General features: G+C 46.4%; 4 protein-coding genes across 6 annotated transcripts; 2 read left to right on the forward strand and 2 right to left on the reverse strand.

The window, feature by feature from the left end:
• Nucleotides 1-9,042: 9,042 nt before the first annotated feature.
• RBM15 (RNA binding motif protein 15) lies at nucleotides 9,043-48,565 on the forward strand. 2 transcript variants are annotated; one of them, XR_006780328.2, is made up of 3 exons: nucleotides 9,043-13,395; nucleotides 17,436-19,003; nucleotides 24,981-48,565. XR_006780328.2 is itself a non-coding variant. In XM_045801548.2 (2 exons), exons 1-2 carry the CDS (start codon nucleotides 10,530-10,532, stop codon nucleotides 17,480-17,482), a joined length of 2,913 nt encoding a protein of 970 aa, XP_045657504.1. In that variant the 5' UTR covers nucleotides 9,043-10,529; the 3' UTR covers nucleotides 17,483-48,565. The 2 variants fall into 2 exon arrangements, 1 of the variants encoding a protein (XP_045657504.1); XM_045801548.2 differs by having other exon boundaries at nucleotides 17,436-48,565.
• SLC16A4 (solute carrier family 16 member 4) lies at nucleotides 30,643-57,707 on the reverse strand. Of its 2 annotated transcripts, none has more exons than XM_045801546.2 (9): nucleotides 57,507-57,705; nucleotides 56,176-56,274; nucleotides 49,028-49,160; nucleotides 48,049-48,192; nucleotides 47,711-47,872; nucleotides 45,893-46,348; nucleotides 43,469-43,680; nucleotides 42,392-42,485; nucleotides 30,643-32,147 (listed from the first exon to the last, which is right to left on the reverse strand). In XM_045801546.2, the coding sequence occupies exons 2-9, from the start codon at nucleotides 56,260-56,262 to the stop codon at nucleotides 32,023-32,025; spliced, it is 1,413 nt and encodes a 470-aa protein (XP_045657502.2). In that variant the 5' UTR covers nucleotides 56,263-56,274; nucleotides 57,507-57,705; the 3' UTR covers nucleotides 30,643-32,022. The 2 variants fall into 2 exon arrangements, with proteins under 2 accessions (XP_045657502.2, XP_045657503.2); XM_045801547.2 differs by lacking the exon at nucleotides 30,643-32,147 and adding an exon at nucleotides 41,931-42,031 and having other exon boundaries at nucleotides 57,507-57,707.
• A 7,647-nt stretch (nucleotides 57,708-65,354) lies between these two features.
• On the reverse strand, nucleotides 65,355-70,497 carry LAMTOR5 (late endosomal/lysosomal adaptor, MAPK and MTOR activator 5). The gene is made up of 4 exons (XM_045801545.2): nucleotides 70,200-70,497; nucleotides 69,325-69,386; nucleotides 66,332-66,449; nucleotides 65,355-65,668 (listed from the first exon to the last, which is right to left on the reverse strand). Exons 1-4 carry the CDS (start codon nucleotides 70,232-70,234, stop codon nucleotides 65,608-65,610), a joined length of 276 nt encoding a protein of 91 aa, XP_045657501.1. The 5' UTR covers nucleotides 70,235-70,497; the 3' UTR covers nucleotides 65,355-65,607.
• A 39,987-nt stretch (nucleotides 70,498-110,484) lies between these two features.
• PROK1 (prokineticin 1) lies at nucleotides 110,485-114,421 on the forward strand. Its single transcript, XM_045801348.2, has 3 exons — nucleotides 110,485-110,556; nucleotides 113,077-113,202; nucleotides 114,302-114,421. The coding sequence occupies exons 1-3, from the start codon at nucleotides 110,485-110,487 to the stop codon at nucleotides 114,419-114,421; spliced, it is 318 nt and encodes a 105-aa protein (XP_045657304.1).
• The last annotated feature ends 17,179 nt before the right edge of the window (nucleotides 114,422-131,600 follow it).

Consider the following 131,600-nt stretch of genomic DNA (forward strand, 5'->3'; position numbering starts at 1 on the left):
CCCCCGAGCAAAGGCAAGACTCATGCTTTTCCTTTCCAAGTGTCCCAAACACTGTCTGTATCTGCTTTCTCCATGTCTTCAATCAACTCTGCTTTTACTTCTCGGTTCTTGTTTGATTTCCACCCTGCGTGAAGCCAAGGGCCCTCTTGGTCCTCAGACCCATCCTGCCTGCATCAACATGAGAGCCTAGAACAGGGAACCTCAGTCTGGTCAGGGAAGGCTTCCCTGAGGAGGTGACCTGGAGCTGGTACCTGAAGTATGAGTAAGAGTTCACACAGTGATGAGAATGGAGAGGAGCACATGCCCTGGGATGGTAAGCATCGCGTAAGTGTGTGGGACAGAAAGAAGGCCAGCAAGGGATGAGTCTAGAATGGTAGAAAAGGCCAAACCACACAGGGTCTTCTAGGCCATGTTAGGAATTTTTATCTTTATCTGAGGAACAACGGAAGCTATCAGATTTGTGTTTTGGAGAGGTCATTCATGCTGCTGAGTGGAGAGCTGATGATGGCCAGAGGGGATCTAGGTGGACGGTTTAGAAGGCTACCGAAGTCGCCTGAAGCGGTCCCAGATGATGGTGGTGGAAGAGATGCTGAAACAAATTCATTCTCTCAGGTCTGGATCAAGTCCCCCTTCTCCTGCAAAGCAGCTGGACTCACAGAGCTAGCTTTCCAAAAACACACAGAGAGCCATCCACTTTACCAGAAATCTCCTCTCTGCACCGGAGGGATTGGGCTGAGGAAGGGGGTGGTCTGCCCTCACCTCAATTCATTCCAGCAAAGCACTATGGAAACATTTGTCCTAGGAAGAGAGATGCATGCTGCACCATCTGTCACTGGGATCCAAAGAGAGCCCCAGGGCCCTTTTTCCAGTCCAGCCCCCCTTGTAACCATGTTCTCTGGGGCCCGTCCTTTACCCTATGTGATTACAGGTCTGATTCCAGATAGCTGGGAATTTCAAAGCTGGGAGGGATCATGGAGATCATTTCACCCTTACCTGCTGCAAGGATTCCTCCTATATATCTGAAGATAACTCAAACAAGTCAATTCCTTCTACCCCAATTACATTAATGATTACGAGCCCAGATACAGCTTTTTCACCCCGCCCCCTAATCTCTGGGGTCTTTAGAAGTTTAAATACCATCTCACGCCCACCCAGAACAATTCCTCACATACTCATAATGCACACACCACCTCATTTCCTCACAATAGTTTCAATTGACAGAGAGGTTAAGTAATGTGTCCAAGGTTACATAGTAAGGAAATTGAGGGTTGGCGCCCCTTACAAAACATCGCTTGGAACTTAATCAGAATTTTACATTGTGCATTCTGTACGGCCTGGAATTTTACACTGAGCACCTATAACTCCCCTGAGTACACACTGGCTCTCCCATCATGACACTTTGATACTTCTTTAAATTTTACATTTTAATAATTCACAGATTAATTTTAAGTGTGCCTGATTTTTGTCCCCATCCAAGCAAATTCTGTCATGTCACACAATTCTCCCTATATTTGCTCCGTGCTAGGCACATAGAACATGCTTTTAAAAAATAGATGGAGTGATTAGTTAAATTCTGTCATAATTCTCAAAAAGTCACGGAAACACTGTTTCTGCTCATGCCATGTGCAGACAAACATTTGCAGAAGCCCATTATTTCCACTAGATGATTTACGCCTGTGTCAAGGGGCTGGGTTTCCCCAAAGCTGGTCTCCTCTCGATAACGGGGGGCTCACAGAGATGGCCTGTGAGATCTTAGGAGTTAATTGCATTTGTGTGAGAAACGTTATGTACTAAACACACCAGGACACATCTGAATCTTTTTGTCCAACTGAAACACCATTGGTGACAGAACCACTCACGTTCCATTGGCTTTGCTTTTTATTTTATTTTATTTATTTATTTGTCAGAGAGAGAGAGTGTGAGCACAAGCAGGGGGAGCAGCAGAGGGAGAGGGAGAAGCAGGCTCCCCACTGAGCAAGGAGCCTGATGCGGGACTTGATCCCAGAGTCCTGGGATCATGACCTGAGCCGAAGGCAGACACTTAACCCACTGAGCCACGCAGGTGTCCCACGTTCCATTGGCTTTGTAATCACACTAGTCTTTATAGGTGGGTTGAATAGGACATGCAAGAGACAGAAGACTGTCAAGAGCTCTTTAGAGTGGAATCTTTACAGGCAGCGCCAGGAGGATTTTGCCTAATACCCAACAAGGTACAACAAATCAAGCTTTCGTTGCCTCTGACTTCAGAAGCTTTGTACAGTAATTGAGAGTAATCGAGAGTCCCTGAATCCCCATATCCTTTGTAAGACACCTAATTTTTGTCTCTACACTGCCTACAATCAAATGAAATGCTCTCTTCCGGTTGTTCTGAACTACAGAGTTAAAAGCACCATTCTTAAAGCTGGCGGATAATAACATAGTCACCATATATTTTCCCATTACAGTACTGACCTATGGAACTGTCTATAGTACTTGTTATATAGAATTTGCTGCGTCAAAGTATTTTACCTGTGCACAGCAAAGGGGGACAGAATGGCTATGAGTTAGGCAATCAGGACTGTTACCCATAATAGGTAAGCATAACTTCGGATCAAATTCTTTTCACAGACTGGGAAAAACACAAACTCTTCCAGTGTACACATATTATTCTTCTTAGATATTTAAAAAATATATTGGGTCTCTAGAACTCAGTGTCCTTACCTGCAAAAGGGGAGTATAAGCCTACCTATCTTCTGGGGCTGTCATGAAGGTGACGTGAGCTGATGTGAGGGCGGTTCTAGCAGAGTGCCTGGTAATGTAGTATGCACTCAGTAAAGGCTGGCTTTGGTTTTTATTATCTGTTTGTGAATGGGTTATGTAATAGGACTTATTTGTTTGGATTTCTGCTTTGGGGAAGGAGAGGCGGCTGCTGGAGGTCCGTGTCATTTCCAGCAACCTAGTTCTTGTGGGATATTGTGGAAAGCGCCCCACAGTGGCCATCGGTAGATATGCTTCTGTCCCATCCCCAGGCTATTGAGAATGCCACAGAACAAAGAATTGCAGGACTTTGTGGGCGGTAGATTCTGTTTCGAGGAGCTAGAACTCCAGAATAATGCCACTGCTCCCTTTACTTTAATTCTACTGCCCCCTTCTTTAAAACAAATCGAACAAAAACTACCACCAGCAGCAACAACTATAATTAGCCTGAGTCTTAGTTTCCTAATCTGCAATTACAATCATATTTGTCCTAACTCATATGATTACTAAGAGGATCAAATTGGATAATGCAAGTGAAATCGTGAAATGACATGTTTTAATTGAATCTTACTAAGCACGACGAGCTTTGCATACATCATGTCATGTAATTCACCCGCAAGGTGGTAGAAGAGACTGCTGGTTGACCCCAATGTCTACTCTCCCCCTTTTCCTTAGCCATCAGAGCCCTGATTTTTAGCGTGGCTAAACTAAATGGAGAATACACTTTCCAGCCTTCCTTCCTGCTAAGTGTGACCATATGTCTACCTTCTGGCCAATGAGAGAGAAGTGGAATTTTAGTGAGTTATTTCCAGGTGGTGTCTTACAAGGAGGAGGACATGTTGTTATTCCTCCCTCCTTCTTCCCTGCTGGTTGACTGGAATGCTTATTTGATGGCTGGAACTTGAAAAGCCATATCAGATCATGAGGCAGTATAAGGGTAATAAAATAGAAGGAAATGATCCATTTCTTGAAAGGTTTCTGAGGCGTTTAGAATGAGATGGAGTTATTATCATGTCCCTTTCCAACCTTAACTATTTCAGCATGTGCTTTGGAGATCAAAGGCATTATGTTGATAACCACAGCATAATGATCAAACTCAGGAAATATAACATCGATATATTATTATTAGCTAATTCACAATACATATTCAGATTTATTACTTGTCCTAGTATTCTCCATTATAGCTTCTGCCCCATCCAGGATATAATGTGGCATCATGTATTGATTTTATTGTCAACTTTCTCGAGCTTCCTTTACTTTGGAAGAGATTCAACATCGATTCATGATTAAAAACTTTTAGCAAACTAGGATAACAAAAAGCGAACAGACAAAAAAATGTAATAGACATCATCCTAAATGGAGAAACATTAGAAGCATTCCCTTTAAAATCAGGAATAACATAGGATCGCTCACTATCATCTATTTAACATTGTGTCAAAGATTCTAGTTAGCAAAATAAGACCAGAGAAACTTAAAATAATAAGGATTAGAAAGGAAGAAATACTCTTATTATCTGCAGACAACATGATTGCATAGAAAACGCAAAGTGATCTATACACTAAATTCATATAAATAGGACAGTTCAGCAAGTGGCTGCAATTCAAGTCACTGACGACAAACAGAAAGTATAACTTTAAGAGACATTGTTCACAATAGCAGCAAACCATAATAAAAAACATGCAAGGGTACTTATAAAACTACAAAAATTTTGCTGATGGAAATTAAATAAGATCTAATTAAATGAGAAGCTATCCCTGTTCACTGAAAGGAAGACTTAATTTCATAATGATGTTACCTTTCCCTAAATTAATCCATAGAGTTAATGAAACCTCAATCATAGACAGATGTTCAATGGACCTTGATCAATTGACTCTATATGTATAAGACAGAACAAAATTTTAATATAAGTGAAAATATTGGCAGCAAGGTTGGAGGAAGTGAAGAGGATTTCTTAGGCAAGATACAAAAAGAGCTAACAACAAATTATGAAAAGATAAGCTGCAAACTAGAAAAGATGTTTGCCATATATCTATTCTACAGAATATTAGAATCAAGAATATATATAAAAAAAAAACTCCTATACATGATAAGAAAGATCTAACTCGGTAGATGAGCAGAAGATATGAACAGATATTTCATAGATGAAGAAACACATGGCCAGGACACTTATAAAGACATTCACAACCTCACTGCCTCACTGTAATTGGAGAAATAAAACATTAAAACCACAGAGGGATACTATTTGACACCCATTTGTTTGGCAAAAAAAAAAAAAAAGTTATAAAATGCCAATGACGTGGATTAATTAAACCTCTTATACATTGCTGGTGGGATATAAATGGATAAAAAAAGACCACTTTGGAAAATAATTTGGCATTCTCTTGGAAAATTGACCATTAAATTTTCCCTTTAATCTGGTAGTTCTCTTCCTAGGTATTCCTTACTCACTACCTCCCTGTCTTATCCCAGAGAAATTTTTGCATGTGTGCCTCAAGACACATGAATAACAACCTTCATAGTAGCACTGTTCATAATAGCACAAAAACAGAATATGGCCCATATGCCCATCAGAGGAAGAATGGATATATAAGTGTATATTCAATACAATGGAATATTTTACAGTAATGGAAATAAACTCTAGCTACATATATTAATACGAAAGAATCATAGTAACATGAGGAGTGTAAAATGCAAGTCTCAGAAGATTAAAAATATTATATTGTTCAAATATAAATTTGTGTAAAGTTAAAAAACATGGAAAAATAAAATACCATTAAGGTGCATGAACATGCCCTCCCGGGCATGCACGCACACACACATACACTACACACTTTTAAAAATTCCTTTAAAAAAAAATTCTTTAAAGTTCTTGGGGCACCTGGGTGGTGCAGTTGGTTGAGTATCTGACTCTTGGTTTTGGCTCAGGTCGTGATCTCAGGGTCATGAGATTGAGCCCCATGCTGGCCTCCATGCTCAGCGGGGAGTTTGCTTGAGATTCTCTCTCTCTCTCTCATAAGTAAATAAATAAATTAAAAAAAAAAGAATAAAAAATTCTTTGAGGGGCGCCTGGGTGGCGCAGTCTTTAAGCATCTGCCTTCGGCTCAGGGCGTGATCCCAGCGTTCTGGGATCGAGCCCCAGATCAGGCTCCTCCGCTGGGAGCCTGCCTCTTCCTCTCCCACTCCCCCTGCTTGTGTTCCCTCTCTTGCTGGCTGTCTCTGTCAAATAAATAAATAAAATCTTTAAAAAAAAATTCTTTGAAGTTCTTAAAAGCAACCAAAACAAGAAATTGTTAAACACCAGATTCAGGATAGTACTTACCTATGAGAGTAGGCAGTGGATAAGGAATAAGGATAAGGTATTTAGGTAGACGATATCAGTAACATTCTATTTCTTGGATCAAGTGGTAGTTTCATGGGTATTCACTAGCTTGTTTATAAAAAAATGAGAAGTTTAAAGGCCCATGGATGGGCCATTAATGATTATGTGTCATGAACTAACAATTATGATTAATTCAATTCTATGTACCCAAGTTCCAAAAGAAAATATAATAGTAATAGCAAACATGTTTATAGTGCTTGCCATGTACCTGGCACTGTTCTAACAACTCTATATGTTTTAACCCATTTAGTCCTCCCAGTGAAGATCCTAGGATCTTCATCCATTTTATGGATGAGAAAATTGAGGCCCAGAGAGATTAACAGTAACTCTTCTGCCCATAGCAGACCTGGGATTTAATCCACACTGGCTGTTTCCAGCATCCATGCTCTTAGCCACTGCCCTGTAAGATGTCTAAATAAATGAAAGAGATAATCATATTAGGGCTTAGTCATGCAGGAGAAGTTATAGTAGAGTGCTTTCTGTAACAATGTTAAAAGGATGAACCACATATACAGCTTTGTAAGTACATGAAAAACCACTGAGTTCTATACTTTAAATAGGTGAAATTTATGGTATGTAAATGATATCTTAATAAAGGTCACGAACCACAAATAAGTAAGTGACTTTAATAATACAAACTGGGTCCTAAATGATTGTTTGCTATTTCAGGATTTAATATATGCCTACGGGTAAAATATACGCTTTTTCTGCAGACCAACAAAATAAACCTCACTGTCAGGAGACCACTCACTTTTATGATGGAAGATGAAATCGAAAATTTTAATCCACTGTTGTGGGTGGGAAAATAATTTCAATTCCCAGCTTCAGGCCTTTTTGCATCTGCCAGGAAATCAAACAGCTCTCAGCTCCCAAGATAAATTTCATATTGCAATCAAAAGTGTCTGTGTACTGAAGATACACAAACAATAAAACATAGGAAGAGGGTGGAAAGAAGACATTTGATTGAAAACACACTGATAACTTTTAATTGTGCAGTTTCTTCCATAACTTTTATTTTGCTTTTTCCTTTTAAATCTAAAACTGATTTTAGAGGATACGGAAAAAGTCACTTCATATAGAAAGCTAGTTGTGGCTGCTTTCCTGCCGGGCCGTGTCCTCAAGGGCCTCTGAATTATAGCTTTCAAGGGACCAGCATTGACACCAGAATGGGTTATGGCAGCTTTTCCTCAACTCTGTGTCTTGGTTTTTGACAAGGCATTCACAAGGGGGCCAGATGAAACCTTGAACTGGACCTCAACAACTCCATCACCAACACCAGAAAAAGGGTTTAAAGTCCTGGACTTCTAAACCATGGGTCACTTTTTTCCTCTTTCAGCTCCCTCTAAAGCACATGTTTGAACATAGGCTTATGCAACCTCACTAAGCACCTTCATACTTTAAAGAACACAGAAGAAATGAAAACACTCATTTTGACTACAGCATGGCCATATTATGTCATTATCCAATTCTGTTACGGACGTACACACATACACACACATCAAGGTTGTATTTTGGCTCTGTTACTAATAACAGAATCCAGGGCTTTTCTGTCTACCCAGTCAACTTACCACTCCTTTCAACAGCAGACAGGCCACCAGTCCCCTTAGGCAAGCTCTCCTGCCACCAACAGTGGTATGCAGGGGCTTATATCAAGCTCCCTGGTATTTCAAATGCTAAGCCACCAAGCCTAGCAGAGCCTCAGGAACTGCCGCCCATACTGGTACCTGCACCTTGAATTCTTTCCCTCCATTCTTGTGCTCCCTCAATCTCTGTCATGTTTGAGAAACTGTGCTGATTTGGTCATTACTTTTTCTTTGATCATTCAGTCACCTATGCAGGTCAGTTTAGGCCAAAAATAGTCACTCTGGAGCCTGGTTTATTTGGATTGGCTATTACATTAAGTAATCAGATAATGGCTTAACTTCAATTTTCTGTTGTATTTAATATAACCTTGAAAGATTAAAATCCCATAACAATGTAAAGCCTTTTGTTTTGTGCTTTTACAAACAATGTGTTGGTTGTTGTTGTCTTTATCTCCTAACATTCAGATTTTTATCTTTAAATATCATTTCTCACTAAAAGGAACCAGATCTCCTTTGAGAAATGGCTGATTTCATGTCTGGGGCAGGAAATGTACCAGGTAAACCTGGAACAAAATAACAAAGATGGGGAAGAGTGGGAAGAGAGTGTACAGGAAACAAGATTGACAGAAGTTGGTAATTGTTGAAATTGGGTGTTGGGTACATGGAAGGTCTTTATAGTATTCTACTTTTGTATGTTTTTTTTCTTTTTCTATAAAAATAGTTTAAGGGAAGCTAAAAATAATTGCTATTTTAAAGAAATGAAACAGTTATAGCTTTGCACATGGTAAAAGAAGTTTCCTTTTAATAATGCAGAAAGGTATACAATGGAAAGTTGAGTCTCTCTCCCACCCGAAGCCTCCACCCTCCTCTCAGGGTGATCTTAGTAACCATTACCTAAGTACTCTCAAAGAAGTTTCTATGAATATATTAACAAAAACACGTGCACCTATGCATATATATTATTTGTTAAAACCACAAGTGGTAGCATGTTATAAACGTTGTTCCATGCCTCATGAAATTTTAATAGCTAGTCTTGATACAGCGAGTAAGTCTACATACTACAATGCCACCGATTTTTACGCTTTTACATACTAGGCTTCTTTCAAGTTTCTTTGATCAAATCAAGAGATAAAATTCGTATTTACCTTCCTCAAGATTATATAGAAAGAGAAGGATGGCTAAGGCAGGGCTAAACACATTGCAGTCCTGATCGTAACACGGCTTTCAGGTTTAGGTTTCAGTTTGGGGGACATTCATATTACCTTGAAAAACTGTTAATGTTTAAACTCTCATTCTCTCCTACATATCGGACTTGAACGGAGTGGCTGAGCAGAGGATCAATACTAGAACTCTCATAACCTCTGCCAGGAGGAGACCTGGGAGGAAGGCAAGAAGCCTAACCGCTGTGATTAACTCAGCACTTCCTCCCTTCACCTGATGAAGCACCTGGCACAGGTGCTTTATTTATCCGAACGAAAACTGGGTTTTGAAGCGGAGGCAAAGAGGTTCCTTCGGAGAGTCGGCAAGGTGGCTATGCTACTGGGTTCTTACACTAACCTGATGCCGGGACGTACGAGAAGCCGCAGAAAAAACGCGACCCGTCTGCCTATGGAGCGTCAATTTGACTCCATTATTTAACGGGGAGCGGGCACGACATATAAAAAGCGAACGGACCTAGATCACCCGCTCTTGTACAAATTCCAAAACGCACGCGACTTCGCAACAGAAAACTGGGAGCGCAGAGACACGCGCGCGGGCGGCGGGGCCCCGGCGCCGGGTATCCAGCTGCCTCGGGTTTCGAGGGGGTACTTGGGCTGGAGCGGGGAGCGCCAAGGAGAGCCCGGCCCCGGGCGAAGGCTGCAGCTCGGCCGCGCTCCCTCCGGGCTGCGGGCCCTCGAGAGCCCCAGACATTCTTGGGACCGGCACTAGGCGAACTGGGAACCCACGGCCAGCCTGCCCCGGGGACCCCAGGGCCCCAGATTTTTCAGGCTGTTCTGAGGCCAGAGGGACTAAGATGGTGTCCGCTGGGCGACCCCGGCCGCCTTCCTGAGGAATTCGCCGCGACAGCCCCTTGTCCCAGACAAGTATTAAGTGGGCGGCCCACAAGTTTCGAGTTCCAGGAGCCGAGGCACACCCAAATACGCCGCGGGACCAAATGTTTGAGAAGAGAACGCCGAAAGCGCGAGGAGGCGGAGCTAGCTCTGGGTCACCATCTCGCGACGTCTTAGTGACGTCGCACAGCAAGCGCGTGTTCTACTCTTTCACCTTCAGTCAGCCTCCTCAGTATACGAGCCTACCCCTTTAAGCGAATGATGGACAGTTATTTCAGCCTATCAACTTTCTCGTCAACATCCAATCAGATTTAAACTTCTTTCAGCCGCCCGAGGAGTTGGAAGAAGAGGTCGAGAAAAGGAGCGCTTTCTCTCTCGCGAGAACGCTGTAAGCGGGCCTCTCAGAAAAAACGCCAGAACAGATGGCCCGACTTCCCAAATAGTGAGTTAAAGGACGGAGCCACAAACCAATGAAAGGAATGAGGAGGTGGGATCACTGCTTTTACCGCGCTAGAAGTACCGTTACAGGGCAGACTTTTTGTCCAATCAACGCCTCCAGAGTTTGGGTCAGGTGACCCTAGAGTGCTAGGGGCGGAGCTACAGCCTGGCGCGAGGAACCGTTAAGATGGACAACAAATATAACCAATGAGGTACTCGGACTAGGGCGTTGAGAACCCAATAGCAGTGGTTGGGCGGGCGCCTTTCCGGAGCGCGGGGAGATGTAAAGACAGACAAATCGTTTTCCCAATGAGACTGTAAAAGAGAGGAGCTAATTGACCAATGAGGACTGCGGGGCGGGATCCTTTGCCGCGGCGGAGTCCAAGATGGCGGCGTGCGGTTCCGCTGTGTGAAACGAGCGCGGGGCGGCGGGTTAATCATCTCCGCGGAGACGACCTCCGACGACCCGCAACAATGAAGGGAAAGGAGCGCTCTCCAGTCAAGCCCAAACGCTCCCGTGGAGGTGAGGACTCGACTTCCCGCGGGGAGCGGAGCAAGAAGTTAGGGGGCTCTGGTGGCAGCAATGGGAGTAGCAGCGGAAAGACCGACAGCGGCGGCGGGTCGCGGCGCAGCCTTCATCTGGACAAGTCCAGCAGCCGAGGTGGCAGCCGCGAGTATGACACTGGTGGGGGCAGCTCCAGTAGCCGCTTGCATAGTTACAGCTCCCCAAGCACCAAAAATTCCTCGGGCGGGGGCGAGTCGCGCAGCAGCTCCCGGGGTGGAGGCGGGGAGTCACGTTCCTCTGGGGCCGCCTCCTCAGCTCCTGGCGGCGGGGACGGCGGGGAATACAAGACACTGAAGATAAGCGAGTTGGGGTCCCAGCTGAGTGACGAAGCGGTGGAGGACGGACTGTTTCACGAGTTCAAACGCTTCGGTGATGTAAGTGTCAAAATCAGTCATCTCTCGGGTTCTGGCAGCGGGGATGAGCGAGTAGCCTTTGTGAACTTCCGGCGGCCAGAGGACGCGCGGGCGGCCAAGCATGCCCGAGGCCGCCTAGTGCTCTATGACCGGCCCCTGAAGATAGAAGCTGTGTATGTGAGCCGGCGCCGCAGCCGCTCCCCTTTAGACAAAGATACTTACCCTCCGTCAGCCAGCGTGGTCGGGGCCTCTGTAGGTGGACACCGGCACCCCCCTGGAGGAGGTGGAGGCCAGAGATCACTTTCCCCTGGTGGCGCAGCCTTGGGATATAGAGACTACCGGTTGCAGCAGTTGGCTCTTGGCCGCCTGCCCCCTCCACCTCCACCACCATTGCCCCGTGAGCTGGAGAGAGAGCGAGACTACCCTTTCTATGAGAGAGTGCGCCCAGCATACAGTCTTGAGCCAAGGGTGGGAGCTGGAGCAGGTGCTGCTCCTTTCCGAGAAGTGGATGAGATCTCACCCGAGGATGATCAGCGAGCTAACCGGACGCTTTTCTTGGGCAACCTAGACATCACTGTGACAGAGAGTGATCTGAGAAGGGCTTTTGACCGCTTTGGAGTCATCACCGAGGTAGACATCAAGAGGCCTTCTCGGGGCCAGACCAGTACCTATGGCTTTCTCAAATTTGAGAACCTAGACATGTCTCACCGGGCCAAACTAGCAATGTCTGGCAAAATTATTATTCGGAATCCTATCAAAATTGGTTATGGTAAAGCTACACCCACCACCCGCCTCTGGGTAGGTGGTCTGGGACCTTGGGTGCCTCTTGCTGCCTTGGCACGAGAGTTTGACCGATTTGGCACCATTCGCACTATAGACTACCGCAAAGGTGATAGTTGGGCATATATCCAGTATGAAAGCCTCGATGCGGCTCATGCTGCCTGGACCCATATGCGTGGCTTTCCACTTGGTGGCCCAGATCGTCGCCTTAGAGTAGACTTTGCAGATACAGAACATCGTTACCAGCAGCAATATCTGCAGCCTCTGCCCTTAACTCATTATGAGTTGGTGACAGATGCTTTTGGACATCGAGCACCTGACCCTTTGAGGGGTGCTCGGGATAGGACACCACCCTTACTATACAGAGATCGTGACAGAGACCTTTATCCTGACTCTGACTGGGTTCCACCCCCACCCCCAGTCCGTGAACGCAGCACTCGGACTGCAGCTACTGCTGTGCCTGCTTATGAGCCACTGGATAGCCTGGATCGCAGGCGAGATGGCTGGTCCTTGGACCGGGACAGAGGTGAGCGAGATCTGCCCAGCAGCAGAGACCAGCCTAGGAAGCGAAGGCCGCCTGAGGAGAGTGGGGGCCGGCACCTGGATAGGTCCCCTGAGAGTGACCGTCCCCGAAAACGTCACTGTGCTCCTTCTCCCGACCGCAGCCCAGAATTGAGCAGTAGCCGGGATCGCTACAACAGTGACAATGATCGATCTTCCCGTCTTCTTATCTTGGAAAGGCCCTCTCCAGTCAGAGACAGACGAGGTAGTTTGGAGAAGAGCCAGGGTGACAAACGAGACCGTAAAAACTCTGCATCAGCTGAACGGGATAGGAAGCACCGGACAGCTGCTCCCACTGAGGGAAAAAGCCCTCTGAAAAAAGAAGACCGGTCTGATGGGAGTGCACCAAGCACCAGCACTGTTTCCTCGAAGCTAAAGTCCCCTTCCCAGAAACAGGATGGTGGGACAGCCCCCACAGCTGCAGCCTCTCCCAAACTCTGTTTGGCCTGGCAGGGCATGCTTCTATTGAAGAATAGCAACTTCCCTTCCAACATGCATCTGTTGCAGGGCGACCTCCAAGTGGCTAGTAGTCTTCTTGTGGAGGGCTCAACTGGAGGCAAAGTAGCCCAGCTCAAGATCACTCAGCGTCTTCGTTTGGACCAGCCCAAGTTGGATGAAGTAACTCGACGCATCAAAGTGGCAGGGCCCAATGGTTATGCCATTCTTCTGGCTGTACCTGGAAGTTCTGACAGCAGGTCCTCCTCTTCCTCAGCCACGTCAGACACTGCCACCTCTACTCAGAGGCCACTTAGGAACCTTGTGTCCTATTTAAAGCAAAAGCAGGCCGCTGGGGTGATAAGCCTCCCTGTGGGGGGCAACAAAGACAAGGAAAACACCGGGGTCCTACATGCTTTCCCACCCTGTGAGTTCTCCCAGCAGTTCCTGGATTCCCCTGCCAAGGCACTGGCCAAATCTGAAGAAGATTACCTGGTCATGATCATTGTCCGTGGTGCGTCCTAAAGTCCATGTGTAACTTGTATTTACTACTTTGACATGGTTCCTGTTTTGTGATGTGTAATGGGATACAGCATCAGATGAAATTTTCCTTTGAATTTGTTTAGTTGTAGCTTTTTTTTTTTATATTTTTATAAACCTTTAAAATAGAAGTCAGGACAGTTTAGCTGTTATTTTAAGTGAAAGGGATGCCCTGAAGGTAGCAGGCAGATGGATTTATTTTAATTAGGAGTTCCTACTCTTAGGAGTAACTTTTGTCCTCTTTTTTTCTTAAATTGTTTTTTTCCCTTTTTAACTTTGAGCTTAAAAAAAAATCCTCAGAGTTACAAACCCAAAATTTTGAGAAGTCGGGATTTGGAGAAGAGCCCACTGATTTTTAAAGATGGTTATATACACCTAAAAATGGCTTGATTGGTAGATAGGTAAATAATTCCTGTACCAGAAATGTTGTTTGTGTGGCTGAAATTTGATCAAGAATCTTAAAAGTACAAGCTGGTAAATCGTATAGCAATGTAATTATTTTAATCAGGTATTTGAGTATTTCTCTTAAAATACATGGTTTATTCCCGGGGAGTTTGCTTTAACATACACATTTTTATCATTAGTTCTTAAAAGTTCTGTATCCCGTATGTGCACTTTTGGTTTGTAGCTGTAACTGTTCAGTAAAAATTGAGGAGTAGGTTACAAACCATATATGTCTTATGCTAGTATGCAAGAAGTGAGTAGGTGTTTTTAAAATCAGAATTCTTTGGTTAGTTATTGGTGTGTGGTGGTGGTTTTACTGACTTTCAGAGAGGTATAGCAGGTACAGGTCTAATTTAATTGTGCATATTTCAAAACTTAAGTGTTTTTCATCAAAGATGAGTTTTTTTGTATCCATGCAAACTTCTGATTTCAATAATAGAAAGAAGAGTTGTCTGCAGGCTCATAAGTCAGCTTTTGTTTTAGTGGGCATTAATCAGCCATAGCTAGATTGCAGAAATTTTTAAAGTCATCGTGAAATGCCTTTGACATGCTCTTTTTAAATTTTGCCTGTATTTTTATTTTCATATAAAACAGTAGCGATGACATTACATTATTGAAAATGTTGAGTATCTTTGAAATTTTGTGTTTAATATTTTCATTGGTGTCCAACCACAGAGAACTGAAATGTCAGTGTAGGAAAAACCTCTTTTTATTGTTTTATTTCCCAAACACCTGGAATTAATACAGAAAAATTTAACCCACCCTCACAGTTTTTTTCCAAAGCTGAGGTTATATCGATTTCTGATTCTTAACAAGGGCTTTTGCTGCATAACAGTAATGGATGATTTTCTTTTTTGTCTTGTTTCTTTGATCTGTCTCTCTGTCCTCACCCCTAGTTTCTCAGGTCATTAGTAAGTATATTTCCCCTCTTGATTTAAATGCTGAGGACTTCAGCTAAGGCCCTTGATACTTAATTATGATTAGAAACTCTAGGACCTTTTGGATCATGGTCATGTTTCTATTCTGTGAAAGTGACTTATAGAAAGCCTGGCAGAACTCAACTGTTTTCTTTCTGTTATCAAAGCTGGTAGTTTTGAAATAGCACCAATAATAACCCAGGGAAATGTCATGTAATTTTTTTATTTTCCGTTATGACAGGTGTCTAATGCATGTCAGCATGAAATCCTCATCACTGCTGTGTCATCCTTTTTGGTTTTCACTATGCATTTATAAATTCTCTTTTTAAGTTGGGAGGTCGTTGTGGGGTTTTTTGTTTGTTTGTTTTTAAACTGGAAAAACTAGCTATTTTGACAGAAGGAAGGTACTAGGCTATGAGCACAAAGGCCCTTGGTGTGCCTGTAGGGAAAATAACTGAAATCCTACAAGTAAGATTTGGTGTCTTTTGCTTTTAAAAAGCTGTGCTTGGCACGCTAATGTGGAGGAGACACTGTTCAGAGACTAATGCAAGTTTGCAGTCTGTGCATACAGGGGCCAAAGTACAGTTTGGCTAGATACATTTTTCCAGTTTAAATAATCTCACTAACCATTAACTTTTGAATATCTTTTGATAAGAAGGCTGGACAAATGATTTTGCTCTTTTAGAGAGTGAAGTCCACAACATTTAATTTTACTCTAATCCAAAGTGTGGGTTTTTTTTTCCCATTTTCCTTTTTTTTTTTTTTTTTCTTTTTTAAGTTGATACAACAACTTACCGAAGAGTACTGTGATTTTTGCTCCATGTTTGTTTATTTGAATCTTTATCTGACATGGCGGCTTTTGTTAGATCTGGGCAATTTGTGCTTCTGTGTTTTTCGAAACAATGGCTTGATACCATTTCTAAATGTATGTATTAGAAATAACTAATTATGTTTAGTTTGGTGCTTACCTACAGAGTGCCATCATTCCGATGAATCTCTTATTTGTGTTGCCCATTCTGTTGTGCAGGTTCATAATACTGTTAAACTATCTATTTAAGCCTTCAGGATGGAACGAAAGCAAGAGTCTAAAGCTATCTGGTTCAAATTCTCATTAGCCAGAATTTCATAATCTCAGTATTGGATGTTCTTTGTAACAACCACTTGTTTCTTTTACTTTTAAAAAAAATACTCGTTTAGCTAAATTGATTTTTCTGGAACTCCGTTCAAATGAATGCAAAGAAAATTTCTTCAGTATATCATTTAATTATTAAGTAATTGCTGGTGAAAAACATTAAGCTAATTAAGACTTTTAGATCACAACTTCAAAGTTTATGGAAAATGAAGCAACCATTCAGCTCCTAGCCAATTTTTTAAATATTATTTTGTTGGTTGTAACCGGGATTCCTGTAAAGAGTTTTCCACACAGAAATTTAAATTCCTGGTTTAACATGTATACTTGGACTCTGTACGTAGAGTTTTTTCCCTTTAAGGATTACATCTTAAAATGTCCATCCTCTGGCTGGTATAGCTTTTTGTCATATTTTGAAGGTAACATACTCTGGCCCTTAATTCAGTTAGATCATTTGAGATACAGTAGGAAAAGTGAGGGGTGTGTGTGTTGCTTTCAGAGTCAAACACTGTTTAGGTTTATTTAAAACTTTATGAGCAGGTTTTCACTGACAATATTTGTTTTTTAAAATTTGAAATCTGCATTCTTTAGACCATGAAATTGCTTGTTATGCAGATATAGCTTGAACTGCAGTTTGGGTCCATATAGGAACCATTTACCAAAACCTCTGTGGTAACAGAATTAGGAAATCCTCTTGAGAAGAGGGCCTTAATGACCTTTTTATGTGAAAAGTTTTGGAGAGAATTTTGGGACTTTTTTTTTCTGTCTCTGCTACGGTGTTTGGTTTTGAGATGGCAGTTAGGTATGAAAACGAGAAGAGAAGTGGAGCTGACCCTGTTAACATTCTGGTTATAATGATATTCCTAAAGGGAGAAAATGATTTCAGGTAACCACAGCAAACTGTCTAGCGAAATAAAAAGGTTTCTATGTTTGATTTAAACAGTTGAAAAGTAAAAGTCCTAAAGTGTTCTTTGGCTGTTTAGCAATTGTTCTGATGAGTTTTATTAAAAGAACAGCTGCTGTCTTTGGTAACACAGAGAAGGTGGATTTTTAAATGGCTTTGTATCTTGACCCCTTTCTACAACAGTAGTTCTGGGTTGTTCCATATTAATTATGGAATAAAAACAGAGGGGGTAAAAGTTTGATTAAATGCCACCTTTTTTAGTTCATTTTTTAAGTTATGTTAGAATATATTGATCATAAATTGATTATAAACATCCTTTTTTCTGAATTTTTTTGACAAGTTTTACTCAGTTACATGAGTATGAAGGGTATTTTCAGTCCTATGATCTTTACTTAATTGCAGTCCTTAAAAAAATCCACCCTGTTGTTCTACTTGTTGTCTATTCATATAGTAAATTCATTCAAGGTATGTGCCAGTGGGTATTATTGGTGCTTTTTGAAGTCAAGCTGGACTATCCAGGAAGGTCTTGTTATGTTCATCTATAATGGCATAGGGGAAATATATATATTTTTAATATTGTAAACGTTTGTACTGAATAACCTTTTTTTCCCCCCCGCAAGCAAAACTGGTGAACTGCGGATTGAAGATATGGAATTCAAAGCTCTAATGGACCTTTTTGAAGAGAAGTTGTGGCTTATGTGGAGTTTACATGGGCCTCTTGATGGAAGAAAGCTAATCTGTTTAGTATTTGTGCATTTTACTAAAATGGCAGCTTAAAGTTGTGTATCTGCTATTGTGATGCCAATGCCGGTGTTTTAAGTGGAAAAAAAATGACCTCTTGCTTTGTGCTGTGTACACAAGATTTCTGGAAAAGTAAGGAAAAACCCTTTTTATGGCTCACACAGCTTAAAAGTAGCTGTCACTCAAACGTGCGCTCACAGTTGAGCTGCTTTTGTTTTATTCTAAATAAATTGTTTCTTTTGAGGAAAATGTTTTTCTGCCTGGAAGTGAATTGACGGCAAACCTTTGACCCCTTTGTTTGCAGCCGAGGGGGTACTTGCTGCTGCTCAGATCTTGTATGTCTTGAGCAAGACGCAGGGAGACCATCATTTTGACTATCACGGTGTGTCAATTCTGAAGGATCACTAGTGTTACTGTGACCCCCTTTGTTTGCAGCGAAGGGGATCCTTTGCTTCTCAGTCCTCAACTTGATGAGGAAATGGTGCTGTTTGCTGGCACGCAAGAAGCCGGGGCAAGCACCGTAAGCCTCACCGCAGTGCACGAGTCGGGGGCTTTGCTGGTTTGAAGAGCCGGAGTTGCTGAAATTTTAAGTTTTGATTTATTTTGTTCACCCATCACGTTTGGCCTTAGTTTCATTTTTAATTTGAAGAAAAGTTTGAAATTGCTTTATCTTGCACTTAACATTTGCACCAAATTGCCAAAAGAAGGAGAAATGCTCCGTGTGCTTTTTAAATGTTAATGATGATGTTAATAAAGCCTTTGCTGACACATTTGAGGAGCTCCTCCATCTCCAGGGGCTTCTTACCAGAGTTATGCAGTGATGGGTTTAGTTCTGAATGGATGAAGAGTTCCTGAGAGCTAGCGTTTGTAATTAGAACCGTTACTTGGTATCTGTGCCTTATTTGACCTGTGGTTCCACATGCCTTGGATGCGCATGCACCGTGACGGTTTCATAGGTACGAACGCACCCTCAGGCCCAGTCACTTCGGTTGGTAGTACAGATTGTGAGGAAAAAATGGAGGCATCCTTAAGGAGGAGAAAGTGTTTGCCTTTAGTTCCTGCGTTATCCTGTACAGGGGCTCCTGAGTTTTGGAAGCTGTTCCCAGTACAGGAGAACAACTCCCCTGTTTGCAGCAGGAGACTTCGGTGCACAGTGACAACGCTGGAGTTCAAGAGGAAGCCAGCAGTGCTGCACCATTGGCTTCAGACACCATTGTTGTTTGCCAGTTTTAAACTTAACTAGTTGCAGACGAAGACCACCTTGAAATGCAGGCTTGTTGGGCTTGTTTTGAATTTTAACCTCGGATGGAAGAGCCCTAGTGCTGTCTGTCTCCATGCGGGATGATGCTTACTTAGGCAACAGGTGATTATCAACAAAGGATGCCACGGTTATACTCTGCAAGGTGGTGTTCCAGTGGCAAACAGCTGTATAAACTCTTGTAAACAGGTAAGAGGGTTTTTAGAGGTCAAAAATGCATTTGATTAACAGGGTGAGGGTTTTTACTGGTTGGGGTGTTGTTTCTCCGATTGGAAGTCTTTAGGCACTCTGCTGCCATTCCTGGCTTCCTCCCCTCACCAAAAAGTGTTGTGTTTGTAAAATTCTAGACCAGAACTTCTGTTGTACTTGGTGTTTATATGTATGTTTTTTAATTTAACATGTGAAAAAATGTTTTATTGTGGGAGCCAAAAGTATTAAAATCCTGGTTAAGGGTTTGGGATTTACAGCCTGATGTCCTTTAAAGTGTTGACATTTTCCATTAACCGAGGCCTTCACCCTCTGTGGTGATTTAATGGTACCGGAAGAACTTACTGTAAAATGTTGCCATTACAGACACTGATTCTAAATCTCTGGGTTAGTATATAGTGCAAAAAGAGAAGTGCCATCAGACTGGGAATGATAGATAATTTAGCCAGAATGGTTAATTTTCTTCTTGGTTTGCAAAGAGATTGAATTATAAAAATAAGCAACTACAGTTTAGGGAAGTGAAGAGGCAGTGTTATAAGAAATCTAGCTTTTGTCTGCTCTTAACCGTTTTCGTTGTCCATTTAGTCATACCAGCCTTCTGAGCCCTTCTGACCCCCCCCCCCAAATTAATCGGGTATGAGGCTTTGGCAACTTAATATAAGCACAGCTTTTTTAGTGTTTGATACAACTAGGTTTCCTTTATTTTAAATGGGGTTGAAATGTTGAATTTTTCTCTTTCACAAAATTCTGATTTTTCATATCTTTCGAAAGGGGAAAAAGTGAAGGGCAGTGGTTGTGTGTTTTTGGTTTTCAGTTTCATTGTGTGATTTACAAGTTTTTAAAATCTCTGCTTATGAGTTGGCTGTCATCTAAAACTGCTAAATGATCTCACCTACATTTCTTCAAATGTTTTATACATGTTGGAGATGTCAATTTCCAATGTATTTTCTTTCTCTGGCTAGTCCACACTGAAAGCCTGCTAAGTTGTTTTTCCAACTAGTAAGCAAGTATTTTTAAATCACTATAATGATTTAAGGAAGATTATGTGATACTTTACATATTTCTACATGTTTGGTATCTTTCTAAGGTCTCAGGTTTTATCTCAAGAACAAGAAGCAGAGGTTGCAAATAGAACATTTATTTATTTGTATATGAAACCATATCATGCAAAAGGGAAGGGAACACAGCGTGACAGTCTTTTGAAACTACTCATGAAGTCATTTTATTTCTAGCTACACCATGAAGGAAAAATTATTAATTAGGTTGAGTGTTAGGTCTAGAGTTCTGGATTTATAAATTGGGACCTGCCTTTTTTAATTCTTCGTGTGGTTTCTCAGTATTTTTTGTATGGTCTAAGTTTAGGATTCTACTCTAAAGGAAATTATTCTAAGAACACCTCTGAATTGACTTGGGCTTATTTTGAAAAGCCTGGCTGTGGGTATTAGAATTGAAAATAGGGGTACCCTGATTTTAGTAATACAACTTAGATTTTATAGATTGCCACTGCGGTAGCGTAAGTCACATTATTGTTTACAAGCTGTTTATCTGAGGCAGTAAATTTAGTGCTTATGGCTGGTTGCAGCATGTTTTTCTTTTTACAATGGGTTATCTGATTATGGCTTATCTGACCACCACTTCCATCTCCCTCCCATTCCCTGAGCAATTTATTGAATGAAAATTCCTTCAAACCTCAGACAAGACTGTCCTTAGCAGCCAAGAAGAGATTTTGACCTTGAGGTCAAATTACTTAACATGCTTCTACTCAAATGCTGTAATGTTAAGCTTTCAGGTAGAGTTTCTGTATAATCATCTGAATGCTGACTGTATCTTAAGTAGTAAGGTGCTGAGGAAATAGATGAAAGTATCAAATAGTCTCTACCCATGTCAGCAACTAATTCTGTAATTGGGGAAACTAGATATAAAGTAAATGGTTAACTATCGGGGCAATTTCACAGTTTAAGGCAATTAGAGATGTCACAAGCCAGTTTTTGATTAACTGCTAATGAATTTTTATAGGTGATATCAGTCTATGAGTATATAAACTTTAAAGGTTCCTTTAAGCTGGGATAGTCAAGATTTTACAAAATAATTTGTTAGTTGGAGAAGGATGTGGAATGATGAGGGAGATTGGGATTGAGATGTTGGGCAGGCAAGCATGAATAATAAAACAGCGTGTTGATCAGTGGAAAAGCTGAGCAGGCTGAAGCCTGGAAAACTTGTAAAATGGTCAGGTCAACAGAAAAAGTGAGGGAATCCTGAAAGGCAAGGCAGTTGGAGGGAGGTGGGAAGTGATGCGTAATCAGTTTGAGGCAGGTTGATAGAAAGTGACAGTACTAATAATAGCAATCATTTATTAAATACCCACTTTAGGCCAAGCATTCTGCCAGGGCCTGTGCACACCTTGTCTCAGATAAGTTTCACTACAGACCATAATCTGACAGCTGGAGTTGATAGAGCCAGGGTTCTAAACAGGCCTTTGTTCCAGCTAGAGTTCTTGGTTGCTGTACTGTCATACCTCACTAGTTTTTTCTGGAGCCTGGGATGGGATAAAGCTGCAAACTTGAGAAAATGCCTGGGCAGTGGGTTTCAAACTATGAAGTGTATCACCATTTGTGGTTTTTGGGAAACATGCAGGCCCCTGGCTCCCACCCCACGCATTCTGGGATTTGTTAGGGCCTGCGTGCCCAGGAGTCTTTGTTCTTCTACAAGCTTGCCTGGTGATTTTGATGTAGGCTGTGGTCGTTGGCCACATGTTGAGCATCAGTGGCCCACAGAGAGTAGAGTGCTGACGTATAAACTTGGGGTAATGTCATATATACAGCATGGAAAGGGGAGATGATATGGCAAAGAATCCCAAGGAGAAGAGCCAGAGTAGTGTTCTGTGTCTGAGGCTGAGAGGAGGTATTTCCAGAAGATAAATTCAAAGCTGTTACAGAGACCAGCAGAATGAAACTGCAAATGCCATGGAGCTTATCACTTAAAATTGTCACTTAAGTAACTGTTTTATAGTCATGTGATTATTTTTCCAAGGAATTCAATCTAGCTTAGTATGTGATTTTGCCTTGTAACAGTCTGTAAGAAGGGCCACTCCTTAAAGTTTATAAAATGCTAAAGGGATGCCAGAAAAGTTTTGTGAGTTTGGCTAGGGGATAGACAGCCAGAAACTGATTGGGACATCCTTGAGGTTTCAGATGTTAATCTAAAAATAATGTGACTGTAGCCTATTTTAAACTAAAATGAAAGTGATTTTAGGATTATGTTTATGTGTATGTACGCGAGCATGTCGTTCTCTGTATATACTGCCTCCTAGGCAGGTTACTGATGGGATCGAGACAGAACAGAATTGCAAATTACAAATGGAATTGAGTGTATCTTTGACTTCTGAATGGTTGAAGGATTTCCTGTTTTGGATCATCTAACCTGGGTTTGTCTTCAATTAGTGTAGAATTAATTCATTCTTCAAATATTTCGATATCCGTTGTATACCAGGAATTATTCTAGATCTTGGGAGTATATTGGTGAAGAAAACAGACAAGTTTCTCTTTTCTCATGGAGCTGGCATTCTGATGGAAGAAGGGAGATAGTGAACTTGGGCCGGTTGCCAAGGACAAATGCTGAACGCAGTGGAAAGCCACTGAAAGTTTTAAGGAGGTGGAGTGATGTGATTTGATCAAGATTTGACTACCTGTCTCAGGAAAGTAACACAAATTTCCTTCAAATTTCCTCCAACTATTCCCAAGATCTAGAATAATGCCTGGCATGTAAAAGGTACCCAAATATTTGAAGAATTAATTAGCTACACTAATTGAAGACAGCCGCAGTATAAGTAATTCAAAATAGGAAATCTTTCAGCTGTTGACAAGTCAAAGATAATATTTCCTCCAAAGATACATTAGCATTTCAGATTCACTGTAAGACTGAAACTGTTCTTGTTCAGAGATCAGTGGTATTCTTTTATTTAAATAAGCATAGTAGAGATTGCGTTTCTTCTTCAGGCTCAAAATTGCTGGCCACCCTGAGATTTCAAAGCAGTCTTAATCCTAGGATGTACTAGGAGTACATTTCTTACTCTTTCTGCTTCCAGCCCACTGTCAGGAGAGCTTCCACTGTAGTCATCCACAGTTTCCATGTTGGCTTCTATGTTAGCATTGCCTGAGGAACTTCTTAGTGCCAGTACCTGGAAACCACTCTCTCAGATTCATTTAAATTGATCTAGGTGGAGTGGGACTTTGCCAAGGCCCCAGTATTATTTTTTTGTTTTAAGTGCCCCCAGATGATTCTAATATGTAGCCAGGGTTGAGAACCGTTGCTCTAGACACAGACCTTAAACACACACACACACACACACACACACACACACACACACACACACACACACAGAGTCAACCTCTTTAGCACTGTTTGAAAATAAAAACCAAAAACTTTCAGAGTATAATTTGGGTTCAGCACGGCATATATGTTGCTTAGTCTTTCCGTAGCCTTAGGCCTTTTCAAGTGTGGACCTCAGACCAGCAGCATTACCATCACTTGGAAGCTTGTTGGAAGTGTAGCATTACAGGGTCTTACCTGACCCACTGCATGGAATGAGGTCCCCAGGTAATTCGTATGTACTTTAAAATTTCAGAAGCAATGCTTAAGATGTACATACATAAATATTCTCTGTGCTAAAAATGGATGATTCGAATCTTATTCCTTGTGGGTAAGATTTTTTGATTTGTTCTTTAGAATGTGACATTTACTTTAAAACATTTAGAAAATATTTTCATCAAGAAAGTAGGAACAAAGGGTTCTTAGGTAGTGAGCTTCTGGTGCCCGGAAAATTACTAGAGGTCTCTGTCATCAAGATGGGGAGGGGTTGCTGTTGCCTGTCTTGGTTGGTTTTTGCTTATTTTGTTATGTTTCTGTCTTTTTTCTCTCCTTCCTATTCTGTTCTAGCCCACTCTTTTCGTGGTGAGATGGAAAATATTATTTTTTACAGATATGGGTGAGGATAGTTGCGACAGTATTTGCTGATAGCTGCCTCATACTTTAGAAAATTTGGTAGAGATGGGATCTCTCTAGGGGGATGGATATAGACAGGATTGAGGAGTAGGTTTGAATTGCTTTGGTTTTTAATTGTGATATGATAGTAACTTCATCAATAAACTGATTTCCGTCACATAGCAACAAGAATCAAGAATCTGGTTCATATTAATCAGTGACAAATAACATAATAAATATTAAGATTCCTATTTTAAAGGGAATGGTCTGGTATGAATGCTCAGGGAATACTCTTAAATTGCAGTGTATCAATTTAGATACAGGAATGATTTTTTAATGTGTAAATTTTTATGATAAATCATTCTAAAAACCATTCACCAAGCAATCCCATAGATATCAAATGAAGAAATGCAGCAAGATTATTCACATTCCACAATGTTTTGATTTTAAAATTGGCATATATGCTTTGGAGGCCTTTTTCATCTAGCATAGCAATGCCAGTTTATCCAGAAAACTTTTCTAGGGTTCCTTTCTGATTTATAGATTTCTCCTGAGACCTGAGACGTTTGTTTTTAGTGGAGACTTACCTATATCATCATTTATCTCTCCTGGCAAACTTCATTTTGTGAAGTGTTATACAGTGTTATAATCTTAACTGAAAATACATTTCACAAAAAAAGAATGAATTCAGCTTTTAAGGTTTGGTGGTTGACAGTACTTTATTTCTATGATACATGAGTGGTTTTTTTCTTCAGTGTGTGGGTGTAAAGGTATTTTGAACCTTCAAAGACACCTTTTCTTCAGTTTCTGCTCCTTAAGTTTAGAGATACTGGAAGCTCTAATAAAATGTTTTTAACGTGTATGGTATTGATTGGCTCAACCTCCTCCACTTTTTTTAATAGCCAAGTTTAAAGGAGGGAGCATATTTAAGTACAATAATTGGTTAAACGTCTTTTTTTCCTCCTGGGTTTCTTTTTAGGAACTACTGACAATCAAAAACCTATAGCCAACTTTGGGATATGACTTTATTATTCAACAACTAAAAGATGAGTTCTAATTGGCAGACTTCTGGCACTGGCACTTGTCCTCCTGTTTCTATAGAAACTGGGTTGGAAGTCAGAGCTGCACAGAGGGAAAGGGTAAGTTCTTTTAAACTCCATATTTATAAACCCATATCTTATTAACTGTGGCGTGGTGTCAGTTTTCAATAAGGAAAATACATCAGTGAACCAGAACTCAAACATGAACTACTAATTTTCACTTGAGTGGAAGCTGACATCAAGTCATTAAATATAATAGGAGGGTTTAAATATGGATTTATTTTTCTTGTGACTCTGACTTCACATTTCTTGAAACAATTGAACTCAGTATGACAGTTCTCACTTTCAGTTATTTCTAATTTGGGGGTTATAAAATTGATTTTTATCCTCTTAGAGCTTATTCTGTCGAACCTTCCTGGTAAGTGAAAATTGGAATATAAAATATGTGCAGAGGACATTTTAAAAGTCTGCATGAATTGCAAGTCTCTTCTTTTTGAGCTAAGTCCGATTCTTTCCATTATAAAACAAGTACTGTACTACTGACCAGTTTTTTAGGTTCTCTCCTCCTGCCGAGCAGGATGAGGTCGTCTGTTGGGCACATACGTTTGTTTTCATCCAGGCAGACCTCCATTATTCGTAGACCCTAAGACACCTGCCAGTTGGTGAGTCATCTTACTGCTATGGCTTCAGAGGGCTATGCTATACAGCTGGGGCATTTAGGCTTGGAATTGTTTAATCAAGTGTGATAAACTCCAGTCTACAGGTTGGGGTATGCAAATAATTTATGCTAAACTCTGACGAGCTTTGAGATATTGGAAGGAAGGCAATTTGGCCCTTGCTCTTTAACACTTAACTTTCTCATTTCTTTGGTCCTGACAAACTTCTCTTCCCTGCCAAAACATTAATGTTGGTTGACATGAACTAAAGAGTGGGACATCTTGGCTTTATTTCAGCTCAGATCGTCACTTCTGTAAAAATAGTAGAAGTGAAAGCTGGAAGTCTTCTATTACTTCCAAGTCCCTGGTCAGTTAATGCCTGAAAGTGGATTCTCATTAAAAATGTATGCCTCCCTTCCTTAACTACTAATGTATATCCTGTTTCTCTTTGCTCGCTGGGGCTTGAATGAGGTAAAAATAGAATTGAATTTGTGATTTTCTTTTGGGGGGGGGGCGGAGGTGGCTAGAAGAAAACTTTAGGTTTTAGCTGTGTGCTGTCAAATATCCAGACATTCGGATGTGCTCTCTACTCCTTAGTAAGGGCGGCCAACTCATCTTGGTTTTACAACTGAAAGTCCTGTGTCCCAGGAACTCTCTTGTTTCCAGCCAAACCCAGAGAGTTGGTTACCCTATCTTAGTTTATTATTTATATCCCTAAAAAAACCTTCACTAGCTTACCTTTGATCATTATTTTGTATAGAAGATTTCACAATATACCAGCCTCTGTTGGAATGTTACCAGGGATTAGGTTCCCTCCCTCTCTCCCTCCCCCCATCTCTCTCTCTTTCTTTCTTTTTAATTTTTAAAACAATTTTTAAAAAGATTTTTATTTATTTGAGGAAGAGAAAGGGAGGGAGAGGGAGCACAAGCAGAGGGAGGGGCAGAGAGTGAAGCAGACCCCCCTCTGAGCAGGGAGCCCAGTACTTCGAGGCTGTGCTTCAAGGCTCAATCCCAGACTCTTGGGATCATGACCTGAGCTGAAGGCAGAAGCTTAACCCACTGAGCCATCCAGGCACCTCTCTTCCTTCCTTCCTTTCTTTTTTTTTTTAGAAATGATTGTCATTTGTCTCCGTGACTGTAGGTAATACCAGCTTACCTAAACTCAGAAATAAAACATGAATTTTAACTGATTTATTTAAAAGTTGATTCCAGCCACTTTTGTTATTTTTAGTTTGTGTATATGTTATTACCTTAGGTATAAATCTGGGACAGTTGGGTAGATATTTGTGGGAAATGAGTAGGCAAATGAGGTAAATATGTGTACATAAAGCCTTCTACAAGTTGGTTTTAGGTTAAGAGAAACACTTAAGGTTTTTAAAAAGTATTGGGTTTTTTTTTGTATTGAAGTCTTCAGAGAAATCACTGTCCGTGTTTTGTATTGTCTTGCATAAAAATAACTAAAATCAAATACTAATACATGGCATGTTTTTTCTCATGGAAAAAGCTGATTTTACAGTTGGGCAAGTTTATTAGCTAAGCTAATTTTTTGCAAACAAACATAGCATCACATATATTAATATGCCTAGATTATTTGGAAAATCTCACAAAATTATCACCTCAAGTCCATTTAAGTGTTGTTGCTTTCATTAAAATTTTAACCTTCTAGACAATTATTGCAGAAGGGAAAGCCAGGGACCGTGATCTAATCAACACTGGAAATTAGGTTTCAGAATTGGCCCTGTTAAAGACTAGCTTTGTAACTTTTGGCAAATAACTTGGTCTTAATTTGCTTTTGTTCCTTAAGTATAAAATAGGAATAATAATACCTATTCAATGTCCTTACAGGCTCGACAGGATGATAATAAGATAATGGGTAGGAAAGGACTTTCAAAAGTTAAAGGTATCGTAAAGGTAAAGTGTTTTTTTTTTTTTTTTTAAGATTTTATTTATTTATTTGACAGAGATAGAGACAGCCAGCGAGAGAGGGAACACAAGCAGGGGGGGTGGGAGAGGAAGAAGCAGGCTCATAGCGGAGGAGCCTGATGTGAGGCTCGATCCCAGAACGCCGGGATCACGCCCTGAGCCGAAGGCAGACGCCTAACCGCTGTGCCACCCAGGCGCCCCCGTAAAGGTAAAGTTTTAGTATCAGAAATAGTACTTAATGATCAACATATGTAGAAATTCCTTCTTTTGCGACGATAGTATGGCACTTCTTAGAGTAATGGCTGCAACAAATGGTATCCTAACAGTTTAATTTTTTTTTAAAGATTTTATTTATTTGACACAGAGCGAGAGTGAGAGCGCGCGAGCACAAGCAAGGGGGAGTGGCAGGGAGAGGGAGAGAAGCAGGCTCCCCACGGAGCACGGGGAGCCCAAAGTGGGGATTCAATCCTGGTACCCCAGAATCATGACCTGAGCCAAAGGCAGTCGCTCAACCAGCTGAGCGACCCAGGCGCCCAACAGGTTTAAATATAAGCCAATAAGTAGCTGAGAAGAAAATATGCTGAACTTTTATGTTCAAATTATCATGGCTCTACTAAATAAAAAAATATATGTATATTTCAAGGCTTAAAATTTATAAACATTCCAACCAATATTTTAGTACTGAGGAATTAATTATAAGTGGCCTATACTCAAGCATTACCTTCTTTGGTAAGATTCGGTGAATACTGGAAGACCTAAAAAAGTTAATTCTCGTTAAATTACATTGTTACTGCACTGTAGCAGATGTCTTGTGGCTTTAATTTGTTTGTTCTAGTTAGGTACTTTGCATTCTCCTTTTCCTTTCAATCTAGATATTATAAAATTTACGCCAATTTGAATTTAAACAAATTTGTAAATGCTTTCAATTAAATCAGCTTCATAATCTCGTGGTACTGCCAAGAAGTCCGGGTGATCTAGAGGGGGCGGTGTAGGGTTTCTTGTCAGTCTGTATGAATTGTGACTTCACTATTTACTGGGTGTTTAATTTCTTTGACTTTAAGCTAATTCATTGCAAGATGGGCATCATAGTATCTGTTTCTAAAGGTTGTGAAGATTAACGTAATATATAAAATGTGCCTCCCTCAGTGACGGGTATATATTAGATGTTGAAATAAAGTTGTTCACTACCCTACCACTGCAGTCATACATGGTTGTGTATCTTAAAATTAATATTTGTTTTCCTCTTTGTCCCATAGAGATCTCTTGAGGGAAAAGGGGAAAGAAAATCAGTGAACTATTTTGATTTTCTTGAAACTGGGTATATATCTGAGATAGTATGTCTAGATTATGGATTCCTAAAAATGTGTTTATATCTTACAGTATTGTCCAAGAAAAGTAATAAATGAATAGGAACATCATAAGTTAGTTGTTCTTACAAGGAGTACATTAGTTATAGCTGTCTTAAGTTCTTGTAGCCTAGGGAATCAGACTTTCTTAATCCACACCACCCAGGTTCAGAGGGCTGTTGCCATTGAGCAGATGAAGAGTCGCTCTGTTGCGTAAGATTCATAAAACCTGTCCAAATCTGAATTCAATGTGGAGTTCTTTAGTTGTTCCTACTTAAAATGTACAGTCTGCTTTCTTAGGAGGAAAGAATCTCATTGTTCTAGGTAAAGTCTCTTTTGAGAAAAGTATTGCTCACAAGAGAAGAGGGGATGGATGAGAGTGGTTTCTAGTAAATTGTGGATTTCTTTTGTCTTCTGTTTTGACATAGAAAGGATGTAGAAAGCAGAAAAAAAGGAATTTAGAAGCTGCTGTGTCTGAGGGTTATTTTGCTTAGTACAGGAGTATTTTCATTTAGTCCTCACAGTGTATCTGTGAGGGAGGCTGGTACTGTTACCCCCATGTACAGAGGAGAAAAGTGGGGCTCAGGTGGCATGACTTTGATGAGGTCATATGGTAATAAGTGGCAGAGCGGAATTTATTATTAACTGTTTTTGCTGTCTGTATGTGTGGGAGGAGTGGTGTTTGTTTTTTCCCTATTGTCTTACGTCTAAAATATAAAAAGAATGTTAGACATTTATATCTAAATGTAAAATCTGTGTTTTCAGTAGCACCAACTCCTGTTTTTAAGATAGCTGAGATTTGAACCCAGATTAATTTGGTTTCAGAATTTATGCGGGGGAATAAAAAGATGAGTAGAACACCACCTAACTTGTTGATCTTGCAGAGGAATAGAAAAGATCTGAACAGAGAGACTTCCTGCTGGGGGAGGGCTCCGGACGAGGTAGCCTTTGACTGAGTCAGCTTGTAAGGGGTGAGACTGTGCCCAAGGAAGAAAGGCGAGCTTTGGGTCTGTAGTGATGGCAAAGCTTGCGCAGAGGCATACACAGGGAGCGAGCTGCCAGGGTATTTTAGAACTAAGGCAGTCTTTCAGTGTAGTCTTTTTCTCCGTAGTGAATCAATAGGTTTTTTAAAGCAGAGAGGAATGGAAGGATAGACTAATGATAAGAATTTTTAATTTTTTAATTAGTTTTCATTTTAAATGACTTATTTTAATTATTTAACTTTAATAACAGGAGTTTGGAAGAGTCTTCTGAAAGACATTGTAAGGGAGCTTGGTGTTAGAGAGAACTCTAGGTATTTTCTCTTAAAATCACCCAAATAATGAAATGAAGGGCTCTCTATTCACATGTAATTGCTTACTCTGAGTGACATTATTAACTAGTTAACATAATCCTATATTTAAAAAACATAGTTTAGGGGTGCCTGGGTGGCTCATTCGGTTGAGCATCTGCCTTCAGCTCGGGTCATGATCCTGGAGTCCTGGGATCTGGCCCTGTCTTGGGCTCCCCTGCTTCTTCCTCTCCCTCTGCCTGCCTCTCTGCTTGCTTGTGGTCTCTCTCTCTCTCTCTCTCTGTCAAATAAATAAATAAAATCTTTAAAAAAACTAAAAACATAGTTTAAGTATATCTTCCATTAAAAGCTACTTATTCAGCCTTCATATAAAACTTGTAGTTCCTTTTTTTTTTTTTTTTTAAGATTTATTTATCCATTTGAGAGAGAGAGAGTATGTGAGCACACAGGTGAGGGGCAGAGGGAGAGGAAGAGAACCCCAAGCAGATTCCCTGCTGAGCATGGAGCCCAACATGGAGCCCAGCATGGGGCTTGATCTCACAACCCAAAGATCATGACCTGAGCTGAAACCAAGAGTCAGATGCCCAACCAGCTGAGCCACCCAGGCACCCCTAACACTTGTAGTTCTAAAGACACATCTAGATCATTTATCTTGAATATTTTAGATAATTAGTTGTAGTGAAAAGTAATATCGTTTGGATGGGCAGGAATACTATTCAAATGATCTTGAAATAAAGGAGGGTTTTGTTTTTTTTTTAAGCAATTTTTTTTGAAGATTGTATTTACTTGTCAGAGAGAGAGTTCGCAAGCAGGGGGAGTGGCAGGCAGAGGGAGAACTGGGCTCCCTGCCGGGCAGGGAGCCCGATATGCGACTTGATCCTAGGACCCTGGCATCATGACCCAAGCTGAAGGCAGACGCCCAACCGACTGAGCCACCCAGGAGCCCCTTTTTAAATTCTTTTTAAAGATTGATTTATTTTAGAGAGAGCGTGCATTCAAGCAGGAGTGGGAGAGAGAAGCTCAAGCAGACTCCCCACTGAGTATGGAGCCCTACACAGGCCTCAATCTCACAACCCTGAGATCATGATCTGAGCTGAAACCAAGAGTTGGGCACTTAGCCGACTGTGCCACCCAGGTGCCCCCTTTTTTTGTCTTTTTTTTTTTTTGGCAATTCTTATTTTTTATTACATAGCAGTACACATTTATCATAGAAAATTTAGGAAACAAAATAATGAAAACAGAGCTTACTTCTAATTACTTCCAATAAGGAAAGATAACTTGCTGGAGGATGTATACCATTCTAGTCACTCAACGAGGCTTTAATACTCATTCAGATTTCCGAGGCCTAGTCAGCCAGTGGCTACATTTAATACTTCTTTAAGCTAATAAGAATGGTTTTTCATCTCCACGTATTTTAGTGGCTGGATTACCAAGGCACAGTTGAGAGTTTGGTCAATTTATTATTAAGTACATTCTGATTTTTACTTAATACCTAAGGCTTTTGTTTTGACTGATGAAGATTTTAGCCTGTTTGATTAAATACTAACAGACAGCTTAGTTTAAGTGGCTCTTATTCTTTTCTCGCTATTAATTAGACATTCCTCAGAAAGTGAAAGCAAAAAGGAACCTTAAAAACTACCTGGTTTGCCTTCTCATTTTACAGATGAGGAAACTGGTTTCTTTCAAGCTTTTGTTTCCAGTGACTTCTTAGTTTAGATTGTGTTTTGTTAAGCTCTCGCTTGATTGCAGTCCTTTTCCTTTCTGGTCAGGCTCTGTTTTTCCATCTCTCAGCCAACGGTACAAAGAACAGGGAAATTGAAGAGAGGAGAAAGCATGTGCCAGAGAAGTAGAAGGAGCCGGCGTATGTCTGCGTGTGATCATATAACCAGCCTAGAAGGAAGGAGTGGTCTCTGTTAGTGAAGCAGACCTTTCAGCCGTCGACTGCGTTGAGGGAAGGAGCCTCCTGTACTTACTAGTATGTATTGTGACCATTAGGAAGTTAGTTTACCTGCTTACCTTATTTTCTATTGATGAAGTTAAATCTGTTCCACCTGAGTTAGGGACTTAACCCTGTGGGGAGAAAAGTCATCATGGACTCAGAACTCACCTGCAGTCTTTGAGTGGAAATTGGGGAAAATTAGGGAATATACAATCTGATTTTATGATTTTTTTTTAAAGATTTTATTTGAGAGAGAGAACACAGAGGGAGAGGGAGAAGCAGACTCCCCGCTGAGCAGAGAGCCCAATGCGGGGCTCGATCCCAGGACCCCAAGATCACGACCTGGGCCAGAGGCAGACGCTTAACCGACTGAGCCACCCAGATGCCCTGATTTTACAGTGAATCTTATTAGAAGGCCACTGGTCTTACAAAGAAAATAATTGTGAATTACTCCTGTTTTCCAAAGAAAAAAATGAGAGAATTGATTTTCTTTCCCCTCACTGAACAAACATTTCAGTGCTTACTATGTTCCCAGCAGTGTGCTAGTTTTTGGAGGAGAGAATGGTAATGAGCCAAAACAGACGTGCTCCCTGCCCTCACAGACTGTACAGTTTCCTGGGGAGTTGGGTATTAACCACATGACTTACACATGTCATAAGAGCTATGAAGGGAAGGTTCAGGAGGCTGTGAGAGCACGTGAAAAGGAAGTGACTACTTAGGTGGGTTAATGACTATAAGTCTCCCTGAAATCAAAATGTTCTTTTAAAGCAAGAATGAGTGGGTCCACAGAATCATTTGGCTTATGGCACATACCAGAATTTTTAAAATGAAACACTTTTCTTAAAAAACTGTGAGTGTATGATGGCAAAGAATATTTGTGCAAGGAACTGGCCTTTAAATATTGTTATACAAGTCAGCCCTGTGAAATGTCAAATAACCTCCTAGTAGTAGTAGTATGGTAGTTTTGACCTCTGAGGCTTCGTAAAAAGGTCTTAGGACTTCCAGGTGTCCACTGACCACACTCTGAGAACCTGTTTTCGAAAGTATTATGTGCGTATTATGTTCGTAGATGCAAATTGGCTTTTAATCGTAAAATACCTTAAAAAGTTAAAGATGTTATTCTCATTATTTATTCAGAGAAGTTGTGGTGCTATGTGCCAACACAGTTCTCGGTACTAGAACATCTGAATGAAACAGATGGAAATATCTGCCCTCGTGGAACGTATGTTGTATCTTTTCATTGATATTTGGAACATGATTTCTCACTGCATGTGTAGCGTATACCCTCTTCTCTTTTTGGTCTGATTGTGTATGTCTTTATCTCCTGTCCTTTTTTTATTTGGTTCTGATATAGACATTTAATTTTTTTGTTTGCTTCATTAGCTTTATGTTTCCTGTTCTCGATGTAATGAACGAACGGAATGTCTTTATAGCCTCTTAAATTCACCTAACTTTAACTTGCTTTTTACCAGTTAACCCCTTGCTGGATCAGTGGCCTCAATTAAATGTTTCTTGGAGTTAAGCAAGAGAATGGAGAGAAACTGACTAGGACAAGTCTTTGTATTATGTTGATTGTGATTGCACTTTAGACATCAAAGAGATAGGTAGGGGACACCCTCAAATTTCTAGAAAGGAGGAAGTATAGAAAGCACCAGCACCCCTTCCTATTCCTTGTCGTTGTTGCTTCAGTCCACCAGTACAGCAGATGTATCGAATTGTAAGATAGGGATATTAGAAGTAATGCTCTGGAAAAGACTGGTAATTCTTAGATAAGGAAGTAGATCGTGTTGCTAAAAAGTCAGGAGGATGTAGGTAAAAATAGTGAAAATGGGTGGTGGTGGGGGCGGTGGTTGTCTTTATAAATCTTAGAAAACTGGTAATAAGCTTTTCATTTCACATACACATTTAAAGTCAAAATGTTGTTTCTGAAAGATTAAAATTTATTTAATACATGTTCTTACCAGGGCAGGGAATTATTTAGCGTATTTTAGAACTCCCCATGTATTTCCATGCAGAACTTAATTAAATAATTAGTTTTAAATCTGTTTCTCCTGGGGAGCCTGGGTGGCTCAGTCTCTTGGGCATCTACCTTTGGCTCGGGTCATGATCTCCGGGTCCTGGGATCAAGCCCCGAGTTGGGCTCCCTGCTCATGCTCTCTCTCTCTTTCTCTCTCAAGTAAATAAAAATTAAAAAAATTTTAATCTGTTCCTCTTATTCATGCTTGATAACTGATATATTAGTAAATTTTTAAAATTCTGTTCCTGAGATCCAGTTGCCATTCAGTAGGTGAATCGCGCAGTTGAGTATTTAGTTTTATATTTGTATTTATAAAAATAGCAGGTACGAATGAAATGTAGGATGTAGGGCTATGTCATATTATTGACTGTTTTGTGAAAGTATTAGCTGTCATACTCAAGCTTGGATTTACATGGCAACTAAGTAAGTTAAATTCAGAGCTTCATTAGTATTGAAACATCTACTGTATTTGGTTAAAATAATCAGCCTTTTCCCACCACCAAAAGTAAGAGAAGACTGTATATTTGGTCTGATTTTATTAGATCTCTCTGCTTTTTTGGTAACAGTTCGGAAAAGCTGTGTACAAATGCACTTTCAACCCTACACAGTTTAAGGCTCCTGTGTGTATATTTTTAAAAGAAATGATTATTGGTAGTTGACAGCCTATCCTATTCTAACTACTTGAAATGTAAACACCTAAGTTGACATTCAAAAGATAGGGTTCCTTTGTGGTCATAGCAAAAGCATTGTGAATGACAGAGAAGGACAAGATGATGTAGCAGCCGTAATGCAGAAGAGTGTGCATCCCTCTAGTGTCCGCTCCGTGCAGAGTACTCCCGTGTGTAGCCAGCAGCCTGCAGCTGGTGCAGACTGCCTACGCTCAGGTGCCCTGTTAGCATTTCCTCAGTGTTTACAGACTACCCACCCCAGATTCATCTGAGATGCACGTTCATCGTGCAGACCATTGGCTTCCCTTAAGCGTAATTCATCATGGGTGACCCAGTCGATTCTTATTCACAATAAAATTGTAGTCCAAATTGTTTTCCTAGGTCTCTGGCTGTAACCCTTATTTTAAGCAGGAATGTATAGTAATATTTCCTTTGATTATTTAAAACAACTAAGAAGATAGGGCTCTGCTTCTGTAAACAGTTTTGCAAATGAGTTTTTTATAGTCTATCAAACTTGATATTTAATATAGGGTTCTGAATTTTTTTTTAATGTCAACACTTTTAAACTATTCTGCATCATTTTATGGGCAGAGCCTTACATACTTAAAAATGAGTGTAACCTCCTGTCTAAGAACTACCTCTGGGGCATCTGGGTGGCTTAAGCATTTGCCGTTGGCTCAGGTCATGATCCCAGGGTCCTGGGATCGAGCCTCACATCGGGCTCTTGGCTCAGTGGGGAGCCGGCTTCTCCCTCTCCCATCTGCCTGCTACTCCCCCTGCTTGTGCTCTCTCTGTCTCTTTCTGTCAAATAAATAAATAAAAATCCTATATAAATAAATAAAGAGCACTCCTGATATCTCAGAACTAGATTGTTGAGCTGAGTTATGAATCCTTTTTTTAAAAAAAATTAATTTATTTTAGAGAGAGAGAGAGCACTCGAGCAGGGGAAAGGCCAGAGAAAGAGAAACTCAAGCGGACTCCATGCTGAGCATGAAGCCTGACTCAGGGTTTGATCGCATGACCCCGAGATAATGACCTGAGCCAAAATCAAGAGTCTGCGGCTTAACTGACTGAGCCACCCAGGTGCCCCATGAATCATTTTATTAGGATTACTACTGTAAGTATATTATTGGTCATCTTGTTAAAATTTGAAATATACCCATAAGGCCCTTAATTCCCAAGTTCCTTGATGCTAGTTCAAATTAGTGGTTGAGAATTCTGTAAGTGACAGCGGGTGTTGAACCAGACCTTCCAGCTGTTGGGCTGCAGCATAGTGGCAGACTTCCAAGGTGTACAGAGACAATGATCTTTTGTCATCCCTGGAGTCGCTGGAGCCACCGGCTGGCTATTAGCAGCCTTTTCATTTTACTTAGGGTGTGCTATATAAACATTTTCTATATGTGCCATGATGGGAAAAATCTTGCAAAACATGGTTTAGCAAATTTAAACCTCACTGCCTTTTTTTTTTTTTTTTTTAAGTTTTTTCAAAAATTTATTTATCTGAGAGAGAGAGAGAGAGAGCAGGGGGAGAGACAAGGAGAGGGACGAGCAGACTGCTGAGCGCAGAACCCCTTGAGGGGCTCGATCCCACCACCCCGAGACCATGACCCAAGCCAAAACCAAGAGTCAGCTGCTCAACCGACTGAGCCACCCAGGCGCCCCAAACCTCACTGCCTTTTAAGACAGGAGCTCTGTAAAGTCTCTACGTAAGTAAGATTTATCAGGAGTGCTTTAAGTATTTGTTTTGTGCTATGAGTTTCATTAAAAGGATTTTGTTCTGTGTTAGGATTTTGAAGCTTGATTTTTTTGACTTTGCGAAGAAAATACTACTCCAGCCCTGCCCTCTTTTTAACCACAGTAGAGAGCTAATTGGGAATTTATTTGTGATGTTTTTGTGGGGATTCATCAATCTTAGGAATACTGAATCAGATTACAGTTCTTTGGGGCTCTATTGTTTTGGGGGAAAATAATCACAGAGTAATTAATGATCTGCATTATTTTCTTTTGAATCTTCAGGGCACAATATATTCCTCAGGATTTAGAGGACAGAGAGCTCTGTCTGCCTTCTTACTTATCTCCACCCACCCCAGCCTCCAAAGTAGATTTATAGCACATCAAAAGGTTGAGTTGTTTTATTTGTTTTCCAAATAAAATTTCAGGTCATAGAGAAGTTTTCAACTAATTGGCCAAGATGATAAAACTGTAGAGGACATGGTTGATAAAAGGTGGGATGAGGAACAGGTGGAGTATTTGTTTCATGTTGCATCTGAAATGAGGGTAGAATAGAGAGAGGGAGTGACCATTTCATGAGGGGATGACCTTATCTGGATCAATGGGACAGAGACAAACTTAGATGGATGCATTTCCATTTTAGCCATTGCCTGCTCTTATAAAACACAGATGAAGAGTTAGTGTAAAATTATCAGTTTCCCTCCATGGTATTTCTGATGAGGTGTGAGGCTGACAAATAATAGCAAGAGAGAGATGTACTTCTCCTTTAGGAACTACTTAACTTACTCTGCAGCAGAACTAGCTTATAGTTGTTCAGCGTTAGAAATGGCTGTCTTAACAAAAAAAGAAAGAAATGGCTTTCTTTGAGTTTGTCGAAAAAATCACTTTTGTGAAATACCTACTTGATTGAGTGAAGCTTCAGTATTTTTTAAGATCATTTTATTATACCATAGCTCAGGATATCTTCATTTAAAGGTAAAACAGAGTGTGTGTATATCTATCTATCTATCTATCTATCTATCTATCTATCTATCATCTATCTATCTATCATCTATCTATCTATACATATACACACACATTATATATATGGAATATTATTCAGCCATCAAAAATGAAATCTTAACATTTGCGATGACATAGGTGGAACTAGAGGGTAATATGCTAAGCGAAATAAGTCAATCACTCATATGTGGGATTTAAGAAACAAAACAGGAGGAGCATAGAGGAAGGGAGGGAAAAATAAAACAAGATGAAATCAGAGAAGGAGACAAACCATAAGAGACTCTTAACATAGGGAACAAACTGAGGTTTGCTGAAGGGGGTGGGGGGTAGGGGATGGAGTAACTGGGTGATGGGCATTAAGGAGGGCACGTGATATAATGAGCACTGGGTGTTATATGCAACTGATGAATCACTGAACTCTACCTCTGAAACTAATAATACACTATATGTTAATTGAATTTAAATTAAATTAAAAGTAAAACAGAGTTAACCAGTTTTCACAATAACCAAGTTATAGTGACTTAACCAAATTTTCAGTTAATGTGGTAGAGAAAGAATGTACGTTCTAATAATTCTAAATTTAGAGGCTCTAGACTATTGTCCTTAGTATTAATTTCTGGCAGTGTATGTGACAGTGCTCTGCCATGACCCAAGGTGCTGTGGAAGAACTATAAGAGAATAACTTTTGTCTTCTCTATGTTCCCCCTAGCAGCTAGGAGAGTGCTGTGCTAATAAGTTGCTTGGTAATTATTGAATGAATACTGAGTTATAATCATAATTATTGAGGGTGGTTTAAGGGAGTTTTCAGATTATATTGTGATTGATTTAAATATATTTAAAATATATATATAGTAGCATAATCTAGGCATTCATCAGTTGGCAGTGGGTGGGATATGTGGAAGAGAGGGCAACTGCATTCAGTTTTATTTTATAGGCATAATAATGGGCCCTTGGTGGTTTTATTTTTAAGTGAAACTGAGCCTTTAGCATTTTCGAGCTCACATATCAAATGCCTTGGATACAAGATTAGAAATTTCACATTCCTACTTATGTGTTAGGAAGTTTGATTATATGCTCTGTTTGCTTAAGGCTTGAGTTTTATATTTATATTGCTTTGTGCAGGTTCATTTTTGTTAACAGGGGTTAACTAGAAATAATAATAAGGTTTTAAAATATCAATACTTTTTATTTTTCTACAACCTTCCAAGGCTTCCATCTGGGCTAATTTGTAGCTCTCTGGATGCCATCCATCAGTGAAAAATAGCCCTTGGGTTTGGATGAGCAGTGACATTTGGCCTATACTTAGGTCTGTTGACCACCCTAGGTCAGGAAACTCAGTCCTAAAAAACTGTCCTAATCTAAAGCAGATCCTATTATTAACTAACACTGAATTTGTCACAGAATGTCAGAAAGGAGTGGGGGGGCTGTGGGGTGGGAGAAGCTGTGTGTGTATGGAGAATCATTTTTCACTTTTTTCCATTTCGGTCCCCGTCTTGTTATTTTCATTCGAGATCTAATACATTTTGTTGCTACTATGTTTCTTAAATTCAGAGTTAATAAAGGTCTAGGAATAATTTTCTTGCCCATATGCTCTATTTACATTTTTTAAAAGAAAAGTATTTTTTGAAAACTCAGTCATATGATTCCTGTGGGTTTCTTACACATTTTTTTTCTTTCCTTTCCTCGGATTATTAAAATATGCTGTGTAGGACTAACTTCTTTTTCTTTTTCATTTCCATACAGGAAGGAGAAAAAAACTGTTAATGTGATTGATGTTACAGTTTTAAACTAGTGCCTTAACTGAGGGTTATTGTGAAAAATTTTACCGTTTGCTTGATTCCTAATTTAAAAATGCCTGTAATCTTTTATAGGAGTTTCAGCTTTTGCAATTTGATAATAACAGATCTAGGTAAGTACAAAATGAGCATCTCCTACATTCGGAAAATCTAAGTTTGGTTGCGAATGTAATACTTTATAACCGATAAGCCTTTTGATTTAGTTAAAGCTGAAGATGATGAAGTGACTGCCCATAACCTGTCGAGAGTTGAGTGAACCTGTAAATCAACACCTTTGATGTTTCTTTGGTCCTTGCTGCTAGAGTCAAAAGTTACGAATAAGTCTAATGGCCTTTGTAAAATTCTCTTTGTTGTTTCACAGAAGAATGGCTTATATGAGTAAGGACTTCACTGAAGTTTCTCCTTTTAACAAGATGCTTAGCATAGTGTTGCAGTCAGTGAGAGATCATGGTATAAAGAAGGAAATTAAACTGAATTTTGTATTAATTATTATAATCTGGTTTAAGATACTATGAGCAACTTCCAGACTAAAAATCTATGTATAAGCTATCAGCAACAGTCTTTTCACTTCCTTTGACTATTTTGTAGACTTTCTAAAATTTATGATTGCCTAGATAATATTCTCAGAATTAGTGGGTAAAAATTCTTTCATGAGTTCTCCTTATCCTCACATATATTGCTAGGGTACTGTGGACATTGGGTAGTAAAAGGCTTGTAAATTTTTTTTGACTCATTGACTGTAAGAAATGTGTTTTACATCACATATATTTTGTATGACGTAGGTGTGTGTGTGTGTGTGTGTGTGTTTAAAATAAAGTGAGGCACAGTGTTTTTTAATCTGTTGTCTATTTTTCTAAATAAGATTTATTTATTTTTGAGAGAGAGAGCAGGGGGGAGGGACAGAGGGAAAGAGAAACTTAAGCAGGCTCCATGCTGAGCACAGAGCCTGACACAGGGCCCCATCCTAGGAGCCTGAGATCATGACCTGAGCTGAAACCAAGAATTGGACACTCAGCCTACTGAGCCACCCAGGACCCCCTAGTCTATTCTTTTTCATTAAAAAAATATAAAAGATCATGACCCAACAAATTGATTGAAGACTACACAATTACACACATCTGTAGTTTTTCCTTTTAGAGTAATAGTCCTCACAAAACTTGTCTTCTCATGTATTGAACTCTTTAAACATTTTAAGGTGTAGGGTTGCCTGGATGGCTCAGTCGGTTTAAGCGTCTGCCTTTGGCTCAGGTCATGATCCCGGGGTCCTGGGATCGGGCCCTGCGTAGAGCTCCACACTCATTGGGGAGCCTGCTTCTGCCTCTCCCTCTGCCCCTCTTGCCCCCACTCGCGCGCGCTCACGTGAGCTCTTTCTCTCTGAAATAAAAATTAAAAAAAAACAAAAAAACAAAAAAACGCTTTAAGATGTATGTAAGAACATACAAAACTTGAAATCTCTAAACATGTTACATGTGTGTATCATTTGAGTAAGATACTCTGTGCGCTGGGTATTTGTTACCTCCCTATACTTTGGGCCTAATGGGCTTGGAAAGTTTCAAGGCATCACTTGGATGGCCTTTGAAGAGGGATCAAGATTGAGAAAATGCATTGGCAAGCTATATTTGAGTTCTTTTTTTTCTAGCTTGCTGACCTGGGCACTAGCCACAGAGCTGCTCTGCTAAGCACGTCTGGTGTTTAGTCTCCTGTTACCAGCCCCTACATCACAGTTCTGGGCCTGACTTTAAAATTCGAGCCTGCTTTCCAGGTGTGAGATGTAGACTGAGCTAGACCACGTGGGCAGAGGTGGGCTCATAAACGCAATAGGAGTTGCTTGTATATTTGTATAAATATCTTTTCCTTTAGAAGGAATATCTTCTAAATCCTTTAGTATAAATATATCTTTTCCTTTAGAAGAGATAACACCTAAAGCGAACCCCAGATAATGGTGCATTTTTTTTCATCCATTAAAAATCTTTGGTATTAATTTTATACTTTCCCTTTTGCTCTTTGCCTTTTCTAGGTCTTACATTTTATTTTAACTAAATAGTATTTAGTTTTTAAACGGTGATGATGAGGCAAGATCATACCTTTTTTTCTGTTTCACTTCAGGACTGAAGGAAGTAAAAGGAAGTTTTAGGGTGAATTCCTTTTTGTGGATGATTGGAAATGCTGTATTAATTTGGACATTTAAACATTGAGAGCCTGTAGTGTGTAAAATACTAAAGTTTAAGTCTGTTCCTAGAAATATTTCTGTGTGAGTAGTCTTTTGAGAGGCTTGGATTAAATGTTCAGCAAGCACAAAATGTCCATTTAAGTTAAAAGTGCATATAAAACAATGCTCTAGTCTTAAAGCTAGCTGAAATATCAGAACTCCCCCAATTTTTCCTGTACCTGTATTTAATATTCACCAGTGGCTGGCCCCACACATCTTCTCCACAGAGATTCTGGCCTATAGGCCAAGTATCCTCCCGAACCTTTGGTCCAGATAGAGTATGAAGGGCCTCCATTCTCCTTCTTGGGAAATCAAAGATGCCAAAGACGGGTGGGAAGCCCTGGACAAGCAGTGTGAGTAGCACATCTGAAGAGCAGAGGGGTCAGGCAACCTCCAGGCTTTGTAGGGACTCCTGCCCAGATAAAATGTGCTAGTGGTTGGTTTGTTTAAGGCATCATAGGTCTTTGAGAATTTTCTAGAACTCTGAATTGTCTCCCCAGGCAAGTAGATATACATACAATCCCTGCTCTAAGACTCCCAAAATACTGTAAGAAGCTGCTTAATGAACCTCTTATTATCTCTTGAGTGAATCCTCGGATTCTCCCGGATGGGTCTCCTGGATGGGTGATGGAGCGTGAGAGGGAGTATAGGAACAGCAGAGCTCTAATCAGGTTTTTAACCTGATCCTGTCATTGCATGTTCCCATTCATAATGGATCAGCATTTTCTTTCATAGCTGTTGAAGTTTGCTCAGAATATGGCTAAGCTGTTACCTGCTATAGGTGGTCCAGAAAGGACAGCCATCCCAGCAAAGAAATTGGCAAGTCCCAAGAAGCTGTGTACTCTAAAATTCCCGGACAGATCAACCTGTAGGGATTAGAATCTAGTGTTAGCCATATTGAGGGTGAAACTCTGTAGAGACCTATGCCTGCAAAGGGTTAAATACTATGAACAGTTGACTTCTGAGGTGATTTGAATGGCCTTTTGCCTTGATATTCTATAAGAGCTGAGGCAAACAGAAGAGTCATTGTGCCAGGCAGCCGTGTTCTCATTGTATTAGTAAGGAACATAGGGTTTCTTATTTTAAATCTTTGAGGCAACCCAGGGTACCTTTCTTCCCTGACCCTCATGGTTCTTCTCTGTTAGGAAACGATGCTACATTCTGAGCTGACAGTGATATTCTCAAATCCCCTGTTGGCTAAATACCAGCAATTGGTTTGTAGGAAGTCCATTTTCCCAGGTTGATTTCAGCTTTAGAAAGTTTGGTTTTACATAAGCTTCCTATAATATCCTACAGCCCTTAAGCGAATATTGATATCAGGCCAGAAGAGTCCATGAAGTATTTGTATAAGTATTTCCATTCCTTTTGGGCCCAGAACTTTAAGTCAATTTGGGGTAAAAGTAGAGACGAATTAAACAATGTCCCTATTAAAGTACATAGAACTACTCTCAACAAGAGAGAAACCACACTGGTGAGGAAGTCCTGTTTTCTCTCAAGGAACTCCTCAAGATGGTGTCTTAGAAGGAGCCAAAGAAATTTCTGGAGGTAAAGGAAACAAGTAAACACAAACCTAACCTTTTGGGAGACTGAGAAGCAGAGTGGAATCCTGCTGATCTCTTTTTTGCTTTCATTTGTTTTTTGTCCCATATAGATTAGTTCTCTCATCATTCCTCCTCCGAAGGTAAGAGGAATAACTGGACAGGATATCGCTACAGGATTTCTGAGGCCTTGCATATGATTTTTTAAATTATAAAATTAATACAAAATACGTATGCTCTTTGGGGAGGTAATTATTAATACCTGCTTTTACTAAAATGGTTTACCAGTGTTAACGAGTATATCTACTCACCAGTACAGGAAGTATCATTGCCAAGTAACCACCAGCGAAAGCGGCAAAGAAGATGGTATAGGTCATGAGTAGTGGAAATGTGGTGGCCAGAGGAGCGAGCAGGTTAGTGATGCCGCAGAGGATGAGGTAAGACTTGTGGTAATGATACTTCTTGATCCAGTTTTGATCAGCAACCCATCCAGAGATTATCTGACAGACGGCCTCAGTGACACCTGGAACAAGATGGAGAAGACCTTATGAAATCCGAATTCCGCTTCCCTAGCCCCTTTGGAAAGTGTAACTGCGTAAGACCTCTCTTGAGTAATACGCCTTCTTCCTGAGGCGAGGACACATGAGCAAAAAATGGTCTCATTTGTGTGTCAGTAGGCTCAATCATTTAGTTACCTACTCCGAATACATCTAATACAGTGCCAGAAAGGCTCCTCCAGAGTTGGGTAGAAGACCCCTCAGATGTTTTTTGTTTGTTTTTCCTCATCAGGTTTGGAAAGCTTGTACCACCTAACTGGGAATCCCTTGTTACAGAGGCCCCAGCGCTCAGGAGGCCTTCCTCAAAGAGGTCCTGTAGGTGAGGGAGTGAGAGTTCTAAAGACTGGGAGACCCTCTGGGCAGTGTGCTGGGGAAGTCCAATGGTGGAAGACTGGACGTTATAAATAATAAAGTCTTATGTTGAAAAAAAAAATAGATGTTGGGACTCTTTCTTATGGTTGTACATGAGGTTTTGGTAATTAAGTGCTCCTCTAAAGGTTATTATGCTTGGAGATAGGATATCTGTTTTGCTTGTTGTTTTGTTTTGCTTTTCTTTTTTTTTTTTTTGGAAATAGGGAATCTGGAAGTGCGTGATCATTTTGAACATTGGGGCTATGGTGTAAACTTGAATAAAATTTAAGAATTGTATTTTTCATTCAGTTCATGATAACATACTTATTTTGTATCGATTATAAACTAATGTAGCAGTTAAATAATAGAACATTTTCACTGTAGCATGACCTACAGTTGATTGTACTTTAAATTCTTAAGTTGCTTCCCAAAAAAGGCGGGGGGGGGGGGACAGAAAATGCATACTCCTGTTCTATTTTTAGTTACTTCCCAGATACATGTGGAAACTTTTTGTTCAGTTCTTTCGTCCTGTTGCATAGCCTAATCTGGTCTAAATTGATGACTACCAGACATTTGAATAAAAAAAGCAGTTTAGCTATGTATCTTTTTCTTGTGTACACAAGCTTTAGTTGACTGAAGTGGGGTATCTTTGCAGTTGGAATGGCCTATCGTCAGTTTTGTAAGGACTTTGTAAGCAGCCTTTTCAAGAAATTAGGAGAGAAAAGTTAACATCAAGCTATGTAAAATTTCCAGAGATTTAGAACAGTCCCGTTCCATGTCGTCCCTTTTCATTTTTTTAGGCTCCCTATTTTGTCCGTTGAGAGAATCCACCTCTTTTGAATTAAGCATTTTGTTTACTTACGTTTTTATAAATACTCAAATGACTTCATTTTTAACCTAACATTCTAATTTATGTTAAGTATCAGCCCAGTCCCTAAGTGAATGGCCTTAACAGGCGTATGTATCTGTCTTACTATGAGTGCAGGGGGAAAAATTGTTAGCCATCCATATTAATAGAACATTATTGAATGCTTATGATGGGCCAGGCACTATTGTAAACTCTACTATGCATTGCTCATTCAGTCCTGATAACCTCATGAGGATAGGTACTATTATCCCTATATTACAGATGAGGAAATTGAGGCACAGAGAACATGAGTAACTTGCCCGGTGTCATACAGCTAGGAAATAACAGAGCAAAACCTGAACCCAGGAAGTCTAAGCTCTAGAACCAATCCTTGGAGCCTCTGCCCTGTGCTATCTGCCTATGATTTTCCTCCTTCTTGGAGGTGGCTGTTGCCAGCTTTTTAAAATCAAGTATTTATGCAACAAATACTTAACGTGTACTGTGTCAGAAGACACTGACATGAAAATGAACAAGACTTGCTTAGAGGCCACTGTCTGACATAGAGCACCTGTGTGCAAGGTGCGGTGACAGATTTGTGGAGGGGCATTCCTGGTGCCCCCACCAGCCTCAAACAGCCTCCTTTTTCCTGGCCCTCCCGTAACTCCTTTTTTTTTTTTTTAAAGATTTTATTTATTTATTTGACAGAGACAGCCAGCGAGAGAGGGAACACAGGCAGGGGGAGTGGGAGAGGAAGAAGCAGGCTCACAGCGGAGGAGCCTGATGTGGGGCTCGATCCCATAACGCTGGGATCACGCCCTGAGCCGAAGGCAGACGCCTAACCGCTCTGCCACCCAGGCGCCCCCCGTAACTCCTTTTTTTAAAAAAAAGTTTGTCTTTAGTTTTTTATAAAATTGAATAAATTTATGTAAAACTAAGTTCATTTTTCCTTTTGAGTTTGAGGTCAAAGTGCGCTTTCTTACCAGCTACAGAAACGAGGAAGGAGGCATCCATGATGTCAATCCCCAGTGTTCTGGCTCTGGCCACCAGGTGAAAGGTAGGGACGAAATATGCCAACTGACTGAGGAGAAGAGACCAGGTAAATATGTAGAAGAAAGGGTTTTTTAAAAGGGAGGCGTCAAAGAGTTTTTCGTAACCGTCCCCCGTAGGCTCGTTGTTGAGCTCTTTGTTCTGTGAGACTGTTAAACCTGTACCAGGTTGTCTGGCCTTCTGCATAGCGCTGTCCCTGATGGTGGCCTCTTGTGTCTCATTGCAGGATGATGTTTCTGTTGCACCCACTGCCCCTAGATTACTTGCAGACAAGCTGCTGTCTTCATTTTTAATATCAGAATTGTTCTCGCTTTTGATATGGATGGGTCTTAGGAGCATACTAGTAGGCACCAAATTCAGTGTGATCCCTCCAAGTAGTATAAGGGCACCTGCATGGGGGAGAGAAAGTGAGAAGTTAGGTTAAAAATTACCCCTCTCGTTTCACAATACTCTGTGTTCTTAGGCCCAGAAGGGGCCTCTGCCACAAATATATTCAGTCATGCTGCAGTAATTCCTGAAAACACTATTTTGTCCCCTAAATTGAAAGTATCTAAATCTGTTGACTTCATTTTTAGCCCCAAACACCACTGTATCCTTGTGAAAACAGGGCGTCCTTTGAAAATAGAAAACCAGAAAGCTGCACCAGGAGATGGCCCGGAAGGAGAGAGTGTTGTTTGTGCGAGGAAAAAAGAATCGTTTTGGGGAGAGGATGGGGGGTGGATATTTGAAATGTTAGAAAATTATGGTGTGTTTTAAATAGGGATTTAAGATATCCTGAAGTTGGGGATACAGATTCAAGGACAGAAAATACAGAATTCTGGAATTAGATGATGAGAGGCATTTGGAAACCGCTCAGAAGAGGGGCCAGCCTTTGATCTCATGCCATTTTTAATTTCCTTGAAAGGAGACAGATGCCAGTTTTGCCTTGGAAGCTGAGTACTTGCTTGGTTTCAGCATGGTCTGACCAAAGCAGTGGCTTGTGTGTGGAGTTTCCAGAGATGGAATTGGCTGTGGGTTCTGCTGTCCTGTCTTAGGGATTTGCCAGCTGGTTCCATTTACCATGAGACCACTGGTAGTTTTTCACTTGGGAAAGGAAGGAGTCAACCAAAATGCTCTGTAGGTAGAAACAGTCTTGTATATATTCCTATGTACGTACATGTACATATACGTAAACACAGTTTTCCAGTAATTTAAGATTATTTTAATCCGAATAAAACATTCAGGCACAAAGAAAATTGTGGAGTGAATGGTTTTCATTTGTTTGTGAAAAATTTATAGATGATAGTATATAAGAGATGAAGGAGCATAATGCTCTTTTTACCCCCTTCTTTTTCTTGGTCTATTTTAGTGAGTCAGATGGAAGAGGCATTTTTTTAACGTGGAATTTTTTCTTAAGGGAATATTGGAAAAAAGAGTGCTTTAGTGATGAAAGAGGAGAAGGGAATCCGTGTGTCTCCAGGAGTATCACTTTCCCTGCAAGGTGTTTCACCAGCTGCATGGAGTGGCCTCCATCCCCTCAGACATGAACCCCGTGAACTCTGAGGTGCTCATGTGGTCTGTGGCGAAGCCTGCAAGTAGTTCAACATGTCTTCTGCTGTGTGTTCTCCAAGGAAGAGGAGGTACATGTTTACTTTGCTGTAGAAATCCTGCTTATTTCTTCCCTGGCTCAAAAAGTCTTCACTTCCACTCATGAGAGGGAAAGAGCTGAACATACCTTGTGGAGTTGATCGTTCAGACACAGAATGACTTACCTGTCCAGTCGTACAGATCTATCAGGACTTTTGTAAAAGGCGCTATCAGAAACGTCAGTCCCATCCCAGAACGGGCAATAGCTGTAGAAAGCGCTAATCGTTTCTTGAAGTATTTGGTAGTTACCACAGCAGCTGATTGGTACAAGAGAGAAGAACCCAAACCTAAAAAGAAAACCAGTAGCTTGGAATCACATGAAGTGGCTTGGTATCAGACGAGATACTCTCCTGGACCCGAGATACTGTAAGTAGGCCTTTTGGGCCCATGGACAAGACAGTAATAAAAGGGAAGGTTCCTACTAGTTCCATCTTTTACAGTCTTACTTTTACAGTGGACTCACCAGGTAAAAGTCCCATAGTCACACAAAGAAAGGGAATGTTAGTAGCCCAGCTGCTGATCAAATATCCACCAGTAACAAGGAAAACTCCAAGAATGGAGGCAGTTTTCTCTCCAGTTATGTCACAAATAATGGCAACCAGGGGACCTCGGAAAAAGGAAAAAAGGCAAGTACCAGGTAAATACGCTTTGGCATTGCTTACCTTCTGATGTGCAATTGAAATGAGCAGCTGAAGGCAAACAAGAGGACTTGACTTTGGAGTATTGTATATCCTTTAGAAAGGTGTCTGTATTGGGTTTCATAATATTCCCAGTCCCACACTCTTTTGCTTTTTGGAAAAAGTTGTTTGTTTTAAAGAGGATTGTAAAGAAGCAGGTTTGAAAATGCATTATAAAACCACAAAACGAGGGGCGACTGGCTGGCTCAGTCAGAACATGACTTGATCTCAGGGCCATGAATTCGAGCCCCACACTGGGTGTACAGATTACTTGAATAAGTAAAAACCTTAAAAAAAAAAAAACCACACAAAATGAGATTGCACCTAGTTATCCATGACTAGAACAGGTTCGATCATTAATCTACCCTTCATGTTTTAGCCCCAAATAGAGGCAAAGGAAGAGGAATTGGTTTTCTGTGTTGTTTTGAGTATGCTTCGGTGGGGGGCTTAAGAACTTCGTGGTCTGATTTCCCAGAGAGACTGGCTCACTGAACCCACGTTCAGGCACTGTGAAAAGACACAAGGCACGAAAAATTGAACCATGGACTTAAATAGTTGGATTCTTAAGCTTTTTTTGAACCCTCTTCTGATTTTGTCAAGCTAAGTAGAGGCTAAACACTTCAAGTCCGTAACTTTTCTCAGCTTTACCTATTAATGAATCTGAATTTTAGCAACGCTTCAGTCTTAAATGACTGACAGATGAATCTTGGGATTGCCCTTTGTGGGGCTTTTCCTTGGGCAGCAAGCTTATTGCCAGCTTTATACCTGCAGAAAAACGAAGTGATGACATGATGGATCCAATCCAGCCAGTTTGCCCTGAGGTGCTTTCAAATTCTTCTTGGAAAACCACAAAGAAAATCGCAAACGTCTTCAGCATCCCCATCACAAACACGTTTACCTAAATCAGAGCAGACCAAAGAGTCCAAGGCAGGTGGTGAGTGAGCCATTACAGAGGCTATAGCTGCCCTCGCTTATGCCCACCCCCCGGCCTCACGTCACCAGTATTTACCAGTTTGATGGTTCCACATTATACATTTTGTATTTCGTGGGGCGCCCGTCCCCTTGGAGCATCTAAGTACTTTACATAAATCATCTCATTTAATCCTCATTATAAGGCTATGGAATCAGTGGGGGTTTTTTGTTTGTTTGTTTTGTGGGGGTGTTTTGTTTTGCTTTGTTTGGAAAGGGAGGTTTAGAGAGATTAAAAGTCACTCCAGATGGGGGTGCCGGAGATGAGATTTGAACCCAGACGGACTGACTCCAGACCAATCACTGCTGTTCTGTCAGAATCGTATCCGTTAAAGACAGCTAATTGCATTTAACTCTTGTGAGAGAAGCACATTGGTCCAAAAGGTGAATTGTTCTCATCGGTTCTTAGATTAGCTTCGCTTTAACTTTGCTCTTAAACTGAGTAGCCTTCCTCACTAGATACATAAATAGGGTAGCCATATATCATCCAAATGGAAACATTTGAGAGCAGAAAGGAGCACTACTGATTTTGCCAGAACAGCAGGGTAAACAGGTTGGAGAGTCACTTTATGGTTGGTCATGTGCCCCATCCTTTTCTTTTGTCCCAACTAACCCTCATTGCCAGCAGCACCCTTCTCCCTTGCACTAGGAGGAATATCCCTTTTGAGGTTATGTTTTCTTTCTGTGGCATATTAACATTTGTTTCCTAGAATTCCGATTACCCTGGGGGCAGTGAAGAGCAGGGGTCGGGAGGGGGAACTGGAAGAGAAGCCACTGGGCCAGGGTCTGCAGGCACTCAGCACAGGAGGTACATGCCACTTGTCTCCAGGGGCTTCCAAGCTTCTCCTTTCCTTTTTTTTTTTTTTTTTTTTCAGTGGCCTTAGCTTTCCAAGGCCACTTTCTCTGCTTTCAGCCTGGCCGCGCATCGCTCACAAACCACAGACCCTGGGCTTCCTTTCACTAATTCCACTTTATCTGTCTACCTGTAAGTATTACCTCCTGTCATTCACTCATCTCACTCTGTACCTGGTCCATAGACAGTCATTCACTTGAGGTTTAAGTCACCATCCCCGTATTCATAATGTCATGGTTACGAGTACTGTTCTGCAGTCAGCCTGCCTTGGCCTGAATCCTGGCTCCACTTCTTTTGCAGAGTGTGACCTTGGACAGCCTACTTTACAGAAGTTAAGCTTTCTCTTTGTAAAGTGAAGATAAAGGAAATGTTACGCTCCTAGAACCGAAGATTGAGAAAATTCAAACTGTTAACTGTGATTTGGTTACCTCGTGTAAACATTCTGCTTTTTCAAGAGCTGCAGACTCATTTGTATGACTACCATATCTAACTCCGGTCAGCCCATCAAAATTAGACTCTTCTTTCCCTAATCCCACACCTAGTCTTCCTTTATATTTCTCCTTTCATTGGGACCATCGGCTTGCTCACCCAAGTCAGAGACCCGCGTCCTCTTAGGCCTCTCTCTCCCTCAGCCTCTGCATGCTGCATATCCAGCAGCTTCCCCTCCGTCCCCTTCACTTGACTCTTGTTTCAGACTAGTAGTATTTCTTGTCTAGAGTAAGGGACGAAGAACCAGTGGTGCTCCGAGGTTGCAAAAGTTGGGCGTGGTGAGAAGGGGGTCCCTTAAGGTATTTTTCCCGTTTCGATTTGATAGCAGCAACAAAATTGTCCTTATTTAGGGTGAACAAGGCCACAGACACCTGGGCTCTACATTCACAAGTGAGAAAGACATCAGGCCCTTATTCAGGCGATTTGTAATCCTCCTGTTCCTCAAAGTTGCTTCTCTCAGGAAAGGAGGCTAGAGAGATAGCAAACCTCAGGCGGCCCCCCTTGTTTTTCTCAGTTTGGAATGCAGAGTGGTGACTGCGGCCTCTCATGAGCAAGGGACACCACAATGAGGCATCATTCTGTGAAATACCCTTCCTCTTTTTCTGTGGCCACGGGTTCCGTGCTGGTGTCTAGATGGTGCTGACCTCTCCTTTCTTAGCCACCTGCATTTGGCTAGCTTCTTGTCCCCCCCAGTTCAGGACCTTTCCTCTCTGGTCTGTCGTTGATGTCTGGGCGTCGCAGCAGGGAGTGGATAGGGCTTGTCTCTGACAAGTGGGTCTGCGCTTTCCACTGTGTGTCAAGAAAGCCAAGGACACAGCCTTTGCATCAGCTCTGCCTCCCTTCCTGAACTTGTAACCTTCCAACTTTGTTTCTATTTTGACTCAGATATCAAAACTTTTTTTTTTCCCCGCAAGATCTGGATTTTCCCTTAGTTAGCCAAGCAGACTAGGTATGTCTATGTCCTGGCTTTCGACTAAGGTAGGTGGGTTTCAGTCCTGTTCCAGAGTTCACCTTAGACATTGTAAATGGGCTTACCCCAAAAGAAAAGTCCTGAGAAGTTCTCCCGCGGCTGACCCAGCCCCCTCATATTCTTTGTATCTTTAAGAGCATCATCCCCCCCCACACACACACACTCATACACGGTAAGAGCTCCCTCCCCAGATCACTTTCATTGAAATATTGTCTTGGGAAAGCCCCCTGGATCAGCCACAGGGGCCCCTTTTGAATAGAGAACATCAGGCTTTGTCAGCAATGATGGGGTAATTACTGTTTAATAACAACTTCCTTCTACTGTGGGTCTCTCTTTCTTATCAGCCCAGCTCTTCCTTTCTGGACGACACAAACTAGAGAACAGTCTGTTAGGTTATCTCTACTTCCTCACATCCCACCGTGGACTGTAGGGACGCTCAGCGAGGCTACCAGAGGCTTCCTCGTTGAGCTAACAAACCCATTGTCAGTTCTGTGGCATCTTGCCTCGAGGCAGCATCTGGTCCTCCCTCTTGGCTCCTGGGCACTCCTGCCTTCGCTTCTGTGATGCGCCATTGTTGCTTCTCCCCCTGCTTCTTAGTTTCCTCCGTGGGCTGCTCTCTGTCCTACCCCTAACATCAGTTTTCCCCAGGCTTCTGCAGATGGCTCTTCTCCCCCTCCCTGGCGATTTTACCCAAACTGCCTGTGGGTTCGAGCCCATCCACGCATACCGATGACTCACAGATACCAGCACGCAGATCCCGTGCTCCGCCTGCATGGGGGCTGCTGAGCACATAATTGGGTATGTCACAGGCCCCACAGCCCCTGCCCAGGATTAAGCCACCCAAGCATCTTCAGACGTTCTTCCCTTCCTGTTCTCCAACTCAATGAATGACGCATCATCCTCCAAGTTGCCCAAGACATCAGCCCAGGACTCCTTGACTCCCTTTCTCCCTGATACTCTGTTCCTGGCCAAATCTTCTAGGTCCGTCTCCTCCATATTGCACAGACCTGTATTTCCTCCATCCTCACTGCTGTTGGTTTAATTTAGGGCCTTTTTTGCTCATCTGGATTATTACAACACCCTCCCAGTGGGTCTTTTGTGCTTCCAGGCCTAGCCCCCGCCAATCATCATCCACCCTGCAGGCAGAGCTATTTTCCTGAAATAGATCCCATCTGATCGCATCATTCCTCTGCTTGCTTTTTTCCATTAGCTTCTCAGCCTCAAGATAAAAACCAGTGTTTTAAACATGTCCCTCTGCTATGAGCCTGCTTCTTCCTCTCCCACTCCCCCTGCTTGTGTTCCCTCTCTCGCTGGCTGTCTCTCTCTGTCGAATGGATAAACAAAATCTTTAAAAAAAATAATAATAATAAACATGTCCCTACAAGGCCTCTGCCCATACCCAATCTATCACTCACTTTATTCATAAGTGTGTCCATCAGTCAGTTCATCCATCCTTCTATCCATCCTATCCATCCACCAACAGGTATTTATTGAGTACCTACCATGTCCCAGGCTGTTTACTATGGGCTGGGCTTATAGTGGTGAGCAAAACACATGGTACCTGCTGTCATGGGACTCAGTCCAGTGAGAGACTGGGTACAGAAAAAAAACAAACAAACATGCAAATATGTATCTACAAAGTGTGGTAAGTTAGAATGAGTTCTTTTTTAAAAACTTTTACTCTTTTGGGACACCTGGGTGGCTCAGTCAGTTGAGTGTCTGCCTTTGTCTCGGGTCGTGATCCCAGGGTCTTGGAATCAAGTCCGGCATCAGGCTGCTTGCTCATCGGGAAGTCGGTTTCTCCCTCTCCCTGCCACTCCCCTTGCTTGTGCTCTCTTTCTGTCAAATAAAATCTTTAAAAAAAAATAACAACTTTTACTCTTTTTAAAGATTTCATTTTTAAGTAATCTCTACACCCAACATGGGGCTCAAACCCACAACTCCCAAATCAAGAGTCACACGCTCCCCCAACTGAGCCAGCCAGGTGTCCCAAGAATGAGCCCTCTTTTTTTTTTTTTTTTTTTTTTTTTTGAAGTAAAGCACTCCCAAAGAACATTTTGCTACTGGATTTTTCTTTCTTTCTTCTTTTTTTTTAAATTCTTAATAATTGTTGAGTAAGGGGCCATGCATTTTTATTTTGCACCAGACCCTGCAAATGATGTAGTCATCCCTGCCTGGAGCTCAGGGCTGTTCCCACCCCTCTTCTCAGAGGGTGAAGCTGGCCTTGAGAGGTTATATCACTTGTCAGGGGCCCACAGCTACATGACAGAACCAAGATGAGTCCTTGAGTGTCTTAAACTCCATCCCTGTTTCTTCAGGGCTCTGGTTTCCGCTTGCTCACTCATTTTCTTCTCCCAGGCACTTCATTTTTTAAATTCTACCGAAGGGCTTCTCTGTACCGCTCATTTATTAACTGGTTAAAACGTAATTATTAGGCTGATAATCTGAAAGGAACATTTTATAATAGGCCACAGGATAGACTGTAGAACTATTCTGTCCAATGTAGTAGCCACTAGCCACATGTGGCTGTTTGAATTTTAATATTAATTTCAAGGTAGTGTTAAGTGGGGGGCTAATTCTCAGTGTAATTTTTTTTTAAAGATTTTATTTATTTATTTGACAGAGATAGAGACAGCCAGCAAGAGAGGGAACACAAGCAGGGGGAGTGGGAGAGGAAGAAGCAGGCTCACAGTGGAGGAACCTGATGCGGGGCTCGATCCCAGAACGCCGGGGATCACACCCTGAGCCGAAGGCAGACGCTTAACTGCTGTGCCACCCAGGCACCCCTCATTTAGTGTAATTTTAATTAAGTTGGGGGCTAATTCTCAGTCTAATTTTAATTAAGTTGGGGGCTACATCAAAATATACTGGGGCTTCCTTTTTCTTTTTTATTTGGGGGGGCTTCCTTTTTCAAATTAAGTGTACATGGTTGTATGTGGAGGGACACTAAGGTCCCCCAGGGTGTGAGGACAGGACTAGGGAAAGGGGCATGAAGTTCGCACTCGAATGTATACCTGAGGGTGTTTGTATGAATGTGTTGCACACTTCAGCACCTTGTTTTGTTCAGTTGTTTCACTAAATTACAATGGTTCAGCCCCTCCCATAATGTAGTTTCTCCGTTGCACTAGCTACATGCTGCAAGATTTTTCACTCACCTTTTCAGAAACTCATCTATTGTAGAAAAACATACTTGTAACCCATGCAGACACGAAAATGTAAACCGTAGTCTGTAAGTATCCACATACCACTGCAGTCACTTAGCCGGAGTTCACTGTTAACACTTGAGGACTCAGTGTTCTTTGTGCTTTTATCAGCAGCGTCGCACCCAGAAAAGTGGAACACTGTTTAATAATCTGGTTATTAGGCAGTCTTTCTTACCAGCAACTACATTGGTCAAATAACTTCTATCCCCAGAGGATAATGTCAGAAAAGTAAGGCTTGTTACTGGGGAGAAAGGTGGGAGATCTGGAGATCCTCACCAGCAGTGCTGGTTCTGCAAAGCCCATGATTTGGGGAGGTGGCCCAGCCACTGGGAGGGCTCTCAGACTTAGGACATCCTTAGCTTTCTTATTAGTAACATATCTGGGAAGAAAAAAAAAAAGTACACATTCTTTGGTAATGAAGCTAATGTTTAACAAACAGTCCTCTGGTTAGGAGCTGTGTCTTACATAAATCCTGCCTGCAGACCCGTGCCGCTGCTTTCCCCTCCTCTGTCACCAGGGAGGAGGTATGATGTTTTCCCATCGTCCCGTTTATGGAGCTCTTGTATCACACTGTGGACTGCAGGATTATCAGTTAGGAGTCACCAAGACCCACAGTCCCGTCTTTGTGAGCTGCTTTCTGTAGGCACAGCAGGGATAGGACATCTTCGTGAGTCCGTCTCAAAGTTAACTGATTTGGGAACACATGCGGAATGTGGAGCTCGTGCCACTGTTACAGTCTTGTTTGGGGCATAGCCAGAATGGGACTCACCAATATTCTAGAATGGTCCTGCTGACATTGCAGATCACCACTGTCTCACAACCACCTTAAGAGCCTCTGGGAGGATGAGGGAAGTACGTTAAGAAATGGAGTGCCCAGTCCAGTTGCTTACAGATGGAGAAAAATCAGGCTCCAGTTTCAGAATCCACATACTTCTCTCCCTTTCCAGACATTATCAGAAATACACACTGGGCCTAATTCTAGTATAAGTTATGGTTGTGAGGATGGGTTAGGAAGCAGACAGCAGGCAAAACAGAGAGGAAATATCCCCATGCCCTAGGAGAGAGGGAGGTTGCTGCCATGTGTATGCGGGGCAGAGCTGGGAACCCACCCAACGGCACTTTTTAGCACGTCCCAGTGCTACTTCTGAGGTGCTTAAATGTATGATTGTCTACGCATCCTAATTGCCAAGCAGCCAGGGTAGAGCTGCTGGTGGTGGGCGGCACATTCTGTAGGTTTGGGGATGGTAGTGAGGAGGGCACTGCAGGGGAACACTGTGCCCTTCAGTCAGGGAGGACATTTGCAACTTTCTCCCGAGTTCCGCGTGGGCCACTAACTTTGGCAGCTGTTGGCAATCCCTGGCTTTGCTCTGAGCCTTTCTGCAGGGGAGCGGTCTTTGGGGCAATAGGAAGGGGGAAAGTAAATTCTTACCAGGAAGAAATGGAATACAATCATCCATCCCCAGCCTCCATCCAGGGCTTTAGTGTAAGGCCGGGCCCTCCCTGCCCTCTGCATCATGATGGTTGGTCTCTGTGATGATACCAAGACAGTTGATTCAGTCGACAAGACACTGAGCTAAACTTTTAAACTTTTTCTCTGTGATATAAAACGACTTGTAAATTTTTTTTAGCCCACCCCGTAAAAATAGATGATTTCCTCATTCCTAAATTATTTACAGGCTCTGATCTCAACCTCAAAATGCAAGCAGGGCTTTGTATCATCTTGGGGATTTTTCTGGAGGCCTGCCAGCCTTCACCTGGCAAGTCCAGATGGCTTCGACAGTTATCTTGGGGTATGTCCTTAGTTACATATAGTCTGCCTGACTATAATATAGTCTCCCTACCCCTGTTTCTTCCATAATCACAATCCAGGCAGAACCATGGGAGAGGTGAGAAACAGCTAATGAAAGGCCATGATTTGAGGGACATCGGAACCATCGCAGAGATCTGAATGGCGTCTGAAAGCTGACCACTCAGTGTATTTCAGGCAAGAATGCAAAGGAGTTAACTAGAAAGCCTGACCTCACCGTAGGGTGGCCGCTCTTAGCGCTGGCCTCCATGGCCTAGGTCTGCAAGCCACATCCTAGGGGAAGTCGTGCATCACCCTCTGGTCCTCTGGGTGAGCTCTTGACTTCGGAGAAAGAAGGAAGGGAGGAGGAGCCTCGGAATTCCTAAACCTGTAAAATTGCTTTACAAAGCAATTGCTAAAATGAAAATATTCTAAGGGACTAACTAAGTAGATGTGACCATAAAAATGCCATGACCATCGCTCGAATGACTCCTGGACCAGAAAACAAGTCGTAAAAGACTTTGGGAGGTCACTTGGGGAAATCTGAATTCTGGACTTTTAGGAGACCACGTTAAATCTCTCGAGGGTGGCGGGGGTCTTGTGGTTCTGCTAGGAGCGTGTTCTTGGTCTCAGGAGCTGTGAGCTAGAAAGCACTTAGGCTTGAAGTATCAGAGAACCTGCTATTTTCTCACAAGTGATTCAGTAAAAAATATTTGTAAAGAGAAATGTTGTAAACGTTCTGAGGAAAGCATGTGGCATTCTGTATTTCCCACCATCAGGCTGGCAGGCAGCCTGCTGCTTCCGGGGCGGGGCAGGCCACGGCCAGGCCAGTGCATGTGGAATGGCCGGCAGCCTGCGGAATGGCCGTCTGGCGAGCAGGCCAGGGGAGGCGGGTGGGGGGCTGGGGGGAGATGCCGGTCGTTCAGAACAGTACAGAAAACCAACCCCAACACACAGTCCCATTTTCATTTTACCTTTGATGTGGTCTTGAGCAAAGGAATCCTTCACCGATGAGGCAATGAGGCAGTCTGGAAAGACAAATAGAGTATAGGATTGTCGACAAAGTTACTCTTTTTTTAAGGCGTTTCATTCGGCGGCAGTGTGAACACAAGCGAGCATTCTAAGTCTGTGAGGTTGGAGCCAATGAGGTCACTCCTGCCAGTGGACTTTACTTCCTGAGGGGCGGAGGAAACACTGTGATTTGACATCATCCCAGGCCCCCCCTCCACCCATCCAGACTCAGAAAGTAGAGTTGTTCACCACAGGCTCAGAAGCAAGCATCAGAGTAAACCAAGTAGAAAATCCTTTTGGTAACTGGTTAAATTAATTCAACAAGGGAGCGCTTACACAGAGGTGGCTCTAATGCCAGGATGGTTTCTGTAAACAAACCGATATCTAAGCCCGTCAGTGCCACAAAGTGACCAAATGAAAATGGTAAGGACAACTCATCGCAGTGAACTGGGCTTTAAACTATAGACTATCAACAGCTTCCTTGCTGGGGTCCCTGGCTGGCTCAGTCGGTCGTGACTCTTGCTCCCAGAGTCCTGAGTTCCAGCCCCAAGGTAGGCGTAGGGCCTACGTAAAATCAATAAATAAACTGTCTTTAAAAAACAGAACACCAAAAACTTCCTTGCTTTGCTTCCGCCTTTTCTCTGTAAAAGCCTCTCCCTGAGCTCCTGTTGATGGAGTGCTGCTAAATACTTCTGATTTGACACTGCCCAATTTAAATGGATTTTTCCCCAAATAAACTCTTAACGTATTTACTGAATACGCCTCAGTTTATCTTTTAACAGTTCTGGTATCAGAAGAGGGAACAAAGGAAGGAGACCCTTGACTCCCCCTCCCCCCCAAGAGCCACGAGCAAGGGGCACGGGTACCCGCCCAGCCCACAGAGCTTGAGGCTTTCTCGCTGCCCCTGCAGGTGACCGGCAAGTCCCCCTTGAGTCCTAGCTCCACAGCTTTTGTATTCCAAACTGTCGGACTTGAACGAGCATTTCTTTTTAGCTCCTGGGTCCAGAAACTGTGTTCAACTTAAAAACTGGCCTGGGTCTGGGGGCAGACTAGGTCCAACTTAAACTGGGCTGGGTCCAGCGTGAGGCCTCAGCGCCCCAAATAAAATATTGTGTTAAAGCTGAACAAGCAGGTTAACCTTACCAAAGGTAGTCTTGAATGCCAGTGGCCACAGTGGAGAATTTTTAATTTAGGTGAATGTATCCATTTATGCGGTTCGCTAGAGAAAAAGGGTCTTAGCCAAACACTCACTATAAAAAGTGGGGGAAAATCATTTTCCTCCTCTGCAATTTCTGGCCACCAGAATAAGACCTCCTGGGACACCCCACTCACTCCAGAGCCTGCAGACGGGATCATGGGAAAACTGGCTGAAGCCAGCAGAGGATGAGAATTCCTACCAAAGTTAGCTCTCCTGGATCTCTGTGGTGCCTGGTTGAGAGAGGAAGGTAAGCTTCATGCTGTCCCTTCCTTTCCGAATTCGGATTGACAGGAGAAACATATTTGTAAGAATTAGATCTTTGAATTGTGGCTCACCAATTTCTGTTTGGGTACCCATCTGTTATCAATCCTTTCTTTCCTGGAGACAGCGATTGCTTTCTCCTTTGTCTTATTTTGTGTCCTGAAAAGTTGGCTTGGCTTTTCTGCCTGGTGGGACACACAGGTTATTAGTTCTTGCAAGTACAGGCAGCTCAACTGTAGGACTGGAGGCCCTAAACTGTGGCTGGACAGAAAGATGGGTTGCACCCCATATGCGATGCAGCTGGTGGCCTGCCAGCCATGTCCAGCTGTCAGGGGATTGTCTGAAGTCTTCCTCTGGCTTCTCTTTGGGAGTAACTCAGGGTCTTGGGAGGTAGTATCTCTTGCACCCTCCTTGGGGGCACCTCTTCTGTCCCTGGTTAAGTCATAAAAGGTTTGTTAGTTTGGGTTTTGAGTCATTTGATAGGGATACCACTGGTTTAAAAGAAAAAGAAAAATATTTACTGTTCGTCTAGCTAAAAAGTGCTGATAAGATATTTGAAAGGATTTTTAGTGAGCTCTGTGGTCAAAAGTTGGCCACATGGGAAGCTGATATTCAGAGCCTGATAGGAACTTTTTAAAAGGCCTCTTCCCCTAAACTAAAGTGAAACTATGTACCCAAAAGGGAAAGGAAAACATTCCCAAGCCACTGTGAAAGGATTTACTAAATCATAAAGTCACACAGCTCTAAATCTAGAGTGTGAGAATCTTTTAATTTCCATCTTAGTTGAAATCCCCCTAATGGGGGCGCCTGGGTGGCTCAGTCTGTTAAGTGTCTGCCTTCCACTCCGCTCGGGTCATGATCCTGGGTCCTAGGATCGAGCCGCTTGTGTGCTCAGCGTGGAGCCTGCTTCTCCCTCTCCCTCTGCCGGTCCCCCTGCTTGTGTGCTCTCTCTCTGTCAAATAAAATCTTTAAAGAGAAAGGAAGGAAGGAAGGAAGGAAGGAAGGAAGGAAGGAAGGAAGGAAGGAAGGAGGGAGGGAGGGAGGGAGGGAGGGAGGGAGGGAGGGAGGGAGGGAAGGAAGGAAGGAAGGAAGGAAGGAAGGAAGGAAGGAAGGAAGGAAGGAAAAGGAAAAAAAAAGAAAAAAAGAAAGAAAGAAAAGAAAGAAAAAGAAAGAAAGATCCCAGTAATGAATAATAAATAAATCTTATTCTTATCCGGACCCAGCAAATTGAAGATCGTGTAGGTGGATGGGAGGGTCAGTCAGCCTCTTGATATTCTTGATATCACCTGCAACCCAGTTCTTTGAGGAATTAAAAACAAATGTACTCACAAATCTCATCTTTACAAGGACAGAAATGTGGCTCTAGAAACAGGTCAAAGCCCACTATCCATTCTACCATCCCCAGACTTCTGTTCATCTCAAAAAGCTTGCAGGTACTATAAAACATCTGGATTAGGGAATAAAAGTCCTTTTTGGTGGAATTTATATCTTTTCCCTGTGCCTTTGAGATGTAAATGTTCTACTTCTGCTCTCCAGGTAGCCAGAGCCATTTCTTTGAAATGCAGACTTCAGGGAGGTCATTCTTATCAGAAGGGACAAAAAGAAACTGGGTTGGGAGTGAGGGCACTGCTTGGAAACTAGGAGAAAGTTCTACTAAGTTAGGTTAAATGATGAATAGTCATTGAATATCTACATCATTTCCAAGTAAGATAAAACACTAGAATATTAATTACTAAACGTAAGTTTATTTACTTTTGGCTTTTTATACAGAGGACCTAAGGATATTTGAGTCTATCGGTAAGTATTTTTTGTACCACCCTGAAAAATTTGCTATGAGGCGGGACACACCACTAGAAATTATGAAATGTATTTGTAATTTTGCCAGTTCACAGAATACCAGTGTAACAGTCCACAACTGCTTGCTTCTCTGATTTCCTAAGAAATTAAGGATTCTAGGGGTTAAGATTCTAGTTAATATATGTAATCACAACTACCTAGAAATAGTAAGGGTGAAAGGAAACAACTATGTATGAAAAGCAAGGAAGGAAAGTAGAATGGGTTTTTAATTTTTATTTATGTTTAAATTTTTTGTAAAGTTTATTTGAATCATCCCTACACCCAGCATGGGGCTCGAACTCACACCCTCGAGATCAAGCGTTGCATGCTCCGCCGACTGAGGCAGCTGGGCGCCCCTTACAATTTTTAATATACCTCAGTTGATTGTTGAACACTATGCTGGAGGCAGGGTGTGGGGCCCCGGAACTTTGCATTATCTCCTCCAGTGCCGTCCATGTTGCAGAAAATGTTGAGAACTCGTTCTTTCTGATAGCTGAGTAATATTCCATTGTATATATGGACCACAACTTCTTAATCCAGTCATCTGTTGAAGGGCGTCTCGGCTCCTTCCACAATTTAGCTATTGTGGACATTGCTGCTATGAACATTGGGGTGCATATGGCCCTTCTCTTCACTACGTCTGTATCTTTGGGGTAAATACCCAGTAGTGCAATGGCTGGGTCATAGGGTAGCTCAATTTTTAACTTTTTAAGGGACCTCCACACTGTTTTCCAGAGTGGCTGCACCAGCTTGCATTCCCACCAACAGTGTAGGAGGGATCCCCTGGGGCCCCGGAACTTTGATCCAGGCGCTGCTCCTGGGAGCTCCTCAGAACACGCTTACTTGACAGGTCATGTTCAACTCTCCCAGAGCTGGGAGATAGTTTCCTGGCTACAAGTGGCAGTCTGCAGTACGTTCTGCCTGTATGTGTGACCTTTTGTGTACGGGCTCATTTTACTTAGTAATCTGGAGTTGAAGCCCCGTTTCAATTCCTTTTTTGTATTCTCGAATACCTTCATTCCGAACACCTCCTGTGGGAAGGATACACTTGGAGTTTTAATGAAGCCTTTCTTCTGGCATTTTGGAAATGGCTACGTTTCCTTGAAAATGACTGGGATAATTCAGCTTTCTTATCCCGTTTCCTTCCTCTGTTCCACCCTCCACATCAAAAAATAAACTATAATAAAAAAGGCAGCAGGAAATCGCCTTTCATCTCCCCAGCACCAGCATTCTAGGTTTTGAAACGCAGTGTGTTTTTCTTGTTTTATCTGGAAAATCTGCCCATATTTATGCATCCTCTTTTATAAAAATAAGGGGTTTCTCAGGCTCTTAAAACCAAACTCTGTAATACCTTTTGATGAAAGTGCCAGCAAATGCACAGCTTAGTGGTTCGGGGAGAGGCCCTGCGAGTGTTACGAGTGTTACGGATGGAAAGGGTTACGCAGTTGCGTGGTGCTGATGGTAAGAATCCAAAGGACCTTCCGCAGAGGGCAAAACCCTAAAGAGAGCAGGTGAAGGCTTTTCAGACAGTTCTTTGTGGTTACCGACAGTGTGTTCCTAATTGTGTTGTACTTACATACTGACAAGCGTTTTCGAGTAAACATCTGTGGGACTCATTTTGGGGGGGTTGTGGGGAGCACTTGTTGCTCTTTTAAAGCAGGGCTACCTATGATTCTGATAGCCGGATGAGATGAGGCTGGGCTTCCTAGGGATAGCTCTGATGCTGAGGGCTGGAGGTCAGGTTCAAAGGGCAGGGAAAAGTCACTCACCCACGGAGACTGGGAGGGACGCATAGTCGTGTCCCCCCCCATGAACCACTCAGAGCACCTATGGCATACAGGGAGCTTTTGGGTGTGGTGGGAAACGCAGACTTGGCTAGAATCTCAACGTTGCGGTTTTTTTAAGCCTGGAGACACTGGACAGGTTACCCTGAGTCTGTTCTCAAATCTGTAAAATGTAGCTGCTACTACTTTGCAAGTTTTTTTGTGAGGACTAACAATATATGGAGATCGTAGACAAACAGAACCGATAGGAGATCTGTGTGTAAGCACACACACGCAACCCTACTTCAGCGGCATACGATCGCGTACAATCCCACTTTAGCTGCCGCTCTGTATACAAAATCAGCCGTCTCTAACCCTGAGTTCTTCGCAGCGCTCTTTCCATCAATAAATGTGGGTGAACTCTGCCCTACCTCGAAGGTTGTTATGAAGAATAGATGAGGAAGTATGTTCATGTATTAATTTCATTCAGTAAAGTTGCCTCCTATGTGCCAGGTGCTGTGCTAGGCAGAAGGGCTACATGTCGGCAGAGGGTGGTCTGAGATGTGGCCTATGGGGTGGCCGGGGGGCCGATCTCCCAGGGCTTGAGAGACCATGGGTAACAGTTTCAGGTTTTGTTGTACAGGCAAAGGCAAGTGTAGCACTGTGCCTGCTACAAAGTCAGCACCTGATACATGTTTGTTCCTGAACTTGAATACAAATTCAAGTTCAACATAACCTAATATCAAACCCAGCCATTTTTGCTCTGCTTTGTAATCCTTCCCTCTGAGTTGACTGCTGCTTTCCAGGGCGCCTAGTTCTTCCTATCTCTAGATTAGACAATTCAATTATCTTTAATTCTTCCTTCTCGTTTCCTTTCTGCCCATTTGTTTTTTTAATTGTCTCATATTTGATCCTGAGCTAAGGACTTTATCTTGCTGAGCCTATTTCTTCCTCTCTGACATGGGGATAATACCTTGTAAGAGGATTTAAGGAGCTAAATGCATGTAAATTGTTTAGCATAGGTCTAGCATGTAGCAAAAACATGAAGATCGGCTTTTATCACTCAGGGGTAAGAATTGGAAATACATACTAAGAGGAAGTTTTTCTGCTTGAAAAAGTGAGTTTGGTCTACCTCATCACATTAATCTTTAAGCTCAAATTTGGTGCCTACTTATTCCGAACTCTATTCTGCTAACAGGATAAGGCCCAGGATTCCTAAGAAGTAGGTACTCAGGTTCTTGGGGTAGCTGCCCGAACTTCCAGCTTCCTCACCTCCTACCCCACAGACCGAACTAAAGCATTAGTACAGAAATAGCCCCCTTGGTTTCTCACTGGTGTTTGCTATTGCCACTCCCTCGGCCTGGAAAGGCCTAGGTCTTTCCACAAAAGTCTCTTCTGTTGGTTATATATGATTCTATCTGGCACGTATCAGTGCCTACTATGGCCTAGTACTGTTCTAAGTACTTGGAATACACTTGTGTAAGACAAAGCACCTGCCCGCAGAACGTATGCAGAGGCAGGCAAGACCGGCAAATACAATGTAACATGGAAACATATTTTAATATATAAAGCAAACATTATACTACACGTCAAGTATTGGTGAAGACAACCTATGCGCACATGCCTTCTATCTAAGTACGAACTCGAACGCTGGAACCAGGTCTTAGGCAAAATCTTTGTATCCTCTTATAGTATCTTTTATTTGGAGATGCTTTTTTTTTTTTTTTTTAAGATGTTATTTATTTGTCAGACAGAGCACACAAGCACAAGCAGGGGGGAGCATCAGGCAGAGGGAGAAGCAGGCTCCCCACTGAGCAAGGAGCCCCATGTGAACCTGGGAACCTGGGATCATGACCTGAGCCAAAGACAGACGCTTAACCGACTAAGCCACCCAGGCATCCCGCTTGATATTTTTGAATAAATAATATTCTGGAGTTTTTTTTATACTGTCAAGTATTACATTGCTGAAGAGTAACAGGAGCTGCATTTAAATTCAACAAAATGAGGTCACCTGTGCCTGCCTGTGCACCATTCTGCTGTTGAGAACTATAGAGGTTAAAGAAAAGATAATGTTGTCTTCTATGTTCAGATGGTTAATTTTTTTTTCTGGCCAAACATGCCATTTTTACAATGGTCTGGTGTTCAAAGTACAAGCTCGGAGTTGGGAGTCTTTTTTTTTTTTTCCAGATTTTATTTACTTATTTGAGAGAGTATAAGAGAGAGGGAGAGCATGGGCGGGAGGGGGAGAGGGGGAGGAGTTGGGGTGGAGAGGGAGAAGCAGACTCCCCGCTGAGCAGACAGCCCAACGTGGGACTTGATCCCAGGGCCTGGATCATGGCCTGAGCCGAAGGCAGACGCTTACTGGTCTGAGCCGCTCAGGCGCCCCTGAGTTGGGAGTCTTAAATCCAAATCCAAATGGTTACTCTGTAAATCCCTTGGCCTTAGTTACACAAACGCAAAATGGGGCAGCTAAGAGTACATACCATATAAGGTTATCAGTGAGAATTAGATGAGTTCCTGGTATATAGTAAGTTCTCAATGATAATTAGCTATTATGTTATTACGGGGTGGGAAGAGGCTTAATTTGTTTTAAATATCCATGGACACTTGTGTGAGAATGTATGTAGTTCAGGAAGCTTCTGAAAGAAAAGAGCATAATTTGGAGCAAAGACCTTAAAAAAAAATTAGAATTTGATAACTGGAAAAAAATGAACAAATGATAAGAATTTAAAGAATCCAGAAGAGATCCAAGCTTTTCTCTGACCAGATTTATTGAACGTAAGAAAATTCTATGTACAAAGTGACCTGGACTTCAAAACGTGATCCTTTCTTACTAATTAGGTCAGTCCACTGAGTGTCAAAAAGCAGTTTCCTCTAAAATTAACAGAAAAGTGCCCAGTGCACACTAAATGGCCTAACTACTGGGACTTTCATAGTTCTTCAAGATACTTTGCACAGCTAGGCTCGGGCCACTAGGACAGGCTGCCGGAGAGCTGACAGGAGCCGTCAAGAGGCCATCTTGTGCACCGCCACTGTGATGCCGTCATGCTTCTGGATCATAATGTTCCTGAAAGCAAAGCGGAAGATAGTCAGGAAAATGTTGTGAGGGGGAGTCTGCTGAAGATTAAAGATGCTGTTTGGTTTAGGATACAACGAAAGAAAATGTTATTTATCATTTTTGTAATGTATGAAAGCAATATATGAACACAAGAAAACATCTGGGGAATACACGAAAGTATAAAATACACAAAAGAAATGAATCTATAATCCTACTGCTCAGAGACAGCCACTCCTGTGTTTTGTTACCTGCACGTATGGATACATTTTTTTTTCTCTTTTTACCAGACTCTGATCGTCCTGTGCACAGTTCCGTATTCTGCCTCACGTACTGTTATTCTGAGGACGCTCGCTTGGAATATTTTTAGTATTTATGTTTATACTTAGTATTTCTATTACTACGGAAGTAGTTTCTGTTCTGTGCTATTTATTACTTTCTTTTTCTTGACAGACTGAGAGTCATGACAATTCTTACTCGTCATTTAAATGTCGTTGTGGTCTGAAAGCACGTTAGCTTCAGAGGTCAGTCTGTTTCCTCCTGTGGCCCAAAGGGTGAAGAACGTCCCTCCAAGGTCTTTGAATGCAAATCACTAATAACACAGGGCAGGCCCCACTCGACCTTCCCAGGGACTTTTCTGATTAAAAAGGAAAGGATCTGTCAACATCTACTCACCCATTATCTGATTCTAGACACACCACAGGAATATCAGTGGGGTCTGAGGTCAGCTTAGCTGCTTGCTGGGCTAGGACAGATATCACCCCAGCATGCTCATCTGACAGGGTCCCACGGCCTGGAAGACAGAGAAGTAATCATGTCCTCTGTCCAAAAATGAGTACGGAGCTACAAGAGTCTCTCTCATTGATTTAGTCACAATAATCCTCGGATAATGGTCTTTTAGGTGAGGTACTGACATGAAATGATTCTGTCCTGATACTCAGCTGGTTACATAAACGAGAAAGCCAGACAACAGTTCTTCAATCAATAAAGCGTCAGGAGACACTCAATTTTCAATCACTCTCATCACCATCTCTAAACACCTTCTCGCGCACACAGGAAGCTATAATTCAAGTCAATCTGAAAGCCGTAAATTCCTTTTACGGAAGCTTAGTGAAACCAACAAGACGCTCAGAGGTGAAGTTGACAAAAAGCAGTCAGGGCAAGAGACTTGTTGAAAGTAATTAATTCCTCATGGGAGATCTGATTTCCTTTTAATGAGCTCAACCTCAAAGGATACAAAGTCTTTACGCAGGAGTTCAGCTGTAACATCACCTTGACGGAATCATCTGTGAGCAGTTATTTCAACCAGAATAAACTGGCTGTTTTCAAATACAAACCTAACTGGCTTTTTGTTAATGTTTGCTTTCGCCTGCCAATAATAATTGAATCTTGGGTGCCCGATGCAAAAGGTAACTACGGGGCGCCTGGGTGGCTCCGTTGTTAAGCGTCTGCCTACAGCTCAGGGCGTGATCTCAGTGTTCTGGGATCGAGCCCCACATCAGGCTCCTCCGCTGGGAGCCTGCTTCTCCCTCTCCTACTCCCCCTGCTTGTGTTCCCTCTCTTGCTGGCTGTCTCTCTCTCTGTCAAATAAATAAAATCTTAAAAAAAAAAAAGATAATTACGAACTGTACACTATGCTTCCACGTTACCAAGGCGACACGAGCTCGCCTGCCTGGCGCTATGGCAGGTAACGGGGCACACCAGTGCGGCAGGGTCGGAGGACTTACCACGGTTTCATGACACGCCACCTGGACAGATGGTGCAGTCTTTTGGGCCTTGTGTGTTTCTTGAAGGAACTTATTTCATTTTAGATTTCCACACCTGAATTTCAGCCTTTTCATCAACAAACACCTCAAGTAAATCTGCCTTTTTTCTCCCAGCTACATGATCTGTGTAAAATCTGAGTTACACTGACTACCTCTTTCAGTTACCCTCCCAGCAGAAATTCGGAGCTCTAAAAATTCCTGCAGTAAAGAGGAGCAAGGAGGTAGGAGGCCTCGGTTTACGAGTTCTGACATGAACTAGCTAAATGTCTTAGTTACTTACCCTCCAGGATTTATCTCCTCTGTAACTCTTACCATGTACTGAGCATCACGTCTGGGGTCTGTGCTGAGTGTTTTACACACGTTATATAATCTTACAGCACTGTGACTAAGAGGTTTTGGAGCCAGACTGAAATCCTAGCTCAACCCTAGCTCTATGACCTGGGGCAAGTTACTCAACCTCAATTTCTTCATCTGCCTCACAGGGTTGTTACAAGGATTAAAGGACTTAGCTTGGGTAAAGCACTTAGAACGGTGCTCTGCACATAGTAGGCGCTCAATAAATGCAATTCTATAATTACTATTGTTATTAAACAACAACCCAGGACAGAGATCCTGGATCGGCATAGCCTTGGCAGCTCGTGTCCTTTCCACCCATGTCAGCCAACTGCCCTGACCTTTGCTACCTAACGCCCCCTTGCTGCCCGAGGCCTGGCGGCTCAGCACCGCCCTGTGGCCCACGGGGGCCTGCTTGAGGGCTGCGCCTGCGCGGGTGGCCTCGGTGCTCGTGCGGGGTCCGGGCCGAGGTACACCAGCGGGCTGCCTGTTTAGTGATGTGCCGCCTCTGACGTGAGAGGGAACCAAGGACCATGTTCTTTACAAACAAAAGTCTTAAAACTCATGGACAAGACTGACCCAGAAAAGCTCTAGGTAAATTCCCATTTAATGAAAGACCAAATCGCTTGGGCCATCTGGACCAAGTGGAGATTATCTTGACCATGGAGGATGACTTGGGTTTGAAATTCCTTTTTTCTTTTTAAAAGATTTTATTTATTTATTTGACAGAGAGAGAGACAGCCAGAGAGAGAGGGAACACAAGCAGGAGTGGGAGAGGAAGAAGCAGGCTCCCACTGCAGCAGGGAGCCCGATGCGGGGCTCCATCCCAGGACCCTGGGATCACGCCCTGAGCCAAAGGCAGACGCTTAACGACTGAGCCACCCAGGCGCCCCTGGGTTTGAAATTCCTGATACAGACGGGGAGAAGTTAATGTGTCCACAAGAAATTGTATATTACATTGCAGATAAGGATTTATATGAATAAGATATCAGACCCCCTTTCTAGACCCCCAACTAACCAACCAACAAAAACAACCTAGTAGAGAAACTGAGGCTCAGAAAGGCTATTTTTGGTCCAAATTCACATTATTAGCAAAGGAAGAGCAGGGGGCCGAACCCAAGTGTGTTCAACTCTGAAGCTCCCATTTCTACTGCCTACTCTCTTATTATTAAGTGTAGTTGGACTACAAAATAGCACCGTCCACCTTGCTGGGTTATTGTGAAAATTAGAGATAAAGTACACAAACCCTAGCGGTCTACACACATTCAGCAAATGGTACCTGATGTTATTACCTGAGGTCCTTTCTAGACCCAATTTAAAATTATTCAAATACTATTTTAGTAGCAACAATTTATAGTGCTAGAACTGCGAGGACTCCTTCTACCTTCATAAATACCAACTGAAAAGTTTCCATTTTCTAATCCTGTTTGGAGATAAACTCTACTCTCACAAAAGTACCCAGAAAGGGGCAGGGGAACAGGAAGTACAAACTAGAGAACAGCACACTAGGGTCCCAGTCAATATCAAATGCTGCGCAATCCACCAAAGAGTTGATTGTGAGATACTTACAGCCCAGGTTAAGTCCTTGTGAATCTGTGCACAGGACTCCAACAATGGATGGATTCTTCATTCTAATTCCAGGAGCACCAGAGGAATGAAGCAGATGGTATCAGAAAATGAATTCAAATAGTCATAACAACACATATAGGTGTTTCTATGTACCAGGCATTGTTGTGCTTTAAACCAGTGTTTCTCTGTCTTTTTTATCACCACCTCTGAGACCAATGAACTAATTTAAATTTAATAGTTAAACCAATTTATGTCTGATGGGAGAAAAGACTGTGCGTGTCGGGTACTGTTGAGCTCTGGAGGGCCGCAAATTTGGCAATATCCGTATTTTGTCGTCATTGCTAAAGATGCGGAAAAAACTAACACCGGTTGCTTCCAGGAGGGGAAGTGGGAGAAACTGAGGGCACTGGTGGGAGGGAGCTGGTTCCCTGTGCGCCTTCCTACACTTTCAATTTCATACTTTACGTGGATATTACTTGTTCGAAAATGGAAAAGATGTCTTTCACTTCCCTAAGCACCCAGTAACTGTTTACACACGCGAGGAGAGACCTGTGTCCTTGTGTTTACATTGCAAGGCTTTGCACAGCCGTTAACAACCTTCCCCCAAATCAACCCATTTCCTAAAACTAAAGAATGACCTGCCATACAGACAACTGCAAGGCGACGGGCGGTTTTGGCCTTGGCCTTGGGCTGCGGAGAGGGTGCGGAGCCCCGGCGAGATTGCGGGATTTTAATTCCGGGTCACCCCTCCACCCCGCGGCCGCAGGACAGGGCTCCCCCCCCCCCCCACAACGCGCGGCGTCCCCAACACGCCCGGCCGGCACTCGCAGCGCGCGCCCCGTGTCCCGCTCACGTCCCCCCGCCGCGCTACTCACGTGTCCTCCAAGTGCTGCTCCAAGGTGGCCTCCATCCCCCCCGCCTTCCAGCCGGCCGGGATCCCGCACCTCGTCGCCTCCTTCTCCGCCCCAGGTCCGGAGCGCGTCTCGCTCACATGACCCGCGCAGGGCGCAGAGGGGGACGGCGCCTCCAAAGGGACAAACTTCTGCGGACAACCTCCGCGTTGTGTTCGGAGGAGTTCGTGCCGCCCGGAGCCTCAGCCGGCTGGCGCGAGTGATTGCGGCTGGGGGAGAGGCCTGCGGCGGGGCTGCAGGGCCTCGGTTCCGGCCTGGCCTTGTGTCTCAGCGATGTCAACCTTTGGATTCCCATTCAACCGACTCCGAAACCTCCAGGCCAGATCTTGTTTGCGTTTTGCAATCACCGGGCGGGTCAGACAGGGTCAGATCCAGGCGGTGCGGCGGGGACAGAGAGAGACGCGGGACCCTGGCGCCGGGCTGCACAGGCGTGTGGGGGAGGTGACGTGCACGCAGGGGCTAGAGGACCGCCTGGACCGCGGTGAAAACCCCAAGCTAGGTATTGGGAAGGGGAGGGATTAACGAAGACATTGGTTCTTCCTTTAGCGAGGGCGCGGGAAAAGTTTGGGAAAGGTGTCGCTTGTAAAGAAGCCTGGGTAGGTCTACTAGAAGAGCAGTTGTGAAAGAAGGTTAGAAAGCCACCCGGTCTGTCCAGAGAGGATTTAAAACCCCTTGGAGAGGGGCGCCTGGGTGGCTCAGCCGGTTGAGTGTCAGACGTCCGCTGGGGTCATGATCTTGGCGCCCTGGGACCCAGTCTGGCGGTGGGCTCCCCGCTAACTGGGGAATCAGCTTGTCTCTGTCTCTGTCCCTCTCCCCCTGCCCGTCCCCCGCTCATACTTTCTCTCTCTCTCTCTCTAATAAATTAATAAAATCTTTTTTAAAAAAGTTCCTTGGAGACTATCCTTTCAGCCCATTGCCTGAAAATGTATGCTTTTATTCATTTTGTTTTCTTTTTTAGGCAAAATTGACACATAATGGACATGCAGTTCTGTAGCTGGCCTTTTCCACAGAATTTAGCATAAATGTCTTTCCATGGCAATAAGTATTCCTTTGCGTCCATTGTGGTAGTTACAAAATATTCCATAATGTAGTCGTACCATAAATCATGTAACTAATCCCTTATTAATACCCAGTTAGTTGGTTGTGGGTTTTGGGAGGGGGGGGAGGGTATTACAAATGCTGGGTGAGTATCTTTGTAGCTAAATATTTGTGCACGTTAAAATTTTCCTTAAGATAAATTACTGGAATGTAATTCCTGGGTTAAAGGGTATGTCCCTAGCTGTGCTAGTGAAACTTCCAGCTTCCTTAAAATTCTAGTCTTGAATGTTGTAAATTAGGAGTTTCGGTCTTGTGTCTAGAAAAACTATGTTCACATAGTATGGGCCATTTAAATTTAAGAAAAAGCAGCTTAAAACTACCTTTAAAAGATAGCATTAAAAAATGTAAGAAGCCAGTTGCCTTCCCTCCGAAGTTCTGCGGCAGGAGGCTTGGCTCTGCGGTAGCGCCCCCTATGGTCCCATGCGTTGTAAAGCTTTACTGGACTAGGGGTTCTCAGCTCCCGTTTTGTAACCTCCCGGGGGCAAGGCCATCCTATAGGGAGCTATATAACTCGAGCCACCCTAAAAAAGTAAACCAGGTAAAATTAATCTTAGTAGTATATTTTATTTATCCAAATAATGTGTCCAAAATATTGTCATTTCAAATGTAATCAATTTGAAAATACTAATCAGATATTTTACATTTTCTCCCCCTGTACCAAGTCTTCAAAATCCGGTGTATATTTTTCACAGCACATTTCAATTCAGACCGGCCACATTTCAAGTGTTCAGTAGCCACGTGTGGCTAAGGGCTACCGTATTGGCTAACACAGCTCCCGGGTATCTCTGATGATCTCAAAGCCAGATTGATGATTAAAGTGTTCTCAGAAAAGCTGGTGATTGCTTTTCAGGCTGTAGGAAAGGCCTGTCAAGGGAAAATGAGCAAGGAGGAAGAGGATGACCGCCAGCCCACACGTTCTTGCCACACCAGAGGCGGGAGGGCAGACTACATCACACTACCCCTCTCTCTCTGTCCCGTCGCTGTACGCCCCTGCGAGGTGGTAGCTTGTGTAGGCTGGGGAGGTGCTAGGGGTGCCTGACAGAGACAGAGGAGTGCCTGACCCCACACTGTTTTCTACTTTATCAGTGGGTGGGGGTACTTGATGATTCTTTTTCTCAGTTTTGAGTGTTGATATCCATTTCTGGGGTGACAGGAAAAGTCCGATATTCGAGTACGTGCCTCATGGCATTGTAATTTTTGTATGTTTACTTTTCAAAGACAAGAAAAGTGTCTCCTCCATTTCTGCACCCTGAACATGGTGGAGCACAGTAAGGATTCAATATTTATTGAAGAACCTCGATGGGTCTTTTGGAAAAGAAACTCTGTCAGGTTAGGAACGTTTAAGTCATAGGGCACCTGGCCGACTCCATTGGAGGAGTGTACGACTCATGATCTTGGGGTTGTGAGTTCGAGCCCCACGTTGGGTATAGAGATTACTTAAAAAAAAAAAAAGAACAAGAAAAAGAAAAACCATTAAGTCCTGAAATTTTGCCACATGTATCCTCTTCTTTCTCCTCTTCTCCATAAACAAGCTCTTGGAAAATGAAAGTCCCAGGAGGGTCCAGCAGAGAATGGCCCTGCCCACGTGTCTTGACTGGGGTGGTGGAGGTGAGAAGCACAGTTAGGAGATCCAGACCTTCCAGGGCCTCTCGCTGCTGGAAGACCCCAGCCCCTCTTCCTTGACTTTCAGGAGCAGAGTCCTCCTGGGGGGGTCCATTGAAGAAGCGCAGCTTAGGTAGGGGGTCTAGTTCTCCCTTGGGTGCACAGGGTCTGCTACCCCAGGGCCAGCCCTATTGGTCACTGTGTCAAGTGCCCAATGTCCCAGGCCTGCAGTGGAATGAGCCTGAAACCTGGCGGGGGAATGGGCCCTCACCTGCCACTAGGGGGCACCAGGGCCATGGAAAACCCTGCTCCGGCTGGAGGATCCCGGGTGAAGGAAAGGGGGCCACAAGCCACCGAGCTGGTACAGCTTGGTGAAGATAGCATTGTGCTTCGGAGTCCCACAGAGCGAGAATTGGATCCTGGCTTGACCACCGCCTACCCGTGTGCCCTCTGGGGGCTCCTCTGTGATTTGACGGTACCTTTACCCGCCTCATGAGGCTGTGGGGAGGATTATACGAGATGCTTTACGGAAGGGCTGGTGCATTGCGGGAGCCAGTCCATCAGCTCTGCCAGATCCAAGTAGGAAGCCCTGTTTGTGGCCTCACATTGTTTACAGTCTAGGTGAGGACACGCATGAGAAAAGAAGGAACAGTTCAACGAAGATCAGAGCCAAACGCTGAGGATACCTCCAGCCGTCTAGTTCATGGGCGAGGGAGGTCGCAGGGCTGGATTCTGCAGAGCTGTGTTCAAGGCCATCATTGAATGTGGTTTATTACACTTTTGTATGGTATAAAAATTATAAAATACAGTGAGAGGGAAAAAATCACCTGAAATCCGAGCCCTAGCCCTAATGACACGAAGGTGAATGAGCTAAATAGAATGGGACAGGATTTGGGTAAGGTGGAGCTGGGGAAAGGCAGGTCACAGGGGTCGCTGGAGCCTTGCCGCTAAGGCATCTCACTCCATGGGAGCCCCTGGATAGGATGCCGGGTCCCTGCCTTCTGACAGTGGATGCCACCGAGAGCCGAGTCCTGGATCCAACGCCCGCCCGCCCCTGCTAAGCACAGTAACACCATTCACGGTTCACGTACGTGAGTGACAGCTGTGCTCTGCGCAGGTCACAGGCCTCATTACTCCTCACAGCCTTTTTTGGTTTTTGTTTTGTTTTGTTTTTGGTAGAATATTTAAGTTCTGTATTTTTAAATTTTTTTAATTCCAGTGCAGTTAACATACAGTGTCATACTAGTTTCAGGTGTATAATAGAGGGATTCCACACTTCCATATATAACCCAGGGCTCATCACAAGTGCCTTTTTTATTTTTAAAGATTTTATTTATTTATTTGACAGAGACAGCCAGCGAGAGAGGGAACGCAAGCAGGGGGAGTGGGAGAGGAAGAAGCAGGCCCATAGCGGAGGAGCCTGATGTGGGGCTTGATCCCAGAACGCCGGGATCACACCCTGAGCCGAAGGCAGACGCTTAAAGACTGCACCACCCAGGCACCCCAACAAGTGCCTTTCTTAATCCCCATTGCCTATTTTTACCCCATTGCCTATTTTTCCATCCCCCCCACCTCCCCTCTGGGAACCATCAGTTTATTCTCTATGGTTAAGAGTCTCTTTCTTGATTTCTCTCTCTCTCTCTCTCTTCCCTTTGCTTGTTTGTCATGTTTCTTAAATTCCACGTATGAATGAAATCATCTGGTACTTGGTTTCTCTGCCTTATCTTGCTTAGCGTAATAGTCTCTGTCTCCATCCACATCCTCGCAAATGGCAAGATTTCCTTGTTTGGGGCTGAGTGATACTCCATCGTATAGCCCTCACAACTTTTGTTTAGAGTTAAAACCCCCTGAGGCTCGGAAGCTCAGTCCTCGCTCAAGGTCACCCCAGTTGCAAGTAGTGGGGCCTCCCCGTGGACTTCGCTACTCCATGGCCTCAGTGTCTCTCATTGCATCAGCAACACAGTCCTGGAAAGGTGAGGGGGCTTTGGAGGCCCCATCCAGATCGCCTGCTCTCTGGAGAAGAAATCTGACGCTCGGACAGGGGAAGTGGCTAGTTTAGAACCTGAACTTCAGACTGTTCGCCTTCCACCCCGGGCTCTAACTGGATTGTGCTGCTGGAGGCTGTTTTAGACCTTCCATTAAACCCACTTCAGAGACATTCATTGTTACAGTTGAATTGGGTCTCCCTAAAATTCATGTTGTCGAAGTCCTAGCTCCCAGTACTTCTGAATGTGACCTTATTGGAAATAGGGCCTTTACAATGATAATCCTTCAAATCAGGTCGTTACAGTGGGCCCTACTCCCATATGACAGGTGGCCTTAAAAAGAGGGGAAATTTGGACACAGAGACATTCCCAGAGGGGACAGTTATACAGGGAGATACAGGGAGAAGACTGCCATCTGCAAGCCAAAGAGAGGGGCTGGAGCAGATCCCTTCCTCACAGCTGTCAGAAGGAACCAACCCCACTGACACTTTGACTTTGGACAGCTGGCCACCAGAATTACGAGGCAATAACTTTCTGCTGTTTAAGTCCATCAGTTCGTGGTACTTTGTCATAACAGCCCTGGGAAACCACTATACTCGTATATCCATAAAGTCTGTAAGTCAAAGTCAATATCTGAGATATCAGATATTTGGCTGCCCTTGATAGAGAAACTGGTTAAGAAGATCTCCTTCCCAGGGGCGCCTGGGTGGCTCAGTCATTAAGCATCTGCCTTTGGCTCAGGGCGTGATCCCAGAGTCCTGGGATCAAGCCCCACATCAGGCTCCTTCGCTGGGAGCCTGCTTCTTCCTCTCCCACTCCCCCTGCTTGTGTTCCCTCTCTCGCTGGCTGTCTCTCTCTCTCTGTCAAATAGATAAATAAAATCTTTAAAAAAAATTAAATTAAATTAAAAAAAAAAAGAAGAAGAAGATCTCCTTCCCAGAGGCAAAAGGATAGAGCAGATTATCTTTCCAGTTTGGTCCCAACTCTGATACTTGGCTAACTATTTTCCTTGTATTGGACATTGGCCAACGGTCGTGGCATGACCTCCTTGACCGTGACCTTCTTGAGTCTGTTTTATATCCCTGAGCTTGGCCCGTAGAAGGTGCTCAGTAAGTGTGTGTAGAGGGGATGCGCCCGAGAATAGGCTCCTGGCCATTCTAACCCAAGCCTCTCCGAACAACGAGTTGGGCAGGGGGTAGGGTATGGGCTGTCAGTGGACAGAAGCTGAAATTGGGTACTGTCTCCCAAAGTGTCCAGCCGAGTCCCAATCCTGGAAGACCCAAGCAAAATATATTTTAGATGACTCAGGCTGGGCTAGAGAAGTTCGAGCTGAGGAAGCTATTTTCCTGATGCTTTATTAATTTTGCTACTGAGGATAAATGAGATGCAGACTTCCATATCCAAGCCTTCATTAGACGCCCAGTTAAAGCAGCCATGACAAATGGGAATGAAGCCCTTATGAATAAAAAAAAAGATCAACGCAGTATAAAAAATCGTTGACCAGAGAAAAGAAAATTTAAAGGAGCCGATAAAATATCTTATCCTTAATTCGACCGTCTGTACCACACATCACATCAGCCTTAATGTCAAGATTGATAGGCCTTGGAATTGTGTAAATGAAATAAGAGCTTGGAAACGCACGGAAAAGAAATTACCTGTTAAAATGTATTTGCAGTGCAGGCCTGGACACAGGCTTCAAGTCCAACGTCGGCCTCTAGCTTCTCTTGCTACATATTCCTGTCCACCTGACGCGTATCCCCTCAGGTGGGTTTCAGAGAACATGCTTGTGGGCGGACAGTACTGACCCCATGGTCAGTAATCTTGTGAAAAAACCCACCGTGTGGAAACATCCTTTCTGGGACGGTGTCTTGGTGTCTTTATTTCACCCTCTGTGAACCTGGTGAGGTGGTGCCCATCCTTACTTCAGAGAAGAGAATGTTGGGAACAGGAGATGACCCACCTCGTTCCGCCCGGCCCGCCCAGGGGAGCAGAGGGAGAAGCTTTCTCGTGGGCCGGCTGTGGGCATCCACGTGTGGCTTCAAGCGCTTAGCTACTGTCACCGCATTTAATTACTCTCTTGGGAGACCTTGGACAAGTCTTCTCATGCCTCGATGTCCCCACTTTGCCCCACAAGCTGTGAAGATAAGAAGAGCACCTGCCCCGGTGGGGCCGTGTGATGACTCTGGTGGACGATGAACGTGGAGCCTGGAGCACAGTCCCTGGCACCAGCGCGAGCACTGAACAGAGCGAAGCCGTTGTCGTTGCTGGGACCTCAAGATATGACAGCTGGGGCAAATGTGAACTCGACTGTCACTCAGGGTTCGTAGGTACCAGCAGTAGGAGCTGACTTATGGAGTAGGAAAGGAAGTTTTATTTTGATTTATTTTTTTTTAACAATTTATTTATTTGAGAGAGAGAGAAAGAGACCATACGTGGGGGGGTGGGGGGGGGGCAGGAGGAGAGGGGGAGGGAAAGAACCTTTTTTTTTAAGTTTTTTTTTTTTTGAAGGTTTTATTTGTTTATTGGAGAGAGAGAGAGTGCAGAGCAAGCAGGAGAGAGAGAGCATGAAAGGGGCAGGGAAAGCAGAGGGAGAGGGAGAAGCAGGCTCTCCACTCAGCAGGGAGCCCAACATGGGGCTCGATCCCAGGACCCTGGGATCATGACCTGAGCCGAAGCCAGCCGCTTACCTGACTGAGCCCCCCAGGCGCTCCGAGGGAAAGAATCTTGAGCAGACTCTGCGCAGAGCGTGGAACCTGATGTGGGGCTCGATCTCACGACAAGCATGACCTTAGCCAAAATCTAGGGTTGGCCGCTACACTGGCTGAGCCACCCAGGCATCCCAGGAAAGGAAGTTCTAAAATGACGTTGGGAAACTGGTGGGACTGGGAAGGCCAGAAAGGTCGGTCTCAGCGTCCAGCGACAGAGCTCCAAACCCCACAGGAGGAAAAGGCCCCCGCCCGCCCTGCCCCTGGCCTGTCGCAGCACCCGTGCCACTTCTGTGTCAGGAGCCGAACCCTACAACCACGACCCCCCACCCCCCAGCCACCCCTCTGTGGCCGCCCTTGCCAGCAAAGTGTGTGCGGTCTCATGTAGGGGAGCGTAAGCGGTGAGGCGTGGATCACCCGCCTGGCTTTAGGGCAAAGGAGGCCCAGGAGGAAGTGTTCAACTTTCTCGATCTGATATGAAAGTGCCCTGAACATGGGAGAGGCATTCATAGGGGGCTGGGCAGCAAGACAGGGTTTCAAGTGTCTCCTACAGGGGGCTTCTTGCTTCGCAGGAGGGTGACCTCGCAGGAGGGGCACCCATCGCCCTTTCCGCAGCTGGGCAACCTTCTGCTCCCTGGCAAAGGGGAGGGGAGCCCTCTCTGCTCTTTCTTCTGCATGAGCCCTGTCTGTATGGAATTCGAGAGCATGGGTCATTTTTGCTCTGTGCTCCTAGAAATAACGGCCGCCCGAGCCATCTCAGCGCCTGCGTGTCCACCAACTTCACGCTGTGGCCTCGCTGTCGGTCTACAGTTCCATTTCCTTATGGATTTCACAGTCCTGGTTCACCAAATTCTACGCTGGGAGCACTGGTAAATCAGGCCGAGCTGCCCTAGGAAAGGAGCTTGTGTTCTATGCAGCAGATAAGGTATGTAGTGAAAAAAAGCCCCATGTTTTATTTTGAGAAAGAAAAACTTTTCAGACCAATGATCATCACCCATGACAACCTGCATGTCTGGCCCTGCCTGGAGCCTGGGGCCAGCACTGCCATTTCCAGGCATCAGGTTCTCAGGAGAGGACTCAGGGGGGAGGCATCCGTCCCTCGCCAGGCCTGTCAGGGACAGACAGAGCTGCTTCCGGGAAGGAGAAGACAAGAGAGAGAGGGGCAGGAGGGTCAAGAGGGAAACACCCACTCTCACAGCCAAGGCCTTTTCAGAACTTGAGTGTGTGGTTCTCACTCTCCATGGTCCTTAGAAAAGCATCTGCCCGCAGCTGGTGTTCAGTAAACGTCTGTTCTATTAGAGAAGGAATCCCCTCTGGAGATCCCAGGAAACTGACCCTGTCCACCCCTTTGTCTGTGCCTTATTCCAGCTCCCAAGGAACCAGTAGAAACAGTGGTGATCTGAGGTGTCAGTAGCAGTGAAGATGATGGATGGTCTTCCTAACTCACTGTCTGTTACGGATTTCCTCTCTCTAGGCCTGGGTTTTAACATCTGTAACCTTGGTCAATTTCTCATTCAAGAGCATTGCCTTCACTCTTGCACCTGAAGATGAAAAGCTGACATTGACAGAGCCCATCTGCTCACACACGTTACCTCATTTTCATCCCACAGTCATCCTGCAATGGGGGATCTGTATTCCCACTCTGTGGATGAGGGAACGGAGGCCTGGAGAGGTCAGTAACTTGTCAAGGACATAGAACTTGACGGTGCCCGTGGCTTTGGGGACTCCACAGCTAGGGACATTGAGTCGCCAGGATGTAAGTCCCAGATCAGTCGGTCACTCTGCAAACTATTTTCTCCCCCAGTTTAGACAACACAGGCCCCTGAGCCAGTCCCATAAAGTGGCCAATGGCTGCCTTTGCCCACCTCCCCTCCCACTGGTGGGAGAGCTTGTCTGCCTGCCTTTGGACACCACACAGTAAATCAATTGCCACATTAATTCTGGACCATCAGCATTTTCCCCCAGGAGAAAGTCAGAAGCAAGAAGACTAATGTCTCATTGATCTTTTCAATTGCTAAAGGGGAAGCGAGATGAATATAATCCCATCTGTCAAGGCGGAGAAGGGCCCATCTGAAAGCAGTGTGGATTACTTTAAGGGGATAACAGTTTATCACTCTCCGGACAAGCACATATGAAATTAGGACTAACCTCCTTTACGAGTTGGTGGAAACATCGATCAGCAAGGAGAACGTCTAGGGAAAAGAGCAGCAAGTTCTCTGGCCTTTTCCCTTGTCCTTTCCCTGAGACTTTCTACTTCTTACATCCACACACCCACACAAACAGGACGAAGTCCACCCTTAGACCCCCAAGAAATAGTGCACATTTGCTGGGGACTGGTTATTGCTGGGTGTTGTACTAAGTGTTTTATTCTCACTCTCCAGCAGCTTTATGAGATGTTATCACCAGCATTGGGGTGACTTGCCCAAGGTTACTTAGCTAGTGGAAGTGAGTCAGGTGCAGCCCGGCTGCCCTTGAGCCTGCCCTCAATCCCCACCCAGTGCCTGCAAGTTACTGAGGTGGAAAGGAGTCCAGACAACCCTGGACAGCTTCCAGACAGCCGGGCTTCTGTCCACTCTACTCCCTCCTTCCTCGGCCAGCCCCTTAGGTAGCCCTGCTGACCCTGAGGGGGAGATGGCCTTTGCTAGTCGTAATGGCCAAGCCAAGGCTGAGGGGCTGGACCATCTGGAGGCCTCAGTCAGGGCATCTGGGCAGCTGAGGCTTGGGGAGAGGTGGAGGAGTGGGCAAGCCGGGGCCAAGGGGCTCAGCTCTGCTGAGGTTCCTCTTGGTTCCTGCTGTGCATGAATTTCCATGGAGGAGAGAAGTGAAGTCAGTGATGGTCTCTTGGCTAAAGCTGGGCCATCCAGAGTGTCCGACCAGTGCAAACTGCTGTACCCACCAAGAGCCCAAGAAAATGCCATGACCAGGGGTTAGGAAGTTTGCATTAGGGAAGCCTGGGGACACAGCAGTGTGACCGCAAAACCCCGAGAAGGAACATGAATACTTGAGATCTTCAGAAAACACAAGTCTCAGCATTACATTTTGACCCTTCCCTTGAAGCAGGGGACAGAAGCACCCTCCAGGATAAAAAGCCCCAAGGGAGGGGCTTCCCCAGCAGCCTCCCTGGAGACACTCGCTGCCAAAGCAACCGTCCTTCCAGGGCCATGGGGCGCAGGCTCTGGGGCCAGAAGTCAGTTTTCTAATTAATACCACTTTGGGTCCGACAGAGATGGCTGCTCTGTCTCGGGCTTGTTGGCTTGTTTGCTGTTTATCCCCGTGATTGATGCTGGTAACATTTAGAGTCTGTCAGGGAGATATTTCATGGATGCCCCATGCGGGAGGGTTGAGACAGCCAGGAAATGTGATTCCGCAGGTAAGGCAGCCTCGAAGATGAGCCTGGAGTGTTGATGGAAAGGCCCAGGACCTTTCTAGCCTCTGGAGGGGGAGGGGAAGGGGGAGAGGGGGAGGTGGGGGCTGGGGAAGGGCTGCTCGATCCCGGCGCTGTAACAGGGACCCTGTGGGAAGGGCTGTGAGGAGAAACAACATAGGAGAGAGGCAAGGAGCTTTTTTCCTTGGCTTGCTTGTGTGAAAGCATCACATCTGTGTTGGCCGTTAGACTTTGCTGGCTAGGACACACAAGAAAGGAAGCCAACAGGTAGGGGAACACCCTTCCTGGGGTCTTTGATGTCTACCACAGATCTCCATTTCCACCTGCCAAGAGTCCACCCGTTAATCAGAGGGCTGATCTCAAAAGTGAAAAGGTCTTTGAATCCCCCAACCAGAAGTGACCTTCACCCAGACACGTATAGCACTTTGTACGTTACCGTCGAACATAATGTTCAAACATTTAAAAACATGGCTCTCATAAAATACGGAATACACATGTGTCAAACATTTAGTAACTCATGACTGAGGGGACAAGAACATATAAAGAACTCCTATAAGTCAATGACAACAAACCAAATAACCTGATTTTAAAATGGACATTTCTCCAAAGAGGATGTACGACTGGCCAACAAGCACGTGAGAAGATGCTCGACATCACTAATCGTTAGGGAAATGCAGATCGAAACCACAGTGAGATATTACCTCACACCCATTAGGACCAACCAACCAACCAACAAACCCCCCCCCAAAAACCCCAAAATAAAACCAAGAAATAACAAGTATTGGCAAGGATCTGGAGGAATTGGAACCCGCGTGCACTGTTGGTGGGATTATAAAATGGCACAGCCACTGTAGGAAACAGTATGGCGGTTCCTCAAAGATGGAACGGAATTACTGCATGATCCAGGGATTCCCCTTCTGGGTGTATACCCACAAGCCCCGAAAGCAGGGTCTTGAAAAGATATTTGCACACCCATGTTCACAGCATTAGTCACGATCACCAAAATGCGGAAGCAACCCAAGTGTCCCTTAACAGGTGGACGGATAAGCAAATTGTGGGTTGTACATACAATGGAATATTATTCAGCTTTAGAAAGGAAAGACAGTCCAAGACAGCTACAACATGGATACAACTTGAAAACAAGCCAGTCTCAAGAAGACAAATCCAGATGATTCCACTTATAAGAAGGGCTAGAGTAGTCAAATTCATGGAGGCAGAAAGTGGGATGTGGTTGCCAGGTCCCAGGGGGAGGGAGGAATGGGGAGGTATTGTTAATGGGCGATGAGGTTTGCAGGATGAAAAGTCCTGGAGACGGAGGGTGGTCAAGGTCGCAGCAAAATAGGAATGTACTTCATGCCACAGAGCTGTGTGCTTTAGCGCGGTTGAGATGGTACCAGATTATGTTAGGTGCATTTTATCACAATTAAAAAATAAAACTGGTTGATGTCCTATAGGGCAATTATAAAAGTGGTGTTATCTTTTCTATTTGGTAGAAATTATTTGTATATATTTTAAAGTTTATTCATTTATTAAAGATTTTTATTTATTTATTTGAGAGAGAGAGGGAGATTGAGAGAACGAGTGGGAGGAGGGACAGAGGGAGAAGCAGGCTCCCCGCTGAGCAGGGAGCCCAATGCGGGGCTCCATCCCAGGACCCTGGGATCATGACCTGAGCCGAAGTCAGACGCATAACCAACTGAGCCACCCAGGAGCCCCTATTTATTTGTTTCTTTAGTAATCTCTACACCCAACGTGGGGTTTGAACTTATGACCCCAAGATCAAGCGTTGCATGCTCTCCCCACTGAGCCAGTCAGGCGCCCTGAAATTATTTCCATCTTTACTGGACACGATCTACAAGTTAATATGTAACTTGACAGACAGACTCTGAGCCCTTAATGGTAAATAGCCAAGTCAAACAGAAATCCATCCCCTAGGTAATTAAGCAATCCTTGGGTGGGCTTGTGTAACAATGACCAAATGATGTCCGGAGGGCGTAGTGTCCTCTTGTGGCCTTATTTACAGGTTTTATTGGTGTTTTTTTTTTTTTTTTTTTTTTTAACATCACAGTCATTTATATCCTCCCCGTTCCCACCAGTCCCGGGAGGGCGGGGGCTCTGTCTTACTCATTGTTGCCTCCTCTCTTTGCTCTGGTTTATTGAACAGCACTGAAGAAAGCCACGTGGTAGAACGAGCTGGGAGCAGCGGACCTGTGTCCGTGACCGTGACAGGTCCTGTGATTTCCCCCAGGGCCTTGATGTCTCACCCACCAATGACTGCACGAAGCCCTGGGCGCCGCGCTGGGCACTGGGGACGCTGGGTCCTCGAAGCACTGGGCGCCACGCTGGGCACTGGGGACGCTGGGTCCTCGAAGCACTGGGCACCGCGCTGGGCACTGGGGACGCTGGGTCCTCGAAGCACTGGGTGCCGTGCTGGGCACTGGGGACGCTGGGTCCTCCCTGGCTTTCCTCCCAGCTCTAAGGCTCGGGTTCTAGTTTGGTCTTTCATCCACCCAAGAAAGGCGTTACTGATGCAAACATGTGAACGAGACATATCATGAACATGGGAAAGAGCCTCTTTTGGGTGCCTGGGATACACGGAGGCATTTTCTTCTTGTTTTTCTTGGAAGAGCCCCCCACAATGCCCGTGAGGTCTGCAGCCCAGGCTCCGCGGCTGGGAGGCGGACGAGGATGTGCTGTTTGGTAGTTTTGCTAGAGAGGGAGCAGCTGCTGTTAGGTGGGGGCAGGCACGCCTCCTCCCAGAAGCCGGGGCCCCTGGGTGAGCAGGCCCTGGAGGGAAAGTGCCCAGCCTCCAAGACTGCCTTTGAGAAAGAAGCAAATTACTGTCTTATTATGGATTCATGAGACTCTTCATGCTGTTTTCAATTAGTTTCTTGAGAAATTCTGGCAGTTCCTTTTCTTGTTTTTCTAAGGACAGGAGGGAGACGCCGGGTGATCCATTAAGAAGGTGAAATTATGTGCCCAGTTGGGAGCTCAGGGGACCTCTTGCTGAAATTAACGTGAGCGCCTTGGCGTAAGATTTACACGGCAGAAGGGAGCTGGGATCGCTCCTTTTGGCCGCTGTGGGGTGTTGCCTCTGTCTTTCCCATGGTGGGAAAGGTCCCCAAAGTCATTTGGAGCCGTGCTCAGCCCTGTCCTGCCATCCCCCCGTGTCCCATGTGCCCCTGCTCTGGCGGCTCAGCCACTTCTCTCGACTGTGGGTCTCACCAACTTGCAGGTGGATTCATCCATCCACCCCCCCAGTCCGGCTTGCCCCTCACCTCCACTTGCAAACCACACACAGGCATGCACAGACACACACACACACACACACACACACACACACACACACACACTGTTTCAGAAAGAGCGTTGTGTTTGGAGACTGTGTCCTGGACTCTTCAGAGTCAGCTCGCATGAATCATGGCCATAGACGGGGCTGGAGTCTCACTCACTGGAGTCCCGAAGGTCTCTATTCTTCTCCACTCCCTGCGTCTGGGTTGGAAGCACTGCTGGGCACTTGATGGCAAGTGGGGGCACCTCCCAGCAGGACCACTTCCAGGATTCCCCCCGGGCTGCCTCCCGTGCACCCTCTCTAGACCTCAGTGCTAGAAGACCTTCCTAGCACCATAACCGTCCTTCACCGGCTGCTAAGCACCCTTGCTCTGCAAACAGTGACCAAGCACCTTGAAAACAACAGCCCTGCCTTCTCTAAACACATGCCACGCAGGTGAGTTAGGGAGAGGAGACAGGGGCTCAGGGAAGAGCAATCATTTCTCCAAGGGCATCAGCTAAACAGGGACCGAACGAGGATCGGAGCAGAGTTCTAAATTATCCCAATACTCCTGTTCTTTTATATTTTCCCTTTTCTACCCTTTATAATTATTTTAAAGAAACGCTTACTTTATTTTCTATCACAAAAGGAACACATGCTCCAATGGAGAACGTAGAAGGCGTGGAAACGTCTGAAGGCGGAAGAACCACCAAGACCAACAAATGAATAAAATCAAGTTCGACGTCATTAACAAATCTTCCTTGCCAGGACGAAATGCTCACCTTTTAATTCCCTTCTTTCCCACCTTCTTTTTCTTTGTGTCTATGTGCATGCACACACGGCAGCCCCCCAACACGCGCAAAATGGAATTACATCGAACATTCTTTTTTTGTTTCCAGCTTTTTTCACTTAGCGATATAATATTAACATTTCCCCACATCAGTCATGATCTTCGGCCCCATGCTCATTAACTTCTATCCAAGGCACAGCCTGCCCAGCTTTGTTTTCTGTGTCCAGTCACAATTCTCCTTTCTGGGCTGTCCCCCAGCGGGACACCGGAAACTCTTTCCAGATTAGGCTGGTTTGTACCCAAGGGACTTGCTTTGCAAGTGACATATACCTGCTTTGTGAATCTACCCAACTCTATTCAGGGTGGGCCTGTTCACTTGTTCAAAGCCCATCTGAGAGAGAGAAAGAGAGAGAGAAAGTGAGAGAGAGAGAGACCCCGCTCATCCATGATAAGTGCCCTTCCAGAAGGACATTCCCAAAGGCAGTGTGGCCCCTTCCTCCTCTGCAGTTGATTTAGACCCAGAGGGCTGTATGCAGAGGAAAAGGCACACCCCTGTTAGGATGGCTGACCCTTCGCAGCCACTCCAGTCCCTGTTTCCCAAAAGCAATCGGTTACTGACCTTTGGAAAATAATTCTCAAAGTGAACTTGCATAGGCTTGGCAGGAACCACTGACCTTGAGACCTGAACCACTGACCTTGAGACTTTGAGGCCTGAAGGGGTAGGTCTTATTTCGCTCAGAGCTGAAAAGAACCATTCTGAGAGGGTAAACATTAACTGAGGAGACGTGAAGAGTGTCTCATCGTTTGGGGGAGATCTGAGCCTATAGGAATCATCTTGGCCCAGGATGGGGGGCCTCCCTAGAAAGGACTGGTATCCCAGGAGGCAGAGTTTCTAAGGCTCAGCCCTGGTCTCTTTACCCAAAGGGTAAGAAGAAAAAAGCAGTTTCCTCCCTGAACCACTAGAAAAGGGGAACACACGGATGAATCATAACCCCATTCCCAGCACCAACAACCTAGAGCTCTCAAGGAAGAACTCTGGTTCCAACTGGATGACTTGAGCCAGAGGCCAAAGGCATTGCTGGAATTCATTTCTGTAATCAGAGGCAAAAGCATAACCGGGAGTTGAAAGTCCCTTGACCCTGAGCCTGGGGTTGTTATCTCGTGGGTATTTTCTAGTATGCAAGGATTCTTTCTGCATAGGGTCCCCTAGTTAGAAGATACATGGCACTAATGCCTGTATTTTCCCAACCTGTACCCATGGCAGACATCACCAATCAATGCTGGCACCCTTTCCCACGGAGCCCCGAGGTGGCTTCAGGCTCAGCCTCAGTTCGATTCTCTCAGCAGCCATTCCAACCAACCAGCACTGGCCTCCACCTTTCCAGAATTAGTTTCTCATCATAGGCAGGAGTCGTAGGCCAAGCTCCCATTGGGTAGAATGCTTAGAAGGGCCTCTGGTTTGTCTGTTTTCCCTGCAAGAGTGAGGGCAGGAAGTGGCTGGATGGGTGGAGGTGGCTGGAGGAAATGGAGCTAAAGATGTCTTTTCCCAGGAGTCTTTTCCCGGCCTTAGCATTTTCTGATAGAAGACGGGGTGTGTCTCTGCTCACATTGCCACGAGCAGTCCTGCTCCTGCCTGTTCCTAACCCATCCTTAGGACTCTTCCCACCTCTGGGCAGGGCAGCTTGAAGTGGGGGCCCGAGGAGCCCCTCTTCCCAAAGGCAGGCAAGGTGCAGAGCCATGCAGCTGGCTCATCGTATGCGGTGGCCCCGGACTGGCCGTGCTTCCTGAGACCCTCGTACCTGGAAGAACCCAGCTGGGCCTCTCCATACCCTGCTATTCTTGCTCCTCAAGAAAAGGCATGCTCAGTTGCTAAATCTTATGTGGGGGAGAAAAAGAGGGAAGTGGCAAATGTCCCTTTGCTGACGAAGGTCCCCGGTCTGCCACCAAGAGGATTGCTTTTAATTTAATTGTTTTTATTTATTTTAATGAAATGTCTCAAATGCATAAAAGAGCATGGGTTAAAGAATGGTATTAAAACAGTCACCCACATACTCCCCCTGAAGCTTCAGAAATGGGAGGATTAGGTTTTAATGAGAAGAGAGTGCTGGAGGCTCTCCGCTGGGCCGGCGGCTCCTGAGAATGCGGCTGACTGACTTCAGTGGGGAATTGGCCAGCTCGGACTGATCACCCCCTGTGAAGCTTCGGCTGTCTGTTCCCATGGAGTCGTTGATTGCCAAGGTCAATCAACACTGGTCTGGAATAACAGCCCCTTCCTGTCCGTGAGGTCCTGGCTGTGTGTCCTGACCCGCTGTGTGGGCAGGGGGCTCGTGCAGCCGTCGGATTTGATGCCCCAACCAACGTTGTGCTCTGACCGTCCTGAGTTTTCTCCCCCCGAGTGTTTACAAGGCTCATCCTGTTAAGGGATTCTGGAGCTCCGTGGCTTTGAACTTCTTTTCCAGGCACTGGCCAACAACCATTTGCCTCCTCAGGGCATCTCACAGACCACAGTCCCTGATCCACCCTCCCCCCCTTAATCCTCTAGGTCTGTAGTAGCAGAACACCGATGGAGCAGGAGGGCTCTTCCACGAGCTTTCCAGGTGGACAAATTCCTAGTAAGAGAAGGGGATCTGGCCGCGTGTTTCCCGGGGATGAAGGGGGCTGGGCGGTTTTTCAGAGGTCAGCACGCACAGGGACCCCGCCCTCACCAGGGACCTGGGCCGTGCTCAGAAGCTTGCTGGGCTGGGACCGTGCTCCCCTTTGCAAGTACAGAAGCTGTACTTGAAGAAGCTTTTCACAGAATAATTATAATTATTATTCTAATAATTCTAATGATAGTGATAATTACGACTCTCGCGCCCTTCCTGATGCTGCACGCCGCTAGCTCTCCCTCGGTGGTGGGCCACTCCAAAGCACGCCTGCCTATGCTCTTCTCCTGCCCTAAACCCTTCAGGGCTCCCCATGGCCTTGGACTTGGTTAATAGTCCAAATTTGGGCACTCAGGTCCTCCCCGAGCTCCTGCCTGCTTACTGACCCTCTCACTCCTTTTTGCATGAAATGTTTGCTCTAAACACAGAGCTGGCTTCAGCTCAAAGGAAAATCCGGGTCTGCTCATTCCCAGGATGCTTTTCAAATCCCCCAGTCTCTCAGCCTACCTAACCCCCCACCCACTAGCATGGCGCTGTACTCACGGAGGCCCTGTGGACAGCTCCACTATGGAGGAACTGGGAATGGTCACGCTTGTCCTGTGGCTGACTCCCAGCACAGAGCCTGAACCCCTCGTCTTGAGCACAATGCCCACCCCATGGTGACCCCCTGTAAGTATCCATCACGTGGACACAGGGCCCACCTCCCCAGCTGACATATGGCAGAGCAGGACTTGAATGGAAGAGCTGATTTCTAAGCTTAGGACCTTTCCGCTACCCTGTACCCTTCTCCCCCAAAGAATATCTACTTCATGGAGTTACTGGGGAGAATGCCTGGCACACTTAGGTGCTCGATAAACACTGTTCTGGGTGCATAACCGGGCTGGGAGTCCCCCCACCTCATTTCCTGTTTTCTGTGTCTCTCCTAGTCCTTCTGATCCTCTGTCTCCCTCATCTAGAGTATGTTTCTGTTACAAATTGTTGAGGTTCTAGTTAGAGATGAAGCTCCATCAGCAGAGATTGGATACTGGGCTGTCAGGAGGCTTGGCAGGTCAGGTTGGAAAATTAAAATGGTGGTGGTGGGTGGCACTTCCGGTGAGAGAGAGAGACAGATTCCATCAGCATGCTGAGGACATGCTGTCCATCATGGGCAGGGAGACGGACCTTGTCCCCCAGCAGTCTTACTTAGCTACGGGCCTCATCTGGCTCTGTCAGGTGTATTTCTACTTTCTTTGGAAACCTTTCTGGATGACTTGTTATAACCAGTCAAAGACAACTGAGACATTCTCCAGGAGCAGAGCTGGTGCTTTCATAGCTCTCCCCTCCTCTGCCTCGAGTCTGGCACGAGGCATTGACTCCTGGGGCTGGAAGAGGCCTCCAAAACTACCCTGTCCCACCCCCTCATTTTACGGAAGGGGCAGTTGAGGCCCAGGGAAGAGAAGTAATGTACTCCAGTCACACAGAGAGATGGGGACAGAGCTGGGAGGGAAACTGAGCCCTACAGGGGCTGGGAGAGTAACACAAAAGTATGAAGCAAGTTGGTAACGAGTTAGCCCTAACACTCACATGTTCTGTCTGAAGAGACAGCCACCATTCGGCTCCAGCCAACTGTGGCCATGCGGGGCGTGGGCCCAGTGAAGCCAGACCATTGGACTTTTCACAGAAGCCAGAAACAGGATTTCGCCGTAAAATCTCTTGACTTTTAATTGTTGGCTAAAAATTCAAATGGCATTGATGATCTCCAGGCCATTGAGACTGGCCTTGGGATTTAAGCTTGGTCTGGTCACTGACCTTGGGCACATAGTGTTATCCCCACTAGGCCTCAGTTGCCTCATCACTAAAACGCGCCTCACAAGGGAGCCTGGCTGACTCAGTCGGTGGGGCATGCAACTTTTGAACTCAGGGTCACGAGTTCAAGTCCCATGTTGGGTGTTAAGATTAGGGGAAAGAAGGAAACACTCAAAAAATAAATGAAAGAAAGAAAGAAAGAAAGAAAGAAAGAAAGAAAGAAAGAAAGAAAGAAAGAAAGAAAGAAAAGAAAAGAAAAGAAAAGAAAAGAAAAGAAAAGAAAAGAAAGAAAGAAAGAAAGAAAGAAAGAAAGAAAGAAAGAAAGAAAGAAAGAAAGAGACAGATGAGCCTCATGGCTCCTGCCCACTTACTGGGTTGCTGTGAAAACCCCATGAGCTAATGGAGTTGGAAGTACAAGCTATGGATGGCCCTGTGGCTGTTACAGAGCCTCGGCTCCCTGCGGAGGTGACCTTCACAGTATAACGAGTTAACACCTCGTTTGTCTAAATTAGAACATTATTTTGGCCATTATGACAGAGAATGCATTTTTATGGTAGGTTTGTAAGTTCCAGAATCTTCCCGCTTGCAATATCTCAGGATGTTGATGGAGTCAGAGGCTGGACGGTTGTTCTGGAGACCCTCGCCAGAGCCAAGCCCTTCTTTTGAGCTGGGCAGCACATTCCAGCAGCAGCGGCTTGCGTGGCCCGGAAGAGCAAGAGCTTCGGAGTCCCCCAGACCCCGATTTGAATCCCTGACTCCCACTCCCTAATTTTGTGTTCTAGTCTAAAGCTCTAAGTTTTGGTTTGCTCCTCTGTAAAATGGGCATAATAATAAACCCAGCTGGTGGGGCTGTTGGGCCGTTGCATGACATGACGTCATACAATGTCCTTTGGCTCAAGGTCCAGGTACAAGTAGAAAGCAGCTTGTGTCGACTGGACCAGATGGGAACGAGCTGGGAATACTGACCCGTGGGTTTTTGTCTCTTGAGAACCCTGCTCTGACAAGCACAGAGGGGAAGAAATCTCTGCCAGTTGCTCAGGGCAGGGAGTCTTGCTCACCACAAGCTTCCTGGTTTCTGGACCTCTGGCTTTGAGCAATTGCCCTCTTTGGTCTCCCACTCCGGGGCATCCTCCCGCTGAGCTGGGAGTAATTAGTGTGCAGGGAGGCTGATGCTGTCCGATTGCCTCCGAGTACTCCCAGCCCCGCCATGAGCCAGGCAGTACCAGAGTGGTGATGGCCACTGCCACTTAAAAGACATCGCTGCGCTCCCATAGACAGGGTGACTCGGACATTTACAGGGGAACCAAGAAGCTAATGAGCCAGAGAGGTTTCTGGAGCCTGAGGGATCTTTTTACTGGAAGAAGAAATCCATCCCAGATAGAAATGTCCAGAAATTTCTTAGAAATGCCTAGCTGAGGGGGGCGCCTGGGTAGCGCAGTCGTTAAAGCGTCTGCCTTCGGCTCAGGGCGTGATCCCGGCGTACCGGGATCGAGTCCCACATCGGGCTCCTCTGCTATGAGCCTGCTTCTTCCTCTCCCACTCCCCCTGCTGTGTTCCCTCTCTCGCTGGCTGTCTCTCTGTCACATAAATAAATAAAATCTTTAAAAAAAAAAAAAAAAAGAAATGTCTAGCTGAGGGCACATGTTAACCCTGTGCTTCATTTCAGTATGACCCCATGATGACCCAGGCAGCAGGCTCTGTGTGCGTCTTTGGAGAGAGTTGGCTGGGTGGGGGGGGTGCCACCTCAGCAGGGGGGCTGGGGATGGGACTCTCTTTTCTGGAACTGCCTCTGGGACCAGAAGAGAATCTTCAAGACCAGTGGTCTTCTAACAAGTCAAAACATGAGTCCTTTGAAAAAGTGAACTCACTTGGAACCCCAAAAGACAAGATGGAGCTGCTCTATTAGACAGAGTTGGGGGCTCTTTGCTGGACCTCACTGGCTGAGGGAGGTCTCCTTCCTTCCAGGGCAGTCCATGAGGCTCAGCGTCTTCTAAAAACCTCTTATTTTGTAGAGGAAGGAAGTGAAGTCCTAAGATGATGAGTGAAACCTTGGCTTGGGCTCCCCAGGAAGCAGAGCCCGAGGCAAAGTCTTGGTTGCTGGTGTTTTCTTTGAGAGGTGATTCCGGAAATAGGAGGGAAGAATAGGGAGAGGAAGGCAGGAGAGAGGGAATGCCAGTCAAGAATGTGTTTTTGAGGTAGAGACCTAGATTCTTCCAGGGTCTTCCAGGATGGAGCATCTTTCCACCGCCTCCTGGCCCCCCTGGTTGACAGGTCCCCCAGGGTGGCATGGGGATCAACTCCCCATACTTGCAGGCTGAGCTCCTCCCATGCAGAGAAGACCTTGGGGCCTCAGATGGGAGGCCGTGGCCTTCTGTAGGGAGACCTTCTCAGCACAGGTAAATCTGAGCTCATGTGGAACTTTCCACCTCATCTGCCCCTGAAATCAGTGATAGGTCCTGGGGACGTGTCAACATGGCCCCCCAGTGGTGCCTTCTACAAGGGGCTTATCCAAAGTCCAGGGAGATAAGGAGCTGGGGCCTAGGAGCCCAGGACTCTACAAGCAGGAATAACATAGCAGGGGGGCACCTGGGTGGCTCAGTCAGTGGGGCATCCGACTCTTACTTTGGCTCGGGTCATGATCTCAGGGTCCTGGGATCAAGCCCCGTGTCAGGCTCCAAGTTCAGCGAACAGTCTGGTTGAGATGCTCTCTCCCCCTTCCCATCTGCCCCTCCCCCTACTTGCACTTGCGCGTTCCCCCTCTCTCTTTCAATTAAAGAAGTGAATAAAATCTTAAAGAAAGAATGACATAGGAGGTTGTACACATTTGTGTGGGTGTGCGTGACTGTCCGATCACAGACACATTCTCTCTCTCACACACACCTTCATTCCGCTCAGTATCTGAAAGGATTGTAGAGACAAAGGACGGTGGAAGTGAGACAAGCAGAAGCTGTTTTCACAGTTGTTCGTAGCAGGACAGTCAGCCACTGGCAGTGTCTGCAGAGGCTCGAAGGCAGGCAGAGGAGCGGGCCAGCGCTCCGGTGGGGAGAAGGGAGGCTTCGCGGGGCCCTGGCTGGAGGCTGCGGCACGGGGAGGCTGGGGGGGGCAACTAGAAGCGAGCGTCCTATGTGATGGGTTAGGGGTGCGTCCTTAACTTTTTCTGGTTGGTCCTACTTGTACGTTGGGACAAAAAATAAGGGCAGCTGTCAGGTATCGGGCAAGTCCTGGCTGTCTGGGGCCGGTTGTTTCTAGGAGTTACTGCTTGGCTTCCTGGGCTCTTGCTGGAGATAGCAATCTGACTTCTTGCAGTTCTGACTTGGAGCCGGCTGGCTTCCCGGGGCTGGTTACCTACGGAAAGGGGCTGGTTTCCTGGTCTGGTGGCTGCGGATGGTGGGGCGGAGTTCTATTTTTATATATGGTGTGGTCATGGTCCATTTGTACACTCAGTGTCTTAGGATCTTAAAAGGCACCCGGGACAAGGATCTCCTCTATGGCCTTGCTGCCGGATAGCAAGCCACGAAGCATCTAGCAAAAAGCGCGGCCTCCCTGGCAGCCCTTTCCTTTCCCTGCCGGGATAGTCGTCCTTGCACTGGGCTGAGATCTCATTTCCCGTCACTTCCACACTTTAATCCTGCTTTTGTCTCTGAAGCAGCCCGGAGCAAGCTTGTCCCACCTTCCTTCCAGCAGCCGTTCTCATACGTAAGAGGCAGTGTAACGTGGTGGTTAAAGTCAGATTCGGGGTCAGATTCTAGCCCTGGGCTTCCCATCTGTTTGGCCTTGGCTACTTACTCCCTTTCCTCATCGGTAAGATGGGGTGATGATATCTCCCTGGGGCTGTTGTAAGAACGAAGCCAGAGGACGCCTGAGGGCTGCTCGGTAGGGTTGTTACACAACCGAAGACTGTCGGCATGCCTGCTTCTCCAGTCGAGCCCCTCCGGCTCTCCTCATGTGCTAAGCTGACATTTCAAGACCTGCCCTAGGACGGCCCACCTGCTCTCTGCTGAAAATGGGCCTGGGCTGAGGCAGGGGGACGATGAGGGCTCTGGGACTCCGCCATCGGGGGCTGGAGGGGCTGGAAGCTGATGGATGACAGCGTGATTGGGAGAGAGGACGGGTGGGGACTGTCTGGGGACGAAGGTAGCCAGCTTAGCAGGCTGGCCCGCAGGGTGGGACCTGAGGAGCGGTGGAGTCAGATGGGCCGGAAATTGGCCTGTCGATTTTCCAAACTAACCCCCAAACTCAACCTTGACCCCCACAGGTTGGGAATGCAGACCAAGAGGGTGGGGAGCCCAAGCTTTCTCCTGGGCTTGCCGGTATTTGAAAAGCTCCACCAGGTCTAGACCTTGGAGCATGCCTCGGGGCTTGAAGCCCCTGTCTGCCCTTTCCCTCCTGTGCCCCAGATCCCCTCTACGGAGATCCCCATCCAGGGGCAGGGATGGGGGCTGGACTGGAGAGTAATAAGAGCTTGGGTTTGGAGGCAGGTGGGAGATGCCCCAGAATGGGAGATGGGAGGGGCGGGGAGGGGGGGCGGATGGTGGAGGGAGGAGGCAGTAGAGTTTATTAACATCCTCTTGTGCCCCTTCTTCAATCCTTATTGCCTGCTCAGCCAGCCTGGTGGTTCCTGAGTGAGCCCATCCTGTGCCTGCTGTCAGCCAGGAGGTGCGAACACGGCTTATGATGCGGTCCCGCCTGGCTGTGTCTCGTCTCAGGGCTCAGACATATCACCGTAAATTACCTTCAGCAAGAGTCCCACTCCCAGGGGCTCAGAGGATGCTTCTGTTACTTTCCTTTTCTACTTTAGAGCTAAATCACGAGGGCTTCCACGGGGCTGTGGACCTGGGTCCCACTTCTGGGAAAGCATCCCAGCTCCCAAAGTGTGTCCGCTTGCGTTCTCTCCGTAGGTCTTCCCCAAAACCCGGGAGGGGAGGAGGAAGGGAAGCCAGTTGAGTTAGGTGGCAGAGCCAGGATTAAAAACCAGCCTCCTTCGCGCTCTGCCTCGTTCTCTGCCTCCTCTACCACAGCCGGGCGGAACGTGGGCTCCCCCACTGTTCAGCGGTGTGACCCCAGGCAATGCCATAACCTTTCTGGGCTCAGCAACTTCTCTGAGGAATGAGTGGATAGGGAGGGACCAAGCTGCCGTGGGACTAAAACTGGAGACTGAAGATGCGAAGTGGTCTCCTGGCAGTGGACGGCTGGGGAAAGAAAGCCCCGTCCCGCCGAGGGCCGGCTTCCTGCAGCCTCCCCTCGGCCAGCCCAGGCCTCTCACCCTGGGCAGAGACACAAATGTCCTTACGATGCCTGGGACTTCTAAGTAGACCCTTAGGACGCAGGATGGAGCGGCTCAGTCAAGACGACCAGATGTCTACAGGGAAAAGTGTCCAAGCACTTCATAGAAGAGGTTCAGAAACAAACGGGGTGCCTGGCTGGCTCAGTCAGAAGAGCCTGACACTCTCGATCTCAGGGTCGTGAGTTCACACCCCACGTTGGATGTAGAGATTACTAAAAAAAAAATAATGAACTTAAAAGAAGAGAAACAAACAAACGAACATAAGCTGTAAATTTCCAGGGAGTTGTCAAGACGCGGAGATAAATGGGAACCCATCCCCCTGCCCTGCCCTTGAGCGATGAAGCGGGGCCCCTGGGTTTACTAGCCCTGCACCCTCCGGGAAGCCTGTTCCCTTCTGAGGGTCAAGGTGGCACCGTGTCTCCAGTCCAACCTCACTCTTCAGAGAGGTATGCTCCGTGGGGATTGTTTTTAAAGATTTTATTTATTTTTTAGAGAAGGAGAGAGAGTGTACACACACATACACACACACACACACACACACACACACACACACACACACATGAGTGGGGGGAGGGGCAGAGGGAGAGGAAGAGAGAGAATCTCCAGCAAACTCCCCACTAGGCACAGAGCCCAACACGGGACTTGATCCCACGACCTGAGGTCATGAACTGAGCTGAAATCATGAGTCAGATGCTTAACGGACGGTGCCACCCAGGCGTCCCCATGGTGCTTGTTTTTAAAGGGGTTTTGCTGTGCTGCTGGCTGGCCAGGGGCCTGGCCTCCTTGGTCCCCAGGCCAGTAGCATCCCTGGTGGGGCCCCAGCTGGATGGGATGAGGACAGAGGGCGAGGAGGAGAGATGGCCTTGGTGTGTCTGTGCTAGTTCCTGGGGCTGGCCGCAAGCTGCCGCAAATTCGGTGGCTTGTAACAACAGAAATGTATTCGCTCACAGCTCTGGAGGCTGGAAGTCAGAAGTCAAGGTGTTGGCAGGGCTGTGCTCTCGCAAAGGCTCTGGGGGAGAATCTGTCCTTGCCTCTTTCGGCTTCTGGCAGCTCCTGGCATTCCTGGGCTTGGGGTGGCGTCCCTCCCATCTCTGTCACCATCTTCCCACAGCCCTCCCCTGGTCTCTTCCTTTTCAGGACATTTGCCATAGGGTTTAGCTTCCACTGCTAATCCAGGCTGAGCTCGGGTCAAGATCCTTCACTTAGTTACATCTGCGAAGGTAACATTCACAGGTTGGAATGGGAGGGGGACATATCTTCTGGGGACCACCTTTGAACCCACTTCAATGTTTGAACACTCTGCAGAGTTATGGTGTGTACTTTTCACAAAGCACCCAGGAGGAAGATGTTATTCTCTTTTTTCAGAAGAGGACACTGACGTTCAGAAAGGTGTGGTAATTCGTCCAAGTTCATACCATCAGTAAGGGCTTGGACTAGGATGGAAACCTGGGGCTTCACCACCCAGGCTGGAGGGAAGGGGAGTGGCACGTGGAAGGTGTGGGGAGACGACACAGACGGGCCTGGGGAGGAGCTGTGAGGGGTTCTGCGTTGCTGGAAAGGTGAGTGTGTGCAGGTGGGGATGATGGGAGGCAAAGCTGAAAGGAGAGTGGGGTGGGTCATTCCACCCTTGGATGAAAGGCTGAAGCTTTGGGCTTCATCTGGAGGTTGGTGAGGAGTCCTTGGGGACGTTTTGATCTCCAAAAGAGGTGCGGAGTGGACGTCTGGGCTGTGCGGAAGCTGGGTTGGAAAGGGGTGAGCCTGGAGGGGGCCAGCGGGGAAGACGATCATGGATAGCGGTGGTGAAGATGGAAGGGGAAGGGTGTGTGTGAGTTCCAGGGGAGGCACAAGGGGCAGGATGCAATGACTAATGAAAGCAGAGAATTTCTGGAAACCAGGACTCTCCCAGGCTGGGCTACCAACTGTGTCGTGGTGCCCTTAGCCGAGCAGGGAAGACAGGAGGAAGAATGGGACAGCTGGAGACCGTGCTTTGTAGTTGCCTGAGAGCCTTAAACACTTTCCGCGTCTTCAGTGACGAGTCAGCCACTTCCCTGAATGTGTTCCCGTGGCAGTGCAGGGTGAGACCAGGCTCTGCAGTCGGAACTCAGGAACGAAGCGACGTGAAGAAAGACGCCCCGCATGGGGCCTGGAGGTCACCGCGGATCTGGCTTTGTTGGGCAGGGCTGCGGTGTGGCTCTGGGACTTGTTCTTGGACACCTGTTTCTCAACACACCTGTGGACCGAAGCCTGTGAGTTTGGGGTGCCGGTGGCTATCACTGTGTGGCAGCCTTGGGGCTATTGGCAGTATGGCCCTGGAGCCTGGGGGTCCCAGGGTGGGGACACAGGTTGGGATCCTAAGCACTTCGGTGGCCGTGACGTGCATTTTTTTTTTTAATGATTTTTTATTATATTATGTTAGTCACCATACAGTACATCCCCGGTTTCCGATGTAAGGCTCGATGATTCATTAGTTGTGTATAACACCCAGTGCACCATGCAATACGTGCCCTCCTTACTACTCATCACCGGTCTATCCCATTCCCCCACCCCCCTCCCCTCTGAAGTCCTCAGTTTGTTTCTCATAGTCCATAGTCTCTCATGTTTCATTCCCCCTTCTGATTACCCCCCCTTTCTTTATCCCTTTCTTCCCCTACCGATCATCCTAGTTCTTATGTTCCATAGATGAGAGAAATCATATGATAGTTGTCTTTCTCTGCTTGACTTACTTCACTTAGCATTATCTCCTCCAGTGCTGTCCATGTTGTAGCAAATGTTGAGAACTCGTTCTTTCTGATAGCTGAGTAATATTCCATCGTATATATGGACCACAACTTCTTAATCCAGTCATCTGTTGCAGGGCATCTCGGCTCCTTCCACGATTTAGCTATTGTGGACAATGCTGCTATGAACATTGGGGTGCATATGGCCCTTCTTTTCACTACGTCTGTATCTTTGGGGTAAATACCCAGTAGTGCAATGGCTGGATCATAGGGTAGCTCAATTTTTAACTTTTTAAGGGACCTCCACACTGTTTTCCAGCGTGACGTGCATTTTGGGTGGGTGTGGAAGGATGGGAGATGGTTACGCGCGACCCCAGGGAACAGTTGAAGGGTTGGAAAGGGCAGAGGAACCTCTGAAGGTGGGGGGTGGGACGATAGAGAAAATGATGTCAGAAAAAGTCAAAGAGAAGAATTTAAAGAAAGAGTAGTCACCTGGGCCAAAAGCTGCAAAAACGCGCATAAGACAAGGGTTGAAAATGACACTTTGTACTTGGCAATTTAGAAGGACAGGCTCACTGGTCACTGGGGACAGAAGCGAGACTGGAAGGGGTTGGGGGGCGATAGGCAAAGGGGAAGGTAGTCTATCCTTCTATAGCGTTACGGTGGAGGGAAGAAGAGAACAGGTGCAGCTGAAGGAGGGAAGTGGGGCCACGTGCCAGGCCGGGCGCAAGGAGCTGCCGTGAGCAGAGCCCGCAGTGTGGCCGCCGTCAGGGTAAGCTCGGGTTAATGGGTCCTGGTTGTGAGGGCGTGTGCTCTGAGGCACTTGGTAGTGTCTGGCTCTGTTGCAATGGTGTCTTCTCTCTCTTTTCAAGATTTTATTTATTTATTTGTCAGACTGAGAAAGAGAGAGCACAAGCAGGGGGAACGGCAGGCAGAGGGAGAAGCAGGCTCCCTGCTGAGCAAGGAGCCCAATGCAGGACTCAATCCCAGGACCCCCAGATCATGACCTGAGCTGAAGGCAGACGCTTAACTGACTGAGCCCCCCGGGCGCCCCCCGGTGTCTTCTCTTTTATTACACCTTCGACTTGCAGAACAGAGAAGTCTTGCTGTCACGGGAAACCCAGTTGGACAGTTGGGATCAAAGTAACTTGAGTGTAAACTGAAGTTTTAAGGACTGATGGGAACCTGGTCCTTGTTTCCTTTGTTGTTTTTGTTTTGTTTTGTTTTGTTTTCAATCCAAAGAGTTCTGCAGAGGACGTAGATGGGGTATAAGTCGTATGTGGGTTCGGGAGACACGGGAACCAGGGAGGGAATCCACCTGGGTCTGGATGAGGAGCCAGTTCTTGCTGTGACCCCTCAGCGTGGAGGCAGCCCTACTGTCTTGGTCCTGCGGCTCTGCCCCACCCCAGAGACTGCACCGTCGCGCTGCTGTTGCTTCTCCCCCTCCCTGTGTCTCTCCTCTTCCTTGACCATTTTCTTCTCAAATGTGTCCACTTTTTTTTTTTTAAGATTTTATTTATCTATTTGACAGAGATAGAGACAGCCAGCGAGAGAGGGAACACAAGCAGGGGGAGTGGGAGAGGAAGAAGCAGGCTCATAGCAGAGGAGCCTGATGTGGGGCTCGATCCCAGAACGCCGGGATCACGCCCTGAGCCGAAGGCAGACGCTTAACGACAGAGCCACCCAGGCGCCCCTCAAATGTGTCCACTTTAAGGTTCTCTCTTTGGGCTATGACCTTTCACCTCGCTCAACTGGGTCTTCTCTCTTTTCTCCGTCTCCTCACTCTGCCTCAGGAGTTCTTAACTCTTTTTCTACCACGGACCCCTTTGAAGTCCATGAATCCTGCTCAGAATAAAGTTGTGGGTTTTTTTTTTTTCAAATTTTTATTTACATTCTAGTTAGTTAACATATAGTGTAGTATTGGTTTCAGGAGTGGAATTGAGTGATTCATCCCTTACGTATAACACCCAGTGCTCATCATCACAAGTGCCCTCCTTAATGCCCATCCCCCGTCTAGCCCATCCCCCACCCACCTCCCTCCATCACCCTCAGTTTGCTCTCCATCATTGAAAGTCTCTTATGGTTTGCTTCTCTCTCTCTCTCTCTTTCCTTTCCCTACGTTCATATGTTTTGTTTATTAAATTCCACATATGAGCGAAAGCCTGAGGTATTTTTCTCTGACTGACTTACTGCATTTACCATAATACACTCTAGCTCCAAACATATCATTGCAAACAGCAAGACTTCATTCTTTTTTTTAAAGGTTTATATATTTATTTGAGAGAGAGAGAAAGCATGCGCAAGCAGGGGGAGGAGCAGAGGGAGAGGGAGAGAAGCAGAGTCCCCACTGAGTATGGAGCCCGACAAGTCTCCCATGACCAGGATCCCATGACCCTGAGATCATGACCTGAGTCAAAATAGAGTCAGATACTTAACCGACTGAGCCACTCAGCTGCCCCAAGATTTCATTCTTTTTGACGGCTGAGTAATATTCCATCTTCTTTATCCATTCATCAGTCAGTCGATGGACATTTGGGCTCTTTCCATAGTGTGGCTATTGTTGATAACGCTGCTATAAACGTCAGGGTGCCATGTACCCCTTTGAATCTGTGTGTTTGTATCCTTCGGGTAAATACCTAGCAGCGCAATTGCTGGCTCGTAGGGTAGTTCTATTTTTAACTTTCTGAGGAACCACCACACTGTTCTCCAGAGTGGCTGCACCAGTTTGCATTCCCACCAACAGTGTAAGAGGGTCCCCTTTCTCCGAATCCTTGCCAACATCTGTCCTTTCCTGTGTCGTTAATTTTAGCCATTCTGGCAGGTGTGAGGTGGTATCTCATTGTGGTTTTGATTTGTATTTCCTTGGTGATGAGCGATGTTGAGCATCTTTTCACATGTCTGTTAGCCGTCTGGATGTCTTCTTTGGAGAAATGTCTGTTCATGTTTTCTGCCCATTTCTGGACTGGATTATTTGTTTTTTGGGTGTTGAGTTTGATAGGTTCTTTATAGATTTTGGATACTAACCCTTTATCAGATATGTCATTTGCAAATATCTTCTCTCATTCTGTAGGCTTCCTTTTAAAAAGCTTTGTTGATTGTTTCCTTCGCTATGCAGAAGCTTTTTTTATCTTGCTGAAGTCCCAATAGTTCATTTTTTTTAAAGATTTTTTATTTTTTTAAATTTATTCGACAGAGATAGAGACAGCCAGCGAGAGAGGGAACACAAGCAGGGGGAGTAGGAGAGGAAGAAGCAGGCTCATAGCAGAGGAGCCTGATGTGGGGCTCGATCCCAGAATGCTGGGATCACACCCTGAGCCGAAGGCAGACGCTTAACCGCTGTGCCACCCAGGCGCCCCCCAATAGTTCATTTTTGCTTTTGTTTCCCTTGACTCTGACAACATGTCTAGTAAGAATTTGCTACAGCCAAGGTCAAAGAGGATGCTGCTGGTGTTCTCCTCTAGGATTTGATGGTATCCTGTCTCACATTTATATCTTTCATCCATTTTGAATTTATTTTTGTTTATTGTGTAAGAAAGTCATCCAGTTTCATTCTTCTGCATGTGGCTGTCCAGTTTTCTCAACACCATTTGTCCAAGAGACTGTTTCCCCCCACCCCATTGGATATTTTGATAGGGATTGCTTTAAATGTGCAGATTGCTTTGGGAAGTATACACATCTTAACAATGTTTGTTCTTCCAATCCATGGGTATGGACTGTCTTCCCATTTCCTTGTGTCCTCTTCAATTTCTTTCGAAAGTGTTCTAGAGTTTTCAGAGTACAGATCTTTTACCTCTTTGGTTAGGTTTATTCCTAGGTGTCTTATTGGTTTTGGTGCAATTGTAAATGGGATCAATTCCTTGATTTCTTTCTCTGCTGCTTCACTATTGGTGTATGGAAATGCAACAGATGTCTGCACGTTGATTTTATATCCTGAGACTTTGATGAATTCATGTGTTAGTTCTAGCAGTTTTTTTGATGGAGTCTTTCAGGTTTTCTACATAGAGTATCATGTCGTCTGCAAATAGTGAAAGTTTGATTTCTTCCTTGCTGGTCTGAATGCCTTTTATTTCTTTTTATTGTCTGACTGCTGAGACTAAGACTTCCAGTGCTATGTTAAATAATAATGGTGAGAGTGGACATCTCTGTTTTGTTCCTGATCGCAGAGGAAAAGCTCTCAGCTTTTCCCCATTTGGGATGATACTAGCTGTGGGTCTTTCATATATGGCCTTTATGACGTCGAGGTATGTTCCCTCTATACCTACTTCATTGAGGGTTTTTATCAAGAATGAATGCTGTATTTTGTCAAATACTTTTCCTGCATCTGTTGAGAGGATCGTAGGGTTCTTACCCTTTCTTTTATTAATGTGGTGTATCACGTTGATTGATTTGCAAATATTGAACCACCCCTGCAGCCGAGGAATAAATTCCACTTGATCGTAGTGAATAATTCTTTTAATGTGTTGTTGGCTTCAATTTGCTGGTATCTTGTTGAGAATTTTAAATCCATGTTCATCAGGGATATTGGCCTGTAATTCTCCTTTTTAGTGAGATCTTTGTCTGGTTTTGAAATCAAGGTAATGCTGGCCTCGCACAATGAGTTTGGACGTTTTCCTTCTATTTCTATGTCTTAGAACAGTTTGAGAAGAATAGGTATTAAGTTTTCCTAAAATGTTTGGTGGAATTCCCCTGGGAAGCCATCTGGCCCTGGACTTTTGTTTGTGAGGAGAGTTTTGATGACTGACTGATTCAAGTTCTTTCCTGGTTATGGGTATATTCAAATTTTCTATTTCTTCCTGTTTCAGTTTTGGTAGTTTGTATGTTTCTAGAAATTTGTCCATTTCTTCCGGATTTCCCCTTTTGTTGGCATATAATTTTTCATAATATTCTCTTTGATTGTTTGTATTTCTGTAGTGTTGGCTGTGATCTCTCCTCTTTCATCACGATTTTATTTATTTGGGTCCTTTCTCCATTCTTTTTGTTAAGTCTGGCTAGGCGGTTATCAATTTTATTAATTCTGTCAAAGAACCAGCTCTTAGTTTTGTTGATCTGTTCTACTGCGTTTGTTCCTGTATCGTTTATTTCTGCTGTAATCTTTATTATTTCCCTTCTGTTGGTTTTAGGCTTTATCTGCTGTTCCTTTTCTTGTTCCTTTAGGTGTAAGGTTAGGTTGTGTATTTGATACTTTCCTTGTTTCTTGACGTAAGTCTGTACTGCTCCTAGGACCACGTTTGCTGTATCCCAAAGGTTTTGAACTGTCATGTTTTCATTTTCATTTGCTTCCATGTATTTTTAAAGTTTCTTCTTTAATTTCCTGGCTAACCCATTCGTTCTTTAGTAGGATGTTCTTTAACCTCAAAGTATGTGTGGTCTTTCCAAATTTTTTGTTGTGGTTGACTTCAAGATTCATAGCGTTGTAGTCTGAAAATATTCATGGTATGATCTCAATCTTTTTGTACTTGTGGAGGGCTGATTTGTGACGTGGTAGGTAATTTATTCTGGAGAATGTTCCATGTGTACTTGAGAAGAATGTGTATTTTGCTGCTTTAGGATGAAATGTGCTGAATATATCTGTTAAGTCCATCTGGTCCAGTGTGTCATTCAAAGCCATTGTTTCCTTGTTGATTTTCTGTTTACATGATCTGTCCTTTGCTGTAAAGGGGTTTAACGTCCCCGACTATTCTTGTATAATTATCAATGAGTTTCTTTGTTTATTATTAATTGATTTACATATTTGGGTGCTCCCAAGTTGGGGACATAGATATTTACAATTGTTAGATCTTCTTGACAGATAAATCCCTTAATTATGACAGAATGCCCTTCTTCATCTCTTGTTACAGTCTTTGGTTTAAAATCTAGTTTGTCTGATACAAGTATGAGCTTTCTTTTGATGTCCATTAGCATGATAGATGGTTCTCCATTCCCTCATTTTCAGTCTGCAGATGTCTTTAGGTCTAAACTGAGTCTCTTGTAGGCTACATGCAGACAGGGCTTGTTTTCTTTATCCATTCTGATACCCTATGTCTTTTGATTGGAGCATTTCGTCCATTTACATTCGGAAAGATTATTGCTAGATATGAATTTAGTGCCATTACGTTACCTGTAAAGTTGGTGGTTCTGGTGATGTTCTCTGTTCCTGTCTAGTTTTTGTTGCTTTTGGTCTTTCTTTCTCACTCAGAGTCCCCTTTAACAGTTCTTGCAGGGCTGGTTTAGTGGTCACCAACACTTTTAGTTTTTGTTTGTCTGGGAAACGCTTTGTCTCTCCTTCTATTCTGAATGACAGACTTGCTAGATAAGGTATTCTTGCCTGTATATTTTTCCCATTCAGCATGTTGAATATATCGTGCCATTTTCTTCTGACCTACCAAGTTTCTGTGGACACATCTGCTGCAAACCTGATTTGTCTTACCTTGTAAGTTAAGGACTATTTTTCCCTTGCTGCTTTCAGGATTCTTTCTTTGTGCGTTTTGTGAATTTGACTATGATATGTCTTGGTGTCAGCCAGCTATTCTTGAATTTGTTGAGAGTTCTCTGTGCCTCCTGGATTCCCATGTCTGTTTCCTTCCCCAGATTAGGGAAGTTTTCAGCTATACTTCCGTCAAATAAACCTTCCGCCCCCTTTTCCCTCTCTTCTTCTTCTGCAACTCCTATGATATGAATGTTATTATGCCTTAAGGAGTTGCTGAGTTCACTAAGTCTACATTCATGATCCAGTGTCTTTCTCTCCCTCTTCTTTTCAGCTTCATTATTTTCAATAATTTTATCTTCTATATCAGTGATTCATTCCTCTGTTTCATCCATTCTCATTGTCGCTGCATTCAGTCGGTTTTGCGTCTCAGTTATAACATTTCGTTTTGGCTGGACTAGTTTTTAGTTCTTTTAACTTTGCAGTAAGGGATTCTCTAATGTCTTCTGTGCTTTTCTTGAGCCCAACTAGCACCCTTATGGTTGTTGTTTTAAATTCTGGTTTAGGCATCTTACTTTTATCTGTTTTGATTAAACCCCTGACTGTGACTTCTTCCTGTTCTTTCTCTTGGGGTGAATTCCTCCGTCTTGTCATTTTATCTAGGTCACTGTGTGTGTGTGTGTGTGTGTGTGTGTGTGTGTGTTAGGAAAGCCTGTTATATTTCTGCTCCTGAGAGTGAGGGCTAGATTGAGAAGAAGTCCCATGCTGTCTTGGGCCTGGTGCTTCAGGAAATGTTTCAGAGTGTGCATTCTGCTGCTGTGTTTTGGCTGCTCCGTCCTTCCTTTCAGTCCTCTGCAGAGTTTCTCCTTGCCTGCAGTGGGGAGTGTTTGGACCTTGTCTACCCTGTGGCAAGTTTTAACGAGGTGTGTTTTGGTCTGCTTGTTAAAAGCTGCTAGATCCTATTTCCCCTAGAGCTGAAGCTCTGCCGTGCTCTGTGATCAGTAGACTTGGTGCGGGTGAAGTGTTTGTGCTGGGCTTCAGGGGGAGGGGCCTGCTGCGCTGGTTCCCAGGTGGACTTGCCCTAGTAAAGATGCACCTTCGGGGCACACGGGGGTGGGGATGGTGTAAGTGGCTTGTGTTGCTCACTGAGGTTGGTCTGTGCTGATGGGCAGGGGTGGGGGAGGGTAATGGCATCGCCCAGCTCTCTCACCCCAGGCGCAGGGAGTTTGCACCCACCACTCTTCAGGAAGCCCTCGCGGCAGAGCAAACAATCTCTCCTCTTGTGTCCCCAGCTTCCATCCGATCCCTGCCTTCACCCTGTCTGTGTCCAAGCTGTCTGCCTGCCAGGTGGCACAGTACTCCTGTGTTTATCCCAGGCGTGTGGTGGGGTTTCAGAACTCCAAATTTTAGTGATCTGCATGGTGTGATCCCATGCTGATCTCTTGGGGGAGGGTCTCGCCTTGCTGTGGCTGGTGCTGGTTCGTCCCAGAAAGCACTCGCACAACCGCACAGTGGTTCAGAGTTTATGGTAAAGTGCAGCAAAAAGTCAGCACCAAGCTTTGCCGCCCTCGGCAGGTGGCTCTCTGTTCCTGTGCTAATAAACAGGGCAGCACACTGGTTCCCACCAGCTTTTTGTCCCCGGAGAGGCTGTGCCGCATCTCCCAAGTGCACTCCAAGCAGAAGAACCATTTCTACCCGTGCGGCCCAGGGGATCTTCAGACTCTGCTGTCTGCTCCCAGGCTTCTGCCCTCCTTCCCCACAGAAGTACCGCTAAGCCTGCCAGGCACAGCCCTGGCAATGGTGCGGACTTTGAAAACTTCAGACTTTGATCTCTGTTACTTAAAAAAACTTGCGGTAGTCAGCCCCTCTCCTTTCCCCAGTCAATGGTTTGGGGGAAGAGTACTTCTTGTGCAATCCCCTGTGTGTTGTTTTCACTCTTTCTCTGTCAGTCTCTCTCTCTCTCACTCCTCTCCGTTATCAGAGCTCCCTCCCCTCTGCAGCACCCACGGTTCTTTGCTCCCCCAAATCGCCCCTCCGCAGCTCCTACCTGCCATGCTGTGGCCATTTATCTGCCTCCAGATGTGTAGCTTGTTCTCTCAGTCCTCAGATGGATTTCTTGGGTGCTCACAATGATTTGATATTTATTTAGCTGTGGTCGAGGGAGGAGGCAAGCCTCGGGTCCCCCTACTCCTCCGTCACCTTAATTCTTCTCCCAGAATGTTTTTAAGTGTATAAAATAAAGTACACAAGATTACAAAGGAAATCAATTATGTTAAAATATAGTTATCAAACATATTAAAAACACATTTGGGACATGATAATAGATGCGCTTTCTTTAAAAAAAGATTTTATTTATTCATTTTTAGAGAGAGAGAGGACAAGCAAGGGGAGCAGCAGGCAGAGGGAGAAGCAAACTCCCCACTGAGCAGGGAGCCCGATGCAGGACTCATCCCAGGACCCTGCGTTCATGACCTGAGCTGAAGGCAGATGCTTAACAGACGAAACCACCCAGGGTGTCCCTGAATATGCTTCTTTATCGACACCTCAAGCAGCACAGTCCAGCTGCGAGCCCCGTAACTCCCATGACTTCACAATAGTGAGGAGCAGACCTTTGGAGCTGTTCGCAACAACTGTGACAGGATATGAAAACACCTGCAACTTCTCTTGGTGACAATGACCTAGGTTTTACTGATACCATTGTGATTGTGGCTCATGCTTAGAATTGAGGAAAATGTTCAGATTTGGTGAGATGTTATTGAGGATGAAGACACAACTCTTTTCTCTGGCCGAGTTCATGGGTCCTCTGAATTCTGTTCACGAAGCCCTTGGGAGGATGTGACCCCGGGTGCGGCACCCCTGGTCCCAGGGCTTTGGTTTCCATGGTTTGTTGATTTCTTTCTTCATGTTGTTGTTTTTTTTTTTAAGATTTCATTTAGTTATTTAGACAGAGAGCATGAGCAGGGGGAGGGGTAGAGGGAGAAGGAGAGAGAGAACCTCAAGCAGAGTCCGAGCTGATCCCGTGACATCGAGATCATGACCTGAGCCAAAATCAAGAGTGAAATGCCCAAACGACGGAGCCACCCAGACGCCCCCTTCATATCGATCTTAAATGAGCCAGAGTCAGCTCTCATTTAATCATTGGCACGGAACCAGCAGTGGCGACCACACGCTGTCACACTCAGACAGGGCAGTGAGGCCCTTGGACGTGCACTGCTTGTAGTTTGTGGAATGAGGACCTCACGGCGGAGCTGGAAGGGAAGGTCAACGCCCTCAGAGTCACATTTGTTCTGTGGATGAAGGTAAACCCTCTTAGGGGAGGGTGCCAGGTCAGCGCTGACTTGGGCCAAGAGAGTGGCCCTTGCTCGCCACACACACGTGCATGTGAGCACACACACACGTAGGTACACACACACAACTGTACAGTCTGGAAAATGGTGACGCTGGCATCAGCTAGAGTGAGAAAGGAGGGCCAGGTCCCAGTCACAAGGCGCTTGGCCCAGAGTGCTCTCATGCGATCACTCAGCAACGGGCTGTCCCTGTCCACCTGCCTCACCCCCTGTGGCCCCGCACATCTCACCAGTTTTCTTGTCCTTGGGGGTTGCAAGTTCATTGTTATACTTGTCATTGTGTTTTTCTCCTCACCACTCACTTCTCCTTTGTCTCCTGGGGTTCCTGCCTGTCTCGTTCAGGGCCTCCCCGCTCCTGCTCTCTCTTCCGTGCTACATCTGTCAGCCCAAAGTCACCCCTGATTTGGCTAAAAGGTGCCAAGAATACTGTTGAAATCCACGTGTAACAGGAACAGGAGAGCTCCAGGATCCAGAGAGAAATCAGACCCGGTAGCCATGAGCTCCTGGGCCTGACATGTGGAAGGCACTTGGCGAAGGTTTGCTTAATCGAGTTATCGGGTGAAGAACCCCCAAAGCTCTCCAAAACCCTCTTCTGGGATTTCCACCAAAGTCATCGGATATCCCTTACCTTCCTCTAATTAAGCTGGCTTTCCCTCAAGGGCCAGCGTTCAAGGTGAATACAACGCTTTCAATCAATGTCATTGGCTCTCTTTGCAACAGCATTTCCCGCTACCGTTCTTCACCAGTTGGGTGGGATAATTCGTCTTGTGTTGAAGGGACGGGGGGAGAATGGGAGGCAGGAGGAGGGTCGGGGGTAATCAGCCATCATCTACCATTGTCTCAGGGAAGGCGGCCTGTGTGAGGCGGCATCTGTGGGGACACCCAGAGCCCACAGGACTGCTTCGGGGGCTCCTCCAGCACCCAGCCTGACCCTGCTTTCTTCCTCTGGGTAAGTGTCTGCCAGGCCGGGGGGCCTCTCAGTTCTCTGGTTGTGCACCTGACTCAGTGTCAGTGTGCAGGTGGGCTGCACAGCTTCATTATTTTGATTCCCACGTCACAGGAGAATTTTCTATTAAGGCAGATAGGTCCATCTTTTTTGTGTGTGCTACAAATTGCTAATAGTTAGCAAACACTGCTCTGTACCAGACATGGTGATAAGCATGTCGCATGCACCATCTCATGTAATTCTCTATATGCGGCCAGAGAGATCCTTTCAAAGTGTAAATGACATCCCCTTCCCCCGCCCCAAACTGTCCAAGAACTCTGGCACATTTGCCCTCAGGCCCCTACCGTATCCTGCAAGGCTGGCAGGGCTTGGCCCCTGGTCCCTGCTCCAACTGTATCCCCTCCTTTCCCCTGCTCACCACTCTCCTTGCTGCTCCTGGGACTGGCCAAAAAGGCCCTGCCACAGGGCCTTTGCACTGGTTCTTTCTCTCAAGTACTGCCCAGATCATTCCTTCACTTTATTAGGCCTTCTCTAGTGTCTCTTCCAAAAGACACTTCATCCAAAATATCACCTGTTGTCTTCTGTTCCTGATAGAACTGGGCACATCTAGCCATTTTATTGTAAATCTTTTTGTTTGGTTGTCTGTTACCTATGTCCTCACTAGAAGCGAAGCTACATGAGAGCAGGAACCCTGTTTGTTCACTGCTTTATTTCCAGCACCAAGACCGGGGCCTTCAATGGGGTAGTCATAAATAAATAGACAGCCAATGAAAAAATAAATGGATGACTGCTCACAAAACCCCATAATGTAAGTGGTACTATCGCCCCCATGTTATAGATGAGAAGACTGAGGTTTAGAGAGATTGACAGTATTCTCGGGGTCATAAAACGAATGAGCCATCTGGGATCAGGAGTCAAGATGTCTTGCCTCTGGGGTCTAGCTCTTAGCCACTGTGCCAGTTCCTCTCTCTCTCTGCACTCGTAAATGCCTGCCGGGGTTTCTATGTGGGAACCCTATTTCCCTGAGACACTCCAAGAAAAAACATTTGATGGAAGATTCGTTTTGGGAGATACTACAAATTGCATTCCCTGCTTGGTAGCCTCTGAAAGGCTCTGAAAAGTCCTGCAGTAAAAAAACCTGGTTGAACTTGTACAATCAGTGTTTCCCAGAGCGTTGACTGTAGACGTCTTTTATTTATTCACTGGTGTGTGTAACATCTATTAACACATGGCAAAGCCTTCCTTGGAAAGAATAGCTTTTATCCTTGTGGAGGGAAGCAGCTTGTCTGGTATAGGATTCCAGAAGCTCTCTCTGGGTTGGCTGGCATGGGAAGTCTGGGATCAGGGGTTTCCTCGCCCAGCCGGAGGGCCCATGCCTAAAGTCAGCTTCCTACCAGACTGGCATCTGAGCCCACCGTGTTTGTTCACCCACTCTCGTGCTCACCCCAAACCCAGGAAGGCAGCGGGGAGGCTCCTGGCTCCCTTTCGCTGCACCCTGGCCCGAGCCTGCTTCTCTGCAGAGACCTGTGCCCAGCTTCTGCCCTCTGGTTCCTCTACCAAGGGACACTCGGTGCTCCTCCTGAGCCTTCTAGAGAGCTATTCCTCATGTGCGCCTCCAGACACACCAACCCCACCAGCATGGCTTTGCTTTCTTACTGTCCTATGTTTCCCTATTGGACTTTTAACCTTTTAGAGGACCAGGGACCCTGCCTTACCCATCTGTGCCCTCTGGGCCACCAACTCAGTGCTGAACAAATGGTAAACGCCAAGATAATTCTTGTTGGCTTGACTGCAAGGAAACTGATGATCCCGTACGCTGCACGGTTCAGAGCAGGAAAGGATAAATGGTGATGTTGTAAATCCCTTCATTCATTGCCAGAGCCGCCCCCCCACCCCATCCCCCGGCCCAAGCAGACTAGAAGGATACCCCAGAGGCGCGGAAGACTGTGGAGTGAATCGTACGTAACTGACTGCATCTCCGCGCTCCTCGGAGAGTTCGAGCCACGTCAACGCCCCGATGTGTTCATTTTTATTGGTTTTGATGGTGATTTGATGTCATCAGGGATTCAGGTCTCATGTTCGTCCCTGAGATCATCTGAATAGCACTGGTGACGGGGAAGGGAAAAGCAGAGAGAGGCACCCACAGGCAGCCTGGATCGGACTGCATAAATCTGGGAGGAGGGAGGGGGCCGGACAGCCTGGCTTTCCCAGCTGGCGCGGGAGGCTGAGCGGGAGCAGGCGAGAGGCCGTGGAGCGGCCAGCGTTGTGCCTTCACCCCAAGTGACCATGAGAGGTGCCATGAGGGTCTCAATCATGTTCCTTCTGGTGACTGTGTCGGACTGTGCTGTGATCACAGGGGTAAGGCATCCAAGTCCCTCTATGCCCTGGGTTTCGGGAGGGTGTCGGGGTCTGCACGGGAGGGGAGCCAGCAACCACGCAGGGGGCAAACCAAAAAAAAACTGGGGAGTCAGTGGTCAGCCAGCATTTCAGAGAGGCATTCCACATGATTTTCAGATTAGTTAGACCTTACCCCCCTCCTAGAAGGGATATCCTTTGGAGAGGCTGTGTGTAAATCCAATCTTACTTCCAATTGCATTAGACATCAAATATTTTGAAGTTTAGACCTTCGGGAACATGAAGATTTCTAATTGTGTAATAAGGAATTCTTTCATAAAGTTGGTTAGCACCCCGTAATTTATCTTTTGTGTAAATATTGGTTTTCATATACAATCTGGGCCACATGTCAAGTGTAATTTATACCGCATGTTGACTTAATTAAAGGCAGTGACCTTATTAGCTTTAATTGGGGATGTCTAACCTCTGCTTTTTCTACTTTTAAGGAAGATTGTCTTGAAATTCTTTCTTTCCTTTATTATTTATGTATTTTAACTGTGCTCGGTTCTGATCAGAGCGTTTGGCTGGGTGTGCAAGCATCAGGTAACAAGTGGAAATCTAGTCTCCCAGTGGAGGTTTCCCACATAGGGGCGCTGCCTGTCTTAGAATTCGAAACTCTTAGACTGGGGCTTTCCCCGGGGACCACCCTCAAATGTGTTACAGTGGTGGGACCATTCTTACTAAAATGGAGAATAATACCTGAGAGCTTTCCAGGTAAAAGCCGCTAGGAAAAAAAGAGAGAGAGAGAGAGAGAGAGAATTTTTTCCCCAGCATCCTTCAACTTTTTACATAGAGAATGGAAATGTAGAAAAATGCCAAATGATTCTTGGAATCGCATTAGTTTTCGTGGTCACAGAAAGGAAAACTTCTTTCCTTTTCTTTTTAAAGGAAAAAGACTTGAGTTTCAAAGACAAACACATATTAAAGGCAAGTCAATGCTTTTGAGACCCAGAGCATGAATAACATTGTTAGGGCAAAATTATACCTAATGGATCAGCCTCTGAATCCTCCCGTTGTGTAGCGGGATGATCGGGGCGGCTAAGAACAAAGGAGAGAAGCCACCAAGGGGGATGGGAGCTGTGGGTTGACCTTGACGCCCAGGGACCTCACTGGGCCAGCTCCAACATCTGGCTGAGTGGTGGTGGGAAAATCTCCTACTAGTAAACCCTTCAAGAGGACCCTTTGAAAAGCACAGTGAGAGAGGAGTCTAGGGTCGGAGGACATGCGTGACAGACAGGACAAGGAGAGGGTGGGACCCAGTGCTCAGGGGGTCAGGATCTCCCTCCACTCTCCATGCCCTGCTGGTGCCCCGAGGCTGACTCCCAGGAAGAGGCTGGGAGGACGCCACCACGCACCCCTGCTCCCTGGACTGTGACCATCCCGGATTCAGGCTTCGATGGTCCCTCCTGCCAGAGCAGGACAATGATGCCCCCCCACCTCTGTGGAAGAAGAGTCAGGGAGGGTCTGCTCAGCCCTAATCCTGGGCTTGCAGGGGCTGGTGAGTGTGTGAGATGTGCCCTCGCTGGGCTGAGACCTGCACGGCCAGGTGAGTGTCACCTGTACTTCCTCTGGGTGGCAAGCAGAGCCCGCACCCCCACTTTCCGTCCCCGGGGCTGAGCAAGTTGGCGGCTTCCAGTTTCTGCCAGGTCCCACTCAGGTAGCCAGAAGGGGCTCTGCAGCCTTCCGCCGGAGAAGAGCGAACCCCAACCCAGCTGTGAATCTCAGCTCCGAAGAGCCACCAAGCTTCTGTGGGAGTGCCAAGTGCGTGTGTTTCTCCATTGTGGCCCCGCTTGAGGCTGGAGCAGTTCAGAGGTCTATCTCCCCCAGTTCAGGCTTTTGTTCAAAGCAGGCTTATGTGGGCTTCTTTACAAATGGCAACTTTCAGAAACCAGGCAAGGCCGCTCAGTTCCTGTTCTGGACCCCAACCCAGAGGGGTCCATCCCTATCTGGGGGTCAAGGAGGCCAGCAGAGAAGCACCGGGGGAGACCCCTGTTCTCTGGGGCGCTGGCATCTCGGGTGAGGCTGGGCTTCTGGGGAGGGCCAAGGGGAGGGCCAGCATGGGGAGGGGAGGCACCAGCCCCTGGGGTGGGGTCAAGGTTGGAGAGTTTGGTCCAAGGACTGGCCCCCTTGGGGCTTGGGCCATCAGTGCCCTTCCCACCTCTAGGAACTCAGATCAATTCCATTTCACCAGCATCCTTGGAGCATTGGCTGGCACTGCAAGAGCTGTGTCTCCTGACCTCTGGCTTGGTCCGAAGAGGAGCATTGGCTCCCTACTGGGTGGCCTCCGAGGCGCTCGGAGGGGTCCTCAGATGCAGTTCTGATGCCCCGCTGAGCCCTGAGCGTCCTGTCGTGAGAGGAGCAGGAGCACAGAGGTGCTGCCCGGGGGTGCGAGGCTTCCGTGCGGGTTTCAGACGTACCTCTCCCTTCTGGTTTCTCTTGGGTGGCACTAACGGGCACGAATGGCCGCTTTGTCTCCCCTTGCAGGCCTGTGAGCGGGATGTCCAGTGCGGGGCGGGCACCTGCTGTGCCATCAGCCTGTGGCTGCGTGGGCTTCGGATGTGCACCCCGCTGGGGCGGGAAGGAGAGGAGTGTCACCCGGGCAGCCACAAGGTACTGCACAGACCTGCTCAGGGCCCAGAGCCAACGAGGAGGCACTTGTACTCTTTTGGGCCCTATGTGCCCTGCTCTCGTCCCCTGACAGGCAGCTCCCAGCCCGGGGGGCATAGAAGGGCCGAGAACAGGAGCAACCGCAGGTGTGCCAGCCCCCTCCCCTGGGCTCCCTGTGGTTCAGGAGTCCTTCCTGCTCCCTAGGGGAGCAGACCTGCATGGAGGAGCCCCGGTTTCTTCTGGGCTCAGAGCATCCTCCTGTGGTCACCCTCCCGATCCGGACCGCTTGGGGGATGGGGAGGTGCCGCCCAGGGTGTGGGATGTGCTTCGGCCGCAGATTTATATTCCCCAAGGGGACACCAGTGGCAATAAAAGCTACTGCTGAGTGCTTACTATGGGCCACTTTTCAGACTAAGTGCTTTTGCAATTATATAGTTTAAACCTCTTTACAACCATATGTGGTAGGGGCTATTATTGACCCATTTTGCAGATGATAAAGTTGAGACACAGAGACTAAATAGCTTGCCAGTGGTCACACAGCTGGGAAGCGGCAGACCTGGGATTTGAACCCGAGCATTCTGACCCTGAGTATGATCATAACCATTCCTGTTCACCCTCCCTTGAGGAAACCTCCATAGTTTAGTCTCGGGGTGAGTCACAGGGCAGGGACGGTGTCTGTCCTGTCCACCGCTGCCTCCCTAGCACCCCGAGTGCTGAGCACATCACGGCTGAGCTTTAAGTGATATTCAGTCACTTACACGTGTGTGCGTGCATACACGCAGGTGTTGGGTTGGTGAGAGGACCTGGCTAGGCAGCGTGTCCTAAGCTGGACAGCGTGTTTAAGGCTGGAATGGACGGCACAGTGTTGTGGCTGATTACATTGTCCCGAGAGCCAGGTATGCCTGGGTTCAAATCCTGGCTCCTCCACAAATTAGCTGCATGAGCTTGGCATGTCGTTCAGCCACTGTGCCTCAGGTTCCCCCTCTGTAATAACCGTGATTTTCGTGCTGGTTGGAGGGGTGAGACACCGGCCAGAGGCTCCTGCCAGGAGGCCCACCTCCCTTGTGGCGAAGGCATCCTCCTTCTTCTCCTCTTTCCCCAGGTCCCCTTCTTCCGGAGACGCCAGCACCACACCTGCCCCTGCCTGCCCAGCCTGCTGTGCTCCAGGTGCCTGGACGGCCGGTACCGCTGCTCCACGGACCTGAAGAACATCAACTTCTAAGAGCCTGTCTATTGGCAGGACGCACCCTGGGCCCCTGCATGAGCTCAGCCTGGGGTCGCCTCTTAGGGACTTTTATTTCTGCCACGTGGCCCAGCTCCCCCAACGCCCCGCCCCCACTCCCCAAACGGTCTTCCTTGGTCCCTCCGCCCTAGCCCACCTACGTGCGTGCAAGCAGACACACGACACCTGTGGTCCCGGCTTCGGGCTGTGGTCCGAGAGGTGGCCTGACTGGTTCTCTTCCTGGTTCTGTTCAGGCTGCCAGAGAGGTTGTAAGTAACAGGAAGGGGATTCTTTTCCCTTAGCCTCTGCCTCACTCATCCGGATGATGCTCAGAGATGACTTGTCCTCCTCCCTGGGCCCGTCTCACCCCCTTCCTGCACGTGTTCTTCTGCCCGAATCCCGCAGTCTCCAGCATAGCCCCCCAGCTGTATCGCTCCGAGGGGACAGGTCCTGGGCTGAGCCTCAGGCCCTTTTCATGAGGCCTGTGAGGGACGACCGGGGAGTAGTTGCCTTCCTTGGGTTGACTCACTCCTCAGTGTTGGGCCATGGGCCCAAGGTCAACCTTTGGGGTGGGCTATAGTCAGTGACCTCATGGCAGGTGCAGGGAGCCCACCCACTAGGCCACAACTGCATTGCCTCCAAGGCCCTCCCCACGCACTTCACCAGGGAAGCCCCCAGTTCCCTTGTCCTCCCTCTAGAATGCAAGTGGGGGCAGTTTAATCTAATCAGCCATTGACGTTTAGGAGGAATTAGGGAGTAGCCCCAAACAGCTCCTTTCCAAGGATCGGGCCCCCGGGAGCATGTCCATGACCTTGAGGATGAGGGGCTTCTGCCCAGCTTGGGGGGGGGGGAGGCAGCAGGCAGGCACATTGATTTTGGACCTGGGGAGGCAACTACCCCCCAGGGACCAAGCTGCACAGGCCTCACACCCAGAGCAGGTTGCTTCTCTAGACAGCAAGGGCTTCCCGAAGCTCAGAGCCATCTGTCCGGGGGTTGTGTCACTGGCCTCCACTGGCCTCTACCACACCAGCCCCACCAAGCTCCTCCCATCGGGACCCTGCCCTCGGCTCACCCAGGACGGCGTGGTGACACCGGAAGCTGTGCTCGCTGACCTGCACAGCTGCAGGATAAAAGCATGAACAAGGCGCGAGTGGCCGTGGTGTTCTGCTCTGCCGGCTCGGGGACTCGGGGCGGGGAGTGGGGGCAGGATGGGGCCCTTTCCGGGTGGGGGAGGAATGCCGTTGGTGTTCCTCCTCCCGTTTCGGGCACTTGTTTTGAGAAAACAGATTCAGGGTTTCTTTGAATGAAGGGTGACAGGCAGCGGGCTCTGGGCCCGGAGGGTGCTTCTCAGGGGTGTGGCTCACACGCTTTGGTGGGTTGGAGACAGGAAGGGAGCCCCGAGCTGGTGGCTGAGGGGGGACCCCATTGGTGAGATCTGGATGGGTTGCAAGTCCCATTTCTACACTTTAGTCCCTTTTGCTTAGTGTCCAGGACCTGATGCCCCCAGACCACCATGTGTGGGGTGAGAAATTCTATCAGGATGGCCCTGAGCCTGTGTCCGAACCCAGGGGCTGTGAGCATCCCCTAAGTGCCAGGCTACTGTCCCCATGGCCCCTCCTCACCCCAATTCCTAGCCTAGAAAAATGCAAAATCTAAGGTGAAAGGACATTGTATCCTGTGTTTCTCAGAAGCCTCCAAGCACATGGTGGTTAATGAGGCCCTGGGGGCTCCTGCCGTCCCCCATTTGTCCTGAATCTACCAGAGCCTTGCTCAAGGGTGCTCAGGACAGGCTTTACTGCACGACCCACTCAGGCTGGACCTGAGGCCCACTCAGGGCTCCTGCTCTTTGTTTTCGGCTCCTCTGACAGATGTCATTGCCTGCTGTGCCAACTCTCGCCCCTTCGTGCAGCGCATGAATCTCTGCCCCCTGCACTCTGGCTCAGGAGCTGGACGTAGAGCTACCGTCCATGTCCAGGTTTTCAATCTGCCCATCCTTGCCTTTGCGTCTCTAGGTAGCGCCAATCACTTCCACGTCATGCTGGTATGCGGGGTCCTCCCCAGTCAGGCAGAGCCGTCCTGGGTGAGACGATGGCCACGTGCCTCAGCACAGCAGAGACGGGTTGATGGTTGCAGGCACAGGGGTGTCCCTGATGGGGTGTTCATTGACTCGCCACCTGCAGCCCCCCATCTCCGTCCCCATCTAGGAGCTGGCCAGTCTGCAGACCCTTTTTAATCTAACTGGAACAATTCTCATTTTTGATACCAAATTCTAAGGAAGGTATAATTGACCACTGCTCCAGTTTCTCGCTGCTTTTTTTCTGAAGCCCTAAGAGCAGAAAGGGGGAGGTTGAGTGGGGGGTGAGGGGTAAGGAACGTTATTTGTGAGAATTCCTTATATTCAGGAATATATTCTTCATAAATATAATTATAAAAAGAATCTACTTATAAGAATAATATATCCAAGATAAGAATATATTCCCAAAGAATTAAATTAATTCAGGCTTAGGTGAGATGGACAGCCCTTCAGGATTCTGGCCCCTTCAGTGACAGCCTTACTGCCCCTTAGGCCCGGCCCCTTCCTCCCCGACATGTGGAGTCTGGTGCCATCTAGTGACCAATCTGGGGATGGCAGGGAAGAGTCAGATGCTCCCTTCTCAAAGCAGACCTGGGGGGGGGGGCTTCATTCCCCAGATGTCCCCAAGCGATAGATTCAACCAGAGGCTTAGAGGGACAGTGCTTCCACCTGTGGAAAGAAATCTGTCACCCTAAGGAGCACAGGAGAAATACTTAATTGCCCCTTTGGGTCCCGTCCCACCTAGATACTTCTTTCCTAGAAGTCACTGTCATCTTCCAGTGAGACACCTTCCAGCTGCTCTAGGAGTGGGACCGTGGAGGTGGGCGGGGCCAGATGAGGATGACGGGATGCCCCTTCCACCCTACCTGTGCCCCCGAGTCTCCATCTTCCTGGCTAGTCATCTGGGTCACCCCCAGGATCCAAGTCGGAAGCTCAAGGGCAGTCTAGATTTCTTCTCTCTTCTACTGTCCTTTCTCACGGCAGCCACGGCCAGGTCTAAGCCATCATCCTGCCGAGCATGGCCTATGGCAACTGCTTCCGACCTATTCTCTCTGCCTCCAGTTTTCCCTTTAAAATCCACCCTGGTGTGTCTACCAGCATTTACCTAGTTTGTATTCCCCGATGGCCCTTCTCAGCTCCAAAGGAGAAAGCCCAGCCCTTGGACAGGAGCCACAAGCCCCCGCCCACCCTTTCTCTGCCTCTCCCATGCTCCCCACCAGGCTTCTCAGCCTCAGGACTGCCTGCTGTCTGTGGAAGATGCCATGTTCCTCTACGGGGAATGCTCTGCTTCTCCTCTGTTTTCTGGTGACCTCAACACCTCCTTCAAGAGCCGCTCAAATGCCCCCCGCCCCGCCCCATCTGCATCCATTCACACGGAAACACCTGGGATGCATCTCGAGCACCGAGCTGGCACCTGCTCTCCGGAGCATCCGCGTCTACGCCAGCCTTCACCTGCCAGAGAAGGAAGGGCAGGGTCCGCGTCCTGCCTGTGTCCCTGGGTTGAATAGCGGGGGCCAGGGCTGGAACAGCTGCACAGCCAGAGGACGGAGGCTCCCCCCTGCGGGCAGACCCGCCCCTAGCCTATCCTCTGGGTTTCCTTGCTTCCCAGGACCTGGGCTCCCCTCCTGTGCCCGGTACACAGCGACTGCATCCTGCATTGCCAGCGGCCTGTGGTGGAGGTGGGGGATGGAGAGGGCGGCAGGAGGGGCTTCTGGGCCTGGCTCCCTGCCAAGTGCCTGCCCCGCCCTGTCAGCCACAGATCCCTTCATTCACTGAGCCAGAGGCTGCCCTCTGACTGGGCTGGCTTCAGGGTATGGGGGCCAGGGTTCTTCTCATCACAGACCAAGCCCAGTATCAGGTGTACCAAGCCCAAGTACCAGGTGTACTGAGTACTTGACAGAGGATGTTGGCGGGCTGCCTAACCACCCACGGCAGCCCTTCTCCAGACCCCACGCTACACAGGGCGGGGCCCTCCTGCTCTCTGCAGCTGTGGTCTGTCACTGCTGGCAGAAGGGGGCTGGGGGAAGGACGCAGGGGTGTTCCGGGCTGGCCTGCCTGGCCCAGACCCCTCCCCCCAATGTTTGGGGAGGAGACACGGGACCTGGTGGGGTGCTGGCTTTCAGGACCTGGGTATGCGCCCTGGGTGGGGAGGGTGGTGGGGCACCTCGGCAGATCTGCAGGGAGGGCCCACAGAGGACTTGAGAAGTTTCCGGTCATCTGAAGTGGAACCCCAGTGAATTCATGTATTAATTAATTAGTATGACTAGTTTATGAGCTATGGGGTCCCTTTACTGCGTGGTAGACAGAGGACTACGAGCTGCTGGTGGAGGACAGAGACCACGGTTTTCTCCTGTGTCACCGTGATGCCTGACTTAGAGCTGTGCTCAACAGACAGTTACTGAATGAATGAATGAATGAATGAGCAAATGAATGAATGAATGAATGAATGAAACAGCAACAGCATTTCCTAGGGAAGGACAGGCTGGCCCTCAGGGGCCTCTGGGATGTGGGGTTCTACAGTTGCTGCCTGTCACAGACCTTCTCTCAGAGTCCCCACACCCCAGTGCTCACCCCCGGCCCCCTTGCAGTTTCTCCCTCCCCACAGGGAGGCCCTCTGAGGTCCTGGAGTTTGGGAGAGCCATACGCAAAGCCCACGATGGCCCTGAGGGACGAGGATGGGCCCCGGGAGCAGATCAGGAGTGGGAAAATACAGGATTGCCCTCTGTGAGTGAGAAAATCTTCAATTATTTACTTCCGTTGGATGGACTTTGTCATCGTGGAAACAAAGACAAAATAGGACTCTCCCCTCCAAGAAAATGGTAGTGGAAGTTAGGGCAGAGGCAGGGGACTGAGCTGCTGGCACGAGGGAGGGGAGATGTCACCAGTCAGGGGCTGGAACTGAGCTGAGCGAGGGGAGGGCCTGAGGGAAGCCCGTTGTGCCAGCTGAGGTTGGGGGCGGGGGGGGGGGGTCCTCCTCATGGAGAAATAAGGGCCGGATACAGACTGAGCGGAGGGCAGAGGGCAGAGCCGAGTCTCTGCCTGGAGCTCTCCTAAGGGCCGAAAATGCTAGAGGATCCAGCGGAAGTGTGCCGCTAAGCCCTGCTCCGCCCGAATAGTGAGGGAGGACCTAGAGATCGTGTCCCGGCTAGGATTCCAACTGGCCAGAGCCAAGCAAGCACAGGAGCGCGTGTGGATCCGTGGCTCTCCTAGGCACTTCTCCCATCTCCCAGACTCTGGCCACCAGGCTCCAGGGGGCAGTGAGCAGAGGGAAGACCCCAGGAGGAAGCAGAAAGCCTCCCCCAGCCCAAGAGAAAGTTCAGCTCAGGGGAGGCTCAGGGCTGAGTTTGCACAGCAAACACACTGTTCTACTTCGACTGTGTATTTACTTAGGCTGGCTTTGGTTGGGGGTGGGGTGAGGCGGGGCCACAGCCTCAAGCCCCCCACGGGCAACACTTGGCATTCTTACTCCTTTGCAGTTTTCACAGTGATAAACCCTGGGACTGAGGAATGGCTGCTTGAAAATTTGCCCTGTGTCCGATCTTAGACCAGCCCGAGAATCAACCTGCAGAATTCTCCTGGAGTGTACCAAACCTCAGATCCCACCCACCGAGGAGGGAAGTGCGAGGTGGCCTGGGGCCCGCTCTCCATAGGGGTTTCTTCAGCGACACGCTTTCCCGTGGGGAATCAGAAAGAAAAGCAAAGGACTGTCTTTATACAAACAGCTTGCCTCCGTCAACCGGTCAACCGGGAAATGCATAAAAGATGCTGGGCCCAAACGGTGGAGTGTCATCGAGTCGTGAACTGGAACGAAGAGCTGATACGTCCACAACGAGGCGGACCTTGAGAACACTGTGCTAAATGACGGAAGCCAGGGGCGCCTGGGCCGTGTGGTCTGGCTCAGGCTGTGATCTCAGGGTCGGGAGATCGAGCCCCCTGTCAGGCTCAGTGCCCTGCGCTTCCGAAGCTCCCTGCCCCTCCCCCTCCCCCTGCTCTCTCACTGAAATACATAAATAAACCTTAAAAAAGAAAGAAAGAAGCCAGACACAAAAGACCACATTTTGTAGGATTCTCTTTATGCAAAATGCCCACAATAGGTGACTCTCCGGAGACAGACAGCAGATTGGCCATTGCCTGGAGCCAAGTGTAGGAAAATAGAGAGTGACTGTTGGTGGGTACAGGGTTTCTTTTTGGGGTGGCAAGAATGTTCTAAAATTAGACTGTGGCGTTGGTTGCAGAACTCTGTGGATAAGGAATATGGAATTATATCTGTGAAATGGATGAATTCACATGGGATGTGAGTTATGTCACAATGAAGCTGCTTAAAAATCAATATTAAAATCCATAAAGTGGAAAAAAAAACCAAGAAGGCTTTCCAACTTCATTTGGCAGGGGGTGCGGTCAACGTACCCAGGCTGAAGAGAATGAGGCCAGGCCCCGGCTCAGCACTGCCCGAGGCTGCACAAAATGGCCCGTGTTTTGTGGACCCGGGCTTCAGTTGCTGAGGTTTGGGGCCTGGGGGCACCGGGGAGGTCCTCAGGGTCTCAGGCACGGTAGGACTGGAACATTCCAGGCTGGCAAACGATTTGGCATCCCTTAATGTTCATTTGACATTCATCTTGTGGGCCGGGGAGAAAGATGTACCCAATGAGTGCTTTTCTATACCAGACAGCCCCTCGAATGGTATACTCAACAGTTTACAGTTTGGATAGTAAGAGAAATCCCTCATCAGCAGGACAGAAGCGCTATACGGTGCATGGCCCAGTGTGGGCTGTCCGTTCCTCCTGCCTGCCTCTTAAAACGAGTGGCAGCTGGCCGCACCGGGAGCCCACGGATCTCGGGCAGTGACACCAGAGCTCAGGGAGTGACACCGGCCTAGAGCTGCCCTTCAGCCCTCCGTGCACCTGCTGCAAAGATGTTCCCTGGAGGCAGGATGTTTCCTGCAAAGAATGCTTTCCCTTTACCACCCTTGGGCATTGCCCACCTTGGGGATGGGCCGAGAAGTTTCTATGTAGCCGCTGAGTTAACTGGCATCAGGTCTTCTCTTTCCTACAGGGATTTGTGCCTCTTTAAGAACCATACCCTGGGGCGCCTGGGTGGCTCAGTCAGTTGCGCATCTGCCTTCGGCTCAGGTCATGATCCCAGGGTCCTGAGATCGAGCCCCATGTCCGGCTCCCTGCTCAGCAAGGAATCTGCTTCTCCCTCTCCCTGTGTCCCTCTCCCCCTCTCATGCGCTCTCCTCTCTCAAATAAAAAAATAAATAAAATCTTAAAAAAAAAAAAAAAAAGAGTCGTACCCTGCACAGCTGACCCTGGGTGGGGAACAGGGTTACAATATGACCCATTCCCTGTTGCCGTCCTGGTCGGGGCCATCTAGCCTCAGGAGCCCAAAGCCATAGAGGCACCGGGAGAACAACTTGGGGGCAGCATGAAAAATGGAACAACGAAGGTCATCCTGCAGCAAATGGGTGTATTCGGGACCAGCCAACTTTGGCGAAGCGAACTGAGCCGAGTCTGGAGAACACCGCAGGCGAGGGTCCTTTTATAGAGGAAAGGGGGGAAGCAGGGAGGGGTCATTTTAAACGAAATTCATTGGAGGAAAGTGCGAGTTCGAAGTGGCGGCAGCTTCTCCTTGGCCGCAGGCAGGGCCGCTTGCCGGGCTGAGGAAATCTTCCTTCTTCCTGCTGGACGATGCAAGCTTCCATAACGCTCCTGACACCTCTCCCTTCCTGGCTTCCTGACTCCATTTTGAATGAGCTTTCTTTTTCTTTCTTTTTTTTTTTTTTTAAGATTTTATTTATTTATTTGACAGAGAGAGAGACAGCCAGCGAGAGAGGGAACACAAGCAGGGGGAGTGGGAGAGGAAGAAGCAGGCTCCCAGCGGAGGAGCCCGATGTGGGGCTCGATCCCATAACGCCAGGATCACGCCCTGAGCTGAAGGCAGACACTTAACCGCTGTGCCACCCAGGCGCCCCTGAATGAGCTTTCTTTTATCCATTTTCATGGTTTCCCCCTCAGCTCTCCTGAGGCCCCTTTCGACGGCCACTGAGGCCTTCCTCTCATAGTTTACAAAGGGCCTGGTGGAGCCTGCAGCTGGCTACAGGCCTGAGAGCGCAGTGCCTGGGCCTCAGGAAGACCACGTGGCCCAGGCCACGGGAGGGACACAGTTTATGGCCCTCTGTCCAGAAGATTCTTTCTTATCTTCGCCTCTGCCGATTGGAAGCCCCTGTGGCCCATGGGTCATGGGGACATTTGTTTCATTTAAATGTAAGTGAGCCTTGGAAGAAAAACCTGGGTGTTGTTCTCAGAAGGAATCTGAACCCCCTGAGCCCCCCCGCTACCGAGGACACGGGAACCCTTACTCAGGGGTTGGAGATTCCTGAGAAGGATGAAGTGGGTCTACACAGAGAGAATCACTCACGAGCAAGAAGCCGTGGGCACAGTTCTGACAGAGACAAGGGGCAGAGAAGCCTGTGAAATTCTGTCTCAAAACTAAGCCTCAAAGACTAAGTAAACAAATATGCTGAATGGCAGCTTGACATTTTCTCGTCATCTTGCGTTTTGCTCTGTTGGCATTCCTCGTGGAATTAGCAGCAAAGTTACCCTGTTTCTGCTTCCTGACAGGTGGCACAGTGCGGTGGTGGGTGGTGCAGACTGCGTGAGTCTGAACCCTGGTCAAGCCACTTCCTAGATGGGGACTTTGGGCAAGCTGCTCAACTTCTCTGCCTCAGTGTCTCCATCTGTAAAATGGCGCGAGCAATAGTACCCGGCTCTTAGGGTTGCCGTGCAAGGGCACGCAGAGTGCTTAGGACAGGCTGTGTGTGAGGAAGCACATTGGGCATGCTTTATGCTTTTTTGTTTGTTTATGAAAACGTCTTGGACAGCCCGCGCTGGGATCCCTCTGCCCAGCGCCTGAGCCTCCTGGAACCGGCTCCCCAAGCCCGTGTTACCTGGAGGCATGTCCTGGACATGCTTCAGCTCCCCGGGATTGGAATGTGGTAGAAGAAAGTAGTTTGTCCAGGTCAGGCTGTGTTAATATGATGAAGTTTAGAAGCACGGGTTGATGAAGGCAAAGCTCAAAGCAGCTCCGTCTGGGAACATAGATACGCAAATCTTATCTATGTGCCTCTTAATACCCTGCTTAAACATCAGTCGCTGTTTTAAAGGAATGTTTGCTCAATATGGGCCGTGATCTTAATACTACGCTATGCAATTTTTTTTTTCTAGAAAAAGCATAGAGTGGGCTCTGAATTCTATCCTGGCTCTTCTCAAATTGGGTTCAAATTAAACCAGCTAAAGTGTGTATATCCCCTGAGACAGGTGTCACTGGGGTTGGTGGCTGCCCCCGCCCCCGCCCCGCTCCTGGGTTTCTAGGAAATGTCATTTGCCCCATAAACCCGCAGTTCCCAGGCTTCAGTGCGCATAGCAGCACCAAAGGAAGATGTCAAAATGCTGAGTCCTGGAGACTCGGATTCAAGGGGCCTCTAACAAGCTCTTCTCCATGCTCCCCACATCTCCAGCCCCAGGGCGACACTGTCCTACCTGGTCACCCTAATCTTTGCAGGAAATCAATTAGGCCTATAATGAAAATCTGAATTGTCTTTGCTGCAAAGCCCTCAGGTGAGGAGAAGGGCTCCCTGGCCCGAGGCCCCAGCCAGGATGCAAACACATGTCCTGCAGGCGTCCTGCATGTGCTCCCCAGTCCCCAGCTTGGGGCCAGCTGCGAAAGGGAGCAACGGGGCTCTGACCGGCCAAATGGGATGCTCCATGTCTGGAGGGAGTGTTAGGGAGTCAGGCAGCAGAAAAATGGGTCCCAGACCTCAGCTAGGGGTCCCTCACTCCGGAGTCTGCTGGGGGCACGTATCTCAGTAAGTAGCCCCGAGGGCAGGCAGCCACACCTGCTCCCAGGTGAGGGGAAGGGATCAAACTTACTTCCTCTGCCAGGTGTGGCCACCTGGTAGCGTTAGCCTCCAGGGGGGGACACTGAGAAGAGTGTCCAGTGAGATGGGGTGGGGGGGAGACCTGGGAGTGTTCTCAGGGGGCTAAGCACTAGGGAGGATGGGGTCCCAGCCTGGCCGCCAGGCCGCAGCTGGAGAGAGATGGGAGAGAAGGTTCTTGCTCCCTGCTGCCGTTCTGTGTGGACAGGATGGTCCCCAGGGCCCTCCCTGGCAAGGCACAGCTGTGAAACGACGAAGTGGTGTACTATCGGCGGTCTGCTCTCAGGATATCCATTTCCTTCCTTCCCTTAGGCTCCACGGGTCCCTGGGATCGTGGGAAAGCCTGCCAATGGCCACCATGGCCCCAGACAGCCTGTACCCTCCCAGGAGCCCTGGGCCAGCGGAGACCTGTGGGGACCACCTCATCGCAAAGCTTCCGGGCCAGGAGGGGCTTTGCTGGCTGGCCCCAGAGGTGCCCTGAGCCGTTGGGGAGCTGGACACAATCAGCAATGGGGCCCCCAGCAGCTCCTGCCCTCCTTCCCGGACACTGCCCTCCCCATCTCCCACCTGCCTTCTGATCTCCATGAGGTGCTCTGTCTCTCCCGGTCCCTCCATCTGGTCGTCTAATCCCTCCTAGCGGCACTGCAACCAAAGCTTCAGATTCTCCGCCCGGCTGTCTGAGGGGTCAGGCAGCTCCCTGCGTCCCTTCCCACCTCTGATGCATGGGAACAGTAATTCCCGCTGCCCCCCAGTGCTGTCGTGAGGAGGACCTTCCCTGCTGGCCATCATCCAGAGCCTCCGGATGCGAATTGCTGGAGAGAGGGCCCAGGAAGCTGGAGTTTTTGCAGCTCGAGAAACTCTGGAAAGGGAGTAAGCAAGGAGACCCCCGCGACCTACCCTTCTTGGTTTGAGCTGGATGACCTCAGGAACGCAGTTCTTCTAACCTCCATTTCCTTCTGGGTAAAGCAGCACCAGGACTAACTCTCTTTTTTTTTTAATGGGTTTATTAGTATAATTTTTAAATCGATTTTATTTATTCATTTGTCAGAGAGAGAGAAAGAGAGAGCACAAGCAGGGGGAGTGGCAGGCAGAGGGAGAAGCAGGCTCCCCACTGACCAAGGAGCCCAATGCGGGACTTGATCCCAGGACCCTGAGATCATGACCCGAGCTGAAGGCAGACGCTTCACTGACTGAGCCCCCCAGGCGCCCCTCACTAGGACTTACTTTACAGGGTTGCTGTGGGGAGGGGATGAGATGGTGGCGGCCCCGGCCTGGCACGTAGTGAACGCACAGGAATTCTGAACTCTGGTTACTGCGTGGGCTTGTGGATGGAAAATGCTCTGTTGGCGGGGATGAACTTCTCTTCTGTTTACATAAAATGGGTGCTGCCCCCCTTCAATAGAAGACAGTGTCTGCACTGATCAATCCCCAAGGGGCAAGTACGGAAACTGGACCGAGAACTTAAGGTGGAAGGGAACAGCCGTGCCCATGCCCAACTCTGACAGATCATGAAATGGGCTGTCGGGGGGGGGGGGTTGGGGGGGGGAGAGTGAGGCCTGCCCCCGCCAACCTCAAGGAAGCAGCCCAGAGCCCCCCCTTGTCCCTGCCCCTCCATCACCCTGCCCCCCACTCCGCAATTGCCATCTTTAAAAAACAATTTCAAACGCCACCCCAAAAAGACCCTCCCAGGCCCTCATTGCACGCTGCAGCCGTCTTCATTCTGGAAACCACGCCATGGAGCCCGTCTGTTCGGTTCAAGGTGAAGATTTTAACTCAGGCTATTTATAAATCCCGTGATGGAGCGGGTGTCAGGTTCAAAGCAGTCAGGCCAGATGTTGCTGTGGAAGTTGAGAGGGAGACAAGCATTATTATAAATTAATGTTGCCAGTGATTAATATTTGATATTTTTAACACGCATTCATTTCAGAGGAGAAACATCCTCTTTTTTTTTTTTTTTTAAGATTTTATTTATTTATGTGACAGAGAGACAGCCAGCAAGAGAGGGAACACAGCAGGGGAGAGGGAGAGGAAGAAGCAGGCTTCTAGCCGAGGAGCCCGATGTGGGACTCGATCCCGGAACGCCGGGATCACGCCCTGAACCGAAGGCAGATGCTTAACGACTGCGCTACCCAGGCGCCCCGAGAAACATCCTCTTTAATTAAGGTGGCTGGATGGTGTGCATCTGCCCAGCCGGAGGAGGGGTTGCAGAAAATCCTTGGGTGTAGCTTCAGGCAAAGATCTGATGGAAGAAAATTAGTGAACCCTGAAATTAAGTGAACCCTATAAAGATTTCCTTGTTGTCCTGCCTCTGCAGGCTGAGACTGTCAGGTTTGGGCATCCTGCCCTTCCTTCCCTCCGCCCATCCTCTCCTCTGTGCCCCCCGCTCCAGTTCCAGACTGGGCCGCGCTGGAGAAACCCCTGGTGGGCTTCATCAGAGGCTTGTGTTTTGTCCCAGCTCTGCTGATAAACCACGCGACTTCCTACTGGAGCCCGACACTGAAGGGCTTGCCTGCACACCTGCCTTATTTTGTCTGCATGGTATCAAAATAAAAGGTCACCTTTATTTGAAAGTCTGTACATTTCCCCCAAAGGCAACATCTTCTGCATCTCTTGGAAAACGGAACGTTCCGGCATCCCTCCACTGGGTTCCCACGGTGGCACGAATGAACTGGGGTTGGGGTAGCCAGTCGTTGGCTGGAGTGTACACATTCCCTGAGCCCTCCACTTGTGGGGGCCCCTGCCACACCCGCCTCTGGGGTTTGCATCAGACCTGCAAATAGTGTGTTGGGTCCGCACAGCGTTGGCATGCATCGCGTTGAAAGATTTTTTTGGAAGGGAATGAAATGAATTGAAAATTTCTATTTGTTGATATTTACTTTAAAAATTAGAATCGGAAACCCAATCATCAGTATCATGGAGGCTCCTATTATGTTATATGCCTAACCCATGGTGGAGTGAAAACAAAGACTATTTGGCAGAATCTCCTGCAGAGGATTTTTCTTACGCTGCCTCCCAGACTCTTCTGCGTTACCCCCCCGGCCCGTCGGCATCTGAGTTTCTCTCCTTGCCAATGTCGCCGAGCCTCAGGTCTCTCCTCTGTTAAACGAGGCCCTAGCAGGTGGCGTAGAAAGCTCACGGGTCCTGGATGAAAAGCTGAGCACCCCACATTCTTTTTTTTTTTAAAAGATTTTATTTATGTATTTGACAGAGAGGGACAGCCAGCAAGAGAGGGAACACAAGCAGAGGGAGTGGGAGAGGAAGAAGCAGGCTCCCAGCGGAGGAGCCTGATGTGGGGCTCGATCCCAGAGCACCGGGATCACGCCCTGAGCCTAAGGCAGACGCTTAACGACTGCACCACCCAGGCGCCCCCGGGCACCCCCACATTCTGACCTGGGAGCTGGGTAAGTGACTTAGCCTCTTTCTGCTTCATTTCCCTTATTTGTAGAATATGGGTACTGAATACTTTTGGTGCTGATTGGAGAAGAGCATAATAATAAGAGCTGGCGATTACTGAGAGCCCGAGGTCTACCCAGCACTTTACGTGGCCTCACTGGTCATCACAAAAACTCTCTGAAGTGGAAGATGTTTACGGATGAGGGTCATGAGGCTGGCAATCACCTAATGAAGGTCAAAGCCGGGGCGCCTGGCACTCAGTGGGGCGCAGGGACTGAGGGCCATGTAGTAGATAGACATGGCTAAGTTCTGCAGTTCTGAAAACCCCCTGGCTCAGACCCCAGGTCCTTCCCTTTCTACAGTGATGCAGGTCCTTGGGGGAAGCGTGCCAGGAAGGGGCAAGTTTTCCAGATGTTCAAAGGATGTGACATGTGACGTCATCCATCTCTCAGACGGTGAGTTGTAAAGAGATGTGTATTACACTTTCTCTTTGGTTCACAAGCGTGTATTTCTTTTGGTTTACAAGAAAACTTTAATTTTTTTATGGTCAAATATACGCAACGTAAGTTACCATTTAAGCCATTTTTGAGTGTACAAGTCTACGGCATGAAGTCCGTTCACACTGTTATGCACCCATCACTGCCATCCATCTCCAGAACTCTTTTCATCTTGGAAAACTGAAACTCTGCACCCGTTAAACAGGAAGTCTCCATTTCCCCTCCCCGCCAGCCCCTGGCAAGCATCCCTCCACTTTGTGACTCTTTGAATGTGACTACTCGAAGTACTTCAAATAAGGGGAGGCATACAGTATTTGTCCTTTTGAGACTGGCTTCTTTCACTTGGTATAATGTTCTTTTTTTAAAAAAAGATTTTTTTAAAAGATTTTGTTTATTTATGTATTTGACAGAGAGAGACAGCCAGCGAGAGAGGGAACACAAGCAGGGGGAGTGGGAGAGGAAGAAGCAGGCCCCCAGCTGAGGAGCCCGATGCAGGGCTCGGTCCCAGAACGCCAGGATCACGCCCTGAGCCGAAGGCAGATGCTTAACGACTGAGCCACCCAGGCGCCCCTACAAAAAGATTTATTTATTTATTTGAGGTAGAGAGAGAGAGAGCACGGCCCGGCGGAGGGACAGACGGAGAGGGAGAATCTCCAGCAGACTCCCTGCTGAGCGACCAGGCGTGGTGGGGGTGGAGGTGGTGCTCGTCCCATGACCCTGAGATCATGACCTGAGCCAAAACCAAGAGTTGGACGCTTAACCGACTGAGGCACCCAGGCGCCCCTCACTTGGCATAATTCTTAAGGTTCATCCATATTGTAGCATGTGTTGGAATGTCTTTCCTTTTTAAGGCTGAATAATATTCCATTGTATGTGTTCACCACCCTTTGTTTATGCGGTCATCCAACTGTGGATGGAGGCTTGGGTTGCGTCCAGGTTTCGGCTGTTACAGCACGCCGCCATCAACCTGGGCGTATGAATATCTTTCTTGAGATCTTACCTTCAATGCTTCTGGGTATTTATCCAGAAGTAGAATTGCTGGATCCTATGGTAATTCTGTTTAACTTTTTGAGGAACTGCTACAGTGTTTTCCATCAGGGCTGCAAGGCTTTGCATTCTCCACTGCAATATACAACAGTTTCAATTTCTTCACATTGTTGCCGACATTTGTTAGTTTCTGGGGGTTTTTTTGTTTTTTTGTTTTTTTGCTTTTTTTGATAGCAGCCATCCTAATGAGTGAGAGCTGATATCTCGTGGTTTGACCTGCATTTCCCTAGTGAGGAGTGATGGTGAGCATCTTTTCACGTGCTTGTTGGCCATTCGTACATCTTCTTGGAAGAAATGCCTATTTAAATCCTTTGCTCCGTTTTTAAAAATTTTAAGGTTTTATTTATTTATTTGAGAGAGAGAGCATGTGAGGGGGGAGGGTCAGAGGGAGAAGCACACTCCCTGCTGAGCAGGGAGCCCGATGTAGGACTTGATCCCGGGACTCCAGGATCATGACCGAGCCGAAGGCAGTCGCTTAACCAACTGAGCCACCCACGCGCCCCAATAAGTCCTTTGCTTCTTTTGTAATTGAATTACTGGTTTTTGTGTCTGCTGTTCAATTGTCGGAACTCAATATATTCTGGCCAGTAACCCCTTATCAGATATTTGATTTGCAAATATGTTCTCCCATCCTGTGAGTTGCATTATCTCTCTGCTGGGAGTGTCCTTTGATGCCCAAGTTTGTAGTTTTGGTGTAGTCTAATACACCTGTTTTCTTTCTTTTGTTGCCTGTGCTTTCGGTGTCATATACAAGCAATCATTACCCAATTCCAGTGTCACAAAGGTTTTGAAGCTGAAATGTTGGACCAGGTCCTCCTCTCCAACTATTTAGTGATTCCTTAAAACTGAATTAATAAAGCAAAACATTCATGATCTCAAGATGCATGACACTTTCATTGTCCAGCAATGGCCTCGAGTTCCCCGGGTCCACCTTCCAGCGTCCCATTTGAGCACTGCTTTGTTCGGTCATGATGCGTAGTCACCATGGGGAAAGGCCTGATTTCTACCAGAGAGCCTTCCTATCCGATTCTTCCTCTCCCTCATTCTACTTTCTTCCTCTTTTCACCTTCCCACCGGAAAAACAGTCTGGAATGGGATTTGGGGCCAGCTGAGCGTTCCTTCCCCAAAGCCTCAGCTGAAGGGCTTTCCCAGGAGCAGGGTCCTGGGCTGCCCGAGTGGCTGGCTCTGATGCAGTTGGTTTCCATCCTCCTCCTTCTGGAAATGCTGGATGGCATGTGTCAAACTGATAAATATGGAATTTCTTTGGAGAGGTGCTTGAGTTATCTCAATTTTTAAAACCCTTTTATTTAGCAATAATTTCCAACGTACAGAAACAGTACAAAGAATTCCTGCATACCTTCCCCGGACAGCACAAATGTTGACACGTCCCCACATTTGCTTTATTCTCTTTTCTCTCCCTGTAAATTTTCTGATCTGTGAGCAACTCTGTTAGAACTTATGGACACAGGGGCGCCTGGGTGGCGCAGCGGTTAAGCGTCTGCCTTCGGCTCACGGTATGATCCCGGCGTTATGGGATCGAGCCCCACATCAGGCTCCTCTGCTATGAGCCTGCTTCTTCCTCTCCCACTCCCCCTGCTTGTGTTCCCTCTCTCGCTGGCTGTCTCTATCTCTGTCGAATAAATAAATAAAATATTTAAAAAAAAAAAAAAAAAGAACTTATGGACACAATACTTCTTTACTTCGGTATGTCCCCCAAATCAAGGACATTTTCTTATAATTATTAAGATAAGGATCAGTACAAATATCAAAGCTGGGAAATTGACATCAATACAATGTTATTACTTAAAATTCTGACCAAGTCCTCCTCCCCAACTACCTAGTGATTCCTTAAAACTGTTTTTATAAAGCAAAACATGGTCTCAAGATGTGTGTGACACAGTGATCTAGAGACTGAATTTGGCCGAGCGCGCAGAGTCCTGCATCTGGGCTGTGGGGACCGCCTCGACTCCTTCCTCCTTCTTCCCGTCCCTCTCTGGAAGCAGAATGGGCTTCCCCACTGCTGTTTCACATAACTAATAATGTGCTCGCCCGTGTGCAGGGCAGGATCCCTACCCTACCCTTCTCCCAAGAGGACCTGGCAATTCCATGATGTGTCGGACAGATTTTTCCAGGGCTTAGGGTGCTTACTGTTGAACAAATAAAGGTGCATTTTTGGAGGCTGGGAGCTATTCTCCCCCAACTTTCTGCTGACCATGGATGGCAGACAGGCCAGCA

This window comes from Ursus americanus, chromosome 12 (assembly GCF_024610735.1).
Source record: "Ursus americanus isolate L20-20 chromosome 12, mUrsAme1.1.p, whole genome shotgun sequence".
NCBI lineage: Eukaryota > Metazoa > Chordata > Mammalia > Carnivora > Ursidae > Ursus > Ursus americanus.

What these genes read in the sequence shown, in the direction of transcription:
- RBM15 (XM_045801548.2), top strand. Translation starts at nt 10,530, where the DNA reads ATGAGGACTGCGGGGCGGGATCCTTTGCCGCGGCGGAGTCCAAGATGG. An exon ending in GGTCATGATCATTGTCCGTG is followed by an intron (nt 13,396 to 17,435) that starts GTGCGTCCTAAA and finishes CCCCCCCGCAAG; the next exon opens with CAAAACTGGTGAACTGCGGA.
- SLC16A4 (XM_045801546.2), bottom strand. Translation starts at nt 56,262, where the DNA reads ATGATGCAGAGGGCAGGGAGGGCCCGGCCTTACACTAAAGCCCTGGAT. An exon ending in TTGTATTCCATTTCTTCCTG is followed by an intron (nt 49,161 to 56,175) that starts GTAAGAATTTAC and finishes GCTCTGATTTAG; the next exon opens with GTAAACGTGTTTGTGATGGG. An exon ending in AGATCTGTACGACTGGACAG is followed by an intron (nt 46,349 to 47,710) that starts GTAAGTCATTCT and finishes TCCCCCATGCAG; the next exon opens with GTGCCCTTATACTACTTGGA.
- LAMTOR5 (XM_045801545.2), bottom strand. Translation starts at nt 70,234, where the DNA reads ATGGAGGCCACCTTGGAGCAGCACTTGGAGGACAC. An exon ending in GAGCAGCACTTGGAGGACAC is followed by an intron (nt 69,387 to 70,199) that starts GTGAGTAGCGCG and finishes TCCTGGAATTAG; the next exon opens with AATGAAGAATCCATCCATTG. An exon ending in TGTCTAGAATCAGATAATGG is followed by an intron (nt 65,669 to 66,331) that starts GTGAGTAGATGT and finishes CTTTGCTTTCAG; the next exon opens with GAACATTATGATCCAGAAGC.
- PROK1 (XM_045801348.2), top strand. Translation starts at nt 110,485, where the DNA reads ATGAGAGGTGCCATGAGGGTCTCAATCATGTTCCTTCTGGTGACTGTG. An exon ending in ACTGTGCTGTGATCACAGGG is followed by an intron (nt 110,557 to 113,076) that starts GTAAGGCATCCA and finishes CTCCCCTTGCAG; the next exon opens with GCCTGTGAGCGGGATGTCCA. An exon ending in GTCACCCGGGCAGCCACAAG is followed by an intron (nt 113,203 to 114,301) that starts GTACTGCACAGA and finishes CTCTTTCCCCAG; the next exon opens with GTCCCCTTCTTCCGGAGACG.